Source organism: Artemia sp. Qi Xiang Cuo, chromosome 2, assembly GCF_049724085.1.
Source record: "Artemia sp. Qi Xiang Cuo chromosome 2, ASM4972408v1, whole genome shotgun sequence".
Classification (NCBI taxonomy): domain Eukaryota; kingdom Metazoa; phylum Arthropoda; class Branchiopoda; order Anostraca; family Artemiidae; genus Artemia; species Artemia sp. Qi Xiang Cuo.
In genome coordinates this window covers 50,259,946-50,369,751 of record NC_142795.1, presented here as the reverse complement: position 1 = coordinate 50,369,751, position 109,806 = coordinate 50,259,946, and the positions used below count along the sequence as shown (strand labels likewise).

Below are 109,806 nucleotides of genomic sequence, written 5' to 3'. Positions count from 1 at the left end.
AGAACACACTTCAATTCTAATTTCTCCAGAGAAAACAAAAATCTTCCACTTCAGTTCTTTATTTCACAAAGACATAAAGAAATTTAAAGTTCAATTATAAATTTTCGGTGGTAGATAGAAAAAGTAATACCACACTTGTGATTATTTTCACGGAAGATAAAAAGTTCTAGTTCAATTTAAAATTTTCACAACGAAGTGAAGAAAAGTTCAAGTTCTCTTCGGAATTTTACCAAAGAAAAAACTTCAATTCTAATTTCACCAGAGAAAACAAAAATCTTCCACTTCATTTCTTTATTTCACAAAGACATAAAGAAATTTAAAGTTCAATTCTAAATTTTTCGTTGGAAGATAGAAAAAGTAATACCATACTTGTGAATATTTTCCCGAAATATAAAAAGTTCTAGTTCAATTTAAAATTTTCTCAACGAAGTGAAGAAAAGTTCAAGTTCTCTACTGAATTTTACTACAGAACACACTTCAATTCTAATTTCTCCAGAGAAAACAAAAATCTTCCACTTCAGTTCTTTATTTCACAAAGACATAAAGAAATTTAAAGTTCATTTCCAAATTTTTCGGTAGGAGATAGAAAAAATATTACCATACTTGTGATTATTTTCACTGAAGATAAAAAGGTCCAGTTCAATTCCAAATTTTCTCAATGAAGTCAAGAATAGTTTATGTTCTTTATTGAATTTTACAAAAGAACAAAATTCAAGTCTAATTTCTACACATAAAATAAAAATCTCCCCCTTAAGCTCTTTATTTCACACGGAATTAATGATATTTAGAGTTCAATTGTAAATTTTTAGCTGGAGGATAGAAAAAGTAATAGCATACATGCGAATATTTTTACGGAAGATAAAAAGATTTAGCTCAACTTAAATTTTCTCAACGAAGTGATGAAAAGTCCAAGTTCTCTTCTGAATTTTACTACACAACGCAATTAATTTCAAATTTCACCAGAAACAATAAAAACATTCCACTTCAGTTCTGTATTTCACAAAGGAAATAAAAAAATTTAAAGTTCAATTCCAAATTTTTTGGTGGAAGATTGAAAAATTAATATCATACTTGTGATTATTTTCACGGAAGATAAAAAGTTCTAGTTCAATTTAAATTTTTATCAACGAATTGAATAAAAGTTAAATATCTTTTCTGAACTAAACAAAAGAACACACTTCAATTCTAATTTCTCCAAAATTAATGAAAATCTTCAACTTCACTTTTAAGTTTGCCAATGAAATAAAGAAATATAAAGCTCTGTTCTAAATTTTTTAGATGGAAGATAGCTATGACTGTGATTTTATTCATGTAGATCAAAAGTTTCACTTTATTTATAATTTTCCTTAAATTCATGTCTGATTTTTCTCCAAGAGTTGAAAAATTTAAAGTACAGTTATAAAATTTTCTCTAGAAGATAGAAAAATCTATACTGCGATTTTGAATACTTTCCAGTGAAGATAAAAAGTTTCAATTTGACTCTACTTTTCTTAAGTTTAATTTCAATTTTATGAAAAGGTTTGAAAAATTTAAAGATCTGTTCCCAATTTCTCATATAAGATAGAAAAAGTTATGCATTGTTTTGAATATTAGATATGAAGATATGGAGCATCACTTTAATTCTGAGTTTTCTCGAAGAAGTGCAAGATACTCAAGTTTTCATCATAATTTTCATAAAGAAGTAAAAAAAAGTTGGCTCATTTATGTTTTTGACAAGCTAAAAGTAAAAAAATATTCCACTTCAGTTCTTAATTCCTCAAAGACATACAAAATTAAAAGTTCTCTTCTAAATTTTTCCAAGAAAATAGAAAAGGCTCCACTTCAGTTCTGGTTATTTCTCAAAGAGATGAAAAATTTAAAGTATCTATTAACTAGACTGTGGTCAATGGAGAGATATGACACAGATATCCAACGTGGATTTTGCCTCATCAAGTTGTCTTAAATGAAAGACATAGACTCAATCAAGATATTAAAAACCAATCATTCAAACTAAAGAATGACAATTGCAATAACTAATTCCTGCAGAGATGCTAATATAAAGTTACTTCACGTCAGCTTCAAGTTCCTAAGGAAATAAACTGAAATACTTAATCATTCAATTCAAATATTTTTCAGATGCGAGAATAGTTAACAATGTTAAGTAATAGCTAATAAATGGATTATTTTCAATGAAGATCAAAATTCACAATTTATTATTTTTCTTAAATTCATTCTGATTTTCTCAAAGAGTGAATTAGATTTAGAGTTCTGTTCTAATTTTTCATGGAAGATATGGAAAAGTTATACATTGATTGTGAATATTCAACATGTAAGACTCCTTGTTCTGAGTTTTCTGAAGAATATCATGTTAAGTTCGGTTCTGAATTTTCTTAAATTAAGTATCAGAGTTAGACTCAACGGTCTACGTTTGTTCAATTTTATTTCTCAAAGACTATTAGCTTAGTTCGGTTCTTTTTTCTGACTAGATGGCTTAAGTCTATCATGATTATGATTTTTTTCCAGTGAAGATAAAAAGTTTCACTTTAATTCTAATTTTCTTAAGTTCACTTCCGATTTTGGAAAGAGATGAAAAATTTTAAAGTTCTGTTCCAAATTTTTCATAGAAGATAGAAAAAGTTATACATTGATTTGAATATTCGACATGAAGATAAGGACCATCACTTTAATTCTGAGTTTTCTCGAAGAAGTGCAAAATGTTCAAGTTCTCTTATGAATTTTCTTAAACAAGTAAAAAAGTTAGCTCAATTCTGAATTTTACTAATGAAAATGAAAAAAGCTTCCGTTTCATTTCTTAAGTCCCCAAAGAAATAAAAAATTCGATTGTCTCTTCTAATCTTCCCAAGAAAAAAAAAGGGCTCCCCTTCAGCCCGGGTTTTTTTCTCAACGAGGTGAAAAATTTAAAGTTCTAATCTAATTTTAAATTTTATTTTGGCTGTATTATCTTGTTGACTTAACCATCAAAATTTTAAAATTAGAAACTGAATGTCTCGTTCTATTATTAAAGACAATTGTTTAAACTCCTTCATCTAATCTCCAAAACAATAGGTTAGGTTCAGTATAAATAAATATTAATAAATAAATACAAACATTTCTACATGTTTAAGTTAGGTTAAGTTAGGTTATCTTATCTTGAGTGCTCTTGATAAATTAACATAACCTTTTCCGGTGAGTAGGGTTAGGTTAGGTTAGGCTATTTTATGTTCGGTTAGATAAGGTTAGTTTAAGTTAGGTTAGCGTACGGACGCTTCACGTAGGTTAGCTTAGGTTAGGTGAGAGACAGGCAAAAATTTAGGTGTATGATTAGGTTAGATTAAGTTAGGTTAGGCTAGGTCAGCCTACTTACGCGGGCGTCCGTAGGCTAACCTAGCCTAACCTAACGTAACCTAACCTAACTTAATCTAGCCTAACCTAATCATACACCTAACTTTTTGTCTGTCTCTCACCTAACCTAAGCTAACCTAAGTGAAGCGTCCGTAGGCTAACCTAACCTGATCTAACCTAACTTAACCTAGCCTAACCTAACCATACTCGCCGGAAAAGGTTAGGTTAACTTATCATGAGCCCTCATGATAAGTTAACCTAACCTAACTTAAACATGTAGAAATGTTTCTATTTATTTATACTTAACCTAACCTATTGTTTTGGAGGTTAGATGAAGGAGTTTGAACGATTGTCTTTAATAATAGAACGAGTCACTCATTTTCTAATTTAAAAATTTGATGGATAAGTCAACAAGACAAAGGAACTAACATTAAATTTAAAATTAGAAAAGAACTTTAAATTGTTAATGTCTTTGAGAAAAAAACCAGAACTGGAGTGGAGCCTTTTTTATTTTCTTGGAAAAATTAGAAGATAACTTTGAAATCTTATGTCTTTGAGGAATTAAGAACTGAAGTGGAAGCTTTTTTCATTTTCATTGGTAAAATTCAGAATTGAGCTAACTTTTTTCACTTCTTTAAGAAAATTCAAAAGAGAACTTGAACATTTTGCACTTCTTCGAGAAAACTCAGAATTAAAGTGATGGTCCTTATCTTCATGTCGGATATTCAAATCAAAGTATTACTTTTCTATCTTCTATGAAAAATTTGGAACAGAGCTTTTTATCTTCACTGGAAAATAATCACAATCATAGTATAACTTTTCCCATCTTCTACAGAAAAATTTAGAACTGAACTTTACATTTTTTATGTCTTTGAGAAATTAAGAACTGAAGTGGAAGGTTTTTTAATTTTAATTGGCAAAATTCTGACTTGAGTTAATTTTTTTCTCTTCTTTAAAAAAATACAGTGGAGAACTTGAAAAATTTGCACTTCTTCGAGACAACTCAAAATTAAGGTGGAGCTTATTATCTTCATGGTGAATATTCATAATAAATATATAATTTTTTCTATCTCTTACGAAACACTTGGAACAGAACTTTAAATTTTTCATCTCTTTGAGAAAAATCAGAACTGAATTTAAGAAAAATTATAAATAAAGTGAAACTTTTGATCTTTATGGAAAACAATCCCACTCATAGCATTATTTCTTCTATCTTCCATCTAAAAATTTAGAATAGAACTTTAAATTTCTTTATTTCTTTGGGGAACTTAAAACTGAAGTGTAAAATTTTTATTTTCTCTGGAGAAATTATAATTGAAGTTTGTTCTTTGGTAAAGTTCAGAAGAGAACTTGAACTTTTCTTCACTTCATTGAGGATAATTAAAATTGTTAGAGCGCTTCCTATCTAACGGGTATACGTTCACTTTCTGGATTGTTCTTTTTCTATCTTACACCGACTTATATAGGTACGTACATGATATTTCTTTATGTCCTTTGTGACAAACAGATTTGACTTGTTAGATTTTTATTTTCTCTGGTACACGTATACTGTTATTGTGTTCTTTATTCATATTTCGGAGATAAATTTGACTGTTATTAACTTTGCATAGAAGATTTAAGTTTAACTAGAAACAATTCCCGTACGGGAAAATATTCGAAACTATGGTCTAACTTTTTATAACTTCCCTAGAAAAATTTAGAATTGAAATCAAATTGTATTACTTTATCATTGAAATTAATACCTGAAGTGGAAAATTTTAATTTTCTCTGGAGAAATTAGAATTGAATTGTGTTCTTTGGTAAAATTCAGTAAAGAACATGAACTTTTCTTCACTTAATTGAGAAAATTTAAAATTGAACTAGAACTTTTTATCTTCCGTGAAAATAATCACAAGTATGGTATTACTTTTTCTATCTCCCACCGAAAAATTTAGAATTGAACTTTAAATTTCTTTATGTCTTTGTGAAATAAAGAGCTGAAGTGGTAGATTTTTGTTTTCTCTGGAGAAATTTGAATTGAAGTGTGTTGTTTTGTAAAGTCCAGAAGAGAACTTGAACTTTCCTTGACTTCGTTGAAAAAATTTTAAATTGAACTAGAACATTTTATCTTCCGTTAAAATATTCAAAAGTAGGATATTACTTTTTCCATCTTCTTTATGTCTTTGTGAAATAAAGAACTGAAGTGGAAGATTTTTATTTCCTCTGGAGAAATTAGAATTGAATTGTGTTCTTTGGTAAAATTCAGTAAAGAACATGAACTTTTCTTCACTTCATTGAGAAAATTTAAAATTGAACTAGAACTTTTTATCTTCCGTGAAAATAATCACAAGTATGGTATTAATTTTTCTATCTCCCACCAACAAAAGGATATTTTAAATCTTTTCGGGTTGCCTCTTTAAGAATTTATATGCTTAAAACTTATATGCTGGACGAATTTTTCAAACAATTTTCAACAATAATTTTTCTATAATGCTTCGGATTGATAGATATAGGGTTAAAAGCTCAAAAATATGAGTTGAAGATCTGCATGATCTTTGGGGTTCCCACATAGCACCTTTAACAGTTACTGGGATATTACACATGCGCCCTTTTGGCAATCTGGATACACATAGTATCTTTTGATTTAATTTTATACATCCTCAACTTTCACAGAAAACAAAACTTAACACTTTAATAAGTTCCTAAAATATTGTTTCTTTGTTATTTCTACAACCTATATGCACTTCAACCCTTTTATTTTAGCTCACTAGTAGTAGCAGAAGTAGTAATAGTAAAAGCCCTGAAAGCTTCAACTTAATACCCTCAGCCGTTCAAAGTTTTCACCATACCCCTACTCTAGTCCTAAGATATCCTACCCAAGTCATTTTTACAACCTGGATGCAAATAAACTGTTTTGATTAATTCAATAAGAGCAAAATTAGAAGCAAAAGTGGTTCTAATTATAGTAGTCTTTGGAGTTGTACCTTTATACCCGAAGGTTTAATTTTGCAGGAACATTGTTAATAACCCTTTGACTTTTGACATGCACATACCATGTTTTGTCTCAGCTCAAAATCTAATTCTAAATACCCTGAAGGCTTCATCTCAATACTTTGGAGTATTTCCATAGATGTTGTTGATGTGGCATTTTTTTTTACCTGCATCAGTAGTCTTGCTACTCTGCTTTTTATGACAGCCCTCCCCAGATTTTTATGACAGCCCTGTTACGTCACGACATCCCTGGCAAGATTCCTATGACAGCCCTGTTTCCAGGTCTTCCAATATTTCCCTTAGCAACCACTATGTTCTCTCAATTCCTAGCCATTTTTGTAATAGAGTCTATTGTTTTTCTGGAAGATGCCCAGTTCCTGTGTATTATCCTCCCTCTATAAAGAGAAGCCCCATATATGAGTCTAGACATTTATTTAGTTTCTGGAATATCTTCAGTTCCTACCCTTGTCCCAGTATAAATAGAAGCCCCATGGAAAGCCTTCGTGCCCGGGGTGCTATAAATAGCTATCGAAAAGGCAATTCTAGGTGGAGTTCCTAGTCCCTCGCACTTGTGCAATGCAGTCACCTGTTTCAAGGTGTTATGACGCAATATTTCTTCAGCAATGAAAAAGAGTTCACTGTGTCAACATCAACGATATTGTAAAGGATGCTTATACACTATTTAATAGATAAGATAAGATAAAATTTATTGCAAAAAGCCTGTTTATTTTTTTTACAAACGATGATATTTGTGGAAGGGGAACTTTCCATTGGGGAGTTTTTCGTGGAGGTGCAAGGAGGGGGAGGCGGATTTCCCAGCATTAAATTTCACTAATGGGTCCCTCAGTTAAATATGAAGGAAGGGAGAATGATAGAATTCGCAACCTAAATTCTCTTTATTCTGAGGAATATTTTTGGACTAAGTCTCCAATACTAAAAAATTGGGGTGGTAGCTTCCCCCTTATTGTGGAACCATTCTAAGCGTAAAACTGAAGATAACATTCAAACGTTTTGCGCATACTTTCACAAAAGGGAGAGGGGATGGTGAGTACCTTCTAAAAACAGGATTTGTGTGAAGAGCCCTCTCGGCTCTAAATAATAGCCCAAATTGATGAGCCTGAAATCCTTTCAATCTTCCAGATCCCCCTCCCAGCAAAAAATTTAAGGGGCACACATTTTTAGGGACTATTATTGCTTCAGAAGCAGCATTATGCAACAATCAAAATTGGATTTAAAGAGAGAGGTTGGAGAGGGGGTTCGGTGGCCTCGTTTGTGGTAATGAAAAGTAAGTAAAGATGTACCAATGTAACTTGAAACCGAAACTCTAAAAAGTAAATCTTGATTGCAATATAGTTAAAGACATAATCTAATTTTGCATTTGATTCTGAATAGCTCAAAATTCATTAATTTTAACACTGATTATCCATAGTTTCTAACTTAAGACATTGGGAATCCTTTAGCCATAGCTTGAAGCAATTCTTGTTTCAAGGTATGTGTTTTTATTTCTCATATCATATAACAAAACATCATAACCAAGATTACTGAAAAAACAAACGAATGCAGATTGACATTTTAAAATATAAACCGATATTAATTTCTGAAAGTCTGACTAATTTTGGATTCATTAAAGTTAAAAATAAAAGGAAAAACTTATAAAATTTATTTTTTACTTTAAATTTTTCATCTCTTTGCAAAAAATCGGAAGTGAACTTAAGAAAATTAGAATTAAAGTGAAACTTTTTATCTTCACTGGAAAATATTCATACTCATAGTATAAATTTTCCCAACTTCTATAAAAAAATTAGAACAGGACATTACATTTTTTATTTCATTGAGAAATTAATAACTGTTGCGGAAGGTTTTTTCATTTGTTTCTTCAAAATTCAGACTTGAGCTAACGTTTTTCTCTTTTTTAAGAAAAATTAGATTAGAACTTGAACATTTTACACTCTTTCAAGAAAGCTCTGAAATAGAGTGTAGTTCTTTATCTTCATGTCGAATATTCACGATTAATGTATAACCTTTTCTATATTCTATGAAAAATTTGGAACAGAACTTTAAATTTTTCATCTCTTTGAGAAAAATCAGAACTGATTTTAAGAAAAATTATAAGTAAAGTGAAACTTTTGATCTTCATGGGAAACAATCACAGTCATAGTATTATTTTTCCTATTTTCCATCTAAAAATTTTGAATATAACTAAATTTCTTTATTTCTTTGGGGAACTTAAAACTGAAGTGGAAGATTTTTATTTTCTCTGGAGAAATTAGAATTGAAGTGTGTTCTTTGGTAAAGTTCAGAAGAGAACTTGAACTTTTCTTCACTTCGTTGAGAAAATTTTAAATTGAACTAGAACTTTCTATCTTCCGGGAAAATATTCCCAAGTTTGATATTACTTTTTCTATCTTCCACCGAAAAATTTAGAATTGAACTTTAAATTTCTTAATGTCTTTTGTGAAATAAGGAATTGAAGTGGAAAAATTTCATAGTCTATGGTTACATTAGACATTACTTGTGTTCCGTATTAATATTAAGCAGAGAACTTGATATTCTATTCACTTTTTTGAGAAAATTTTAAGTTGAACTAGAACTTTTTATCTTCCGGGAAAATATTCACAAGTATGGGATTACTTTTTGTATCTTCCACCGTAAAATTTAGAATTGAACTTTAAATTTCATTATGTCTTTTTGAAATAAAGAACTTAAGTGGGATTTTTTTATTTTCTCGGTATAAATTAGAAATGAATTGTGTTCTTTGGTAAAATTCTGTACAGAAAATGAACTTTTCTTCATGTTATTGAGAATATTTTAAATTGAACTAGAAAATTTTATCGTCCGTTAAAATAATAACTAGTATCGTATTAATTTTTCTATCTCCCACCGAAAAATTTAGAATTGAACTTTAAATTTCTTTATGTCTTTGTGAAATAAAGAAGTGAAGTGGAAGATTTTTGTTTTCTCTGGAGAAATTAGAATTGAAGTGTGTTCTTTGGTAAAGTTCAGAAGAGAACTTGAACTTTCCTTGACTTCGTTGAGAAAATTTTAAATTGAACTAGAACTTTTTATCTTCCGTGAAAATATTCACAAGTATGGTATTACTTTTTCTATCTTCCACCGAAAAATTAGAATTGAACTTTAAATTTCTTTATGTCTTTGTGAAATAAAGAACTGAAGTGGAAGATTTTTGTTTTCTCTGGAGAAATTAGAATTGAAGTGTGTTATTTGGTAAAGTTCAGAAGAGAACTTGAACTTTTCTTCACTTCGTTGAGAAAATTTTAAATTGAACTAGAACTTTTTATCTTCGAGGAAAATATTCACAAGTATGGTACTACTTTTTCTATCTTCCACCGAAAAATTTAGAATTGAACTTTAAATTTCTTTATGTCTTTGTGAAATAAAGAACTGAAGTGGAAGATTTTTATTTTCTCTGGAGAAATTAGAATTGAATTGGTGTTCTTTGATAAAATTCAGAAGAGAACTTGAACTTTTTTATCTTCTGTGAAAAATTTGGAACAGTATTTTAAATTTTTCATCTCTTCGAGACAGATCTGCACTAAAGTGGAAAATTTTTATATTATTTGGAAAAATAGAAATGATCAATGACTAATTTCTTTTTCATTGGTAAAATTCAGTAGAGAACTTGAACTTTTCTTCAATTCGTTGAGAAAATTTTAAATTGAACTAGAACTTTTTATCTTCCAGTGAAAATATTCACAAGTATGGTATTACTTTTTCTATCTTCCACCGAAAAATTTAGAATTGAACTTTAAATTTCTTTATGTCTTTGTGAAATAAAGAACTGAAGTGGAAGATTTTTATTTTCTCTGGTGAAATTAAAATTGAATTGTGTTCTTTGGTAAAATTCAGAAGAGAACTTGAATTCTTCTTCACTTCGTTGAGAAAATTTTAAATTGAACTAGAACTTTTTATCTTCCGGGAAAATATTCACAAGTATGGTATTACTTTTTCTATTTTCCACTAAAAAATTTAGAATTGAACTTTAAATTTTTTTATGTCTTTGTGAAATAAGGAACTTAGGTGGAAGACTTTTATTTTCTCTGGATAAATTAGAATTGAATTGTGTTCTTTGGTAAAATTCAGTAGAGAACTTGAACTGTTCTTCACTTCGTTGAGAAAATTTAAATTTGAACTAGAACCTTTTATCTTCCGTGAAAATATTCACAAGTATGTTATTACTTTTTCTATCTTCCATTGAAAAATTTAGAATTGAACTCTAAATTTCTTTATATCTTTTTGAAATAAAGAACTAAAGTTGAAGATTTTTGTTTTCTCTGGAGAATTTAGAATTGAATTGTGTTCTTTGGTAAAATTCCGAAGAGAACTTGAACTTTTTTATCTTCTGTGAAAAATTTGGAACAGTATTTTAAATTTTTCATCTCTTTGAGACAGATCTGAACTAAAGTGGAAAATTTTTATATTATTTGGAAAAATAGAAATGATCAATGACTAATGTCTTTTTCATTGAGAAAATTCAGAAAAGAACTTGAACTTTGTTGTGAAAATTTTAATTGAACTTTAAATTTTTTCATCTCTTTGAGAAAAGTCGGAACTGAATTTAGGAAAATTTAGAATTAAAGTGAAACTTTCTATCTTCATAGAAAATAATCGCAATCATAGTAAAACTTTTCCTATCTTCTGTGGAAAAATTAGAATTGAACTTTAAATGTTTTTTGTCTTGGTGAACTTAAAACTGACGTGGAAGCTTCACCTACGAAATACTAAGAAGCCTTAGCTCAGAAAAGCCTGAAATAGCCAACTGCTCATCCCAAACTAGAAGTTTCAGACAACAAACACATATGAGGGACTAAGAACCCTAGCTCTGAAAAGTCCAAAATGCAAACTACACCTCCAAAATCATAATTTTCTCAAAGCACACACCTATGAAATGCTAAGAAATCTAGATCAGAAAAGTCAAAAATAGCAAGCCACTCATTCCCAAATCATAGGTTTCAGTCAACACACACCTAAGAAAGGCTATAAAATCCAGCTCAGACAATTAAAAAAATAGCAAACCATCTATCCCAAATTGTTGGTTTGAGACACCTCAGACGTACGGAAGACACAGAACTCTTTATATAAAAGGTCGTAAATAGCTAATTGAATCCCTCAAAACATAATTTTCAGCCAACACACACCTATGAAGCATTAATAAACCATATCTAAGAAAAGCTTAGAGTAGAAAACTATTCACCCCAAACCATAGGCTTCAGACAACAACCACATAAGAGGGACTAAGAATCCTTGCTCTGAAAAGTCTATAAAGCAAACTACAAATCCCAAATCATAATTTTCTGACAGCACGCACCTATGAAAGGCTAAGAAACCTAGCTCAGAAAAGTCAAAAATAGCAAATTAGCCATACCAAATCATACGTATAAAACAACACATACCTATGAAAGGATAAGAAATTCAGCTCAGAAAAGTCAAAAATAGAAACCCACCCATCCCAAATCATTGGTTTCAGACAACACACATCAACAAAAGACTATGAAATCTAGCTTAGAAAAACACGAAATTGTAATTTACATATCCCAAATCATAAGTTTCAGACAACATTCTCCTACGAAATACTATGAAACCTTAGCTCAGAAAAGCCTGAAATAGCAAATTACACACCTCAAATCAGAAGTTTCAGACAACACACACCTACGAAATACTAGGAAACCTTAGCTCAGAAAAGCCTGAAATAGCAAACTACTCATCCCAAACTATAGGTTTCAGACAACAAACACCTATGAGGGACTATCAATCCTAGCTCTGAAAAGTCAAAAAAGCAAACTACAAATCCCAAATCATAGGTTTCAGACAACACACACCAACGAAAGACTAAGAACCTTATATCCCAAATCATAGGTTTCAGTCAACACACACCAACAAAAGACTAAGAAATCTAACTTAGAAAACCCCGAAATAGTAATTTACATATCCCAAATCATAAGTTTCAGACAACATTCACCTACGAAATACTATGAAACCTTAGCTCAGAAAGGCCTGAAATAGCAAATTAGACACCTCAAGTCATAAGTTTCAGACAACACATACCTATGAAATAATAAGAAACCTTAGCTCAGAAAAGCCTGAAATAGCAAACTACTGATCCAAAGCTATAGGTTTCAGACAACGAACACCTATGAGGGACTAAAAATTCTAGTTCTGAAAAGTACAAAAAGAAAACTACACATTCCAAATCATAGGTTTCAGACAACACACACCAACGAAAGACTAAGAAATCTAGCTTAGAAAAGTCCAAAATAGTAATTTACATATCCCAAATCATAAGTTTCAGTCAACACACACCCACTAAAAGCTAAGAAATCTATCTCTGAATAGTCCAAAAGCAAACTACTCATCCCAAACTATAGGTTTCAGACAACAAACACCTATGAAAGGCTAAGAAATCTAGCTCAGAAAAGTCAAAAATAGTAATTTACATATCCCAAATCATAAGTTTCTGACAACACACACCTATGAAAGGCAAAGAAACATAGCTCTGAAAAGTCAAAAATAGCAAACTGGTCATCCCAAACTATAGGTTTGAGACACAAAACACCTATGAGGGACTAAGAAATCAAGCTCAGAAAAGCCCGAAATAGTAATTTACATATCCCAAATCATAATTTTCTGACAACATTCACCTACGATATACTAGGAAAGCCTAGCTCATAAAAGTCTGAAATAGCAAACTACTCATCCCAAACTAGAGGTTTCAGACAACAAACACCTATGAGGGACTAAGAAATCTAGCTCAGAAAAGCCCGAAATAGTAATTTACATATCCCAAATAATAATTTTCTGACAACATTCACCTACGATATACTAGGAAAGCCTAGCTCATAAAAGTCTGAAATAGCAAACTACTCATTCCCAAACTAGGTTTCAGACAACAAACACCTATGAGAGACTAAGAATCCTAGCTCTGAAAAGTCCAAATAGCAAACTACACATCCCAAATCATAATTTTTTGACAACACACACCTATGAAAGGCTAAGAAATCCAGCTCAGAAAAGTCAAAATAGCAAACCACCCATCCCAAATCATAGGTTTCAGACAACACATACCTATGAAAGACTAAGAAATCCAACTCAGAAAAGTCAAAAATAGCAACCCATACACCCCAAATAATAGGTTTCAGACAACATACATCAACGAAAGACGGGGCCCGAGGAGGGCCTTGGGGGGTCTGGGGGGCGGGGGGGTAGCCCTGGGAACGTGGGGGGACGGGGGGGTTCCTTCGGATTTGGGGTTTGGGGATTGGAGCCCTTTGGATCGGGGTTGGGCGATCGGGGCCCTTTGGGGTTGGGGTAGAGGACCTCACGACACTGTTCAAATAGAACTTGTTTACTATAACGACCACACTCAAAACCTCTTCTAAAACCTTTTCTAAAATCATCTATTAAAATGTCTCTAACTGTTTCGCCGAAATAATTCCCTAAAATGACTAAAACCTTTTCAACCAAATAATCCCCTAAAAGTAATCTCAGCGTGTTCCTTTTGTTTTTGGCATCTCTGTGCATTCACACTTCAAATTTCTAGGAAACCCTTTCCTACGTTAATCTCTTCATCTCATGAATTTTCCTAGCTACACTATTAAGGTTTCGTTAGAATATCAATTTATCTCTCCGACTTAAAGCTCAGTGAAGCCATATTTAAAAATAGAATTTCTATCTCTTTAGCCTCCCGCATAATTCCAAGATAACAAGTGATGTCATTTCTAACTCCTGACAGTAAAGATCAATGATGCCCTATTTAAAAATAGAATATTAATTTTTCTCTCTGACCTAAAGAACGTTTCTCCCTCAGACCTAAGATTAAAGAAATCCATAATGTTTCTTAATTCCCCCTTCGTGAATCAAAACATTCCTGCACCGATTATGTAAATCAATTTCTCCGTTTAGGTTAGACTACAGATCAAAGAAACCATAATGTTTCTTAATTCCATCTTTTTGAATCAATAATTGCCATACTGATTATGTAAATAAATTTATCAGGTTAGTTTCTCCGAAAGATCAAATAAGCTATGTTTGTTTCTTAATTCCCCTTTCTTGGACCAGTAATTCCACTACCGATTATGTAAATAAATTTATTAGGTTAGGTACGACAAACAATCTCATAACATTCGCGTAGAGCATATACATTCTCACTAACAATTAATCATAAAACAGACAGGAATCTCTGTTGACATACATAACTGTGAGAAGGTTTCTATTTTCTTATTCTCACTGACCACGAACCAAAAAACAGGAACATGAATTTATTTTGACATCCATAAAAGTAACACAGTTTCTGTTTTTTTCTTCTCACTGACAAAAACCATAAAACAGACATGAATTGATGTTGACATCAATGAAAAACATAAAATAAATTGATCAACACACATAACCGTCCAAGAAAACATCCATCAAAGTGAAAAAATTCATGTTTTTTTAACTCTCACTGACAAAAACCATAAAACAGACATAAATTGCTGTTGACATCCATAAATGTGAGAAAGTTCCTGTTTTTTCATTCTCACTGACAAAAACCATAAAACAGGAACATAAATTGCTGTTGACATCCATAAATGTGAGAAAGTTCCTGTTTTTTCATTCTCACTGACAACGAACAGACATAATGTCACAGATGTCAGATGTCACATCTGATTTTAAGCTTCATTTAACTGAGTTTATTCATTAATTCATTTATTAATTCATTTATTCATTCATTTGTCACAGATATGCCATTTTCATCACCTTGGTCCATAAATTCCACCAATTTGTCTCTCTACCGCTCCCAAGATCAAAGTTAGACCTCTCTTTGGCTCCCCAGTACCCAATTAAATTTCAAGTTAATCTTCCGAGCTTACTTGATGACGCTAAAGTACCAAGTTCATAAAAACAAAAACGCTTTTGTCCTATAGCCCTATCTTAGATCAACTCATAGATGACAACTGTGATTGTGGAAGATATCCTTTAGTTATTCCAAAATTATGAATTTTAAGGACAGTACCTTATTTTCATCGAAGTTTCCAAGTTGAACTGTGATGATGAATAGTAAACTAATGAATTAAGTTTTGTAACGCTTCTTGTCTATAAGAACGCAAATTTTAGCAATCTATTAATTCCTGAAAACAACTACCATTTCAAAAGAAAGCTATACCTTCTTAAATAGACATAAATTGCTGTTGACATCCATAAATGTGAGAAAGTTCCTGTTTTTTCATTCTCACTGACAACGAACAGACATAAAACAGACATGAATTGATGTTGACATCCATGAAAAAAACATCAAATAAATTGACCAACACCCATAACCATCCAAGAAAACATCCATCAATGTGAGAAAATTCATGTTTTTTCAAGTGAGAAAATTCCTGTTTTTCCATTCTCACTGAGAAAACCAACAGACATAAAAACATGCATAAATTATGTAAAAAAGTTGTAGGTGGCAGCAGGGGTGAATCGTGGGATCAATTGAGGCCTTTCTACTGCTGAATCCCATGGTGGGATTTTATTATGATCACTTGCCCTTTTGGTGGGTATTTCCCCCCTTAAAAAAAAATTCTCAGGCTTTTGTTGGTTAACGTTAAACTTAATGAATTTCATATTTAAAATCAGCATAAAAAGCCAATTCTTTTGATGTACCAATCCATTTTTTAGAGTTTTAATCAAACAGTTCGTGGTAACGAACTGTAAGTAAGGAGTGACCCGGCTTAATAGTAACCGAAACTCTAAAAAACGAAATTTTGATACCCATAGATACATCAATAGAATCAGATTTTATGTTGATTTCAAATATATAAGTTTCATTAAGTTTAATTTAAAACATCAAAAGTTACGCGCCTGAGACAATTTGCCTTATTTTCGAAAAAAGGGGAAACATCCCCAAGAAGTCATAGAACTTTAATGAAAATCACCCCATCGGATTCAGCGTATCAGAAAACCCTGCTGCGGAAGTTTCAAGCTCCTATCTGCAAAAATTTGGTATTTTTTTTTTTTTGTCATAAGAAAGATCACGGATGCGTGGGTTTCTTTGTTTTTTCTTTTTTTTTTTTGTTTTTTTCCCAGGGGTGATTGTATCGATTCAGTAGTCCTAGAATATCGTAAGAGGGCTCATTTGAACGGAAATTGAAAGTTCTAGTGCCCTTTTTAAGTGACCAAAAAAACTGGAAGGCAACTTGGGCCCCTCCCACGCTCATTTTTTTCCAAAGTGACCCAATCGAAATTTTGAGATAGTCATTTTGTTCAGCATAGTCGAAAACCTAATAAATATGTCTTTGAGGATGACTTAATCCTCCACAGTTCCCGGGGGAAGGGCTGGAAGTTATGAAATTTGCCCATTGTTTACATATAGTATTGGTTAATGGGAAGTATAAAGACATTTCAGGAGGGATTTTTTTCTGATAGGAAAAGGGGTGTCGGAGGAGGGGCTTACGGGGGAGGAGTCTTCCATGGATGATGTTTTCTTGACGGAAGGGACATTTCTATGAAGGGGGCGCTGGATTTCCCATTATTATTTAAAAAACGATCAGAAATTAATTTAAAAAAACTATGTTTTTTTTCAACTGAAAGTAAGGAGCAACATCAAAAATGAAGCCGAACCGAAATTATTACGTATATGAGGGGGCCCACCATGGATTCAATACCCCGCTCTTTTAGCTAAAGTTTTTTTTTGTACTTTCAAAAGATCTTAGTATTCTAATTGAACAACCTGTCTCATTCAGGAGTCAGTGATCGCACACTATTCGAAATATAGCGTAAAGAGCGAAAGCTTGACTAGGCGGCTGATTCTGTAATATACGTAATAAAGCATATGAATATAGAAGTTCGTTACGTAAGTTAATTCGTAAGTTACGTCAGAGCAAAATTTCGAGAAAGCAATTTAGCCAAAAAAGTAAAATTAATATGCAGATTTTGTTTTAATTATTCATGTACGGTCAGCCAAAATCAAAGTTGTATTAATTCAAAAACGTTCCGAAATTAAATAAAAAAAAGTTGTTTTTTTTAACAGAAAGTAAGGAGCGACATTAAAACTTAAAACGAACAGAAATGATTCCGTATATGAAAGGGGATGTCCCCTCCTCAATACCTCGCTCTTTACGCTAAAGTTTGAATCTTTCCCACAACTTGAATTTTTAAAACAATAAAAAACTTTAGCGTAAGGAGCGAGGTATTGAGGAGGGGACAGCCCCTTTCATATACGGAATAATTTCTGTTCGTTTTAAGTTTTAATGTCGCTCCTTACTTTTAGTTTAAAAAACTTGTTTTTTTTTATTTGATTACTATTAGAACCACTCCTTACTTACAATTTATTACCTCAAACTGTTTGACTTATTAAAGATATAAATATTAAATTAAAATTATTTTAAAAGCTTAGTGCAGTTTTTTATACAAACTTTCAACCTAATTCTAACGTGCAACACAATTATTGTTGTATCCTCAGATTTTGATTCATAGCTTTTAGAATGTATGTATTTGTAGCGTTAACGGAACACCAAAACTTCCACAGAAACGTCAAAGAGTTTTTGCGTAAACACTAGATAACAAAAGTATTGGATTGAAAATACAACAATGCATCAGGAAAACTTCGTAAACGATGGAATTTCGTTTTTCTTTTCTGTTTTTTCTTTCAATTAAACGAGAAAAAAACGGATATTTACAAAAGTTGGACATTAAAGCACCCTAAACAAAACTGAACTTCTTTTTTTTTTAACTAAAGACAGAGATATATTAGTCTAATAAAATTTCCTTTTAGTTTAAACACCAAAAGTCCACGAAATAAAACTTAAAGAATTGCTACCCAAAAACAATGAGCGGTAGAGAGAATAAATTGCTGAAGCTGCATTAAAAGTTTTTTAGAAATTGAAAAAGAACCAAAGATTGTGAACTTCATGTACAAATTTCTTTTAAAATTATTTGATAAAAGCTTTTTGTGACAGAAAGATTATAAACTCGTATTCGAAATCAACGCAATGAACTGCATTATAAACTCGAAGAATCTGTCTCAAGCTTATAACGGCGTTTTCCAGTCCTACTTAGCCGCCAAAAACTTTTAGGAATAACTTACCTTGCGAATCTTGTAAGACTTTTCCTGTGTTTGTAGCGTTACCCATGTTATTGACATTTGTCAATTGCTGACCCTTAAATAAATATTTATTAACTATTCCTTCATAACCAAGAAATATAAAAAAGTTTTGTGACCTAAAGAAATTCACATAAATGCAAGGGGATGTAAATAGATTTATTAAAGTATAAAATAAAATAAACTGAACTATGAATTTCCAAACGTGGTTCGAGCCACATGATCCACTTTTCTTTTCGATTGCTTGATGAAGCCAGTATATTGTAGTTCGGAAACCGCTTGACTGAAGCGGGCTCTAGAATTATAATGTTAAGGAGGTCTGTGAAGGTAAAGAAAATGAAATAAATAATACGATGTTTCAGTGATACTCCAAATCTGAAAAGAAGAAAAAAGAGATTCCAGCATCTTGTCAACTATCGTTTAATCCGAACTGGTAGACATAGTCATGAGTGCAGTAATTTTGCACTTTTATTTTAGGTTGGGGAGAGAGATGAAACAAGGGTGCATCCAAGATTTTTTTTGGGGAGAAAAGTATTATTCAGGATGGGGGGTTACAAAAATTGAAAAAAAACGCATACAAAATTTATTTATATGCATTTTTGATACTTTTTTAAGAGTCAGACACAAATTTCGGGATAGGGGGGGGGTTAAATCCTGTATCCCCCCTCTAAATACGTCCTTGGATGAAAATATAATCGCAATAATAAGCTATAAGTTAACAATATGACTTAATCTAAATAAGACCGAACCATTCTTAAAAAGTGAATTTGTCTCGTAAATAATGGATATTTCGTTTGTTTTATTAAAAGGACATGTACCGTTTTATTCAATCACACTTCATCCGGTGTGAAAAGTAACCGATATTCTACATGCAAGAGTTAAGTATATGCTTTTAACCGAATTTTGTGGTTGCTAATTAATCAACTGGGCTTTTCGCGGTGACGAAAAACGAAGTGGTACATATTTTTTTTTTAACTTGCCACTATTTTCAGCCTACAAGATGTCAGTTTGATGAAACACTACGCATTCCTAGAATATTCGGGTCAATGCGGGGTAAACGAATAATCACGTGCTCAGTTAATTAAGAAAGAGGGGTTAAGGCATAAGTTTAATATAGCGAGTATTTATAGTTAGTAAATCAAAATTTCCATCTATATTTGAGCAATGAGCTTAGTCCAACTGAAACGATCTACTGAAGGTGCAAATGAAATCTGATTGGATTGGAGTTAAAACTTAGCAGGTATAAGAAACAACATCGGTACAGGTAATTTTAAAAATTTCTAGTAGGCTATAAAAAACGATGGGGTATGCAGTAAGCTTGTGCGAGTAGTAAGCCAACGGGTGTGACGGCTCAATCAATACGCTTAAGAAATGAATATTATCGAATAGATGGGTTATAAAAACCTTTTTCCTACATAGCGCTTTCAATTCTATAGCAGTGTTCAGTTTACTTCTTTGCCCTTCACACAAATAAGCTTGGACATTTTTCTTCAATGAATCTAGACATGGAGAAATAACAAAGGGGGCAGGATATTCAAAAACGTAGTTCTCAAACAGATATGCAATTGTTGCATGTCTATGGACAACTTAAAAAAAAAAAAAATAATAATTTAAGTCTAGCCCAAGGTTTCATAGAGACACCAAAATAGGCATACATCCTCAGAAACAAATGAAAGTGGACGAGAGGTTACCCACATTCCCTCCTGATGTAAAATTCATAGCGCTAGGTGTGTCACACAGTTCCACCGCATTCGCCACCTGGGGTTCGTGAATTTTGAAAGTCGTTGACCCTTCGGGAGCAGGATGAAAAGGGAAATCAAAAGAAGGTAGCAAAACAGTTTTCCGTTTAGCATACAAAAGGATACTGTGTATTTTTCGAGATTCCATCTTCTGAGTTTTCAGGATCGATAATCGCACCAAAAGACTAGAAAAAAAGGGAGTATAAATTAGTTTTTTATTCAGTACAAAAGAACTGTGCTCTTATTTTGAATAACCACAAGACCGGGATTTAGAAGCAATTTTAGGGAACAGAAAAATTGCCTGCTAGTTTCCCTTAAAGGATTACTTTAATAATATTTTTATATTATTTGTAATATAATGATATATTGGTAGTTTTATAGTTTTCTATATATATATATATATATATATATATATATATATATATATATATATATATATATATATATATATATATATATATATATATATATATATATAAATATATATATATAGTTTTATTCCAATATTCTACGAAACAAATTCTTCTCTCTACAAATTGTGTTCTCTACTCTAGCTAACAAATATTTATTCCTCTTTTTTGTCTGATTAATTGAATACCAGAAGACACACATCTGCGAAAGAGGCTTAGGGGCTAAAGGAGGGCATCCTCCTTATCGTCTTCCGTAAGAGAACTCATGCGTATGAATATTAGATAATCTTTATCACTCTGTTAATAACTACATTCAACTATTTTCGTGGCATTTTTAATTTTTGAGACACGAGCTAAACTAGACGAGACTACTACTACTACTACTAACAAATCACAGCAGCACCAAGCCACCTAAGGCTAACACAGCTACGCACACTCCTCTTCCATCCCAATCTATTCAAAGCCTCCCTTTTTACACCCGCCCACGAAGTTCACATGCCCTTTAAATCTTTCTTTATGACGTCCTCCCACCCCAGACGAGGACGACCTGCTTTCCGTTTAGCCCTAGGCGGTTGGCCGAAAAGAACAATCTTCGGCGATCTGTCATCCTTCATCCACACGACATGACATAGCCATCTCAACATTTCTTTTATTATAGCCCTAGAAAGCGATATTGAACCACATTTTTTGTACAGCCTACTCTTTGAAATACGGTCAGTCAGCCGAGTAACCAGAACAATTCTTAAGCAATTTCTCTGGAAAACATCTAGCAAATCTTCATCCGCTTTTCGGAGCGCCCATGCTTCAGAGACATGTTTGACCACTGTCATTACTGTAGCTTCTAATATTCTAATCTTGTTTAGTAGCCTTATCTTCCTATTCTTTCAAAGTTTTTTTTAACTGTGAAAAAACGCCTTGAGCCTTGGCTATTCTAGTTTTAACGTCTTCACTGCTCCCACCGCCTTTACTAATAATACTACCAAGGTAAGTGAAACTGCCCACCTGATAAATCTTTTCGTTACCCAGCGTCACCTTTTCATCTTCACTTATTCCTAGCCTTAGTGACTTAGTCTTCTTAACATTAAATTTTTATCCGTATTATGGCACCCTGAACTCACAAAACCTCTAAAACATCATTCATTTTGCTCACATTTTCATCTAGGATGCTTAAATCAGCAGCATAATCTAAATTCAGGAGATGTTTTCCTCCCCATTTGATTCCGTGGTCTCCCATTGCCTTTCCTGTGCTCCTTAAGACAAAGTCCGTCAAAATAATCCATATAAAGGGGGATAGAATACAACCCTGCTTAATTCCCGATTTAATACAAAACCAGCTGCTAACCTCATTTCCTACCTTAACCGCAGCAGTGTTATTATCCTACATAGCACTAATCACTTTAATGTATTTGTCTGGTATACCCACAGATTATAGAATTATCCAGTAAGTTTATCGCAGATCATTTCTGGTCTTCATTCTCGGTACGAACAAAAAGCTCCTCCCACTTATTTCTACATTAGCGGGTTAGTCTGTTTCCGTCAATCAATGAAAAATGGTTACAAAATGCATTATTCGTAATAACGGGTTTCCACTTCTTTCATGTCCAAGAGAAATCTGACTTGTCTACCCGTGAAAAGATCTAATGCCGCTTATGTTTATATCTGCAAAAACGTTGTCTGGAGCATTCGCACCTCGGTCCGGGTTTTTATAATGGGTGAGATAGGGTATGATCATACTGCTAATTCTATAAACTGTGGGTATACCATACAAGGATAAAACCTTTACTAAAGATCTTCTATCAATAGAATCGACCGCTTGCTCATGATTTATAAAACTGAAGACCAAAGGTGTTTGATAACTCAGGCACTTCTCAATTATTAGCCTAAGAGTGAAAATTTGGTCGACACATTTTGTCGACCTTTCTCTACCTATTCGAAAACCGCACTGCTCTTCTCTTAAAACTTTGTCTACGGCATCTCTCAGTCTAAAAAGTATCATATTACTAAGTAATTTACTACCTACAGAGACCAGACTAATGCCTCGATAATTACCACACTCACTTTTATCACCTTTCTTATAAAGTGGCTTAATTAAGGTTTTCCTAAAATCGTTAGGTACTTACCCTTTTTCAAAAATCATATTCATAATCTTCAGTAACTTATTTCTAACCTCAGAGCCACCATATTTAAGAAACTCATTTACCAACCTATCAGCACCTGGAGCCTTACTATTTTTAAATCCTTTCAGAACTGTCGCTAATTCCTCCTCATAAAATAAATCTTCCTTCACATCCAAGGTATCACAAACTTTTTCATTTTCCTCTATATCTTTTCCTGCAACTCTATCTTGGTTAAGCAAACTCTCAAAATATTTTTCACATCCCTCTTTAGTTATTTCGTTGTTGCTAATTGCGGCCCCATTCCAATCTTTAACTTGGACAAGTCCAGATTGACTTCTCCCTCTCATTTTCTTAACATACCAGTACAATTTTTTACTATTGTGCCGTCTAGCTGTATCTTCCAGATCCTTGGTAATTTTATCCATGGTCTCCACTTCACACCTCCTTAGTTCATATTTTAATACTTTCTCCACTTTCTTTACATTCCTTTTGTTTTCATATGATCTATCACTAAGATAATTCATGTAAAAAGTCATTTCTCCTTTCTATTAAACATAAAGCTTTTTCACTAATATTTTTAGCTTCAGTTCTAGCTTTCTTCCATAAGACACTTTCAGCAACTTCACAAATTATTTTTCTAAAACTATTCCAGCCATCTTAAACATTATCAAATTTTAAACTCTTAAGTTTAGTATTCAACTGTTCCTGGAAAGACTCGATGAAAGACTAAACTAGATGAGAGACAAAATTATTTGGAATTTTGTTTCATTTCCTTTGTTTCTGCACGAAAAATCATTCACATCACAAACTAAAATGACACTTCTAGTTTTCTCCATGAAAAGGTATTGTGAATCTGCATCCAGTTCAATTATTTGGACAAGGAAATTCATCGTAAGTTCATATAATACCCTAATAGAATCTGGGTGACCCAGATTGTCATTTAGGAAGAAGAAAGCAGACATAACGAATAGACGTCATCATCTAGGTTTACCTGGATATTTCTATGTAATGAATTGTTAAGAAGGCTTATCTTGACACAAATTCTTGAATTGAGTATTGGAGCCAATGGTTAATATAATATAACTAGCAGCATAGCCTGTCGGTTGACAAACATAAAAAAGAAGGGAAAAAAGTTTAGCGTATATATTTTTTGATAGGATAGGAAACCTACTGAAACTGACACTATTATGAGAAATACTCACTTGGTGAGATAGCTTAAGCTACCCGTCGTATTCCGTCATGCCATTGTTTTGAGAGCTGAAAGTAACGGATAATAGCCAATTACATAGGTAACTTATTTTGTTTTTATAGTTATTTTTCAACATTAGATCGGCTACCAGCCATCCTGCCTTATCTTACACCATGTAGTTTTTTGTATTGCATTAATTATATGTCTATTTTTCTTTTCTCTTGCGACTCTTTACATTTATTGTGTTGGCTTGTCCATTAATCGTTATGCTGCTAGAATCGGATTTACGAGCTCTGTTGTCTATCAACTCATGTCCAAGAATTTTGAATCAGTTTTTGCAAAAAAGACGCGTATCTACCAAACAAAAAAATGACATATTCAACCAAAAAAAAAGAAAAAAAAAGAAAAGAAGTATATATTTTGAATATAATTGCTTACTTTATTGCTTACAGTATTTTCGTTTCCCCACCTCACTCAGGAGATTGAGCTGATTAACAAATCAAAGACTCCCAAAACTCACGTCGTCAGTCAAACATAAGAAACACTCCTTTTTTGAATGACAAAAGAATCCAATTTTACTTGTGAAAACATATGGCGAAGTAAATAATCAACAATCTATTAAAGGTACTTCAACTGACAGAATTGGTTGATGGATTATACTCTTTAGGGAAAAGCCATTCACTTACGTTTTTAAGCAATTTACTTGCGCTAATTTGGAGTAAACTAAAGAACAGTGAACATCAAGTTGAAAAGCCGTTGCTCTGCAGCAACCCTTGAAAGAATGACGAAAATAGAACTGCAGAGTCAGCAAACCTTCATTTTTTCTTAATAGAAGTGAGGAGAGTAGTACCCCAAATTTTCTTTGAAACAAGTAGAGGATTCTGAGCACTAAATAACAAAAAAAAAAAAAAACACTACAAACTAAATTTACACAAAAAGTGTCAAATACTTTCATCATCAAAATTTAGTAATGATTGTCTTGAATTTTATTCGTCAAAAGTTCATTTTTTCAAGTTATGTTGCGAGGATGGTTTACGCCCCAGCCTCACTGAATGCAACAATGCCTAGCGCTGGATTTATATTCTTTTCAGTTACCATTAGCAAAAAGACCAACTGCTCAAAAGATCACTGCGTTGCTGGCGATACAAAATCACTGCTTGAGTCTGAAGTTCGTCACCGTAACAGATTTTAAGCTCTAACGGAGCATATAAAAACCAAATAAAGGCGGAATAACCTTATTTCTCTATTTGAGCACAAGCTAGGAATAGAAATGACTCACTTTTTACATGAAATGCATGGTCGGCATTCATGGAAAATAGAACATATTCATAGTAACAACAATACCATATAAGAAAAAAGTAAACAAATATGACACTAAACAGAGTAGACAGTTAATTCCCAAAATTGGAGGATTATACATACACAAAAAGGAGGTATAAATAAGTAAGGGACAAAGTTACAGCTAGAAATGATCTTACCTGCAGCCAATCATACAAGTTAATAAGTTTCCCACATTCTAAATGAACTTTGTAAGCAATACAAGTATCCGGCATTGATTTTTCAACAGCGGCAGAGTCTTCAATTCGGCAACAATCACACTAAAAGTAAGAGCGAATTGGGTCAACTGAAATATCATTTAGCTATAACGGATACGGATCTTAGTCAAAGGATAAAGAGAGTTCTTAGCAAGCAAAAACAGTTTCCCTTCAAATGCTTCTTACGCATTAGTACCCAAGGGCTTAGGAACAATTAACAATGTATATCAAAATGACAATGTAAAAAGAAGATATAAACAGAAACTACTGACCAGTCAATAGTTCTATCGGAAGACGATTATCACGAGGTTGTGTTTTTAAAGATTTCATGCATTCTAAACAATAGTAGCTAGAAAGAAAATCGTTAAAATTATTTCCTTTTAGTTTCAAACAGAAAAGAGAGGGGAAGAACTAGCCAGGGTGTGCAGGTTTTCTTTATTTCATGTAATAGGTTTTAATTATGAAACCATGGTTCAATTCATTCTTCTTCTTTGGAATATGGGCAATCACAAATGTTCTATAGCTTTTCACAAAACTTGCCTATGTTTGTTAATTAACGAGAAGTGATTATTTTTGTTATTATTATTATTGGGTTTCACAACGCGATGTTTTTAGTTTTCTGTTATTTGGAATGTTATAGGTCAGCTCAATCGCAAGTTATTATATATTTTCAAACAAACTGATTTAACCGAAACAGAAGTCAATCATTTAATAACTGACTGAAATTATAATATGGATTACTTTTTCAAATGAGAAATAGTAGAGGAGACAACGCTGACAAGAAGACAAAAACTAATCGGGATATTAATGCAAAGTTCAGACTCGTAGATTTTAACAAAAGCCTGAAAAGATTTTGTCATTATATTCAACTCCAAAAATTCTCAGATACCCTATAAGGTTTTTTTTTCTGAAAAGGGCAATTGAAACCTTTAAGGTTTTCGTAACAAACTTATCGGATCTCTTGAAGGGATTTTTTTTTTTCAAAATCCTATGCGTCTAAACTTCAGATAATTGTACTCAAATTGTATGTATTGGTATTTTATGGTTTTCACCTTAAGTAAATGAAGTGTAATTATATTTCTTTTCTGCCTGGATTTGGCGGTGGTAATACATAATTATATAATTGGTCCGTATTATTTTAATAAATATTACGAATTGTTTTTAGCTTTCCTTTTCAATTTTCCTGACTTTTATCTTCTCTTTCTGTTTTCATCTTTTATGCTCCTCTTTTTTTCGTTTTATCTATTTCCATTCTTTGAGGTTCCCATCTGCGCTTAAGTCGCCTTGTTTGGTCCTGCCAACAAACATTGTTGGATCATCTTCAAGGGCAATCCAACAGCACGCAGACATTGTCAACTACACTTTTGTTTCTTCTTTAAACCACTCTAGAAACTACTTTTCTAACGGTTGGTTCGACTTAATCATACTAGTTTTGTTGATCGTAGTTTCAAAAACTACGGCTGTTTGATTAAGAATAGTAATTTCTTCAAAAACAAAAAAAAAAATAAGTCAACGCTTTGGTTTATTCAATAAAAGTGTCACTCCTGAAAAAACGTAACAACTGAAACTACACCATTTTAATGGGTTCCATTGTAACTGAACCACCGTGTAACTGAACCTCAAGCAACTTAACCCCTGTAACTGAACCACCGTGCAACTGAACCACCGTACAACTGAACCACCGTGCAACTGAACCCCCCGTGCAACCGAATCCTCGTGCTACTGAACCCTCATGCAACTGAACCCTCTTTAACTGAACCCTCGTGCAACTCCACCCCCGTGCAACTCAACCCTATTTAACTAAACCCCCGTGTAACTGAACCGCCATGTAACTGAACCCCCGTACAACTGAACCACCGTGCAACTGAACCACCGTGTAACTGAACCTCTGTGTAACTGAACCATCATGCAACTGAACCACCATGCAACTGAACCACCGTGCAACTGAACCCTCGTGCAACTCAACCACCGTACTTACATTAGGTAAAACACAAGTTAGAATCTTTACATGTTCAACCTTGTTGGAATTGTTTGCGTTTTTAAGTCTTTATATAAATTACTGTCAAGAGGATTTATAAAAATGCTCTGTTTTGTTGTCACAAAAACAAAGAAAATCGGACGTCATAAACTCTTAAATCCAGATTTATTTCTCTTTTTTATGTCTGTTAATTGGGGTTCCCTTCATCCTGTCACTTTCTATGGGTCTAAGCGTTTACCCCCCTCCCCCGCGGAAAATGTCCCCTCTTCCACCCACGAAAACCTCATCACCTGGAAAATACAGCCCTTGTGGAAAGTAGGGTTTTCAAAATTTAAAAATCTTCTTTGAGTCGTTTTATTTTTTAATTGAGAAGTTCCAAGGGAAGTGGAAAAGAGGAATTTCTGTGTAACTCTTGCCCCCCCCCCCCGTGCAAATACTTTCTTCTCATGAAAGATCCTCCAGAAAACCCCCACACAAAAAAATTCCGTATGTTCCCAACGACAAATACTATCTGTAAGCAATAGACAAATAAAAAAAACTTAAAAAGGAACTGAAACTTCTGCAATGGGGTTATCTCATTGTTTTTTAGCTAGAAAGAGAGGGAGATACCTCAAAGGGTGCATTTGATGCCAAAACATCTCAGCTCTCATTGAGCCTCCAGACAAATACAGAATTAGCTCTAAGGGAGAGACGAGAGGAGGATGGAGGTAGAAATTGTTTGATAATCCCCAGGCATTTCTAGTCTTTTTTTATAAGCCGAAAATGATTGGAGACTAACCAACCGCAAGAGGTATTTTTTTTTTGGGGGGGGGGGAGATTTTCCGATTTTCCACGGGTAGGTATTTTCTGGGAGGGGGGTGTTATTTTTCGCGGGGTATTTTTCTTAAGAGAAGTTTTTGCGGAGGGGGGGGGGGGGAATGGCGGCTTTCATTGTCTACATACTGTAATCTTTTTAACCACTTTACTTATTTTGTTGTTTTCATTTTGTATTATTTTCTACGCTAGTAGTTGTTTATCGTTTGGTTTGAAAAAGGTTAATTACCTGCTTAGGTGCAGTGGTTCAGTTGTACGATGGTTCAGTTACACGGTGGTTCAGTTGAACGGTGGTTCAGTTGCACGGTGGTTCAGTTGTAAGGTGGTTCAGTTGCAAGGGGGTTCAGTTACACGGGGGTTTAGTTACATGGGGGTTCAGTTAAATGGGGTTGAGTCGCACGGGAGTTTAGTTGCACGAGAGTATAGTTAAATGGGGTTCAGTTGCCCGGTGGTTCAGTTACACGAGGGTTCAGTTTCACAGGGGTTCGGTTATACAGGGGTTAAGTTGCATGGTGGCTCAGTTACACGGTGGTTCAGTTACAGGGGCTCAGTTGCTTGTGGTTCAGTTACACGGTGGTTCAGTTACACGCACAATCTTTTAATGACTGATGGTATTACATTTTCTCCAATTGTCTGGAGAAAATTGTCCAACTTTCCCTATTAACTCTCCACGTCCTTAGTGTACTGACATGGTAAGAGGGTACTTAAACATACGGGAAATTAATACAAATTAACTTCTTAATTTATGGTCTAAAGCAGTGGTTCCCAAACTTATTTAGACTGTACCCCTGTTTACCCACAAAACATTTTAGGTACCTCTTCTCAATTACCGGTATTAAGTAAACTATAGCTAAAATATAAATAAAATTACCAGTCCTAGAGTTAAAAGGTTGTTTCATTTTTTTTTTGTTAGCCGGCCGCGTACCCCCTAAAAAATTTTGCGTACACCCAAGGGGTACGCGTACTACAGTTTGAGAACCACTGCTCTAAAGCATTGGGATGTAAAGCCCATGATTTTTGTTCAACCTTGATCTTATCCTAAATCTGAGAAATTTCGAAACATACACCATTTCCAACAGTACAAAAAAAGTATTCTAAGCCTCGGAGACAAAACAAAAGTTCAATATAAGTTTAAAAAGGATCCAAATCGGCCTTCAAAATGCAAAAAAAAGTAAATAATAAGAAGGCCAAGATAAACATGCCAAGTTTGTTTAGTGACATTTTACTAAGATGTGAAAATAAATTTGACGAAAAACATGGTAGTTGCATAGGATCCTAAAGGTTGTAAACTTTAGCCAAACTTCCTTGTTTACATAGGAATCTATATTTCAAATATTTGTCTTTTTCGTGTGGTTCTTGTCATAATTGCGTAGCATACAGCATTAACATTACAGAGAAGAAAAAAAAGCAAGGAAAAAAAAAACTGACGTACTTGTGATGCACTGTTGCTGTTGATGGTAAAAGGTTGAACCAGTAAAAGGTCAGAACAAAGATATCGTTATTCAGTGAATAGAAACGTATCAGAAGGGGATTCACAAAACCCAATTCAGGTTCAGGTCAATAAGTAATTCAAAATTCAAGAAACTTGTCAAATAAAAGAAAATCATAAGGTAAAATTAGAAAAAAAAACGCCAATAGTAGGTTAGTTGGCTTAGGCACGTACGCTGGAATTTATTTTGGGTGGAGGGAGGCAAAATCGAAAGAATACAAAAATTGGGTTATTAAATGAAAACGTGGAAAATTGCTAAAAATATCATAACAATCTTAAGACTCCAGGGGAATTAAATTCCCCCTTCCCACATCTGCACATACCTGAGTGATTCAATTACAAAACAGTAAGTTAGAGCAAATATAAATAACATGCAAAGAAACTAGCACAGACAAATTCCAAAAATCTGAAAAACATTTATCGAAGTTTTTCCTTTTTATGGTTTGTTTTTTCTTATTTGCTTAACATAATCAAAAATACATACGTTACTATAATTAAAAAAGGGAGGCTAGACGTTTAGGTAAAAAATCAGAAGTTAAAATGATACTCTCAAAGAAGGGAAAACCTAATGCTAGATCAGCCTCCCTTTTCCTATTCTTAAAGAGCAAAAAAATCCGTTATTTCATCCGAAATACAGTTCCAGCTTAAGAGGGACGCAATTCCAATGGCTCTTTTTGTCTAAATTAAATGAAAAAACTTTTTTTTAACTGAAAGTAAGGAGCGACATTAGAACTTAAAACGAACAGAAATTATTCCGTATTTGAAAGGGCTGTCCCCTTCTCAATACCTCGCTCTTTATGCTAAAGTCTCTTATTGTTCTAAAAAATAAAGCTGAATGACAGATTCAAGTTGTAGCATGATGAGCGAGGTATTGAGACGAGAAGGGTCTCTTACGTATGGGGAATAAAATATGTTCGATTAAAGTTTTAATGTTGTTTTTCGAACTTAGTTAAAAAAAACTTGTTTTTTTATTTAATTTCTGAACAATCCCAAATTGATAAAGCTTTGAGCATAACTCCTCATACATAAGCAGTCGAAATAAAGTTTGTACTTTATTTTTACTTTTTTGTGGCTAAATGGCTTTCTCAAAATTTTGTTCTGACGTAACTTACGAATTAACTTACGTATCGAACTTCTATATTCGTATGTTTTATATTAGGGAGTTTGCCCCCTAGTCGATACCTTGCTCTTTACGCTAAAGTTCGAATTTTGTTCGAATCACAAACCCCTGAATCACAAAGGCCAAAGCTGAATCACAAAAGCTTTTTTGAAACTATTAAAAAAAAACTTTAGCAAAAAGGGCGACTTATTGACTAGGGGGCGAACCCCCTCATATACGTAATAATTTCTGTTTGTTTTAAGTTTTAATGTTGCTCCTTACTTTCAGTTGAAAAAACTAGTTTTTTTTATTTAATTTTTGACCGTTTTTTAAATAATACTGGAAAATCCGGCGTCCCCTTCATATAACTGTTCCTTCCCACAAGAAAACATCCTCCATGGAAGGATCCTCCCCCGTAACCCACTCCTCCAACACCCCCCCCCCTTCAAAAAAAATTCCTTCTGAAACGTCTTTATACTTCCCATTAACCAATATTATATGCAAACAATGGGCAGAGTTCATAACTTCCAGCCCTTCCCCCAGGAACTGTGGGGATTAAGTCATCCTCAAAGACCTATTTATTAGATTTTCGACTATCCTGAACAAAATGACTATCTCAAAATTTTGATTGGGAGACTTTGGGGAAAAAATGAGCGTGGGAGGGGGCCAAGTTGCCCTCCAATTTTTTTGATCACTTAAAAAGGGCACTGAAACTTTCAATGTCCGTTCAAATGAGCCCTCTTAGATATTTTAGGACTACTGGATCGATACGATCGCCCCTGGGGAAAAAAAAAATAAAAAAAATAAACACGCATCCGTGATCTTTCTTCTGACAAAAAATACAAAATTCCACATTTTTGCAGATAGGAGCTTGAAACTTCCGCAATAGGGTTTTCTGATACGCTGAATCTGATGGTGTGATTTTCATTAAAGTTCTATGTGTTTTTGGGGTGTTTCCCACTTTTTTCGAAAATAAGGCAAATATCGCGTCTTTTCTCAGGCGCGTAACTTTTGATGGGTAGAACTAAACTTAATGAAACTTATATATTTGAAATCAGCATAAAAATCTGATTCTATTGATGTATCTATGGGTATCAAAATTTCGGTTTTGGAGTTTCAATTACTATTGAGCCGGGTCGCTCCTAACTTACAGTTCGTTACCACGAACTGTTTGATGACACGTTTTCCAATTCGTACTAAAGCTAAAGACTACCACAACAAAAGAGCATTCGGGTTTGAAAACAGAGAAACTGGCATAACACAAATAATGAAAAGTTGAAAAGCCTTTCTCTAGTTTTTTTCTTTCTCTTTATAGACGCTTAAAACAAGCAACATCAACGCGATTTCTCAATTACAATGGGTTTCAAATTTGTTTCTCTATGAAAACAATGATAATTTTGGTGACAAAGGTCTTGAATCCTAACTCATTCTTAAATACTAGCATTGAATTAAACAAAACATTTTTTTAAGCAGACTAATGTTAAAGCCTAAAAGTATCATAAAGTACTGTAAATCTGAAGTGGCTACCTCTTTCCTCAAGCCCCCTAAAAGACTAGAGCGTCAATTAGCGCTTTAATGAAAACAGAATGAATTATATAGGTTGAAAGTAATGTTAGACTAATTGATTTGTATATACAATAATTAAAGAAACTTTTTCCACAAAATAAGTTTTTCAAAGAAAATTAAAGAACACCATTAAACCAAAATATGAACAAAAATAATATAAAATAATCTACCAAGCGTGAAACTACCACAAAACAGCATCGATAAGTAAATGAAATCCAAAACAAACAGAAATTACAATAAATAACCGAGGCAAACTCAAAACGAGCAGAAATTAAGATAAGTTGGGCTCAAAACCCCTATACCTTCCCAAGGCCAGAACATAATTTGTACTTTACTGAAAATAAATATATAAATGTTTTTACTTTTATAACTTTAATAAATCAAACAATATTAACATTTTGATTACTAAATATCAGTATATGTAAATTCAACTGACAATGCACATTCATTTGTATTTCTTGAGAAATGACCCAAAAAGTTACATTTTAGTACCACCTCGTCCTTGCATATGGCAAACCATGTAAAAAGCACTTAGATAGATGGAATAACCTTCTAATGGGCAATTAGGAAAATCTCTTATATGTATTGGTAGCCTTACACGCATCTTGAAAAAAAAAAAAAACCCACTTGAAGAAACCCAAAGTGGCGCCCTTTTCCTCTTTTATTTTGATCTAGTAGAGCTAAGGTACCAGGTAAAAAAAAAAAAAAAATATACCATTCGATTCCTCACTCAACGTTCCTTCCAAATACAACTATCCCTGCCGTTGCAATTATGTCTCAGCCCCTCCCCCTTAATTGTACCTAATATAGCCATAGGCTATACACAGAAGTTTGCATATTTTGAGGGTTTGCATTATTCTTTGTACTTATTTCTCATCAAAAGTTGTTTCATAATGCCGAAAAGGTCCATTTTAAAAACAAAACAACAAACTCAGAAAAAATTTGTATGCAGCCTAGGGCAAGACGCCGCGCCGTTAAAAGGGGGGCCGATGCGCAGTTACGACGATAGTGTGATTATCATATTTGGAAAATGGACTTAGTGGGGAATCAAGTAATATTTTTATTTTGTTTTCTATTTGGTATCTTCCATATACTAGCCGAAACAAAAAAGAAACAAGTTGTCACTTTAAAGGTCCCTTTATGGGCTCAAAATGGAATTTAGATTTACAACGGTACCCATTAGTACATTTGTAAAGACCATTAAGAGGCATATCGAGTTGTATGTTCATAATTTACTCAGCAAATCAATCGAAACCTCAACGAATTTACCACATAACGAGAAAACTAAGGATAACGAATAAAAACGAATGGATTCATTGCCAGTGAGAGAAAAGAAAAAAAAAAATCAGTCTGATATTTCGTCCTATACCTCTGCTCAGCCGTCCTGTGTAAACAGAAGGATAAAAAGTAGATAAAAAGTAGTCCACGGGACAATATAGACGGATAATCCTTACAAACACAAAAGAGAAGAAATTCTTCCTCAAGTAACAGTGAAAGACAGACTCAACAAAAACCACAAATTGATTGGCAAAATTAAACTTTTAACTCAGAATTTATTTTATACAAGGCTATTTTGAATGCTAAGCTTTGTCTAGGTTTGGTATTATCATGATTTCATTATATTGTGTAGCACTAAAATTTGCAACTAAAATTTTGGTCCCTTATACAAGACATGGGTTACATCTGGTGTAAGAACTTTAGAAGAAAGGTTCTGAATAGACGTACCAGTGCTATCTAAATCTGAGAAGAAAACAACTGTAATTTTGAAATTTCATATTCCAATTTTACAAATTTTCAGATAAACAAGGCCTAGCCATATAAAACTCATCGCAAAAGAAATTGTCAACCATTCTTGGAATTTGCTGAAAACCTGCAAATGAAACGCTTTGCAATGAAACTATGCCGAATTTTAGAATTCATATTACTGGGAGAGAAACGTTGGTATTAGCCTACTAGTCGTTTATTTTTACCTATTTATTGATTTATTTTCTTATATATCATTATTTTATTGGAATCCATTTAATCTACTTAATTAGTTTAGTCTATTCAATCTATTTAGTTTTTGCGTTCTATAGTTTTATTTTATTTGTATTTAATTGTTTATTACTATTACTTCTTTTTCTCCTTTTTGCTCTTCTCTCTGCGAGTAAGTGATTATTTTTTTTTTTCTCTGAGTAAGTGACTCGTTTGTCTTCCCCCTCCTTTATAGGCCAATGAGCCTTTGGGGGAATAGTAAAATACAATATTGTATGTGTATTTCATAATGAATAAATCTTATCTTTAAAATGTAAATCAATGACTGAAAACCAACCTGAAAAACTTCACTCTTTCACCTTGGATTCCAAAACTGAGCGAACAACTAGGGACAATTAAAAAAAAATAACCTTAACGTCACCTTTGAAATACACAATTTGTTTCAATTGTGGCAAGGATAAAAGCAGACCCATTGTTGGTACTGGTGTTTATAGAATTCCCTGTTCTTGTAAATGTCTCTACATTAGAAGAAACCATCAACAATTAGGAGAGTGATTATCTGAACATGAACCTTTAATCGACAAAGAATGAGGTCACGCCAAAGATTCGAGGGTTATGATTCTGCCAGGATCTGACACGTCTGTGACGGGCCAGACCATTTCGTATAATTAAATGACCCCCATTCTTGCCCCCGTTTAAGGTCTCACCCATGATTCTAGGGAGGTGGTGAAATAAAGATATATTCACCAAAAAGTCACCTTGATATCGATACTGGGGAAAGTTGCCATAATTCCATTTACAATATTCTTACTATTTTTGATCTTTCGTATTTGTTTTTACATCATCATATTTCGGAAATCAATGAAACCTCCAATAAAATGAAACCGATACGAGGAGGTATAGAGGAGGTATTATTTTTTATTTGTTAATAAAAAATAAAACAAACGTAGGGAAACATATAAAATATTCAGCAAATATGTTGCATAAGCCGCAAAACAGTAATTTTTGTTCGTATTAGGGTCAACTTCGCTCTTTACTTTCATCAGAAAAACTTGTTTTTGAAATTAGTTTTTGCACACCTTTTAGATTTTAAAGATACTAACAACAATATTATAGACGATATTTTTCAAATTTTAGGCAAAGAAACTAATGAAGTTAACATGATTTGTTGCTCGAATAGGGCATTAAATGTAGGTTCTAGTGCTCTTTTTCTGAGTCAGAAGTGATCGGAGGGCAATTAGCCCTCTCCCATGCCCTTTTTACCCCAAAGGCATCTGATAAAAATTTCGAGATAGCCATTACTTTAAAAATGGTCCGAAGATCAGATAACGAAAACTCATAGTTCGACTCAACCCCTCCAGAGACCGGGGACAGGCGTTGTAAGTTATACCCCAGAACATTTAAGGTTTTTACGGAAGAGGTGGTCGCATAAATTTCAGAGGGGGCTCATTTGATTGGAAATTCAAAGTTCTAGTTCTCTTTTTAAGAGTCAAAAGTAAACAGGGGAAAATTAGACCCCCCATCTACATTAACCCCAACCCCCTAATATCCTCCGACTAGCAGCACATGGGGACTCAAATGATAAGAAATTGAAAGATCTAGTTCCCTTAAGAGTCAAAAGTGCTCCGATGGCAACTATTCCCATCCCCCCCATCAAGCCTATTTTCTCAAAATGTTTTCGATCGAATTTTTGAGATAGTCATTTCGTTCAAAATAGACCAAAGATCATATAATAAAAACTCCGGGTTTATGCAACCCCTCAGAGCCCGGCGGCAAGTGTTGTAAATTATGCCCTGGGGACACATAAGGGTTTTATGGAAGGGGTGGTCGTATAAACTTCGGATGCGGCTCATTCGATTGGAACTTCGAAGTCCCAGTTCCCTTTTTAAGATTCAAGAAGGACCAGAGGCCAACTAGCCTCCCCCCTGCCCTCTTTCCACCCAATGCATCTGATCAAAATTTTCGAGATATCCATTTTGTTAAAATAAGTTCAAAGATCAGATGACAAAGCTATCGGATTCAAACCACCCCCCCCACCCCCAGATCCCTTGAGCAAGTGTTTAAGTTATGTCCTGGGGCCATAAAAAATTTTTATTCGAGGGCTTTTAAAATAGTTCAAAGATCAGATAAGTTTAACCCCCCCCCCCCAATCTCTACTAAAAAAACTTATTAACGCAATTTAATTCCAAGACTTATAGGAGCTGACCCCTGGCACTCCCTCCATAACCCGACCTCCCCCCCTAAAGATTTATTAACCATATTTTATTCCAAAACTAATAGAATCTGACCCCTGGCCCTCCATGGCTCAAAACTCCACCCCCCCCCACCAAAAAAGAAAACTTATCAATGATAAATCAAGGGAGCTGACTCCTAGCCCTCCCTAAAAAACCTGAACCCCCCCCCCCCAAAAAAAAAAAAACAACAAAAAAACTATTACCTATATTTAATTCCGAAAATTGAGAACTCAGCCCTGGCCCTCCATGGCCCGAGCCCTCCTCCCCCCCCCAAAAAAACACGACTTATTAATGATATATTATTCCAAAACTAATGAGAGCTGGCCTCCATGGTCCTACCCATCCTAAATTCCAAGAATCATGGGAGCTCATCCCTGACCCTCCCTCCATACCCCCATCAAGAATAAATAAAACCCAAAACGAACAGAACTTAAATTAACAATCATAGCAAAAAAACTACTACCACCACTACTACTAACAACTCACCGCTTCACCAAGCAGCCTGAGGCCAACACAGCTACGCACGCTTCTTCTCAATCCCAATCTATTCAAAGCCTCCTTTTTTACACCCTCCCACGAAGTTCCCATTTCCTTTAAATATTTCTTTATGACGTCCTCCCACCCCAGACGAGGAGGATCCGCTTTCCGTTTAGCCCTAGACGGTTGGTCGAAAAGAACAATCTTCGGCAATCTGTCATCCTTCATCCGCACAACGTTTCCTAGCCACCTCAACCTTTCTTTCATTATAGCCCTAGAGAGCGTTATTGAACCACATTTTACGTAGCCTACAGCCTATTGTTTGAAATTAATTAAAAAAAACTTTTTCACAAAATAAGTTTTTCAAAGAAAAGTAAAGAACTCCATTAAACAAAAAATGAGCAAAAATAAAATAAAATAATCTACGAAGCGTGAAACTACCACAAATGAGCAACAATTAACAAATAAAACCCAAAACGAACAGAAATTACAATAAATAACCGAGTCAAACTCAAAACGAGCAGAAATTAACATAAGCTGGACTCAAAACCCCTATGCCTTCCCAAGACCAGAACATAATTTACACTTTACTGAAAAAAATATAAATGTTTTTACTTTTATAACTTTAATTAATCAAATAATATTAACATAATATTAACTCCTGCCATTACCCGTGCCCCAGCCATTTAAACATTTGCCTCTCAATTACTTGGACTATCTGTCTTGGCTTTTCTCTGTCTACAATTACCCAGCGTCTTGATGCAACCTATGCAACCTATTGCAAAATACTTGATAACTTCAATTCAAAATCAACGGACTCGGTCTAAATATCTAAATATCAATTACTAAATATCAGTAGGCTATATGTATATTAAACTGACAATGCACATTCATTTTTATTTTTTTCAGCAGAGTGCAAATTTTGTTCTGGCCTTGGGAAGGCATAGGGGTTTTGAGCCAAACTTATGGTAATTTCTGCTCGTTTTGAGTTTGACTCGGTTATTTATTGTAATTTCTATTCGTTTTGGGTTTCATTTATTCATCGATGCTGATTTGTGGTAGTGTCAGGCTTGGTAGATTATTTGATTTTTTTTCGCTCATTTTTGTTTAATGGAGTTCTTTACTTTTCTTATTTTGTGAAAAAGTTTTTTAATTAATTTCTGTTCGTTTTATATTGACATAGTCTTTTCAGGGAAAAAGAAAATAATACTTTAAATCTTTTCGTTTTTTTAAGAATTTATAGTTTGGCCTGCTATTTGTATGCTGGAGAAAAATTTTAAGCAATTTTTAACAACAAACACCCTTTTAAAAATCTGGACACAAACAGTAGTGTTTAATTTAGTTTCATACCTCCTCTAGTTGAACTGAAATGGAAAACTTGATACTATTCACAAAAAAATCTTTTTACTTTCTTTGATAGCTTGGATAAACTTACGCTATTTTGATTTGTTTAAATTTTACGAGCAGAAGTAGGCCCGAAAGTTTGAACATAATACCCTCAGTCTTTCTTGGGATACTGCTGAGATGCCTTATCGGGAATTAGATTTAACACAGTGATTTTTGATTTAATCTTAAGGAAACATTTAGTTTTTAAACATACGTCAATTGGGAGGGTGGGCGTGGGAGGGGGATTAGTTTCCCTCCAATCACTATCGACTATTAAAAAGGGCATTAGCCCTTTGTATTTTCAAACGAATGAGCCCTTTTCGAAGTGCCTAAGACAACTCCTTCGATATGAAGTGCCCTGGTCTAAACAACAACAATAACAAAAAAAAAACAATACATTATACCCACATCGATCTTTACTATAATTAAATAAAAAAAAACTAGTTTTTAAACTGAAAGTAAGGAACGACATTAAAACTTAAAATGAACAGAAAATATTCCGTATATGAAAGGGGCTGTCCCCTCCTCAACGCCTCGCTCTTTACGCTATCGGAGCCCCTTTCATATACGGAATAATTCTGTTCGTTTTAAGTTTTAATGTCGTTCCTTACTTTCAGTTTAAAAAACTTGTTTTTTTTTATTTAATTTCTGATCGTTTTTTAGTTAATGCAGCTTTTATTTTGGCTCACAGTCATTGAATAAGTAAACAAAATTTGCATAAAAATTTTACTTTTCTTTTACTAAATGACTGTCTCTAAATTTGGTTCTGACGTAATTTACAAATTAACTTACGTAACGAACTTCTATATTCGTATGTTTTTCTTCTGGCAAAAAGTACAAAGTTGCAGATTTTTGCAGATATGAGCTTGAAACCTATGTAATAGTGTTTTCTGATAAGCTGAATCTGACGGTTTGATTTTCATTAAAATTCTTTCACTTGTAGGGGATGTTTCCCCCCTCCTTAAAAAATCAGGTAAATTTTTTCAGGCTTATAGCCTTTGATGAGTAATACAAAACTTAGTAAAATTTATATATTTAGAATCAGCAGTATAAACTCATTCTTTTGATACATTTATTGACATCAAAATTCCGTTTTTAAAAGTTTCGATTACTATTGAGCCGTATCGCTTTTTTTTATTGTTTTTTTTTATTACGTATATGTTATTACGAGGGGGTTATATGAGGGGGTTCTCCCCTTAGTCAATACCACGCTCTTTACGTTAAAAGTTAAAAAAATTTTAATTCCCAAACCCCTGAATCACAAAGGCCGTTTAATTAGAATAGATAGCTCTTTTGAAAGCAGTAAAAAAAACTGGAGCGTAAAGAGCGGTATTGACTTGGGGGAGAACCCTCTCATATACGTAATAATTTCTGTTCGTTTTAAGTTCTAATGTTGCTTCTTACTTTCAGTTGAATAAAGTTGTTTTTTTTAAATTTAATTTCTGATCGTTTTTTAAATAATGCTTGGAAATCCGGCACCCCTTCATAGAAATGTCCCTTACCCCAAAAAAACATCCTCCATGGAAAGATTCTCCCGAGTAACCCCCTCCTCCAGCACCCCCCACCAGAAAAAAAACCATCCAGAAAATGTATGTATACTTCCCAATAACCAATACAATATGTAAGCAATGGGCAAAGTTCATAACTTGCAGCCCTACCCCTGGGAACTGTGGGGGGATTAAGTCATCATAAAAGACATATTTATAAAATTTTCGACTATGCTGAACAAAATGACTATCTCAAAATTTTAATTTGGTGACTTTGAGAAAAAAATGAGTGTGAGAAGGGGCATAGTTGCCCTCCATTTTTTTGTCACTTAAAAAGGGAACTATAACTTTTAATTTCCGTTCCAATGAGCCCACCTACGATATTCTAGGACCACTAGGACAATAAGAATATCCCTGGGAACAAAAAAAAATAAACATGCATCCGTGATCATTCTTCTGGCAAAAAATGGAAAATTCCAAATTTTTGTAGATAGGAGCTTGAAACCTCTACAGTAAGGTTCTCTGATACGTTGAATATGATGGTGGGATTTTCATTAAGGTTCTATAGCTTTTAGGGGGTCTTTCCCCCTTTTTTTGAAAATCAGCCAAATTTTCTCAGGCGCGTAACTTTTGATGGGTAAGATTAAACTTGATGAAATTTATATATTTGAAATCAGAATTAAAATCTAATTCTTTTGATGTATCTATTCGTACAAAAATTTCGTTTTTTAGAGTTTCGGTTACCATTGAGCCGGGTCGCTCCTTACTTACAGTTCGTTACCACGACTGTTTGAAAATGTCAAGCCTTCCAATCACTTTCGACTATTAAAAATGACACTAGGCCTTTCGATTTCCAATCGAATGAGCCCTTTTTGAGTTTCTACGACAACGCTTTCTATAAAAACCTTATATGCCCCCAGGGCATAAAATAAAACCTTTACCCTAAGGGCTGTGAGGGTGATTGTCCACCTCTAAGACCTAATTTCCAGAACTTTCAACTACGTTAAACAAAATGGTTATCTCAAAATTTTGATTGGATGTGTCCGAGAAAATGGTGGGCGTGAGAGGGGCATTAGTCGCTCTCCCGTCACTTTTAACTATCAAAAAAGGCACTAGCCCTTTGAATTTCCAATAAAATGAGCCCTTTTGGAGTTTCTAGGGCAAAATTTTCAATCAAAACCTTATATGCCCCTAGGGCATAACTCACAACCCTTGCCCTGAGGGCTGGGGGGGGGTGTCATCCTCCAAGACCTAATTTCTAGAATTTTCTGCAACGTTAAACAAAACAGCTATCTGAAAATTTTGATTAGATGTGTTTGGGGATATGGTGGGCGTGAGAGGGGGGTTAGTTACCCTCCAATCACTTTCAACTATTAAAAAGGGCACTAGCCCTCTCAATTTCCAATTGAATGATCCCCTTTTGAAGTTTTTACGGCGACTCTATCTATAAAAACCTTATATGTCCCCAGGGCATAACTTACAACCTTTGCCCTGTTGATCTGGAGAGTTTGTAATCCCTAAATACATAATTTCCAGAACTTTCAACTACGTTAAACAAAATGGTTATCTCTAATCTTTGATTGAATGTTTTTGGGGAAATGGTGGGCGTCAGAGGGGGGTTAGCTACTCTCCATTCACTTTCGACACTTAAAAAGGGCAATTTTAATTTCCAAATAAATGACCCCCTTTTGAAATTTCTACAAAAACTTTCTACATAAACCTTATATACCTTCAGGGCTTACAACCTTTGCACTGAGGACTGTGAGGGGGTTATCATCCTCATAGACCTAATTTCCAGAACTTTCAACTACGTTGAACAAAACAGATATCTGAAAATTTTGATTGGACGTATTTGGGGAAATGGTGGGCGTGAGAGGGGGTTAGTTGCCCTTTAATAACTTTCGAATATTAAAACGACAATAGCCCTTTCAATTTCCAGTTAAATGAGCCCTTTTTGAAGTTTCTACAACATCGCTTCCTGTAAAAAACCTTACATCATAGCTTACGACCCTTGCCCTGAGGGCTGTGGGGGTGGAGGTGCTGTCATCCTTGTTGGGGTCCCAACCCCTGTTTCTTTTCCTTTCAGATAAATGAACTGTTTTCGTTTTCTTAATTGCATTTGTTTATAGTATAATTGCAAAAGACAGGTTAAACTCCCGTTACTAAGTGATAGTTGTTTTGCAATAGGTAAGCTTTGAACCAAGTTCTATTTTTTTAATTCCTGGTTTGGGAGTCACTGAAAGATAAATCTGAGAGTATGAATTGGGTTTGAATGGGGATATAGCTGATTGGCTGGGCCAAGTGACGGTCCACCCCTACGGACAGTGCTGTAAAGATTATTATTATTTTTTAGTCTGCGTTTTGACCCCGTTTGGGGAAGGAAATTTCTGTTGTTATATGTGACCCTTTTGGAAGAATACAAGTAAGGTATTTTCTACAAACTGTATACTATTTTCCGTAACCCAGGCAGGGTAGGAATAGAGCTACGAGGTACCGTCATTATTATATTGACAGGGAGGTTTGTTACCTCCAAGGAGAGAGTTAAGAGATTTTCTAGCCGTAACTCAAGGCAGGTACATTTGGCTTTAGAAAGTAGCCATTTGACCACTCGATCGCGTTATCATACCCTGGGACAGGGTATACTGTAAATAGGGTAGTACCAAACCCGAGATTTGCAGAACCGGTGTGGTAGACACGGGCGTAGCATTATAATTTGGGGCCGGGGCTTTCCCCTCCAATAAATGGTGACAACCGTATATTACCGCGCCATTGGCGTTGTGGCCTACCGGTATACCACTGGTAACTAAACACCACGAACATTGGTGCCAGCGGTAGCTAGCACTACGAACATTGGTGGCAGCAAGAACAGGAACTATTAACAGCATTGATAATAAAAGAATTTTGCGTTTTCGAAGAAACTAGTTGACTTAACCTACATAGTGATAGTAGGCTATTTTGGTTACATATAAAGAGAAAAGAAGGAAATACAAAATCAATTAATACAATACTGAATATCTATTACGGGAGATTCCTTTTGAGATCATCATTGAAGAATTCACGAATCAATATATCACGCAACTAATTAGTATTCAAAAATATAAGGCTAAAATTGCTGCGTGTCAAAAGAATTTTTCGCGAGAGACCGGAAGTTAAATGGATAAAAGAATTTTCATTTAGACTGAAGAGGTAATTTGAAGTTAACAGAATTTTGAAATTATGTCGGACAGAGATGAGATTAACTCAAGACCGAAAAGGGCGAGTGAAGCCCATAGAAAAAGTAGGTAATATGGAGGCCTTTGAGAGAGAGCACCGAGAATATGAGGGGAAAATGCAGGCCGAAAAAGATGAAATTAGAAAGAATAGAAAACGGGACGAAATGGCTAGAGTAGCCTATAAAGAAAGAGACATGAAAGAAAAGAAACGTAGAAGTGGAGAAGAAAAGGCCCAGTTGGAGGCTTTTGAGAGAGATCAACCGAAAAATTTCTGGGTTCCGGATATATGGAGACCAACTAACCTTAAAAAGGCTAGCTCTAGATTAAATAGTCGTTCTAAGATATTTAGAAACCAATAGTTTCTAAAAAGAATTTTGTCTAAAGATATTAATCATAGCAATACGGAGCTTTGGTTAAGAGTAGCAGAATTCAACGGAACTAGCAAGGCAGAAGATATTGCTATCAAAATCCTTACGGAGGCCGATAAAAAAGCACTTAGAAATACATGAAGAAATTGTTAAGGAAAACGAAAGGAAGCGAATATACAACTTCGCTGTTTTGTACAAGGCGTACAAAACAGCACTTAGAGAATATTTTCCACCCTACGAAGAGTTAAATAAGAGGGTTGACAAATTTCAGATGGGAATTATTGGCTAGGTTCTTCTATTGATTAAGAAAAATTGTAGACCGCGAAAAGTATACACCTCTACTTTACATAAAATAGTAGAAGAGAAGATAGAGGAGGAAAGACAAGAACGTATAGAGGCTGAAAGAAAAAGAGGAGGAAGACAGGAAACAAATAGAGAAAGATAAAAGAGAAGAATAGGAAGAAAGACAGGCCCATAGGGAGGCCGATAAAAAATACTACCAGGATGTTGCAAAAACTAATGAAAACTCGTTGGGGAAATCGCAAAGTGACGTTTTATCACAAGTTACTTATAGGCTGTCAGATAGCCATAATAATTTGTCTAAGAATCAATCGCGAGAATAAAGAAAATTACCAGACATTAAACACTTTTACGGGAAAACAGGATACGTTGTTGACTGCGGGGGAAGGTGGACCGGCCCATAAAATAAATTGGGAGGCGGCGTCGCCCTGTCGAAAAAAAGAAATGCTTGATACTCAAAATGATTATAATCTGGTAAAAATTGATTTCTCGGATCCTTTTTCTAAAAATTGCCATAATAAAGAGGAGAAAGTAACCTATAAAAGAACGAATTGGGCTATAGCACATAATCAAGGAAATATTGACGAGTTTGTGAAATCACATAAAATAGAAGGAAAATTAAACGGAAAATTGACCGAAATGGTAATTGACTCAGGGAGTGAGCAAACTTTTGTGCGAACTGACCTAATTAAAAAGACAGAAATAGACCATAAAAATAATATTACAACAGTGTGTTATTATGGAGATAAGTACCAATATCCGTCTGCTTGGGTAAGAATAGAAATTGCAAAGAAGGACGGTACGGTCCAGAGAAAAACGATAAAAGTAGGCTTAGTACCTATGCTAGCAGTGGATGTTTTACTAGGAGGACACTTTGGAGATATCAGAAATCGGAAATCCAAATTTCCAGAAAATGGAAAACTAGAGAACGCTTTTAACGAGTGCGAGACGCCGAAAAAAATTTGCCAAAACGAAGCGCTGATTGCAACAGAGAATAAGGAGACGAAATTTATTGTACGCGCTTTTCCTCGGAAAGTTCGAGAAATTTTAGTACAATATGAAAAACCAAATGTCGGAGTTCAATTTCCATTTGATAACGAACTATTTGTTTCGGCGGTAAGAATAAAGAAGATTAAAAGACAGAAAAGAAATATTAAACGGAGCTACAATGAAGTAATGCAGTCAAAGATAGTGGACACTGGAGTCCAAATCAGATATAACGATGATTTATTATTTTGCGCAAATAGCAAAATTAAGAAAAGTAGAGACGAAAAGAGGACTGCAAAGAAGAGACAAAATTTGGAGATTTAGCCTGCAGTGGCGAAAAATAAAAAAATGTTGGATGGGCTGTGCCTTGAAAATATAAATAATAGGGAGAAAAATAAAATGTTGGATGGGCTGTGCCTTGAAAACATAAATAATAAGGGGAAAAAGAGGTCAAAGACCCATGGGGAATAAAACAAAATGGTTACAAAACAGAGATAAATGACCTATAACGGGTTGGGGGAAAGTTGGGAGATATGGAATGTCGAATTGGATTGGAAAGATCTGGGAAGGAATCTGATATTGGTCTGATCAACTTAAAATAGGTTTTGTTTTTTTATGAGGGGGGAGGAATCTCTGGGGGAAGATCCCCTGCGAGAAGTCACGAAAGATAGCCCTTTTCCTCAATGCACAACTGGCGGACAAATTGTGATCCCTCTACCGAGATTTTGCCTTTCTGATCTAGAGTCTATGGGGGATACTCTCTCTCAGTCACTTCATACTTCACCCAAACCTTTGTCCAGTAACCCTAATCATAGTTGTTATTCTTCATGAGAAACGACAATTATTTCCGGCAAATTGTATTCAATGGGAGAAGTATCTAAATTTCATTTTAAATTAACATTAACGTATTCTTCATTAGATTAATCCAGGGGAGGGAACCCAGAAAAAAGACGATTCATGATTCGCGAAAATTTTTACTTCAGTTCCAGTACCCTCTCCGTTTTCACAGGCCCGTGTGTTTTCGGCCAGATTTTTTGAAATTATGCCATTGGGCAGATTACTTTTTGATTGAGATGTGGGGTTGTTTCCACAGATGAAAATTAAGAGGCTAGTGCAGCCAAATCTTTCACGATCGCTGGCATCATCATATGTGCCAGAAACTGATTCTCTGCTCCTCTCAAATGTAAATTCGTGAGAGCGAGAAAATTTTTTTGTTTTGATTGTGCTACGCACAATCATTATCTACAAATCTTGAAGATTTCAACTTTCAAACATTAATGCGGAGGCTATGCGATTTAGACCATGGTGGTCCTACAGTAGAAACGTGTCGATGACGACCGATCCAGTGCCAAGCGGTGGAAGTAGCAGCACAGACAGTGGTGGAAGAGAGAAGGCAAATGGATTTTGTAAAGTTGAAGTTAAATGTTGATGTTTGTAAAGGTGGACCAAGGTCGCGCGTGGGTGGTCATTTATCTTACGGGGGAGGTGTTGGGGTTCCAAACCCCTGTTTCTTTTCCTTTCAGATAAATGACCTGTTTTCGTTTTCTTAATTACATTTGCTTATAGTATAATTTCAAAAGACAGGTTAAATTCCCGTTACTAAGCGATCCATCCGATAATCCATCCGATACAAATTTTGAGATATTCTCTTTTTTTTAAATAGTTCAGAGGTCAGATAACAAAAACTCCGGTGTCGACACAACCCCCAGGGCCCGGGGGACAGGCATTGTAAGCTAGGTCCTGGGGCCGTATATGGTTCTCATGAAAGGGATCCTCGTATAAACTTCAGAGAGGGATATTTGAATGGAAATTAAAAGTTCTGGTTCATTTTCTCAGAGCAAAAAGATCGGAGGGCAAATAGCCCCTCCTGCCCTCCACGCCTCGGGGTTTATCGGATGGATAAATCCATCCGATAAAAATAGGAGGCGACCATCTTGTTAAAAATAGCTCAAACATCAGATATTAAAACTCCGGGATGGACACAAGCCCCCAGGGACAGGCGTTTTAAGTTATGCTCTGGGGGTATATATGGTTCTTATAGAAATGATGCTCGTATAAACTTCAGAGAGGGCTCATTTGATTAAAAATAGAAAGTCCTAGTTCAATTTTTAAGAGTCAAAAGAAACCGAAGGGCAATTAGCCCCCCCCCATCATGCCTTTTTCTACAATACCCATCGATAAAAATTTCGAGATAGCTATTTCGTCAAAAATGGTTCAAGCATCAGATAACAAAAACCCCGAGGTTGACATATACCCATTTTTTTCCTTTCATATTGTTACTTTGATACAAGTTTTGATACTTTGATGAATATTTGATTTTTTTTTATAAAAGTTTGATTTTGAAAAAAGCAATTTTTAAAAACTTGAAACTTTTGTAAAAAAAAAAACGAACAAAAATAAATTAAAAAAAAAAATTCCGTAAAATAGGTTTTTCAAAGAAAAGTAAAGGCCATTTTAAACTTAAGCTCAGTAGATACAAATACCTGTTAAAATTCAAACTCAAAACGACCAAAAATTACTATTAAAGAATAAATGGAGCCCAAAACGAACAGAAATTAAGTAAACAATCATAGGAAAACACATACAACAAGTAATAATATAAATGAATAAATAGATGTTAAAGCGAGTAATGCTTGGATTGAATATGAAAATCAAGCTTAAAACGACAAAAAATATTTTGCTATTGAAGTATAAATGAAACTTAAAACGAACAATGCAAACAATCATACAATAGATATTTACGGAAATGAATAAATAATTCTTAAAACGAGTGAAACTTAAATTGAATATGCAAATCAAGCTCGAAACGAACAAAAATCACTAAAAACAAGAGTTTGGGTATCGCCTCCTTCTCTCAATTTAAAAGTAAAATATTTACTGCGTCATTGGCGCTTTACTGAAAACTATATGGGTCTTGAACAGTCTTGGAAAGTATAAACAATATCAAACTGAATATTTAATATATAATGATATTAATTGTTGAAAGATCAATCAGTTAAAGAATTTATTTCACTGTAATTTTATTTTTATTTTCAATTCTGTAATAACTGTAAAAGAAAATATTTGTAATATAATTCGCTTTCAGTGAAGCGCCAATGACGCAGTAGGCTTTTGCTTTTATTTACAGTTAAGGAAGCGGGCAGTATCCAAACTCTTATTTGTAGTGAAACTATATTTACTAACTTTAGAAAGAACTAATAGATTAAACTGAATATTTGCTGTATAATGATATTAATTGCTGAAAGCTCATCAGTTCAAATTTTACTATAATTGTAATGTTTATTTTCAATATCAAGTGCAAAAGAAAATATTTGTCATAAAATTGGTTTTCAGTAAAGCGACAATGTCGCAGCAGGTTTTAGAATTTTACAGTGAGAGAAGGAGGCGATACCAAAACTCTTGTTCGTAGTGATTTTTGTTCGTTTCGAGCTTGATTTGCATATTCAATTTAAGTTTCACTCGTTTTAAGAATTATTTATTCATTTCCGTTAACATTTATTGTATGTTTGTTTGCATCGATTGTTTATTTAATTTCTTTTCGTTTTAAGTTTCATTTATACTTCAATATCAAAATATTTTTTTTCGTTTTAATCTTGAATTTCAAATTCAATCTAAGCATTAATCGCTTTAAGATCTGTTTATTTATTGGTATTATTACTTGTTGTATGTTTTTTGCTATGATTGTTCATTTAATTTCTGTTCGTTTTGGGTTTCTTTTATTCTTTAATAGTAATTTCTGGTCGTTTTCAGTTTGTATTTTAACAGGTATTTTTATCTACTGAGCTTAAGTTTAAAAATGGTCTTTGCTTTTCTTTGAAAAACTTATTTTTCGGAATTTTTTTTTAATTAATACATAGAAAAGATGACCGTATAAATTTTGGAGGGCGCTCATTGGATGGGTCATCAGAAGTTCTAGTCCCCTTTTTAAGATTCAAAGTGGTCGGAGCGTGGATACTCCCACCCCCCATCGCATATTTTCCCGAAATGCCTCTGATAGAAATTTTGAGATGGTCATTTGTTGTCTTAAAAATTTCGAAAAGAGCTCATTCGATTGAAAATTTAAAGGGCTAGTGCCCTTTTTAATAATCGAAAGTGATTGGAGGGCAACTAACACCCCTCCCACGCCCGCCATTTACCAAAACCAATCCAATTCAAATTTTTAGATAGCCATTTTGTTCAACGTAATTGAAAGATCCGGAAATACGTCTTTGAGGATGGCAACCTCCCCAGAGCCCTCAGGGCAAGGGTTGTAAGTTATGACTTGGGTGAATATAAGGTATATAAGAAAGGATGACCGTATGAGCTTCGGAAGGGTCTCATTGGATTGGTAATCAGAAGTTCTAGCGCCCTTTTTCAAGGTTCAAAATGATCAGAGGGTGGATACACCCCCCTCACACCTCGTATTTTCCCAAAATTCATCTGATTTTAATTTTGAGATGGCCATTTGTTGTCGTAGAAACTTTGAAAACAGCTCATTAGATTACAAATTGAAAGGGCCAGTGCCCTTTTTAATAGTAAAAAATGATTGGGGGGCAACTAACCCCCCTACTACGCCCACCATTACCCAAACACATCCAATAAAATTTTAACATAGCCATTTTGTTCAACGTATTTGAAATGTCCGGAAATTATGTCTCTGAGGATGGCAATTTCCCTCACAGCCCTCAAGGTAAGAGTTGTAAGCTATGCCCTGGGGGCATATAAGGTGTATATGGAAAGGCTAATCGAATAAACTTTGGAGGGGGCTCATTGGATTCGTAATCAGAAGTTTTAGCGTCCTTTTTAAGACTCAGAGTTATCAGAGAGTGGATACCCCTGCCCAACACACACACACACCTCGTACTATCCGAAATGTATCAGATAGAAATTTCGAGAGGGCCATTTGTTGTCGTAGAAACTTCGAAAAAAGCTCATTCGATTGGAAATTAAAAGGGCCAGTGCCTTTTTAATAGTCGAAACGGATTAGAGGGCAACTAACCCCCCTCCCTCTCCCACCATTTCCCCAAACACATCCAATCAATTTTGAGATAGTAATTTTTTTCAACGTAATTGAAAGGACCGGAAATTATGTCTTTGAGGATGAACCCCCCCCCCCCACACACACAGCCCTCAGGGCAAGGTAAGTTATGCCCTGAGGGCATATAAGGTATATATAAAAAGGGTGATCGTATAAACTTCGAAGGAAGCTCGTTAGATTGGCAATCAGAGGTTCTAGTGATATTTTTAAGATTCAGAGTGATCGGAGGGTAGATAACCCCATCCCATCCCCAAACCTCCCGTAATGCATCCGATAGAGTTTTTGAGATGGTCATTTGTTGCCGTAGAAACTTCGAAAAAGGCTCATTGATTAGAAATTGAAAGGGCTAGTGCCCTTTTTATTAGTCAAAAGTGATTGGAGGACAAAAAGCCCCTCCCCCTACGCCTATCAATTCTTAAAACACATCTAATCAAAATTTTGAGATGGCCATTTTGTTCAGTGTAGTTGAAGGTCTGCAAATTATGTCTTTGACAGCCCCCATACCTTCTCAGACCAGAATATAATCAGCACTTTGCTGAAAAAAATAGCCTTGGATTGTCAGTTTAGTATACATTTACTGATATATACTCCTTAAAGTTTTAATAATTTTTAATTTTTTAAATTTTAAAAAGTTAAAACATTTTAAACGTATTTTGTTTATTTAAATCATACAATAAATAACCGAGTCATACTCAAAACGAGCAAAAAATTAACATGAATAGGGCTGACGAACCCAATACTTTTTCAAAACCAGAACACAGTTTGCACTATACTGAAAACAAGATAAATTTGATATATTGTTGCCTTGTTTTTACTTGTTTAAACTGTTTCTACTAGATATATGAAGGGGCAAGTTATCCCCCTTGCATTCTAATTACAGCAACAGTGTCTGGTGCCCTTTTTAAGAGTAACAAGAGATTGGAGGGCAAGCAACCCTTCTTTCAAGCCCATTCATTTTCCAAATGCATCCAGTCAAAATTTTGAGACAGCCATTTTGTTCAGCATAGTAGAACGGTCAAGCAACTACGTCTTTAGGGATATTGGGCATGTCAACCCCCCACAATTATGCAATTGGGCCATTCTGCTTTAAAACTAAATGTTAATTTAAACTAAATCAAAATACATTTTGTTAAATGGTTGCCCATAAGACACCTCAGCATTTTATCGAGAACGACTGGGGGTATTAAGTTGAAACTTTTAGGGCTACTATTATTACTACTTCTGCTCTTACAATTTTAAGAAATAAAAAGAGTGTGAGTGTATCCAGTTTGTCAAAGAGCATAAAGAGAATCTTTTGGGAATTATATTAAGTTTTATTTTTAAGGTCAACTTCAGAAGCTATAAGATTAAATTAAAAATACTGTTTGTGTCAGGATTAAAAATTATTGAAAAGTTTCTCCAGCCTACAAATACCAACCCATACTATGGATTCTTATAGAAATAAATAAAAAAAACAAGTTTTTTTTAACTGAAAGTAAGGAATGAAACTAAAAGTTAAAACGAAGAGAAATTATTCCTGATATGAAAGGGGCTGTCCCCTCATCAACGCCTCGCTCATTCTGCTAAAGTTTTTTGTTGTTTAAAAATATAGAGTTGTGAGAAAGTGAAACTTTAGCATAAAGAGCGAGGCGCTAAGGAGGGTACAGCCCCTTTCATATAAGGAATAATTTCTGTTCGTTTTAAGTTTTAACGTCGTTCCTTACTTTCAGTTAGAAAAAACTTGTTTTTTTTATTTAATTTTTGAACATTTTTGAATAAATGCGAACTTTTTTATTAGTAATAAATATACGTAACTTACGAATTAACTTACGTAACGAACTTCTATATTCATATATATTTTAAATACGTATATTAGGGGGTTCGCTCCCTAGTCAATACCTTGCTCTTTAAGCTAAAGTTCGAATTTTATTCCAATTCTTTAAAAATGACCACTTAATCAGAAAGGCTGTTAATTAGAATAAATAGCTCTTATGAAAGTACTAAAAAATCTTTGGCTTAAAGAGCGAGGTATTGACTAGGGGGTGAACCCAATCATGTATGTAATATTTTCTGTTAATTTAAAGTTTTGATGTTGCTGCTGTTGCAGCTGAAAAACTTGTTTTTTTTATATTTAATTTCTGATCTTTTTTTAAATAATGCTGGGAAGTCCGGCGTCCCCTTCATAGCAATGTCCCTTCCCCCATGAAAACTTCCTTCATGGAAATATCCTCCCACATAACCCCTGACTACCCCCCCCCCCACTACCAGAAAAAAATCTCCCCTGAAAACGTCTGTATACTTCCCAATAACCAATACTGTATGTTAACATTGGGTAAATCAGCCCTCCCCCGGGAACTTAAGTCATCCTAAAAGACATACTTATTTATATTTTCGAACATGCTGAGCAAAATGGCTATCTGAAAATTTTGATCGGGTGACTTTGGGAAAAAAATGAGCGTGTGAGGGGCCCTATTTGCCCCCCATTTTTTTTGGTCACTTAAAAAGGACCCAATAACTTTTAATTTCCGTTTAAATGAGCCCTCCCACGATGTTCTAGGACCACTGGGTCAATACGATCTCCCCTGGGAAAAAAAAAAACAAAAAAAAACAAATAAACCCGCACCCGTGATCTTTCTTCTGGCAAAAAATGCAAAATTCGACATTTTTGTAGATAGGAGCTTGAAACCTCTACAGTAGGGTTCTCTGATACGCTGAATATGATGGTGCGATTATTTGTTTCTATGTATTTGTTTCTGATGTATCTATTTGTATCAAAACCGTGTTCTAGAGTTTCGGTTACCATTGAGCCGGGTCGCTCCTTACTTACAGTTCGTTATCACGAACTGTTTGAAAAACTTAAAAGATATACAATAATTTTTTTTCCGTCAAAAAGGCTATGTCAATAAAAAACAAATAGAAATTAATTTAAAAAAACTTTTTCCACAAGGCAAGTTTTTCAAAGAAAAGTAAAGATCTATTAAGCCAAGAATGAGCAAAAATAAAGTCAAATAATCTTCCAAGCGTAAAACTACCACAAATCACTATCATTAAATAAACGATAGAACAAATGAACAAAAATTACTTAAAATGAACAGAAATTGCAATAAATAGCCGATTCAAACTCAAAACAAGCAAAAGTTAACCCGAGTAGGGCTGATAACCCCTATGCCTTCTCAAGACCAGGACACAATTTGCGCTTTACTGCAAACAAAATACGTTTTAAATATTTTCACCTTTCTTAGTTTCATAAATGAAAAATTATCAATACCTTAACGAAGAAATGTCAGTATAATGTCAATTTAACTGACAATTCACGGTCATTTATTGTTTGTTTTTTAGGGGTTATCAGCCCTACTCATATTAATTTTGCTAGTTTTGAGTTTGACTCGGCTATTTATTGTAATTTCTGTCCGTTTTGAGTTTCATTTATTTATTGATAGTGATTTGTGGTACTTTTACGCTTGGAAGATTATTTGACTTCTATTTTTGCTCATTCTTGGCTTAATGGATCTCTTTACTTTTTTGAAAAACTTGTCTTGTGGAAAAAGCTTTTCAAAATAATCGAAATAACAAGGTGAGGCAATGGCACCTTGCCTAGCTCCTTTCTTAACTGGTACAGTTCTATCCAGTAGCCTTCCCATTTCATCTTTCTTTTGAGGGATTTTAAGTCGGACTCGTGGCTTAGGATACATACACCTTTGAGATCTGATGATAGCCGCATTTACTCCTCTTTTAGCAGCCCTTAAAAATAAGCGGGAATAGATAACAGAGTCAAAGGCGCAACGAACATCATGCTCGCCAACGCCAGTGAACTACATGTACAAAAAGCATCAAGCAGAGCATCAGTAACAATTGCAAGAGCATCTGCACATCAAAGGCCATGTTGAAAGCCAAATTGATATGGAGGCGTGTAACATTTTTCTTTCAGCTCTCTTTTGAACAATAGTTCATAAAGCTTGCATAAATTGGTTGATACAGTTATCGGTCTGATAACTGCCACAAACTTAGTTTTTCTTTTATGAAGAAATGCACCTTACTTTAATCCAATCACTTTCGATTCTTACACAGGAAACTAGAGTTTTCAGTTTCCAACGAATGATCCCCCTCCTATGTGTCTACAACTACCCGTCTATACGAAGTAGCCGAGGTGTGAATGCAGAGAGGCCACATCGTTCTTTAGCAAGTCCCTCAAATGCTAGACCTTGATCAAAATGCATCCTGTATCAGAGACGTACTCTTTTTTAGACTAATTTGTTTTCCTCTTAAAACTCAAATTAAGCCGTTCATACCAGACCCCATTAGTTACCAAACATTATGGCTTTATCACCACTATAGTATTCAGCTAATCGTCACAGCTTATCATGCAAAAAATTCCAAACTGATGCCACTGGCCGGGCAGTTTTTCCCTTCGCACATTTCAACTATGTGACTAATATTTAGTGTTAAATTACGATTTGAAATGAACCAAAAACCATTCTTACCAAAAAATAGAACGGTATTTTTGATTAGTCAGCTAATGCATCTTTGGAGGCACATGACACTAGTAATTACATGTTTAATGCTAGAGTCATATCAACTTGGATAATTGCCAACTTTACTGTTACATTTCGAAACTGGTGGGTTTTTTTTTATTATAATCTCCTAGTGTTTTTTAGAACAAGGACAAATTTAGTGACTTCCAGTACGTAAAATATACTAGAAAAAGTTCTTGATTATTTATGAGAACTTGAGATATATAGGCGCTTGTATGTAAGGCATTACTTACTTGAAGGTACAGATGAGGATTGACCAGCGCAACTTGAAGCGCTGAACGGGGAGCGCCAATCAAATGCCTTTTTACAGACTGAATTGCGTCGAAGACGTAAACTTCATGAAAAGGGAACTCCATCGGTGGTCTCAGATTCTTCTTAAATTCTGTATCGAGGAAATCCAGGAGCTCATCTCTGACTCTCTCGAATGGAGAAATCTTTCTATTTTTGGCTGCCTCCAGTAGTACCTTCAAATGAAAGTAATTAAAAAAGAAGCTCTATGGAATATGGCGGCAAAGTGAAGGATTTACCCTAAGATCATACACAACTACGGGTTTGCAAAAGGTTTATTACACTATAAATAGCTAATTGCCTAAGATCCACATCACGGGAAACGCTATACGAAATGCATTCGGACATTTGCAGCTTGAATCTTAAGACGATTGCTAAATATCGACTTCTAGAATAACTAAAAATAGTACAGTTCAAATAAGCAAGGCCGAATAAGTGTGCCAAGATCAACCTATTAATGAGAGTTATTAACAGGATATTTCCTAAGGTTGCAACAAACCAACAAGAGTGACTTTCAGGTCTAATTTTTCAAATTCTTGATGGAGAATTCCCTTGATTACCCCCCCCCCCCCCATGTACAAGTACGTCTATATTTTATAAATATAAAATAAAAACGCCCTTTTCCCTCCCAGCTTCCAAGGGCCATTCTCGTATCTGTTATTAAGATATGAATTGTCTGCATTTTATGATAGTTATCATTTTTTTTTTTTGCTTAATTAGGGGAGAATCTTGAGTATTGCTATTAGTTCGATTTAGCATTTTAGCCTTGGCTTTTACTCACACTTCGTTTTTTTTAGTGGTAGCATAAATAATAAAAGCACTTCGGATTCTGAGTAATGTAAAGAAATTCCAAATGCATGAATTTAAACAGGGATCGACAAAGGTTTGTTCCAAAAAAAGAAAACACATACCTCTTGGAGCTCAGCTTTACTCATTTTCTTCCCAATGTTAATTGTAGTATTTTCTTCTTCAGTTTCTATATGCATGTCACTAACAGTTTGAAGCTGGTGTAGAAAGTGTGCCAGCTGATCTTGAACAAAATTCATGTTTACATTTTCTCTCATCGATATAGCTGAAAGATGGATAATTCAGACATTTTCACAATACAACCAACGGTCTAAATCATAGTTTCTAAAGCTCAGTTGTTCATCATCTCCTTTTGGAGGCAAAGCAGCATTTAATGCTTTATGCTTTTTTTCTTATTCCCTGATGCTCAATGATAACTCTTATCATCTGGTAGATACTCAAATGCCTCCTGGGTAAGGGGATTGGCGGTAACACTCACTTTGGGGACCTTTGGTGTAAATTGTACTCTGTGACTTCGCTCGAGAAAGTGTGTTGGATTTTTTTTTCTTCTGCTTTTTTTTTAACTAACTCGAAAGGAAGCTTTATCATCAAGCATAGGTTTACAAAATATTATTTAAAAGAATAAAATGGAAAACTTTAGGACAGTTCAAAAGAGGAATAACGGAACCAAAACACCAATTTTTTCCAATTTTATTGATTATCTTGGCTCTAAATTCCAAAGAAGCAATACGAGTTTTATCAATGGTGTGTTTTATTTTCCCTGAATGTTTCAAGGACAGGTTAAAAATGAACCAGAAGAGAAAACAAGCCAAGCACATCGATCCATTGTTTTTTTGGCCCTAATACTTAAATAACAGGTCTTCATTCATTAAAAATATTCTTTTTGGATCAATAAACAGCAAACTTAAAACATAAGACGAATCAGAAATATTACAAAAAGAGTGAAGTAAAAAGTCAAAATAAACCAACAATTGCCCATCAAGAAGGTAGGACAGACATTCTCTCAATTCAATAGCACGTTAGGGTGTCTCAGAAAAATGCTTTTTTTCATGCTCCTCGGGTATTTTCCGATTCCGTTCGCTCCAACATAAAAAGCTGAGGATGTCAACTCAAAGACAAAATTTAAAATTCACTGACGTTGCTTCGCTGAAGAAAAAAAAAATAGAGGCCTACATCTTCTTCATAACGAAAAAAGCTTTTCGGTGATGTACGAAGTCAATGCATTTGATGCAAGCAGTTTTTTTTGTAGAAAATTTTATTATAAGAAGAAACCCGGTATTTTAACATACTATGCACCGAGTTTTGATGTCTCCAAAAAAATATTTCACACATATTAGTGCGAGAAGCTTTGTAAAGCTTACTGCATTTGGTATTCATATATCAATATGTAAAGAAAAAAACAAAAAAAAAGGTAATTTCCTATTTTGCCGCTATTTAGGTCCCAAATAAAACGAAAAAGACCAGCAAGTTTTAACTCTGTAGTTTTAGTAGAAATATTTTCAGGGACTGACTTCGAAAATGTGTTTTCTTAAAAAAAAACTTTTCTTGTTTTTTTATATATTTTTTAGTTCAATTAGTGAAATAGATAAAAAAAAATCTGTTTGTTTTTATATATAGCTTTTAATTGATTCGGAGCTATAATGAGGAATAATTCGCATTAGATAATATCTTTAAAAAAAGAATATCCCAAAAAATATTCATTTATGTATGTATATTTCGAGTAGTTTGTCTAAAATTCAGACAACGTATTATTTAAAATCACTATCACAGGACTCTTTTACTTTTTAGAAAAGCAAAGAAACAAAATTTGAAAATAAAAATCCGTTATAGTAACATTTTCAATCCATAAGCCATAATACTTCTTCAGAGGCAACGCTATAGCATTGCCTATAGTAAAGGCCATACAGCTCCATTGTTTTATTATTATTATTTTTCCCAGAGGCACTTCATATGGAAGGAGTCGTCATAGAAACTTCAAAGGGGGCTCATTCGAAGGGAAATCGAGAGTTCTAGTGCCCTTTTTAATAGTCGAAAGTGATTGGAGGGCAACTAGCCCCCCCCACGCCCATCATTACCCAAACACATCCAATCAAAATTTTCAGATAGCCATTTTGTTCAGCGTAGTTGATTTCCAGATAGAAAATATGTTTTTGAGGACACTCCCCCACAGCCCTCAGGGCAAGGGTTTTAAGTTATGCCCTGGGGCATATCTTAATAAGGTTTTTTATAGAAGGCGTTATCGTAGAAACTTCAAAAAGGACTCATTCGATTGGAAATTCAAAGGGCTAATGCCCTTTTTAATAGTCGAAAGTGATTGGAGGGCAACTAGCCCCTCAACCCATGCCCATCATTCCCCACGACACATCCAATCAAAATTTTGAGAAAGTCATTTTGCTCTGCGGAGTTGATTTCTAGATAGAAAATATATTTTTGAGGAGAACACTCCCCCACAACCCTCAGGGCAAGGGCTTTAAGTAATGCCCTGGGGGCATTTAACATTTTCATAGAAAGAGTTATCGTAGAAACTTCAAGAAGGACTTTTTCGATTGAAAAGTCAAAGGTCTATTACGCTTTTTAATTCCCGAAAGTGATTTGAGGAGAACTAAACCCCCTCTCACGCCTACCTTTTCCCCAAACACATCCAATCACAAATTTGAGATAGCCATTTTATTAAACGCAGTTTTAAGTTCTGGAAATTAGGTCTTTGAGGATGAGAACTCCCCCACAGCCCTCAGGGCAAGGGTTATAAGTTATGCCCTAGGGGCATATAAGGTTTTGTATAGACAAAGTTGTCATAGTAACTTCAAAAAGGGCTCATTCGATTAGAAATTTAAATGACTAATTCCCTTTTTAATAGTCGAAGTGATTCAAAGGCAGCTGATACCTTTTCCACGCCCATCATTTCCCCAAATAAATCCAATCAAAGTTTTTATATAGCCATTTTGTTCAATGTCGTTGAAAGTTCTGGAAATTATATGTTTGAGCAGGACACTCCCCCCACAGTCTTCAGGGGCGAGGGTTGTAAGTTATGTCCTGAGGGCATATAGAGATCTTATTGAAGGAATGCTCGTATAAACTTCAGAGGGGGCTCATTTGATTGGAAATTGAAAGTTCTAGTTCACTTTTTAAGCGTCAAAAGATATTGGAGGGTAGCCAGCTCCCCCACCCCCAAAGCCTTTTTCCCAAATGTATCCAATAAAATTTTTATATATAGCTATTTTATTAAAAATAGTTCAAAGATCATATAACAAAAATTCCGGTGTTGACACAACCCCTCAGGGCCCAGGGGCAGGCGTTGTAAGCTATGCCTTTGGGGCATACATGGTTCTTATGGAAGTAATACTCGTATTAACTTCAAAGAAGGCTCATTTGATTGGAAATTGAAAGTTCTATTTCACTTTTTAAGAGTCAAAAGAGATTGGAGGGGAACTAACCCCCCCACGCCCTTTTTTCCTTAAACCCATCCGATAAGAACTTTGAGATAGTCTTTATTAAAATAGTTCAATGACCATATAACGAAAACTCAAGGGTCAAGACAACCACCCAGGGCCCGAGGGCAGGTGTTGTAAGTTATGCCCTGGGGGAATATATGGTTCTTATTGAAGGGATTCTCGTAAAAAATTCAAAGATGGCTCATTTGATTGGAAATGGGAAGTTCTAGTTCAGTCTTTTAGAGTCAAAAGAGATAGGAGTGCAACTAGCCCCCCCACGCCTCTTTTTCCCCAAATGCATCCAATAAAATTTTTTAGATAGCCATTAAGTTAAAAATTGTTCAAAAGTTAGATAACGAAAACCCAGGTGTCGTCACACCCCCCCAGGGCCCGGGGGCAGGCATTGTAAGTTATGCCCTGGGGCATATATTGTTCCTATGAAAGGGATACTCGTATAAAATTCAGAGAGGGCTCATTTGATTGGATATTGAAAGTTCGAGCTCACTTTTTAATAGTCAAAAGAGATCCGAGGGCAGCTAGCCCCCCCCCACGCCTTCCTTTTCAAAACCCATCTGATGAAAATTTCGAGATAGACATTTTGTTGAAAATAGTTCAAAGGTCGAATAACGAAAATTCCAGTGTCAATAGAACCTCCCAGGGCACAGGGGAAGGCGTTCTAAGTTATGCCCTAAGGGCATGTATGGTTCTCATGAAAGGGATGCTCGTATAAACCTCATAGAGGGCTCATTTGATTGGAAATTTAAAGTTATAGTTGACTTTTTGAGAGTAAAGAGTGTTAAAATAGCCCCCCCCCGCTCTCTTTTCCCCAAACCCGTCCGCTACAAATTTTGAGGTAGCCAGTGTTTTGGAAATTGTTCAAAAATTAGATAACAAAAAATTAGATAACAAAAAAATAGATAACAATTTGATATTGTTTATACTTTCCAAGACTGTTCAAGACGCATATAGTTTTCAGTAAAGCGTCACTGACGTGTTAGGTTTTAGACTTTTACAGTGAGAGAAGGAGATCATACCCAAACTCTTGTTTGTGGTTATTTTTTTTCGTTTTAAGCTTGATTTGCATACTCAATTTAAGTTTCTCTCGTTTTAAGATTTATTTATTAATTTACATTAATATCTATTGTATGTTTGTTTGCATTAATTGCTTATTTAATTTCTGTTCGTTTTAAGTTTCATTTGTACTTCAATAGGAAAATATTTTTTTCGCCTTAAGCTGGATTTTCATATTCAATCTAAGCATTACTCGCTTAAGATCTATTTATTCATTTATATTATTACTCGTTGTATATTTTGGCTATGATTGTTTATTTAATTTCTGTTCGTTTTGGGTTTCGTTTATTCTTTAATAATAATTTCTAGTGGTTTTGAGGTTGAATTTTAAAAGGTATTTGTATCTGTTGAGCTTAACTTTAAAATGGCCTTTACTTTTATTTGAAAAATTATTTTTCGGAAATTTTTTTTTTTTTAATTAATCCTATAAAAAGGTCTTCTTTTGTGAAACAGCCTAAAGAAACGTACCTCGCAGCAAGATTGGCACCACACTTAAACACAAATATAACCAATTTTAACTATTGTATTTTCTTACTACTAGGCTTTGTTCTGCATTAATTTGTGCATATTTTGGTTGTTTTTGTAGCAGTAATTTCATGTCAGTCATAAAAAACGTAATAGTTGGATCCATATCTGACAAAAGCTGTGATCACATAAAATATATTGAAAACGCATGATCTAAAAAAACAGTTTGTCTTAAGCCTTTTTGAAGAATAATGAGTAGAAAGACGGTAAAAATAAAAAGGGCATTACAATAATCTGTTAGCATATTAATAATCAATAACATCAAATTTAAAAGATAGCAAAAGGAACGGATGTCCATGTTGCAGCCAATGAACCCAGTGGATCTGAAAATAATCCATGTTTGATCTTAACATTACAATAATTTCAAACAGTTCGTGAAAACGAGCTGTAAAATAAGGAGCGACCCGACTCAATAGTAACCAAAACCCTAAAAAACGTAATTTTGATACCAACAGATATATCAAAAGAATTGGAGTTTTTTGCTGATTTCTAATTTTTATGTTTCATTAAGTTTAGTCTTACCCATCAAAGGTTATGAATCAGAAAAAATTTGCCTGATTTTTGAAAAAAGGGAGACACCCCCTAAAAGTCACAGAGTCTTAATGAAAATCACACCATCAAATTCAGCGTATCAGAGAACCCTACAGTAGACGTTTCAAGCGCCTGTCTGAAAAAATGTGGAATTTTGTACCTTTTGCCAGAAGAAAGATCACGAATGTGTGTTTATTTATTTTTTTTTTTTTCATCAAGGGTGATCGTATCAACCCACTGATCCTAAAATATCGTAAGGGGGCTCATTCAAACAAAAATTAAAAGTTCTAATGCCCTTTATAAGTGACCAAAAAAATTGGAGGGCAACTAGGCCCCGTTCCATGCCCTTTTTTTCTCAAAATCGTCCGATCAAAACTTTTAGATAGCCATTTTGTTCAGCATAATTGAAAGGCCGAATAACTATAACTTTGGGGATATCATAACCCTCCCACAGCCCCTGGGGAAAGGTCTAAGTTACCAAATTTGCCCATTGTTTACACACAGTATTTGCTCTTGGGAAGTATCCATACATTTTTCGGGGGGGGGGGGGGAGCGATTTTCTGCTGGTGGGATTTTCCATGGGGAAGGAAGTTCCCAGGGGGTGAATTTTCAAGGGAAAATTTTACACTGGGGGAATTTGCCAGAATTTCTTTACGAAATTCTTCTTATGTCTTGCTTTTTCAATGCCGACTCAGTTTTTCGAGTGGAGATGTTATGGGTAATTACCCAGGGTGAATTTTCACCAGGATTTAATTGTCTACAGAATAAATCCTTGGGAGGAGGGATTTTTTTCGTGGAGGAGTAGCAAGATTCCCTGTAATTATTTAAAAAACGATCAGAAATTTCATAGAAAAAACAAGTTTTTTCAACTGAAAGTAAGGAGCAATATTAAAACTTAAAACGAACAGAAATTATTACGTATATGAAGAATACTGCCCGCTCCTCAACATCTCGCTCTTTACGCTAAAGTTTTTAGTACTTTTAAAAAAGCTTTTTGTTCTAATTAAACGACTGTTGTGTTTCAGGAAACATCTTTAAAGAATTTGGAAAAAACTCAAACTTTATCGTAAAGAGCGAGGTGTTGAGGAGGGGCCAGCCCCCTTCATTTACGCAATAATTTCTGTTCATTTAAAGTTTTAATGTTGGTCCTTACTTTCAATAGAAAAAACTTGTTTTTTCAATTAAATTTCGTACAAAGATACCTTAAAATTTGTTTCAACTATGGATATATGAGGAATACTTCATATTTTATGTATCTCTAGTACTTTCTGGCTGATAGAAAATTCAACAACAAAAAATACTGCTTCAGTACTATTCTTATTCAGGATTTAGTAGACGAAACTCTCCAGATAATTACCACAACAGGTGCAACCACTTCAGTTCAAAATATCGATAAACTATTGGGAAGGTAAACAGATTTCAAGCATCTGCAGCTTCATAATCTAACACTTTTTTATTGTAACCTATCGTCATATACATTGACACGTCGCTAAAATCGATTCGAATGAAAATTTAGACCATCAAAATAGTGAGTTTGATATTCCTCCTCAGCTAAAGAAAGCTTCTCTTTGTCTAATACATGTGATTCTACTTAAAATTGATTTGTAACGCTTAAATGCGCGTTCATGTACAACATAAACATAAGCTAATCATAGGGGATCTATACGACTAACAATGCACTAAAAGCCTAAAAAGCATGAATTTGTAACTAATAATAATAAAAAATACCTTGTCCAGCTGATTTCCTTCTGGGAAAATCTCCCTCCCTCTCAGAAAATTACCCCGGAAAAATACCCTCCCCCCGTATTTAAAATTGTGCAAAGAAAAGTAGGGAAAAGAAGAAATTTTAAAATGTTCTACCTATATTTCAAAATATAGGAAGAAAATATAGAGGAATTCCGCAGGGTGGATTTTTCGTGGGGGTGGGGATTTATAGGGGGAATTTTATGGGGAAGGGAATTTCCAGGAGAGAATCAGTCTGAAACCTAAAGGTAATACTAATAAAAAGACCCATGAAAGCTGAAAAAGAGAATTGTACTTGAAAATGACTTTACGTGTGTAAATGCAGTATGTGTGTAGAATAAAAGATAAAGTAGAATTGAAAAAGAAGAGTTAAACTTACCATTGAGTGTGACTACTGTTTCGCTAACTCTCCTTGTCAATTCTTCCCTCGATGAGAGTCGCAGGAGCTGGAATGTTGTCTTATAGGCATCTGTATCGGATATTAGACTTCCAAAAGCCATGATATATGTTTCTCTGAACTAGAGAAAAGAGTTTCAATTTAGATCATAGCAGTTGTAACATAGAAAAACGAAACGAAAAGTCTAGCACTATCCCTTTTTTAAAACATGTCCCTCTGGTTTGGTTTTGTTCTATTATTTCGTTCCTATTCTTCACACCTAAACTTTTCCTTTCACGGAGTTCTTTCTTACATAAATAAATGTGAAAATTTTGCTGCTTAAATTAAAGGTTTAACAGAAAAAAAATTCAGAGAAAAGTAAAAAACGACATAAAAGCTAACGAGTATCTTGTTTGATTACCTTGTTAATTACCGAGCAGCCCCAGACGTAGCTGAGATTTAAATTCGTTATTACGTAATTCCTTAAAACTTGGTTTAAGTTCATTCCAAAGCTTAGTCCCTCTATAAATAGCTGAAAAAGGAGCCAACTTGAACCTAGACAAGAAACCTCAATATCTATTCTTGCCAGAGTACAGTGATAAGCAGTCTTGTCTGAGTACTGTGATCAGGAATGCTAGGCCTCTCCCGAAATACTCCTGTAAAGCAATCTGGAAGGCACACATTACTATACTCATGCATAAAAACCATTGCAGACAGAAGCTTCGATCCGAAGGTCTAACTTACTTATTTGCATATATTTTAAGCTGTAAAATTAGACCGAAATAAACGAAATATTTTCATAGAATATAAGTATTATTAGCTTGTACAATTTTTGCCACTTGAGGCTTAGAAAATGTTAGCTGTACTTAAATAGAGTGGCGGGGCAAATCCCAAGGAAATAAAAAGCTGTAGAAAAGAAATTTTCCAAACGAAACTCTAAATCTAACTACTGAAAATATACAACGATAAATAATAGAACTAGGTATATGACACCATCACGATACATCCATGTAAACGTCTTGGGTTTAATATACCATTTTTTATTATTCAAGTAAGAATTAAAAATTTAATATTAGGGATTGAAAAATGGAAATTTAAACATCCATTGTATCGTAAATACACATTAAAAATTAACTGAGGCACATCCAGTCTTCGTTACTGCTGAAATTTTTTTCAGAAATACAATTACTATGCTTTTAAATACTGAAAAAAAAAGAAAGACAAGAGTGTCACTCCATGCTCTTTTTTGCAATATGAAATAATAAAAAATGTCTTTTTGGCCTGAAAATACAAAATGCAAAATGCTTTTGACTTCTACAGTCAAACAATACAAAAAAAATACGCATTTAAAAAAGATACGAGACTTACAAAATTTCGAAATTTAATTTTCTCAAGAATCAAACATATAGGATACTGAAGTTTGGTAGACACAAGAAGAGCCTCAAAATGCGAAAGGAAAATGATCAGAAATTTTCCAACGCTTGTTAATCTTTCAAACAGTTCGTGGTAACGAATCAAACAGTTCGTGGTAACGAACTGTAAGTAAGGAGCGACCCGGCTCAATGGTAACCGAAACTCTAGAAAACGGGTTATTGATACCAATAGATATATCAAAAGAATCAGATTTTGATGCTGACTTCAAATATATAATTTTCATCAAGTTTAGTGCTACCCATCAAAAGTTAAGTGCCTGAGAAAATTTGGCTGATTTTCAAAAAAAGGGGGAAAGACCCCCTAAAATTTATAGGACCTTAATGAAAATCACACCATCATATTCAGCGTATCAGAGAACCCTACTGTAGAGGTTTCAAGCTCCTATCTACAAAAATGTGGAATTTTACATTTTTTGGCAGAACTTGGATGAAGATCACGGATCTTCAAGATCACGGATGCGTGTTTATTTGTTTTTTTTGTTTGTTAGTTTTTTTTTCCCCCAGGGGTGATCGTATCGACCCAGTGGTCCTAGAATATCGTGGGAGGGCTCATTGGAAAGGAAATTTAAAGTTATAGTGCTCTTTTTGAGTGACCAAAAAATATCGAGGGTAACTAGGCCCCCTCCCACGCTTATTTTTTTCCCAAAGTCACCCGATCAAAATTTTGAGATAGCCATTTTGTTCAGCATGGTCGAAAATATGATAAATATGTCTTTTAGGATGACTTAATCCCCGAAGTTCCCAGAGGGAGGGCTAAAAGTTATGAACTTTACCCAATGTTAACATATTGTATTGGTTATTGGGAATTATACAGATGTTTTAAGTAGTTTTTTTTTCTTGTTGGGGGTGGGATGTGGGGGTAGGTGTTTATGTTGGAGGATCTGTTCATGAAGGAAGTTTTAATGGGGGAATGGAAATTGCCATGAAGTGGGCGCCGGACTTGCCCGCATTATTTATTGGTTATTGGGAAGTATACAACCATTTTCAGGAAGGATTTTTTCTGGAGGGGGGGGCTGGAGGAGGGGGTTACTCTGGAGAATATTTCCGTGGAGGATGTTTCTTTGGGGTAAGGGAAATTTCTATGAAGGGGGCGCCGGATTTCAAAGCATTATTTAAGAAACGATAAGAAATTAAATAAAAAAAAACAAGTTTTTTCAACTGAAATGTAAGAAGGAATATTAGAACTTAAAACGAACAGAAATTATAACGTATGTGAGGGGGTTCTCCCCCAAGTCAGTACCTCGCTCTTTACGCTACAGTTTTTTTTTAGTGCTTTCAAAAGAGCTATCTATTCTAATTAAACGGCCTTTGTGATTCAGGGGTTTCTGAATCAAAATTTTTTTAACTTTTAACGTAAAGAGCGTGGTATTGACTAAGGGAGAACCCCTTCATATAAGTAATAACATATACGTAATAAAAAAACAATAAAAAAACAAGCGATACGGCTCAATAGTAATCGAAACTTTTAAAAACGCAATTTTGATGTCAATAAATGTATCAAAAGAATGTGTTTATAATGATGATCCCAAATATATAAATTTTATTAAGTTTAGTATTACTCATCAAAGGCTACGAGCCTGAGAAAATTTACTCGATTTTTTAAAGAGGGGGGAAACATCCCCTACAAGTGAAATAATTTTAATGAAAATCACACCGTCAGATTCAGCGTATCAGAAAACCCTATTACATAGGTTTCAAGCTCATATCTGCAAAAATCTGCAACTGTATTTTTTGCCAGAAGAAAAATATACGAATATAGAAGTTAGTTACGTAAGTTAATTTGTAAAGACATCCATTTAGCAAAAGGAAAGTAAAATTTTTATACAAATAAAAGCTGCATTAACTAAAAAACGATCAGAAATTAAATAAAAAAAACAAGTTTTTTAAACTGAAAGTAAGGAGCGACATTAAAACTTAAAACGAACAGAAATTATTCCGTATATGAAAGGGGCTGTCCCCTCCTCAACGCCTCGCTCTTTACGCTAAAGTTTGACTCTGTCTCACAACTTTATTTTTTAAAACAATAAAAAACTTTAGCGTAAAGAGCGAGGCGTTGAGGAGGGGACAGCCCCTTTCATATACGGAATAATTTCTGTTCGTTTTAAGTTTTAATGTCGCTCCTTACTTTCAGTTTAAAAAACTTGTTTTTTTTATTTAATGTAAGTAAGGAGCGACCCGGCTCAAAAGTAACCGAAACTCTACAAAACGGTATATATTGGTCTTTTTTTAGACCGATAGATACATCAAAAGAATCAGATTTTTATGCTGATTCCAAATATACAAGTTTCATCAAGTTTAGTCTTATCCATCAATACTTAAGAAAATTTGCCTTATTTTCGAAAAAAGGGGGAAACACCCCCCTATGAGTCATAGAACTTTAATGAAAATCACATCATCAGATTCAGCGTATCATAGAACCCTACTAAAAAAAAGTTTCAAGCTCCTATCTGCAAAAATGCGGAATTTTGTAGTTTTTGCCAGAATAAAGATCTTGGATGCGTGTTTATTTTTTGTTTTTTCGTTGTTTTTTTTTTTGTTTTTTTTTTCAGGGGTGATCGTATCGACCCAATGGTCCTAGAATATCGCGGGAGGACTCATTCAAAATAAAATTAAAAGTTCTAGAGCCCTTTTTAAGTGACCAAATAAATGAAGGGCAACTAGAACCCCTCCCATGCTCATTTTTTCCCCAAAGTCACCCGATCAAAATTTTGAGATAACCATTTTTTCAGCATAGTCAAAAATACAATAACTATGATCTTGGGGATGATTTAATCCCCCACAGTCCCCGGGGGATAGTTCTGAAAGTTGTGAACTTTGCCCAATTTTTACAGATAGTATTGGTTATTGGGAAGTATTCAGAAGTTTTCAGGGGAGGGAGGGGATTTTTTCTGGTAGTTAGGGGGGGTGGGTAGTTCGGGGGCTACGTGGGAGGATCTGTCCATGGAGGAAGTTTTCATAGGGGAAGGGACATTAGTATGGAGGGGGCGCCAACTTTCCCAGCATTATTTAAAAAAAATTATCAGAAATCAAATATAAAAAAAACAATTTTTTCGACTGAAAGTAAGGAGCAACATTAAAACTTAAAACAAACAGAAATTGTTACTTATATGATTGGGTTCGCCCCCTAGTCCTTACCTCGCTCTTTACGCTAAAGTTTTTTTTTATTTTAATCAGATCTATTTATTCTAATTAACGACCTTTGCGATTAAGAGGTCATTCTTGAAGAATTGGAACAAACTTTGAACTTTAGCGTAAAGAGCGAGGTATTGACTAGGGGGCCAACCTCCTAATATATGAAAGGGACTGTCCCCTCCTCAACGCCTCGCTCTTTATGCTAAAGTTTGACTCTGTCTCACAACTTTATTTTTTAAAACAATAAAAAATTGAGCCATTGTGCAGAAGTGATACCAAGTTAAAGGGGGAAAAAAATAAAGCAATAATCCTAAAATACTTTATTTTTTACTGCAAAAGTGTCCTTATTGGGTTTGCTTTTTCTGTACCAAAATAACTCCTATGTTATTTTGTATTTCCAATAAAACGTTAGTTTTCTATAATCCTAGAAACATAGGGAAACATAATTAGTTGGTTTATTTGTACTAGTTTTATTGATATACATTAGAAAGGCTGTGAAGTAAAAATTTTTGTCCGTTTTAAGTTTCAACTTCGCTCTTTACTTCCCTCGGGAAAACTTTTTTTTTTTCAAATGAATCTTTGCTCGTTTTTTATTAAAATTTAATGTAGAAACAGCGTCGCCAAGATCTTTTTTATTTACACGAAATAATTTATGTTCGTTTTAAGCTTTAATATCCCTCCTTACTTTCAGTTGAAACCTATTTTTAATACAATTTCTAATCATCACCGATCTAGGAGAGAGAAGACACCTTTAGAAAATCCTGCAGACAACCTTGACAGCTACGAAAAACTTTCAGTTTATAACAGAAAGTTTATTATCCATGCTTAGAAAACAATACACGTTTTTCAGGAACGCTTGTTTATCGATGAACAAAAAGCTGTTTTTACTCGGCCAACTTCGCCTGAAAAAGCCATAATGAAGGCAGGGCTTTATAAATCTCCTACTGACTAGCAAAACTAGAAGGCTACTGTAACAAAAGAGAGCTGTTTAAGTGCTCATTTAAAAGCTTATTTTTATACCTAATCGCTTTTATAAATTTGACTTGATAGCATGTACCCATAAAGTGCACTTTCGGTTATTTTCCCTTTTTTTCAATTGAAAAAAAGTGTCTTCCAATGAAATGACCAAAAGTGTCTTCCAATGAATGTTTTCAAAACCTAGGCAGGAGCAAAAAACTGGGGGGGGGGGGGTAAGGACGCCCCTTCCCCTCAATTAACACCGTTAGAATTAGCACACATGCCTCATCGCAGAATGAAGTTTGAAGGTTCAATTCAAAACTGTTGATCATTCAAGCTTAATTTTTGGTAGATTTTTAGTTGAAAGGTTTTTAGTTTTAGTGAACTTGTTTTCGCAACAATGTTTTACTTTTAAGATGAGCAGACGATTTTTGAAACTTACAAAGAGGGTTGGGGGGGGATGTATGTGCAAGGGGTTCTTATAAACCTCAAGTCAAGGGCTTTGGACGGTAATTATTGTAATGGTACCGTTTTGTGTTTCCAACTTTTCCACTTAAGAAGTGGCATTAAAAAAACCGTTTTTAGTGCTATATGGCCATTATGGATGGCAGAACTGATAAAAAACACGTAGATATGACTACTAGCTTTAAAATGAGCCTTCCCGGGGTATGCATTAAAAAATGAGTCATCACATTTGCAAAAATAGTGGCTTATCTGAAAGTAATCACAAGAAGGGACAAATCGTGATTGAAAAAAAGCAGGAATCGAGCGCAAAATAACATAATTTAATATATTGGTGTTTGTAGGACTTTAAATGCGTAGCTTATAAAGGGGACCTGGAGGAGGAACATACGGGACGTAATCTTGCAAAACTACAGTTAAGAGTTTTAGACCACAATTATTACAATGACACCGTTTTATGCTTCCAAAATTTTCGACTTAAGAAGTGGCACCAAAAGTGTTATTTTCAGTGCAATACCTCACTTACGAATGGTGGAAATGATAAAAAGCACGTAGATATGAGGAATAATATTCAAATGAGCCACTAAACATCACTCTAAAAATTTCGGGTAGCCCACTAGCCCCAGCTTTTCTACTTGAGACATGGCACCAAAAGCGCAATTTTTAGTACCATTTGAAACTTGCAGATGGTGGAATTTATAGGAAGAACGTAGGTATGAGCAATATCTCTTAAACGAGCTATTAGGAATCTATCTACGATGTTGTAACCCGCTAGCACCACCCCTGGAGAAATGGCATAGTGCCATTTTTCGAGTCATATGGCACTTACAGATGGCAGAATTTATAAGAACCATGTATATATGAGAAATAGCTTTTGAATGAGCTCTTGATGTTCTGGTAAACCTCTAGGCCTGGAAAAACAAAGAAAAAAAAGACTGTTTTAATGTTTTTTAACTTTTAGTTACTATGGGCTGTGGTTCGCTCTTTACTAGGTTGCAGCTACTGCTTCAATCATGATAAAGAGTTCGTTGCAAATTCTCCTACGAAACTAATTAACATAGAAATTTGTGAAATCTAATAGATGGTATAATTTGTAAAAACCTAGTAAATATAAGCAAAAGCTTTTAATTGAGCCATTAAACATGTATCTACGATGGTGTGGTAGCCTGCTAATATTCCAGAAGCTTACTGTTGAGCATACGATTTATGAAACTTACTAAGGGGGCTGGGAAGAGGAGTGTACGGGAGTGGTTCCTATAACCTCCAGTTAAGGGTTTTGGAACATAACTATTACAATAGTACCTGTTTTTTACTTCAAAGCTTTTCCACTTAAGAAGTGGCACCAAAAGTGTTGCTTTCAGAGCTATATCACACTTACGGATGGTAGAATTGATTAAAAAAAAAACAAGTAGGTATGAGCAATAGCTTTCAAATGGGCCATTAAACATCACTCTTAAAAGTTCTGATAGCCCAATAGCCCCAGCTTTTCCACTTAAGACATGACACCAAAAGTGCCGTTTTTAGTGCTATTTGGAACCTGCAGGTGGTGGAATTTATAGGAAGAACGTAGATTAGAGCATATGTCTTTAATATGAGCTTTAAAAAACCTGTCTACGATGTTCTGGTAGCCCGCTAGCGCCATCTCTTGAGAAATGGCACAAAAAGTGCCATTTTAGTGTCATATGAAACTTACAGATAGTGTAATTTATAAAAAGCACGTAGATATGATAAATGGCTTTTGAATGAGCAATTAAGCATCTCTCTATGAGGTTTTGGTAACCCGCTAGGCCTGGACAAAAAAAGGGAGACAGTTCAGTGCTACCCATGCAAAAAAGTGATTTTCCTTGTTGTTCAAAGAGGGGGATTGTAATTTCCCTGCACTAGGTTATCGACCATGCTGATTCCAACGGTACAATTTTCATTTCGATCTGACGCCATTTTCAAGGGGTTTCAGGATTTTTTTTTCTAAATCACCATACATTTCTTTTTGCAATAAACTTTTATTTTTAAGACGAACAAAAATAATAGTTACCATTCCTGAATCCGAGTCAGATGGCAATTTTCTTTCAATAGACATTTTTTTTTTCAAAACGTTTTTTTTAAGTTCTAGTTACTATGGGCTGTAGTTCGCTCTTTACTGGGTTGCAACTCCTGCTGCAACCATGATATAAAGGCTGATATTAGTGATAAATGAAAATTGAAGTATATAATCAATTAAAGTTTGGAAATATACTCGCTTTCTTTCTAAATACTACTACTACTACTACTACTACTAACAGTTACAGCACCAATACAGCACCAAGCCGCCTGAGGTCGACAGAGCTATCCCTCCTCCTCATCCATCCCAATCAGTAGTATTTCATAATGTTCCGGCATTATTCATTAAACAAACGAATGTAGGGAGGAAAAGTAGAAACAAAACATACACAAAAAAGAAAAAAAACCTACAAAATCCTCCGCCCCCCCTCTTCAAATCTACGCTAGATTTTAAGGAGAAATTTTCGTATTTTGAAATTTTTCTGTTGAATGTTCACTGGTAGATGGTTGAAAAACTGGAAATAAACAGAAATTTCCAAATATCGTTTCAGATATCGATATTCAAGTTTCGATGTTCACGTTTCTTCAATGTTTGATTTTTGGTCCGATATAAAGATATATCAAGTTTAATATTTAATATCGCCCAGCTTTAAATTTTTAAAGTGAATTCTTATAACAAGAAGCTGTTAGCTAACCGTAATGTTATTTGCGTCAAATCGCTTTTATGGTGTTCATGTTTCCTGGAAATTGTACATAGGATAGTGGGTTTGTTATATCAAAGTATTGTAAGAAGATAATAAGAGTATAGTAATCCAAGAAGATTAATGATGAAGCTAATTAGTGATTTATGATTTTGAGTGATTATTGAAGAATAAAGATTTCAAAAGATAAGATCGAACTTGCTGGCGATGTGAGGTTTCTGTGAACTGCCAAATCAACTTCAGCTACCACCCCCACCCCTTCAATCACAAAATCGGCTACCCCCACCCCCCGAGAAAAGATACTGCCTATGCCCATGAAGTCAAGCAAGATTATGATTTTGATCAAAACGATGCCACCATCAAAAAGATGCCAGAGCTTCATTTAATGTTGTGGTAGTTTACTATTGAACCATCATTAATGCAAGTGAAATTGAAATCATAATGCCGCTTGACTTGGCAATGATTCATTTTGAATTACCACCATGTTAAACAAAACTCAAAAATCTTCTTGAAGATAGGAAAAATGATGGGTTTCTGACTGGAGATAGACTAATAGGCCTAACGCAATTTCAACTTGAAATGAATGCACTCTAACTCACAACGATTAATTTTTCAGTGCAATAATATCCTGCTATGGGTATTCAAATACCAATTTCCGCACGCAAATAGGCCCGTCCTGAATCAAAACATTCCAGAACACATGTGAACATATTTCAAATTTTGCGATCAAGAGAAACTACCATCTAAGCTGCTATGTTACTTCCCGCCACGAAAGAAAAGATTACAGGGCAGGATTTAGGCAGAAAAAAGATTGCAGGGCAGGCAAGATTACAGGATTTAGGGACCACTGTGACTTTAGGGACCAATGCACGACCCCTGCAATCTTTTTAAAACCTCCCTTTTTATATCCTTCCAAGATGTCTCAGTTTCCTGTAAATCCTTCTCACAATCTCCTCCCACCCAATTCGGAGACGAAAATTCTTTTTAAAAACAAAACAAAGAATATAATTTGTAGGTACATACCTGTTTACCTAAGGGTACACTGGGTAAACCACTGGCTATTTTATTAAGAGCTCCAACGAATCCGTTAAATTTGCTTAAATGTTTATGAAGTTTTTCCAGCGACTCCTCAAGATATTCCTAAGAGAAAAGTAGATGTTATAATGTGAGAGTAAATGATACAATTCAGCTAAAAAAAACAAAAAAAAACAAGACAAATGTCTCCTAAAAGCGAAAACAGGAAAGTTGAATAAGGCAAGGAATATTATTCCTTAGACCTTTTCGAGGAACTCCATATGAGACTGAATTATGTTACTCGTATAATAACTGTAATGGAAATACAGAGGCAGCAAAAAGGAGGAAGGGAAAGCAGGAAGAGGAGCATAGTTTAAGAGACTAGTTAGGTGGGTATGACGAAAGAATAGCTCATATTTGTCCAACGATAATTCGAAGCCTATTATTTATTTTGTTGTACAACATTGGCATTTTGAATCCCCAAATAATTGAGGATTCATTTTGAACTCATTCAAAAGTTGCCAAACTATTATTATTGTAACGCAATCCTATTTTTTTACAAAAAAAATAAATACAACATCGTTTTTATCAAATAAAAAGGGTTATTCAGCTTTTTGATAAGAAATAATTTTTAAAATGAGAGTGACAAAAAGTAAGTTACACAAATCTTCTAATAGGATCTTACAAAATTAGGAACAATAATTTAGATCTGAAGCTTTTGTCACCAAGCATTGATTTGAATACCGAGTGGCATTATTTTAATTGACAGGCTGTCAGTTGCTCTTGTCAAGATTTCGTTTTACCAAGCAAAAAAAAACAATTTCAAGGGAAAATTGTGCCTATTTTACCAATTTTTAGTTATGCTGCAGGGTAGTATTATATTATACCATCGCTAACCAAACATAACGTTTGGTTACGTTTGGAATAGACTTTTTTTGTCCATTTGGATCCCATGTTTGCAGGAACCCATAAGTACTCTATCAATACAAGAAGGAATGACTGAACATAATAAGAGTGTATCTATAAACTGTTCTAAAAGTTTCAGAATTGCTGTAGTTAACCAAGGATTATTCTTTTGTCAATGGGAATTGTCAAAACAATTCGAAAGATTGTGATCCCAGCGGAAGTGGTACAGTCCTAGGGTTCTCCAGCAAAAAAAGAAAAATTAAGCGAGGCAAGAAATACTTTTCTCCTGGAGTCTTTATCTACGGAGAAAGAAAAACGTAAAAAAGTAGCCTTAACAAAACATATAAAGAACCAAACGCTACACAAAAAAAAGAAAAAAAGAAAAAAAAGGAAGAAAAGCAGTTTGTAGATTCAGCAGCTCTTTTTATTTTCCTTCTGTTTTTGGCTGAGAAAGAAGATTAGAATAGGTTTTAATCGCACTTAATTTTTTTAACTTCAGAAGATCGATGCATCATTGATTAATTATTTTATGGTTACGACTGCACCTATTTTTATGAGCATATCCAATCTTAAATGAATTCCCACATCCAAGTTCAACAGGAAAATTACTACTTGTTTAACAGTAAATATTCTCCCCAACCCTCTACTTTTTATTTGGTTTTGCATGGGATGAATTTTGCTTTATACCTCTGATTCCCAAAACGGTCCAGGTACACCCCCAGGCGTCCATGGGAGATTTGGCGGTATTTACGTTGGCGGGACAAAAAAAGGGGTTGGCATTTCAAAAGCAGGGCTCCACAAAAATTTATCTGGTTTGCTGGATTGACTTCACCTATCAATGCAGGCGGATAATATTTTAAAAGGCTCAGTGACTATTACTTGTAAAAACTTGCATATTTCATATTCAGTAGGCTACAACGTGTCGAGAGGTGCAAAAAGACGAAATACGACTTGCGGTATGTTTGTTTACAGTATTGCATGAACTTGTTTGATCCTTCACCCAAAATAAATCCGACTACCAAGGATAAACGTTGCTTATTTGTTTGGAAATTCAAAAAGAGACGAAAAAACAGGGCAAAATGAATCAATGTTAATATTTGCCGGTTTCAGAAAAAGTAAATATTTAACTGCCGATTTGTTATACATACTTTTATTTTATTTATTATTATGCATTTATTGTACATGTAAGCAACAAAAAATGGACAAATTACACAAAAAAAACACGTAGATGCAAAAGGTGAGACTTATTCCTTAAAGAAATCTCTTCCAACCCAGCTACGTTATATCTGTGTTGTGTTAAATATTTATCATGTTTGCGTGTAGTGGGTACGTATTAAAAACTAATTACTGAACAGAGTCATTATTAGATACTCCCATAAAACAGCAGAAAGCCAAGAAAGGTCCAACTTTTTGTGCCTACTTTATTAGTAATTTTTCTTTTGATTGCCCCACTGTGTGGTGGCTCACTAATAATTAAATATATCTTCATAAATTGTACGTTTCTTTACATAGTCGTACCGTGCATCAAAGTAAAAATCAACAATTAGAATCACAGGGTTTTGCATCAAAATATTATTTAGACGAATCTTCTATCGAATTTACAGAAATATACCAAAATATAATTAAAGATAAAACATTTTACATTACATAATGGTCTGTTCAGCCTTTCCATAAAATTCCATTATGGATCTCAGCAATTCATTATTTTTAATAATTAGAATCAGTTTACCGCCGGTATTTCGTTTATTTCATTGCAATAATTAATCAGCCCTATTATGTTACAATAGCCATATTTTGTTAAGAAAAATCGCCTTAAGATTACTAAAACAAAGTCGTTTTTTTTTATTTACAGGTAGATAACTGATCTGAAACATGGCTTTACCTAAGAAATGCCGACAGTATAGAGACGATTATTTAGAATGTAGTTTTTTTCATCAAAAACAGACAAGCGGTTCCATATACGTTTCATGCAACAAAGTTCCAAGCAATTATTCTATTAAATCATTTAAGGCCTAAGATCCTCTAAGAAGGTATCATGCAGATAATACAAGTAAAGATTTGAAATATTTCCAAACACTGAAGGAAATTACGAAAAGAGACCCATTGTGCACAGTATGTTCACTTTAACGTCTAAAAGCAACGATGATGGGTTGCGAGCATCTTACAATATCTCTTTACTCTTAGCGAAATCTGAAAAACCACGCACCATTGGAGAACAGTTAATTTTACCCCCTGTTGAAGAGGTTTTAAAAATTGTTCTGCATTAATTTACATTTAACATACTTGAACGAAATCCTTTGAGTGTCAACACTGTACAGAGATGTATTGATGAAATGAGCTCTGATATTGAAAGTCTCTTGTGTAATTATCTGCAAAAAACTCCTTTTTCTATTCAACTGGACGGATGACCTTTACCTGGTAATTAAGCATTATTATTGGCATATGCTTGATTTGTTATGGGCGAAAAAATTCACGAAGAGCTACTATTCGTGAAAACATAGGAGACGGACACTAAAGGTGAATCAATATTTAATGTCCTGAGTAATTTTTTAAGGAAAAATTGATTCCATTCAACAACGTTACTTCGGTGGGAAAAGATAGAGCTCCTAGCATAGTCAGGCAATATCGTGGGCTTATAAGCCATCTTAAAAGAATTATACCAGACGTAACTGCAATTCACTGCGTCATCCACCGACAACACCTAATAGCAAAAATTTGAATGATGGATTGCACCAATCGCTTCAATTTGTGACAATGTAGTTAACAAAATAAGGAGCAACGAATTTAATACGCGTTTATTAGCACAACTGGGTGATGGAAATGATGAAGACTTCGGGCGATTGCTCTTGCATACTGAAGTACGGTGGTTGTCGAAAGGTGCATGTTTAACAAGATTTCCCTCACCTTTCGAATCAGTTTTAGAGTTTCTGGAAAGTAAACATCTCATTTTTCCCTGTTTTCAAAGTTTTCACAGGTAAATACATTGACGAGGATGATATTCAGACAGACATTCAACATTTAACTACCATCCATGATGACTTCAAAATCAGATTTGAAGATATTCTGACGATGAAAATACCACCATGGATCATAAATCCATTTGATGAAACGGAAGTGAATAATGTGATATTACAGGAGGAGCTACTGGAAACTAGCACTAATAAGGAGGTTAAGGTGAACTTCTAAAAGATGGTATCAAATAATCTAACTGCAGGCAGGAATACCTGAAAAATATCCTGGATTTTGGGGAATTGCGAGAAAGCTTTTGATAGCGTTTCCCTCGTCATAGCCTGTCGAGAAAAGTTTTAATATCGTTACAAACCTTTTATAACGGGGAAATTTGCGGTTATTCCAAAATAAACTGAAGCCAAACATTGATAATCTGCTGTCAAATCTATAAGCCACATCCCTTCCTACATCACAACACAAGAAAATATACTATTTTTCTTTGTCTTTTTACCAATCTGAACGGGGAGTTTTCTAAATGAAATAAGTGTGAATCGATTGGTTTCATGTGCTATGAGTGGATGTTCAAAAGTAAATTTGGACGGAATCACTTTTTGGATTAGCCAACTTTACTTTTCGACATCCGCTCACAGCGCAATCAATTAATTAACCAACCAATCCTCACGTTTTTTTCGAAATGTGTTAATTCACGGTTAGAACTCAGCCGCAACACAAATTTCCATGGTTAGATTTAATTTTCACATTTCTTGTCGACTTTTGGTAATGTGGTAGAAATATAGCAGGGGAGTCCACCAGAACAAGCAAAATTTGAAACTGCTCTATAAGAAATAAAAAGGTTTGGAAACCTCTGTTTTATACTAAAAATATATTATATTGCTTTCGATTCCAACAGACCTCTTCTAAAATAGCTTGTACTCAGTTCCCTGCAGTTTCACCGATATCTTTCAAACAGTTGGTGGTAACGAACAGTAAGTAAGGAGCGACCCGGCTCTATAGTAACCGAAACTCTAAAAAACGGAATTTTGATACCAATAGACACATCAAAAGAATCAGATTTTTATATAAGTTTATATAATTTTTATATAAACTTTATATACTTTATATATAAACTTTATATAATTTTTATATAAGTTTTATCAAGTTTAGTCTTGACCATCAAAAGTTACGCACCTGAGAAAACTTGCCTTATTTTCGAAAAAGGGGAGAAACAACCCCTAAAATTCATAGAACTTTAATGAAAACCACACAATCAGATTCAGCGTATCAGAGAGCTCTACTATAGAGGTTTCAAGCACCTACCTGCAAAAATGTGGAATTTTGCATTTTTTTTTTTTTTTTTTTGCCAGAAGAAAGATCACGGATGCGTGTTTATCTGTTGTTTTTTTTCCCAGGGGATGATCGTATCGATCTAGTAGTCTTAGAATATCGTGAGAGGGTTCATTCAAACGGAAATTAAAAGTTCTAGTTCCCTTTTTAAGTGACAAAAAAACTTGGAGGGCAACTTGGTCCCCTCCCACGCTAGTTTCTTTCCCGAAGTAACCCAATCAAAATTTTGAGATAGCCATTTTGTTCAGCATAGTCGAAAATCTAATAAATACGTCTTTGAGGATAACTTAATCCCCCAAAAGTTCCCGGGGGAAGGGCTGCAAGTTATGAACTTTGTCCATTGTTTACATACAGTATTGGTTAATGGGAAGTATACAGACGTTTTCAGGAGGGATTTGTTTCTGGTGGGGAGGGTCGGAGGAGAGGGTTTTTTGGGGGGGGGGATATTTCCTTGGGGGAAGGGATATTTCTATAAAAGGGGTGCCGGATTTCCCAGCATTATAAAGACATTGATAAACTTAAACAAAACGAACTATTACGTAATAACGTTAAAACTTCACGAAAGATAAGACAAGTTTTTTTAACTGAAAGTAAGGAGCAACATTAAAACTTAAAACAAACAGAAATTATTACGTATATTAATTATTACGTATATAACGAACAGAAATTATTGACTAGGGGTTCGCCCCGTAGTCAATAACTCACACTTTACGCAGAAGTTCTTTTTAGTACTTTCAAAAGAGCTATCTATTTTAATTAACCGGCCTTTGTGATTCAGGGGTTTGTGATTCGAACAAAATTCGAACATTAGCGTAAAGAGCGAGGTATTGACTAGGGGGCGAATTCCCTAATATACGTAATAAAAGCATACGAATATAGAAGTTCGTTACGTAAGTTAATTCGTAAGTTACGTCAGAACAAAATTTCGAAAAAGCCATTTAGCCAAAAAAAAATTAAAATTAATAGGCAAATTTCGTTTTAATTATTCATGTACGGAGAGCCAAAATCAAAGCTGCATTAATTCAAAAAGTTCAGAAATTACATAAAAAAAAGTTTTTTCAACTGAAAGGAAGGAGCGACATTAAAACTTAAAACGAACAGAAATTATTCCGTATATGAAAGGGGCTGTCCCCTCCTCAACGCCTCGCTCTATACGCTAAAGTTTGACTCTGTCTCACAACTTTATTTTTTAAAACAATAAAAAAATTTAGCGTAAAGAGCGAGGCGTTGACGAGGGAACAGCCCTTTTCATATATGGAATAATTTCTGTTCGTTTTGAGTTTTAATGTCGCTCCTTACTTTCAGTTTAAAAAACTTATTTTTTTTGTATTTAATACAATTAAGTGACAAGATGTATCTCAATTTATAATAATTACACGGGTAATGAGAAATTCACAGTTATTGGGTCTTTTGCACAGTTATTGGGACTCAATTGAATGGTCTCAATCTAATCTGTGGCTCTTAGAGCCAGTCTTGTTTCAGATATGGATTGTAATCCAACAAATTTTTCACGCATAATTTTTTTTTCTATATTTAGATGTGTTTACTGGCATATACCCTTACCTTAAAACATATATCATCAGCATTATCCTTCACCTTACTTTGAGGGATTCGTGAGCACGATGGAAGTGTCCGGAAAACGATTAGGTCTTCGGGCTTCATCAATTTTATTCTTTTCTTCATATCTGTAATATCACAGCAAAGAACTGACACTTTATTTGAAAAGTAATGCTCCAACATGCAGAACTGAAAAGGAAAAATTTTAATTGGGTGGATTATAGATTATATTTAATAGAAAATATTATGCAGATTATATTCTTTTTTCTTAAATTTGTAATGCGTGTTTCTAGCTATTGAAAAAATATCAAATACTGATTCTAAGTATAAAAAATCATAGAATATTTTTACCTTGGAATTCAACGAATTAGAACAATTTTCAATATTATGATTAAGCAGAGATCGGTTGAGTTCCTCACTAAGGTATGGTACATAGGGTTAAAAGACGCAGCTATTTAAAATTTTAGAATCTGAAGCTTGAAGTTCTACATTATTTTCATGTTTGTTTTGTCTCTTCTTTACTATTTCATCGGTAAATTTAATCGGATAGCCATCGCAAAATAATATGTCCCTCAAGTTTAAAAGTTCAGAATCAAGATACTTTGGAAAAAGCTATTGTAAAATTGAGGTTATGTGTAATTTTTTTTGAGAATATTTAATGCTTTCCTTATTTCTTTAATGTATTTTTTGTGGGGCCAAAATCCGGTTTTGTAAGAATTTTCATCTAAAATAATGTCTTTTATTTTTTGTTCGTAATCACTCTCATTCATTGTTACAACTATATTACTTTTATCAGCTTTGGTGATAATAAGGTCTATATTCTGTTTTATTCGTAAAATTGTTTTTTAGCCAATTCCTGTGTTTATATTATCGAGTTTGGTCCCATCAAAACTGTTTAAATGTTTCAAAGCATCGGCCCTAAGCTCTTGCGAAACTTCAACTTTATCAATAGAGGCCATAATACCAGCCTCTACCTTGGATATTATTTCAGAATATGGAACAGCTAAAGGAAAACAAAATTTTAACTCTTTTGACCAAATGGCTTTTCTTTGACTAGTTAAGGGTTTGGATGAAATGTTCTTTATATTTATTATCCATTAGGTCTACTGTTCATTCTCATGATACAAGGGGTAGCGCGGACTTCTGTGTACCTAGTGGTATATCTTCCCGTTCATGTTTTTCTGTTCTTTATAGAGGTACGCGGAAATGGAATAGTTTGAATAGTGATATTAAGACTATTGGTGACCCCAATATTTTTAGAAAAACCAATAAGGAATTGCTTTTTGCTGAATATGAGTTTTGACTGATTAATTGATTTATTTATTGTGGGGGTTTTGTTGATATGTTGTTCCCAGAGGATGTATAATATATGACATTATTTTGTATTTATTGTTTAGTGTGTTGGTATTAGTGGTGTCAGTGGCCAAGTGTTCTTTCTTTTAAGTATTTTGTTTTCTCTACCTCCCCCACGGACAAGCTTTGCTTTTTAGGGGAGGCAGTAATAATTTTTTGTTGCTATGTTTTTTGTTCAATAAATCGTTCTTCTTCTTCTTATAGCAGGACCAGAACAACATACAGGGTAGAAAATATCCGGATATTAAAACTTACCAAACAGGAGTCCATTAAATATCTCAACCAAATGGTTAGCACCCTAACCATTCTGTTCAGTGTGATGAGGCGACAGCTATCTCTAAGGAAAACGGTTTTACAAAATAGACAAGGGAAGCCATAAAAAAAAATACATTTTGCAGATTTTCCCATTAACAGAGATACAGGAAACTTGGATACTGATTCAGTTGAAGATATTATTTTTTAAAATGAACCTATTGTCAAAAATTGTAATTCAGTCCTACAAAATCGTCTAATTTATAAATCAAATACATAATAAAAAAAAAAAAACAGAGAATAGCTGCATTGGATGCCAACAAGAAGATTATTTTCTCAATAAAATAATCAGGCTCATTTTAAATAAATTTTATTTCCCTTTTTTATTGTCAGTTGGTTCTGTGTTGGTTGTTCAGAGGAGCGGCTCTTTTGTTGTATATCCTAATACAGTGGTTTGTCTCATGGAGTAGAAATTGTACATAATTGTTTTGATTGTTTTCTTTTTATTCTTCACTTATTTTAAATGTTATTCCTTCTTTATGTAGTATTCTTTTAATTTTTTTTCTCATTCACGATGAGAACACTTTGTTTTACACAGGCGAAATATTCCTGTCATTATTCTCCTTTTTCTTCCTGGTGGCCATAGGCCCATCTTGTTTTAAAGACTTTCTTCTTTGGCTTTAAACACTATATTATCAAATTTTCAATAAGATCTTCATTCAATGGGGTCCAGATCTATCAAATTTTCATAGTGTATCGATTAAAGACAGTTAAACTCTGAAAAAAAAATTACAGAAGAGTTAACTTTGTTTGAACCCGACCTAGTATTGATTTTCCCAACTCAGCCGAGGGTCTAGGTATACTCATAACTTAGATTCTTCATTCTACTTTATGTCCATATTGCTGGACACTGGACTTCATGATAGGCTTCATGTTGCGGAACCTAATTACTTTTGTCTTTTACTTGAAGATGGATAGGGAAAATGCACCAGAAAGGCAACTAACTCTCTTAATATTTTATTGATTTTAATGACAGTTTTTTTTATGTATTTTCTTTCTTTCTTTTTTTTTTTGCTTTATTTATCAAAACAGCCATTTTTTGAAAATTTTATGTCTTTGTTTGGTAGATCACGAGGGCCTCTTATATGCTTTGAAGTATTTTGGCCTGGGATGACCAAAAATATCCTTAGTGCAGATGCTCTTTTTGGTCTGGAAAGATTGAAAATATTGTCCAGGTCAATCCGAAAATAAAAAGGTGCCTTTCAGGTGACCCGGTTTTGTTTGTCTTATTTTTTCTGTGCAGTGGGATTCCTTAACCTATGGACTTGAAGATATGAGTTTCAATCCGTTCAAAAATACTTTTGCCCCTTTTTGAAAGAAAGGTTAAAATGACTCGGACATATTTTTTATGAAGAATGCCAGATTGCCAAAGTTCGTTCTTTTTGGCCATCCATCCAAGCTAAACGAAAAGCATGTTGCCTTCGAAGGGGGGAGGAAGAGGGTATAAGAAAGGATTTAAAAGAAATCAGAAGTTCAGGGAGGGGTTAAAAAGTTAAGCAATGCATAGACTTGGGTTGAGGAAGAGCATGAACAGCTGTGTTGGCCTCAGGCGGCTTGGTGCTGAATTGAGATAAAAAAACCCTTGAATTTCAATTTGAGTGGAAATCATAGGGAAAGTGCGAAATACACACTAACCATCTTTTCGCTTAGGACACTAGTTCCATCCACTAAGGCTATTTTCTAAATGATCCCTGAATGATCACGGGCAAAAAGAGATACAATAAGCATATATTTATGAGAGCGCCAATGCCACTAAAATGAAATCTGATTCTTCAAACTGGTTAAATGAAAACTTACAAAACCATATTACTATTGTTACTACTACTACTACTAACAAGTCACTGCTGCACCGAGACGCCTGCGGGCAACACAGCTATGCACACCCCTCTCCAAATCAAATCTATTCAAAGTCTCCCTCTTCATATCCTCCAAAAAAGTTCTGATGTTCCTTAAATCCATTTTTAAGACCTTTTTTAACCATTTCGGGAACGACCTACTTTTCGTTTTGGCCTAGAGGGTTGGTTGAAAAGGACAATCTTCGGCAATCTGTCATCCTTCATCAGCAGAAGGTGTCCAAACCATCTCAACTTTTCTCTCACTACTGCCCTAGAAAGTGGGATAGAACCACATTTTTCCTACATCTTATTGTTTGAAGTACGGTTAGTCAGGCGGGTAACCAAAGAATTCGTAGACAAGTCCTCTGGAAAACATCTAACAAATCCTTTTCCGTCTTTTGGAGCCTCTGCGTTTTAGAACTACACTGGACCACTGTAATCGCTATTCCCAGTCTAAGCGACTTAGTCTTCTTCATACTAATTTTCAAACCTATTCTTGAGTCTGTTATTCTCTTTACATTTAAAAAATCATTCATTTTGCAAACGTTTTCATCTAGGACACTCAAATCATCAGCATGATCTAAGTCTAGGAGAGTTTTACTTTTCCACATGATTCCATGCTCTCCAATAGCCTTCAATATGTTCCTTAGGACAAAGTCCATCAAAATGATCCATATAAATAGGGATAGAACGCAAGCTTGCTTAACTCCTGATTCAATACAGAACCAGCAACTAAACTCATTTCCTACTTTGACCGCAACAATGTTATTCTCGTACACAGTACTAGTAACTTTAATATATTTGTCTGGTATACCATACAAGAAAAGGACCTTAGCTAAAGCTCTTCTATGGGCTGAATCAAATGGTTGCTCACAATCTATAGAAATGAGGACTAAAGAGATTTGGTGGCTCAGGCACTTCCCTAGTATTAATCTGAGACTGAAAACTTGGTCGATACATCCTCTCCTCTTCCCAAAACCACACTGTTCTTCTCTTGGAACTTTATCTACAGGTCGACACATCCTCTCCTCTTCCCAAAACCACACTGTTCTTTTCTTGGAACTTTATCTACAGCAACGTAGGATAAGTAGCGACGCCTATAGCGTCGACGTCTACAGCGACGTCTGATAAGAAGGATCATATTAAGCGATTTGCTTCCTACAGAAACCAAGCTAATGCCTCTTTAATTACCAAACCCACTCTTATCCCCATTCTTATAGAGCTGTTCGATTAAAAGTTTTCCTAAAACAGCTAGATACTCCCCTTTTTCGAAAATCATATTCATAATCTTCGGTAATTTATCTCTAATTTTACGACCACCATAATAAAAAACTCATTTACCACACTATCAGCACCTGGGTCCTTATTATTTCTTAATTCTTTTAGTATTGTCTCTAATTCTTCCTTGCAAAATAAATCTTCCTTTACTTCCAAAGTGTCACAAACTCTTTCAATCTTTTCAATATCGTTTCCTGTAACTCTATCACGGTTCAGCACATTTTCAAAATGTTCTGCCCATGTCTCTTTAACTCTTTTCTTATCACTAATTGTGGCATAATTCCTGACTTTTAATTGGGAGAAGTCCAGATTGCCTTTTCTACATGAAAATAGAATATTTTGCTATTATGCCGTATGGCTGCATCTTCCAGATTTTCAGCTAATTTATCCATGGCCTCCACTTCACGCCTCCTTAATGCATGTTTTAATGCTTTCTATACTTTCCTTACATTCCTCTTGTTTTCATGTGATCAATCACTCAAATACTCCTTGTACAAGCCCCTCTTTTTCTCTATTAAACTTAAAGCATTGTGACTAATATTCCTAGCGCCGTTTCTAATGTTCTTCCCTAAGACACCATCTGCTACTTCACAAACTATTTTCTTAAAATGATTCCTTCTATTTTCTACATTGCCAAATCTTAGACTCCCTAGTTTAATATTCAACTGTTCCTGGAAATTTTCTCTCAACTTCACATCCTAGATTCTACCTGCGTCATAACTTCCCGAAAGGTGATCTTTACTTTCAATGTCATTAAAAGCACTCCTATATACCCTAGTATCTTGTATCAATCCTGCCGGTCTTCAGTTTACAATAACATAGTCAATTATGTTGGCCGTCTTACCATCGCGTGAGTACACCAGTAACTGATAGGTCATTTTACGACCAAATACAATTTTGGGTATAACGAGATTGTTATATCTACGAAATTATAGCAGTCTATAATCGTTACTATTTTGTTTTTCTATACCAAATTTACCGTATTTCTATCTGGCATCGTGTCTATTTGTTCTTGTAGTTGTAATTAAAATTCATCTGAGTCTCAGCTATCTCCATCAGTCGGTTCTATAGGGGGCGCATACCACTATGACTAATACCCTGCACTTTTTAAACGTATAATGAGCAATGAACATTCTATTATCAACTTTCCTAACCTAATCAAGACTAAGCAGCTTCCTTATTCATTATGAGCCTCACTCTCTGCCTATGCACCCTATCCTCCTACCTAAGTGAATAAACTCTATATCACCTTTTTCCATGTTTCCTACCCCTGGGATATGGGTTTCTGGAACTCCTAACAAGTCCAATTCAAAATGATCGTCAGTCAAAATGTCATAACAGTAGTCGTTTTTTAACATTGTAACATTCCAAGTTGCAATTTCATATTATTTAAATCATTGCAACTATTATAGCCTCGGGGAAAGCAACGGGTCTCAAACCAGTGCAGGACAGGGGCTAGTACATCTTCTGAAGTCAACAGCACTTAAGCAGGCTTAGAACAGGAGAGCAAGAAGTCACTGGGACCTCCGGTATGAATGGAAGCTTTTTGCAACCCTGGTCCCGTCTTGGTCATGAGGCCACGAGGGTAGGATTTCCCTTTCCGGAACATTTAGCCGACGGCTTAAAAAACTGGAAACCCGGGAACTCAATTTTTAATAAAAGACCTCTATATGCAGTTATGTAGTTTTACGCCTAGCGTGCGCCAAGTCTGAAAATAAGGGATGTGCACGAAAAATCAGAAGAAAATAAGCGAAAAAAATATCACCATGGAGCTCTAGAAACTATAGATTTTTTATTGCTGTAGTGAAAGAAAACCACTGCCATAAATCTAAGCTATGCATTAATATGGATATTATTGTAACTATTCAAGATTAAAGACTTATTAGTTAATTGACTTACCTGAAATGAACATCTTTTTAGAAACATCAATTAGACTATCCTACAAGGCCGTATCCAGGGGGGGGGAGGGGGTTTACCCGGTTTCAACCCCCCCCCCCGAAATTCTTGACCGAGTTGAAAATTAGTAAAACCTAGGTAACAATCAGTAAAGTTAGTTGAAAACTGAGTCAAAAATTAGTAAAAACCCCCGAAAAAGTCAAAAATTAGTAAACCCCCCCCCCCCCCGAAAAAAAATCCTGGATCCGCTCCTGCTATCCTATACTGTTGTGTTTATTCCTGTAGTTTACTACTGACTTATCAATAAAATACTTATTTTCTTCTGATTTCAAAATATCACTTTTATTACTTAATTTCTACATATTCCCACTAGCCTATATTTGTTCAATATCCCGACTGAGAACAACGGTTGTACCACACTATCGATTGTTGTATTGCTCGACGATCAGATTCAGATAAATTGGGTGTTAAAACCATTAGTACAGTCAATATAAGGTTTGACCGCAAACAAATTGCAACAGAAATGATTTTTACCCCATCTTGTAGAGAAAAAAAACTGTACAACATATCAAAAGTTAAGAAACCTAGCGGGGTGCAAAATTAGTGTTTTTTAGCGTTTTGTGTTTTATTTTTCGTTTTTAAGCCTAAATTTTCGATTTTCTCAAGGCTTAGAGTTTACTTCATGGGAAACACATTTCTGATGTAGTTTTATGTGCTGAACTCAAATATTACATCAGATTTAAGATGCAGTGAACCAAAAGTGTTTCACATTCATCACCATTCACGAAGTTCGCAATTCTATTATAACATAGTCGTTTGACCACATTTCTTGTGTGGTTTTATGCGATGAACTCGAATATCACATCAGATCAAGGATATGTTCAACTGAAAATGTTTCACATTCATCACCAAAAGATTTCTTCAAAATAATCAATCATCTCTTAATGTATTAACTGACTAAAATCACAGGTAACAAAAATCACATTGGTAAAAAGCAGGCAACTTTTCAAATGACTTGCGACATTCACTGGCACTGTAGTTTGAAACTTCGTCGTCGAGATCGTCGATGAGATCTTCTGATTTGGGAGAATTATCACATTCTTCTCTCTGACAAGTTTTGCACGCGAGAGTGCAAGACATGCCATTTCTGACACAAGTGCACCGAGCAGAGGTGCAGTTTGAACGGCAGGAACACTTAACAATCTTAAGAAGTTGGGGAGGTGCTGGGGGTAGGTCTGTCATCAGAGGGTATAATGTACCATTTCGGTCCTTCCAGCCCCACTCTTGAGGGTCCAATTCTAGATTACGGTCGTCATTCCAGGCGTGTACCTGAAAGTAAACTCTATAGCTGTGAAATGCTTCAGAGTTGGATGTGGGAGGTAGCTGCTCTGGGTGAACAAAAGCCGTTGCTGTGACGAGCTTTCTTTCGAACAGCTGCTTTCGAAGCTCGTTCAGATTTCCCCCTTCTTTCCACCATATATTATAAGAAGTGCGTCTTCTCCGGCTTCCTTGACTTCGATTTTTGTTGCTACCTTCTTCATAAAGACCTTGGCAGATGCTCGAAAACTTTCGTCTTCTATCACTTGTTTCAGGGTAAGACCTTTTCCGATGTTGTGGACACGTGATGTAGAATCACACCCAAGGAATGCATAGGCAAAGAGGATCAGACCACATATTTCTTGGCCTAATATTTTTCTCATTTCATGAACATCCCAGCACCTTCACTCTTTATTTTTCTTTGGCTCTGGGGCGAAGTACACCTTGTTAGTGGGGACACCACAGTGGTAGCAAAGAACGACCAGAAGATCCGTATCTTCTCCAATAACGGCAGTTACCTTCTGTTTGGCTGATTCGATAGCAGCTTTTACAATAGGCACGTCTGCATCACTGGGGGCTTGGACTACAAAATAGCCTTTTTGTCGGAGATGAACTGCAAGCGCACTAATGAATCTTGACTTGTTTTTCTTGTTCCCGAGAAATTCTTCTTTCTTAACTTTCAGACGCATGTCATTCGTGAAGAAAACCTCGCGACCAATCGTTCGATTACGATACGAACGGACCATATCTTTGATGGAAGGTCCACTATCATACCCATCGAAAACAACAGTTGCGCCAGGGTACTTCCGCGAAATATACAGAGAGTAGCTCTGTATGATACCCGCATACGTGTCTTTTTTTATCCATGGGACTCGGTGCAATAGAGATCCGCCGTCAAGTACGTAGTGTGTCCCGTCGTTCAGCACACACGGAATTTCTTCGAGTTTGCATGCAAGTGCAATGGCCTTGGCGAATTCGGCATTGTTCGGCACTCTTGGCATAAATGAGCTGTCAAACAGAGCAGCGGGATACGAACAAAGTTCATACCTGAAGCACTCTGATTCAGGAAGTCTTGTCCTTTTGGCTAACGCAATGAAACGTTGGAATAGCAAAGCTGGATCCAGTCGCTTGCAATCTCCTCCAGCTGTTTGCTTTGTTGTTATCTGGACTGCCTGTTCCTTTCTTCGGAAGACAAAATCCTTCGCCACTTTTCCAGTCATAGCATCAAGGATTTTTCGCCCGACAGCCTTCGCACAGTCAACGTTTGCAGATTCATATGCAGTCAAACCGGTAGCAATGCTTCTAAGCTGGGTATCCCCTCCGAATGGTGAGCCATTTTCAAAGTACGTGACCTTCGCCTGCGTATCCTTGAAGTCTCGTTCTTGTCTGGGGCCTGCGTTCTGCTTGTGCTGCTCGCTTGTCCCATAGAGAATTTGCGTCAGATCTTCCATTAGGAGGTTAACAGCAGAGCAGGTTGGGCGTGCTAAAACCCACAGCAACCTCTGGGTTTCGGTCATGCCCGTACCCCTAGTCAGTCCGCCTGCTGTTTTCAACGAGCGCATAAGCTCCTGTTCAATAACTGGATCCGTCGACAAGCCAGCCCAATAGCGATCAGATCGTCTGACGACGTGCATTCCTTGTTGGAATGAACTATGAACAGTAGGATGGGTTTCTTCAAGCTTCACCATCTTCTGAAGGTATATTCGGCACGATTTGGCATAGTTGTTGTGACCACAGGCTGCAAGAAAAGGTAGCATTTCAGACACAGACTTTAGGTGTAAGTCCCAAAGCCCCATCCGCTCAGCTTTGATGAAATAACGAAGTATCCCAACCATATTCATAAGCTGAAACCGCAGCTTTGAATTTCTGTGCTGAGATAGATAAAGTATCTTCTGGTCGAAGAAACCTTTGATCCGCTTGAGTGCAGGATTTTCTTCAACCTCCGTCATTGTTGCCTCTCTATTCATTAGCTTGCTGTATAGTGTTTTAAGGTCTGCAACTTCTTTGGTGCCTAACTTTGTTTCAGGTTCTGAACAGGGATCATCGTCAAATAACTCGGAGAGCAGCACGGCATGTAGAGCACTATCAACTAGCAAGAGACCTCGAACAGCTCGTGAAATACCCTTTCCACTTAGGAGATGGGGAACAGTGTTTGGGGCATATGCCAGTTCCAGGACTTCGCGGAGACCGGATCCTTCCATTGTGTATCCGATGCATCCAATAAAGCTCAGGGTTGTGTGAAACCCACCGAGTTTCAGAACTACTGCTGAGAGCTCACTTCCTGGTTCAGAAGCCTCAACCATTTTCATAGCTTTCTACCACAATGGCTGATCGAAGGTCACGACTGGGGCGAATCCATGGCGTTTAGCTTGGTCTGCGATGAACATCAAGGTAGAGTACACACAGGTGTCATCACTGGCAGACAGATCAATCATCGAGAGAAATATTACAGACGCTTTCCCCGGATGGTGTCCAACCGTGACAGTCTGCTATGTCCCAGTCCATCCCGACCTTGGAGTCTTCAGATATCACGATGAAAGCCAAAGAGTGTCAAGACTAGTACTGGGATCCAGTGCAGTGAAGTCAGGAATACAATCGTATCTGATTTTTGAAAGAAAAATGTCGTCAAATTTGACATGAAACACACGGATTTTGTATGCGTCTCTTATGTCTGCCGCTGACGGACTTGTTCGCGGAATTTTCCTCGGCAAATACTTGGGCGCGGGGGTTATTGAGGCGATGATCCCCATGCCATGGAAGGTGTTCCTGCCGTCAATGGTGCAAATGTCATGGTCAACGTTGTCAGCGATGTGGTGGATGAATCCCTGAGACATCATTCCATCCAGGTCAGTTACTGCATGGATCGCTGAACTTCTTTCAAACATCGTTACTTCTGAGTATGAAGAACAAAGCCCAAGTGAGTTTAAATTGTCAATGAGTTATCGCGATGAAAAATGGTGGTGCATTTGGACACCAAGACCCAATTGCAATGGTGCGATCAGCACTCGCGGTCGAATTGCTTGGACAATGGCAAGGCCGATCATGGCAATTTTAAGATCTAAGCTATTCCCAACAAAAAGTTCACGAAGCACAATTCTGAGACTGTCAGGTACAAATTCTAGAGCATCAGAAACTGACGACACCCTTTCCAAAATGTCATAGCTTTCTTTGTTCGTCGGAATATCTTTTACGTCGCTTTTCATCAGCTTTGCTGCAGCAATCAGAATTTGTTCTTTTTGTCCCTTCAAATCTCCAGATTTCGACTTGGCATAATACTGTTGCAGAATATCTGCTGCATTTTCTCTAAGAGTAACAACATCTGGTTTGCCGTTTACAGTTGAAAAGACAATTCGAGATCCAAAGTGCTCGACGACCTTCTTCTTCATGTAAACCTTACTGTAAGGTTCCAGATCTCCATACAGATTCTCACGCATCTTTTCAACTAATTCACTAATCGTTATTTGCTCCTCATCATTCACTTCTAAGTACACCATAGCCTTTAAAAATGCTTCTGTTTTGACAACATCTTTTGGCCTGCCAGATCTCCTTTTCTTACGCTCAGGCTCGTTGCCACTTGCATCGAATTTACTCGGAAGAGCACGCATTGTTCGAAAATTTGTACTGCAGATCTGATGGTAAACTGCGTCAGCTGCATGGAGATCTGACACTGTGCATATTCTGCGAAACACTTCGACTGCCCATTCGTCACTTCTCATTTCACAGATTTCTTTTAGTTTTTCATCGAAGTCGACTGTTTGGACGGAAAAGATCTCACGGTTTTTCCTGTGTGTGGCCGGAAAGTCGATTACCGTCCCACAAAAAAAGCAGCAGTCCTTAAACATGAATGTGGAAGTGTCAGATCTTAGAGCACACTTTTCGGACGAGATCTGTGCAAGCTACTCTTCTTTACGATTTTTGGTGTCCCTTTCGATGTAGAATCGGTGGCTGTAATTCCGTCTGCAAACGATGTGGGCTTTTTCTCCAGCATTTGCAACGAGGGTGGTTTTCCGCAAGCGACTGGACCCATTGATAGCGGCAGCCCCAGTCTCTGTGAGTGTAGTATACTCAGCTTCTTCGTCAATCTCTTTGAGACACATCAAACAGCGCTCGTTTTCAGTCGCCATAGACCTGGAATAGAAATACAGACAGAGGTTTAAACCTATGTTTGCAAAGTGCCATCTCGTCGTCTGATCATCTTATTAATCTTTACTCAGAAGATGACGCTGTACAAAAAAAAAAAAGAAAATGTCTGTAACCTTTTATTGTAATAGAAATTGGCTTCAGTTTAATTAGTTGTTTCTTACTATCAATAGTAGGCTCTTCTACATTGCAAGTAGAAAATTTACTCACCTACGCTGTACTCTCAAATTCACAAGATGCTATTCTGCCGGTCATACCGACCTTAGCGAAATACGCTACGAAATTTTCCGCTAGATGGCCATATATGCTGTTAAACCTTAATGACGACTATTGGAGGCTCTTTGTGCGGGGTCACCACTTTTAAAGGCAAAAATGGCGCAAAGAGTTGCTATGCCACTTACTGGAGGGGGGACGGTCCCTCTTTGGCCCCAAATTAGTCGGATTTCCGCGGTTACTCCAACGGTTCCTTTATACTAACGTGATCGGGTGGTCTATGGCGTGATATCTTTTCCGTTCTAATATGGCCTCCATATTAGCCTTTCTTTCTATTTTCCTACTTTTTCTATGGGCTTCACTCGCCCTTTTCGGTCTAGAGTTAATCTCATCTCTGTCCGACATAATTTCAAAATTCCGTTAACTTCAAATTACCTCTTCAGTCTAAATGAAAATTATTCCGTTCCTCTCGCTCGAACTTCCGGTTCTCTCGCGGAAAATTGTTTTGACACGCAGCAATTTTAGCCTTATATTTTTGAATACTATTTAGTTGCGTGATATATTGATTCGTAAATTTTATTACTTGTTATTATCCGACTAAGCACAGCTCAGATAAAAATTTCTCTTTGCGATTTTTTTTATATATAGCCTCTGTAACCACAATAAGCTACTTCTGTAGGCTAAATTACTTGTCTTTTCAAAAGCGCAGATGTTTTTTATTATCAACTCCGTTAATAATTCCTGTTCTTGCTGCCACCAATGTTCGTAGTGCTAATTACCGCTGGCACCACTTATTGGGGTGTATGTGGGGGGTCACCACTTTTAAAGGCAAAAATGGCGCAAAAAAGGTTGCTATGCCACTTACTCGAAGGGGAGAACCCCTTGTCGGCCCAAATGTTAGTGAGATTCCCGCTCTTACCCCAACGGTTCCTTTATACTAACGTGATCGGGTGGTCTATGGCCACATTTAAAGCCAAAGTTTACCGATAAGATTTTCTAATTAACCCTTTAGTCTCAGCCTAAGCTGAAAAGTAAAATAGGTACATAGAAAAATTCTTAATATATTCACAGTTACACGTATAAAAAGAACTGAACTGAAAAAGGACAAATTCTCCCAGCCCGCTAACCGCAGCACGCGGTGGGGGTTACTAGGGGTGGTAAATGAATCTTTCCAACCAATGCCAGGGCTCCTAATATACTGGCCAATCTCCCTAACTGCGCACTTTTTCCCTCGTGGTGAATTAAACACGTACGCAGTTAAGAGGACCCAAAATTGCGTCAAAAAATAATAGGAAAATTAACATTTATTAAAAAAGGAAGGAAAATAATTAAGGGACCCAAAGAAATGAATCGGGGAGGGACATTTATCTGACAAAAATGGGACCAAGGGTTCCAACAACAACAATCTTAGAATGTACGGAAGTTTCCAAAAATATAGTATTCAGTCGATAGAGCGACGTTATTCCTGACTTCATTCGCCCCAAAGGACGAAAAAAGGGAAATCTGGCCACGAAATACGAATTTCTTGTTTGGTGATGAATGTGAAACAGCAACGGTGGGACATAACTTGAATCTGATGTGATATTCGAATTCAGCACACAAAACTAGTTCAGAAACATGTCTCCCATGAAGTAAATGCTAAGCTCTAGGATAACGGAATATTTCCGCTAAAAACAACAAAAAACAAACGGAAAACGCTAAAAAACACTTATTTTGCACCCCGCTGGGTTTCTCAACTATTGATATGTTGTACAGTTTTTTTTTCTCTACAAGATGGTGTAAAAATCATTTCTGTTGCAATTTGTTTGCGATCGAGTCCTATTTGACGCTAGATTGACTGTACTACATTTGGTTGGGCTTGTTTGTAAACAAGGAAAGTTTCGGCTTGTTTCGTATCATGATTCAGTGTGGTAACAAAGGAGAGAATTTACACAAGAAAAAAATTCTTACTAGTAGTATAACAACCAAAAGAAAAATCATAGAAAATCCCGGTTTTCAGGTATAAACAGAGCAAATATGGAGCCAGGAGGAAAAAATGTTTTCATTTTGATGTCATTTTCATTTTGTTTTCATTTTTTTATTTTTTTCATTTGTTTTCATTTTGTTTTCAGTAAAATGCAAATCATTTTCTGGTCTTGAGAAGATTTGGGGGTTGTCAAAGACATAATTGCCAGACCTTCCAACTACACAGAATAAAATGGATATCTCAAAACTTCGAATACATGTGTTTTGGGCATTGATAGGCATGGGGGGGCCTATTGCCTCCCAATAACTTTTGACTAACAAAAAGGGCACTAGCCCTTTCAATTTCCAATCGAATGAGCTGTTTTCGAAGTTTCTACGACAACCAATGGCCATCTCAAGATTTCTATCAGATACTTTTCGGGAAAATACGAGGTGTGTGTGTGGGGGGGGGGGAGTGTATCCACCCTCCGATCACTCACAATGTCGAAACGGGCAATAGATATTTTGATTACCAATGCACCGAGCCCCCTCCAAAGTTTTTAGGATCATCCTTTCTATATATACCTTATATGCCCCCAGGGCATAACTTACAACTCTTGACCTAAGGGCTGCGGGGGGTTGTTATCCTCAAAGACACAGATTCCAGACCTTTCACTTACGTTCAACAAAGTGGCTATCTCAAAAATTTTTACCTCCAATTGCCATGAGTAGGGTTGTTATTAACATGAGTAGGGCTAATAACCCCTATACCTTCTCAAGACCAGAACACAATTTGCGCTTTATTGAAAACAAAATACGTTTCAAATGTTTTCACCTTTCTTAGTTTCATAAATGAAAAATTATTAAAACAACGAAGAAATGCCAGTATGTGTCGATTTAACAATCCATGGCCATGTTTTTTGTTTTTTTTTCAGTAAAGCGCAAATTGTGTTCTGGTCTTGAGAAGGCATAAGGGTCATGTCCCTACTATCTGATAGAAAATTTGAGATGGCCGTTTGTTGTCGTAGTCACTTCGAAAACAGCTCATTCAATTGGAAATTGAAAGAGACAGTGCCCTTTTTAATAGTCGAAAGTGATTGGAGGGCAATTAGCCCCCCTCCCACGTCCACCATTTCCCCAAACACATCCAATAAGATTTTGTGATAGCCATTTTGTTTAACGTAATTGAAAGGTCCGGAAATTATGCTTTGAGGATGGCTTCCCCTCCACAGCCCTCAGTGCAAGAGTTGTGAGTTATGCCCTGGGGACATATAAGGTGTATATAGAAAAGCTGATCGGATAAACTTCTGAGGGGGCTCATTGGATTCGTAATAAGAAGTTCTACTGCCCCTTTTAAGACAAAGAATTATCGGAGGGGGGCTACCCCCCACCACACCTCGCATTTTCCCGAAATGTATCTGATAGAAATTTTGAGATGTCCGTTTGTTGTCGTAGAAACTTCGAAAACTGCTCTTTCGATTGGAAGTTGAAAGGGCCAGTGAGCTTTTTAATAGTGGAAAGTGATTAGAGAGCAACTAACCCCCCTCCCTCGCTCATCATTCCCCAAACACATCTAATCGAAATTTTGAGATAGCCATTTTGTTAAATGTAATTAAAAGTTCCAGAAATTATGTCTTTGAGGATGATAACCTCTACACCACAGACCTCAGGGCAAGGTAAGTTATGCCATGGGGGTATATAAGGTATATGTAGAAAGGGTGGTCGTAAAAACTTCGGAGAGGTCTCGTTGGATTGGAAATCAGAAGTTCTAGTGCCTTTTGAGATTCAGAGTGATCGGAGGGTGGATAACCCCCACCCTCCCAAAACCTCGTATTTTCCCGTAAAGCATCTGATAGAAATTTTGAGATGGCCATTTGTTGTCTATATCAGTATATACTGATATACTGATAATAATTTTTAATTTATTAAAGTTAAAAAAGTTCAAACATTTTAAACGTATTTGTTTATTTAAACCATACAATAAATAACCGAGTCAAACTCGAACGAGCAAAAATTAACACGATTAGGGCTGAAGACCCAAATGCCTTCTCAAGACTAACACATAATTTGCACTTTACTGAAAACAAAATATATTGAAAATGTTTTCACTCTGTTTTTACTTGTTTAAAATGTTTTTACTAGATATATCAAGGGGAAAGTCCTCCCCCTTGCACTCCAATTACAGCGCGAGTGTATAGTGCTCTTTTTACGAGTAACAAGAGACTGGAGGGCAAGCAGCCCTTCTCTCATGCCCATTCATTTTCCAAACGCATCCAGTCAAAATTTGGAGATAGCCATTTTGTTCAGCATAATAGAGCGCTCCAGCAACTTTGTCTTTAGCGATATGAGGCATGTCAACCCCCCACACTTATGCAATTGGCCCCCTATACTTTAAAAGTAGATGTTGCTTAAAAAATAAATCGAACGGCATTGTGTTGTTGCCAATAATAAACCTCAGCAATATATCGAGAACGACTGGGGGTATTTTTGCTTTTTGGGGGATAATTTTTCGGTCTGAAAATATCAAAAGGCCCTAACCGGTCGAATTCTGCTTCGAATGAGTCCTCATTCACCCGGATCAGTTGCCAACTGTGGCCTGTAGGCGTGGATAACAAAAAACCCTTCTATCTTGCATGGAAGGCTCAGGACTTGACGGTGAGTGCACTGACACTTGATGGGGAGCTGATAGCTCAGATATTGCGTGAGAAGGAGCCAATGTTTGGCCTACGGCTTGTCTTGAAGGCCCAGGTAACGTCTGTTGGAGGGTGGAGGGGCCGACGTTAATTTCTTGTACATGAGCTGTGACTTGTGCAGCCGGGGTAGCTTCTGAGCCCCTTGAAAAAGCTTGTGTAGGTGGGGCTTCGGCATTGAAGCTATTCACCCACTCTCTTTTTAGTGTTTGGTCAGATCGCATTGTGGCTCGATTAAGAGTGGCTTGCGTAGGTGGCTGCACTTGGGCAGGTAGTGTGGAGCTGGGGGGTTTTGGCCAGCGATCATATTGCATGGCAGGGGGCGCATTATTGGCCCTCGTCTTCTTAGCAGGAGGGGGCACGCATTCTTCGCTATTTGCGTCAGACATAGGCCCACATCAAAGCAGTGTCCGCAAATTCTTCATAATTCGCCTTAAAGAAGAGAAGAAAAATCAAAATAATTTCTCCCTTTTTAAAGAAAGAAAGTTATTAAACATAATTTTGTTTAGTTTATCACTAAAAAAGCAAAAAGTAAAAATTTCGCGAGAAATATAGTTGACTTAGAAATCAAACGTTTTTATTAGACAATCAGTAGTCTATAGCAATAGGATAGAAATCATTGTTTCTATTTTTACCATTTAAATGGTCCAGTCTATATGCTTTAAATTAGATCGTTAACCCATCGACCTGTAGGCCTATATTTCGCAAACATAGGTTAAAAATGCTATTCAATTTATGCATAATATAAGCTTTATGCAACTCCTACAGACTTTTCTTTCTAGCCTTGCATATCAAAGTTAAAAAGCATAATTTCACGCACCCCGCCTGGGAATATAAAAGAAACTTTATTGAAGGCTTGAAAAAATAAATTTACACATTAGTTTTCTTTCATCTATGTGTCACCCGATCCCCCCAAAACTTCTGAAGCTGTTAGAAGCAATGTATTGCCCCTTTCACTGATTTCTATAGCTAGTCCTAATTATATACAATTGCCTCCAGTGTTTTAATTTGACAGAAGAATAGTCCCTTTGGCTGCTGCGTTTGTAAACAAACCCGGAAAGAGGGTGCCAAACTAATTTTAACCCTGCGGAAATGTATTGTCAAAACCAGAGCGGCATTTTCATTAAAGATTGACAAAAGTAAGTGATCGCTTTTAGCTGGAAATATAAAAGGAAAGAATTTAGCAAAATGCTATTTCTTTTTGTGAGAATTAACTTACGAATTAACTTACGTAACAAATTTACATATTCATATGTTTTTGGGGTAAAGATGGTGGGAGCAGTGAAGATGATAAAAATAGAATAGCCAAGGCTCAGAGTGTTTTTTCACAGTTAAAAAAAGTATGAAAGAATAGGAAGATAAGTCTGCAAACCAAGATTAGAATCTTAGAAGCTACAGTGATGACAGTGGTCAAATATGGCTCTGAAGCATGGACGCTCCGAAAAGCGGATGAAGATTTGCTAGATGTTTTCCAGAGAAAGTGCTTAAGGAGTGTTCTGGGTACCCGGCTGACTGACCGTATTTCAAACAATAGGCTATACGAAAAATGTGGTTCAATACCGCTTTCTAGGTCTATAATGAAAGAAAGATTGAGATGGTTAGGGCATGTTGTGCGTATGAAGGATGACAGATTGCCAAAGATTGTTCTTTTCGGCCAACCATGTAGGGCTAAACGGAAAGCAGGTCGTCCCCGTCTGGGGTGGGAGGACGTCATAAAGAAAGATTTACAGGAAATGGTAACTTCGTCGGCGGGTGTAAAAAGGGAGGCTTTGAATAGATTGGGGTTGATGAGGAGCGTGCGTAGCTGTGTTGGCCTCTAGGTGTGTGGTGTCTGAAACCTATGTTTTAGGGTGTGTGGGTTGCTATTTCAGGCTTTTCTGAGTTGGATTTCTTAGTCTTTCATAGGTGTGTTGTGTCTGAAACCTATGATTTGGGGTGGGTGGATTGCTACTTTTGACTTTTCTGAGCTGGATTTCTTAGCCTTTCATAGGTGTTTGTTGTCTGAAACATATAGTTTGGGATGACTATTTTGCTATTTTTGACTTTTCTGAGCTAGGTTTCTTAACCGTTCATAGGTGAGTGCTGTCTGAAACCTATGATTTGGGATATGTAATTTGCTATTTCTGACTTGTCATAACCGGATTTCTTAGTCTTTCGTAGGTGCGTGATGTCTGAAACCTATGATTTGGGGGTGTGCGGACTGATATTTTTTGACTTTTCTGAGCAGGATTTCATAGCCATTCATAGGTGTGTGTTGACTGAAACCTATGATTTGGGATGGTTAATTTGCTAATTTTGACTTTTCTAAGCTAGATTTCTTAGCCTTTCATAGGTGTGTCCTTTCAGAAAATTATGATTTGGGAGGCACACAAAAACTTACACATGCACGCGAAAACTTACATGCGCACAAAAACTTAAATGCACACAAAAACTTACACACACACACACAAAACTTAAACACACAAACACACTAAAACTAACACCCACACGCCAAAACTTACACACACACACAAACTTACACACACACACACACACACACACACACAAAAACTTACACATGAACACAAAAAACTCACACACACACGCACAAAAACTTACACACACACACTCACAAAACTTACACATACACACACGAAAACTTACACACACACGCCAAAAATTACACTCACAAAAAAACTTACACATTCAAACTAAAACTTACACACACACACACACGAAAACTTACACACACACGCAAAAAATAACACAAACACACACACACACAAACTAACACACACACACACACACACACACAAAAAAACAAAAACAAGCACACCAAAACAAACAAGCACAAAAAAACTAACAATCACACAAAAACTAACACACACACACACAAACACACACAAAAAAATAACACACACACACACACACACACACAAAAACACACACACACACACTCAAAAAATAACACACACACAAAAACACACACACACACACACACACACACACACACAAACACAAAAACTTACACATGAACACAAAAAAAACTCACAGACACACACGCCAAAACTAACACACACACAAAAAAATACACACACACACACACACAAACACAAAAAATTAAACAAGAACAAACAAACTCACACACACACACTAAAAAAAACTAAAACAAAAACACACACACAAACAAACTAACACACACACACACTAAGAATTAAACACATAAAAAATTACACACACACACACACACACACATACAAAAACATGCACACACAAACAAAAAACTGACACACAAACAAACTAACACACACACACATACACAAACACAAACACACACACACACACACACAAACTAACACAAAAACACAAAAAACTTATATCCACACGCAATAGCTTAGACACACAAAAACTTACACACACACACAAAAACTTACACACACTCACAAAAACTTACACACACACACAAAAACTAACACACACACACACGAAAACCAACACACACATGACAAAAATTACAAACACACACACAAAAATACAAACACACTAACACAATTACACACACACACACACACTCAAAAACACACACAAAAATACACACACACACAAACACAAGCATACGAAAACATACATTCACACACAAACTTATACACACACACACGAAAACTTACACACACACGAAAACTTACACAAACAATATCTTAGACACACAAAAACTTACACACACACACACACAAAAACTTACACCCACACGCAAAAACTAACACACACACACACACACAAACATACACACACAAAAACAAACACAAACAGACACACACACACACAAACACACACACACACACACTAAAAATTACGCACACACACAAAAACTTACACACACACACTCAAAAACTAACACACACACAAAAACTTACACACACACACACACACACACACAAAAACCTACATATGCACACGAACACTAACATGCACATAAGAACTTACATGCACACAAAAACTTACACACACTCTCATAAACTTACACGCACACACAAACACTTACACGCACACACACAAAAATACCCACCCACAATATCAAATAATATCACTAGACAACAAATTCTCACACACAAAAACTTACACACACACACACACACACACACACACACAGACACACGCACACACACACACACAAAAACTATCTGTATAATATTTTTAATGTAAAGATATAATATTGCGAAAACACGCAAAAACACAATAAATTATAAATTGTCATGTAGTAAATACACAATTAGACTAAAAATGAAGATATTTATGCCGAGTTTCAACTTGCTATGGCTAAGTTTGCTAAAGAAAAGATATTTTCTTGCGAAAACACACAAAATCAGAAAAAATGTTCAATGTTCCTTTAGTACCTACATAAGTAGAATAAAAATGAAGATATTTATGCCGAGTCTCAACTAACTATGGATAAGTTTGATAAAGACAAGCTATTTTCTTGCGAAAACACACAAAATCAGAAAAAATGTTCATTGTTCATTTAGTACCTACACAATTAGACTAAAAATGGAGATATTTATGCAGAGTTTAAACTTTCTATGGACAAGTTTGATAAAGAAAAGATATTTTCTTGCGAAAACACACAAAATCAGAAAAAATGTTCAATGTTCCATTAGTAACAACACAATTATACTAAAAATGAAGATATTTATGAAGAGTTTCAACTAGCTATGGCTAAGTTTGCTAAAGACAAGCTATTTTCTTGCGAAAACACACAAAATCAGAAAAAATGTTCAATGTTCCTTTAGTAACTACACAATTATACTAAAAATGAATATATTTATGAAGAGTTTCAACTGGCTATGTCTAAGTTTGCTAAAGAAAAGATATTTTCTTGAGAAAACACGCAAAATTAGAAAAAATGTTCAATTTTCCTATAGTACCTACTCAATTAGACTAAAAATGAAGATATTTATGCAGAGTTTCAACTAGCTATGGCTAAGTTTGCTAAAGACAAGATATTTTCTTGTGAAAACAAACAAAATCAGAAAAAATGATCAATTTTACTTTAGTACCTACTCAATTAGACTAAAAATGAATATATTTATGCAGAGTTTCAACTAGCAATGGCTAAGTTTGCTAAAGACAAGCTATTTTCTTGAGAAAACACACAAAATCAGAAAAAATTATCAATGTTAATATAGTACATAAACAATTAGACAAATAATGAAGATATTGATGTATAGTTTCAACTAGCTATGGATAAGTTTACTAAAGACAAGCTATTTTCTTGTGAAAACACACAAAATCAGAAAAAAAATGTTCAATTGTTCATCTAGTACCTACGAAATTATGCTGAAATGAAGATATTTATGCAGAGTTTCAACTAGCTATGGCTAAGTTTGCTAAAGACAAGCTATTTTCTTGCGAAAACACACAAAATCAGAAAAAATATTGTTAGGTTCGATTAAGTTAGGGTAGGTTAAGTTAGGTTAGGATAGGTTAGATTAAGTTAGGTTATGCTAAGTTAGGTTAGGCTAGGTTAGCCTACGTGAGCGCGCTATAGGTTAGGTTAGGTTGGATTAAGTTCGGTTATGTTATGTTAGGTTAGGTTAGATTAAGTTAGGTTAGGTTAAGTTAGGTTAGGATAGGTTAGATTAAGTTAGGTTAGGTTAGGTTAGGTTAGCCTACGTACGCGCGCGTACGTAGGCTAACCTCTCCACACCTAACCAAACTTAATCTAACCTCTCCTCACATAACTTAACCTAACCTAACTTAATCTAACCTAACTTAACCTAACCTAACTTAACCAAACATAACCTACCCTATATGCGTGCTCACGTAGGCTAACCTATCCTAACCTAACTTAACATAACCTAACTTAATCTAACCTAACCTAACTTAATCTAACCTCACTTAATCTAACCTAACAATATTTTGTCTGATTTTGTGTGTTTTTACAAGAAAATAGCTTGTCTTTAGCAAACTTAGCCATAGCTAGTTGAAAATCTTCATAAATATCTTAATTTCAGCAAAAGTGCGTAGGTACTCGAGGACCATTGAAAATTTTTTTTCTGATTTTGTGTGTTTTCACAAGAAAATAGCTTGTCTTTAGTAAACTTAGCCATAGCTAGTTGAAACTCTACATAAATATCTTGAATATTAGTCTACTTGTGTATTAACTATAGGATAATTGATAATTTTTTCTGATTTTGTGTGTTTTCTCAAGAAAATATCTTGTCTTTAGCAAACTTAGACAGTGCTAGTTGAAACTCTGCATAAATATATTCATTTTTAGTCTAATTGAGTAGGTACTAAAGGAAAATTGATAATTTTTTCTGATTTTGTGTGTTTTCTCACGAAAATATCTTGTCTTTAGCACACTTAGCCATAGTTAGTTGAAACTCTGCATAAATATCGTCATTTTTAGTCTAAGTGCGTAGGTACTAATGGAACATTGAACATTTTTTTCTAATTTTGCGTGTTTTCTCAAGAAAATATCTTTTCTTTAGCAAACTTAGCCATAGCCAGTTGAAACTCTGCATAAATATCTTCATTTTTAGTCTACTTGTGTATGTACTAAAGGAACATTGAACATTTTTTCTGATTTTGTGCGTTTTCGCAAGAAAATAGCTTGTCTTTAGCAAACTTAGACATAGCTAGTTGAAACTCTGCATAAATATCTTCATTTTTAGTCTAATTGTGTAGGTACTAAAGGAACATTTAACATTTTTTTCTGATTTTGTGTGTTTTCGCAAGAAAATATCTTTTCTTTATCAAACTTGTCCATAGAAAGTTGAAACTCTTCATAAATATCTTCATATTTAGTCTTCTTGTGTAGTTACTCATGTACCATTGAATGTTTTTTCTGATTGTGTGTGTTTTCGCAAGAAAATATCTTGTCTTTATAAAACTTAGACGTAGTTAGTTGAAACTCGGCATAAATATATTCATTTTTAGTCTAATTATGTAGGTACTAAAGTACCATTGAACATTTTTTCTGATTTTGTGTTTTTTCGCAAGAAAATATCTTGTCTTTATCAAACTTAGCCTTAGCAAGTTGAAACTCGGCATAAATATATTAATTTTTAGTCTCTTTGTGTAGGTACTAAAGGAAAATTGAACATTTTTTCTGATTTTGTGTGTTTTCGCTATAAAATAGCTTGTCTTTAACAAACTTAGCCATAGATAAGCTGTGTGTGTGTGTGCGCGTGTGTGTGTGTGTGTGTGTGTGTGTGTGTGTGTGTAAGTTTTTGTGTGTGTGTAAGTTTTGACGTGTGTGTGTAAGTTTTCGTGTGTGTGTGTAAGTTTTTGAGTGTGAGTGTAAGTTTTTGTGTGTGAGTTTTATTTTTTGAGCGTGTGTGTCATTGTTTGTGTGAATTTCATTTTTTCTGTGAATGTAAGTTTTAGTGTGATTATGTTGGTTTTTGTGTGTGTGTGAGTGTGTGTGTGTGTAAGTTTTTTTGTGTGTGTTAGTTTTTTCGTGTGTGTGTGTAAGTTTTTGTGTGTGTGAGTAAGTTTTAGTGTGTGTGTGTGTTTGTGTGTGTGTTTGTGTGTGTGTGTGTGTGTGTAATTGTGTTTGTGTGTATGTTTTTGTGTGTGTGTGTGTGTAATTTTTTGAGTGTGGGTGTTTGTTTTTGTGTGTGTGTGTGTGTAATTTTTTGTGTGTCTAAGATCTTGTGTGTGTAATTTTTGTAGTGTCTGTGTAATTTTTAGTGTGTTTTTGTATAATTTTTTGTGTTAATGTAATTTTTCGTTTGCATGTGTTATATTGATTGTTTGTGTGTTTTTGTGTGTTTGTGTGTGTGTGTGTGTAAGTTTGTTTGTGTGTGTGTTAGTTTTTGTGTGTGTGTGTTAGTTTGGGCGTGTGTGTGTATGTGTTAGTGTGTGTGTTTGTAAGTTTTGTGTGTGTGTGTGTGTAAGTTTTTGTGCGTGTGTGTTAGTTTGTGTGTGTGTGTGTAATTTTTTTTGTGTCTAAGCTATTTAGTGTTGATATTATTTTTTTGTGTGTGTTTGTTAGTGTGTGTTTGTGTGTGTGTGTGTGTGTGTGTGTATGTGTGTGTGTGTAAGTTTTTGTGTGTGTTAGTTTTTGTGTGTGTGTGTTAGTTTGTGTGTGTGTGTGTGTGTGTGTGTGTGTAAGTTTTTATGTGTGTAAGTATTCTTGTGTGTGTGTGTAAGTTTTGTGTGTTTTTGTGTGTGTGTTTACGTTTTTGTGAGTGTTTGTGTGTGAGTTTTTTTGTTCATGTGTAAGTTTTTGTGTCTGTGTGTGTGTGTGTGTGTAAGTTTTTGTGTGTGTGTTAGTTTTGGCGTGTGTGTGTGTGAGTTTTTTGTGTTCATGTGTAAGTTTTTGTGTATGTGTGTGTGTGTGTGTGTGTGTGTGTGTAAGTTTTTGGGTGTGTGTCATTTATTGCGTGTGTGTGTGTGATTTATAGTGTGTGTGTGTTTGTTTAATTTTTGTGTGTGTGTGTGTGTGTGTGTGTGTTTGTTTTTGTGTGAATGTAAGTTTTGGCGTGCATGTAAGTTTTCGTGTGCATGTGTAAGTTTTTGTGTGTGTGTGTGTGTGTGTGTGTGTGTAAGTTTGTGTGTGTGTGTGTGTGTGTAAGTTTTGGCGTGTGTGTGTGAGTTTTCTGTGTGTGTGTGTGTGTAAGTTTTCGTGTGGATGTGTTAGTTTTTGTGTGTGTGTAAGTTTTGGAGTGTGTGTGTAAGTTGTCGTGTGTGTTTGTGTAAGTTTTGTGTGTGTATGTGTGTAAGTTTTTGTGAGTGTGTGTGTTTGTTTTCGTGTGTTAATGTTTTAGTGTTTTTTTGTGTGTTTGTTTTTATGTGTGTGTGTATTTTTTGGTGTGTGTTTAATTTTTTTCGTGTGTGTGTAAGTTTTTGTGTGTGTGTGTGTGTAAGTTTTGTGTGTGTGTGTGTAAGTTTTTGTGTGCATTTAAGTTTTTGTGCGCATGTAAGTTTTCGTGTGCATGTGTAAGTTTTTGTGTGCCTCCCAAATCATAATTTTCTGAAAGGACACACCTATGAAAGGCTAAGAAATCTAGCTTAGAAAAGTCAAAATTAGCAAATTAACCATCACAAATCATAGGTTTCAGTCAACACACACCTACGAATGGCTATGAAATCCTGCTCAGAAAAGTAAAAAAATATCAGCCCGCACACCCCCAAATCATAGGTTTCAGACATCACGCACCTACGAAAGACTAAGAAATCCCGTTATGAAAAGTCAGAAATAGCAAATAACATATCCCAAATCATAGGTTTCAGACAGAACTCACCTATGAACGGTTAAGAAACCTAGCTCAGAAAAGTCAAAAATAGCAAACTAGTCATCCCAAACTATATGTTTCAGACAACAAACACCTATGAAAGGCTAAGAAATCCAGCTCAGAAAAGTCAAAAGTAGCAATCCACCCACCCCAAATCATAGGTTTCAGACACTACACACCTATGAAAGACTAAGAAATCCAACTCAGAAAAGCCTGAAATAGCAACCCACACATCCTAAATCATAGGTTTCAGACACCACACACCGAGAGGCCAACACGGCTACGCACGCTCCTCATCAACCCCAATCTATTCAAAGCCTCCCTTTTTACACCCGCCCACGAAGTTCCCATTTCCTTTAAATCTTTCTTTATGACGTCCTCCCACCCCAGACGGGGACGACCTGCTTTCCGTTTAACCCTAGATGGTTGGCCGAAAAGAACAATCTTCGGCAATCTGTCATCCTTCATCCGCACAACATGCCCTAACCACCTCAACCTTTCTTTCATTATAGACCTAGAAAGCGGTATTGAACCACATTTTTCGTATAGTCTATTGTTTGAAATACGGTTAGTCAGCCGGGTACCCAGAACAATCCTTAAGCAATTTCTCTGGAAAACATCTAGTAAATCTTCATCCGCTTTTCGGAGCGTCCATGCTTCAGAGCCATATTTGACCACTGTCATCACAGCAGCTTCTAATATTCTAATCTTGGTTTGCAGACTTATCTTCCTATTCTTTCATACTTTTTTTAACTGTGAAAAAAACACTCTGAGCCTTGGCTATTCTATTTTTAACATCTTCACTGCTCCCACCATCTTTACCCCAAAAACATATGAATATATAAATTTGTTAAGTAAGTTAATTCGTAAGTTAATTCTCACAAAAAGAAATAGCATTTTGCTAAATTCCTTCCTTTTATATTTCCAGCTAACAGCGATCACTTACTTTTGTCAATCTTTAATGAAAATGCCGCTCTGGTTTTGACAATACATTTCCGCAGGGTTAAAATTAGTTTGGCACCCTCTTTCCGGGTTTGTTTACAAACGCAGCAGCCAAAGGGACTATTCTTCTGTCAAATTAAAACACTTTTAAGCAATAATTAGGCACAGACGCAATGTGCTATATGAATGGATAGAAGCAAATTAAGATCTAACTATAGAATATCATGGGGGCAATACATTGCTTCTAACAGCTTCTTAGTAAGTAATTATGTGAAGGGGGATTTGTGTAGAACATCGCATTGACAAGAAAACTAATGTGTAAATTTATAATTTTTCAAGCCTTCAATAAAGTTTCTTTTATATTCCCAGGCGGGGTTCGTGAAATTATGATTTTTAACTTTGATATGCAAGGCTAGAAAGAAAAGTCTGTAGGAGTTGCATAAAGCTTATATTATGCGTAAATTGAATAGCATTTTTAACCTATGTTTGAAAAATATAGGCCTACAGGTCGATGGGTTAACGATCTAATTTAAAGCATATAGACTGGAACATTTAAATGGTAAAAATAGAAACAATGATTTCTATCCTATTGCTATAGACTACTGATTGTCTAATAAAAACGTTTGATTTCTAAGCCAACTATATTTCTCGCGAAATTTTTACTTTTTGCTTTTTTAGTGATAAACTAAACAAAATTATGTTTAATAACTTTCTTTCTTTAAAAAGGGAGAAATTATTTTGATTTTTCTTCTCTTCTTTAAGGCTAATTATGAAGAATTTGCGGACACTGCTTTGATGTGGGCCTATGTCTGACGCAAATAGCGAAGAATGCGTGCCCCCTCCTGCTAAGAAGACGAGGGCCAATAATGCGCCCCCTGTCATGCAATATGATCGCTGGCCAAAACCCTCTAGCTCCACGCTACCTTCCCAAGCGCAGCCACCTACGCAAGCCACTCTTAATCGAGCCACAATGCTGTCTGGCCAAACATTAAAGAGAGAGTGGGTGAATAGCTTCAATGCCGAAACCCCACCTACAGAAGCTTTTTCAAGGGGCTCAGAAGCTACCCTGGCTGCACAAGTCACAGCTCCTGTCCAAGAAATTAACGTCGGCCCCTCCACCCTCCAACAGACGTTACCTGGGCCTTCAAGACAAGCCGTAGGCCAAACATTGGCTCCTTCTCACGCAATATCTGAGCTATCAGCTCCCCATCAAGCGTCAGTGCACTCTCCGTCAAGTCCTGAGCCTTCCATGCAAGATAGAAGGGTTTTTTGTTATCCACGCCTACAGGCCACAGTTGGCAACTGATCCGGGTGAATGAGGACTCATTCGAATCAGAATTCGACCGGTTAGGGCCTTTTGATATTTTCAGACCGAAAAATTATCCCCCAAAAAGCAAACTATATATCCCAAATCATAAGTTTCACTCAACACACACCAACGAAAGGCTATGAAACCTAGCTCATAAAAGCCTGAAATAGCAAACTACTCATCCCAAAGTATTGGTTTCAGTCAACACACACCTACGAATGGCTAAGACATCCTGCTCAGAAAAGCCTGAAGTAGCAAACTACACATCCCAAATCATAGGTTTCAGACAACTCACATCACCGAAAGACGGGTGCTCGGGGAGAGCCTTTGAGGGTCTGTGGGTCCCTTGAGGGCCGGTGGTCCTTTGGGAGCTGGGGGGGGCCTTGGGGGCCCGGGGGGATGGGCTTTGGGGTCCGGGGATGGCATTTGGGGGCCTGGGTGGGCTTTTGGGTGCCTGGGGGACATTTGGGGACCGGTGGAGGGCCTTTGGGGCGCCGGTGGCCCTTTGGGAGCCCGGGGGACCTTTGAGGACCATGGGAGGGCATTTGGGGCTGTTGGGGGCCGGTGGACGACCTTTGGGACCCCGTTGGTCCTTTGGGAGCTCGATGGGCCTTTGGGGGGCCCGGAGATGGTCTTTGGGGGTCGGGGTGGGCCTTTGGGGGCACCGGTGGCCCTTTGCGAGCTTGGTGGGTCTTTGAGGGTCTGGGGGGACAGTTGGGGGCCTGGGAGACATTTGGGGACCGGTGGAGGACCTTTGGGAGCTTGGGGGGGGGGGGCTTTTGAGGACCGGGGGCTTCCTTCGGGGTTGGGGATAGGAGGATTGGAACCCTTTGGGGTTGGGTTAGAGGACCTCACAACACTGTTCAAATGAAACTTGTGTATTATAACGACCACAGAGTTTCACCTTTAAATTCTCTTCTAAAATCTCTTCAAAAATCTTCTTTTAAAATGTCTCTATCTGTTTCGCCGAAATAGTTCCATAACCTGTCTAAAACGGTTTCGCCCAAATAATCCCTAAACGCAAATTCAGCGTGTTCCTTTGTTATTGGCATCTCTGTGCTAATGCATTTCAAATTAATATGAAACCTTCTCGCGCGCTAAAACAATTCATCGCTAAGATGTTTCTTGCCTAATTGTTTCCATGGCCTTTGGTTATTAATATCCTTTGGAGTTCGACCAGTAGAACTGTTCCCGAGGCAAAGACCCTAATGATTTTGGATCTATTCCTGGAGAAATGTTTCTAGGCGAAAATTTTTATAGTCTGACAGATGATGTCATTGATTGATTGATCTGTCAAGAAAGGGAAAATTAATTTGTTGTTTCTAAGGGGAATTATTGATTCACGATAGGTGAATTGAGGTCGACAGCACAGGTGTCCTGACTCGTGACAGCACCACGTGGTTTATGGTTTTCTCAGTGAGAAAGTTCCTGTTTTTCAAATTCTCACTGAGAAAACCATAAAACAGACATGAATTGCTGTTGACATCCATAAATGTGACAAAGTTCATGTTTTTCAAATTCTCACTGAGAAAACCATAAAACATCCATGAAAACAGACATAAATGTGAGAAAATTCATGTTTTTCAAATTCTCACTGACAAAAACCATAAAACATCCATAATTTGATGTTGACATCCGAGAAAAACATCAAATAAATCGAACAACACACATATCCATCCATTAAAACAACCATAAATGTGACAAAATTCATGTTTTTCCAAGTGAGAAAATTCCTGTTTTTTCATTCTCACTGAGAAAACCATAAACCATGTGGTTCGTCCCGGAGTAACACCCCCTCCTCTACTTATGTATGCTTTTAATACTACTTCTACGT

General features: G+C 35.5%; 1 protein-coding gene across 1 annotated transcript; it reads right to left on the bottom strand.

Annotated features, from left to right (window-relative positions):
• Nucleotides 1-18,510: 18,510 nt before the first annotated feature.
• On the bottom strand, nucleotides 18,511-79,712 carry LOC148955336 (origin recognition complex subunit 3-like). The gene is made up of 8 exons (XM_089108162.1): nucleotides 79,529-79,712; nucleotides 72,776-72,892; nucleotides 63,034-63,172; nucleotides 55,458-55,618; nucleotides 54,492-54,722; nucleotides 25,304-25,423; nucleotides 20,236-20,294; nucleotides 18,511-18,665 (listed from the first exon to the last, which is right to left on the bottom strand). The coding sequence occupies exons 1-8, from the start codon at nucleotides 79,703-79,705 to the stop codon at nucleotides 18,560-18,562; spliced, it is 1,110 nt and encodes a 369-aa protein (XP_088964288.1). The 5' UTR covers nucleotides 79,706-79,712; the 3' UTR covers nucleotides 18,511-18,559.
• Between the last annotated feature and the right edge of the window lie 30,094 nt (nucleotides 79,713-109,806).

Coding starts and splice junctions, on each gene's coding strand:
- LOC148955336 (XM_089108162.1), bottom strand. CDS start 79,705: ATGTTGGAGCATTACTTTTCAAATAAAGTGTCAGTTCTTTGCTGTGAT. Junction 72,893..79,528: donor CTGATGATATATGTTTTAAG/GTAAGGGTATAT, acceptor CTTTTCTCTTAG/GAATATCTTGAGGAGTCGCT. Junction 18,666..20,235: donor GGAATCTCGAAAAATACACA/GTATCCTTTTGT, acceptor TTATAATTCTAG/AGCCCGCTTCAGTCAAGCGG.